At 42.9% G+C, this 130,351-nt stretch overlaps 3 protein-coding genes across 8 annotated transcripts; 1 reads left to right on the plus strand and 2 right to left on the minus strand.

Annotated features, from left to right (window-relative positions):
• Window positions 1–10,403: 10,403 nt before the first annotated feature.
• NHP2 (NHP2 ribonucleoprotein) lies at window positions 10,404–19,133 on the minus strand. The gene is made up of 4 exons (XM_066591361.1): window positions 18,906–19,133; window positions 15,937–16,006; window positions 14,936–15,041; window positions 10,404–11,127 (listed from the first exon to the last, which is right to left on the minus strand). Exons 1-4 carry the CDS (start codon window positions 19,066–19,068, stop codon window positions 11,002–11,004), a joined length of 465 nt encoding a protein of 154 aa, XP_066447458.1. The 5' UTR covers window positions 19,069–19,133; the 3' UTR covers window positions 10,404–11,001.
• Window positions 19,134–19,309: 176 nt separating this feature from the next.
• CCDC180 (coiled-coil domain containing 180) lies at window positions 19,310–60,594 on the plus strand. Its single transcript, XM_066591362.1, has 37 exons — window positions 19,310–19,355; window positions 21,860–21,977; window positions 22,409–22,599; window positions 22,690–22,778; window positions 24,562–24,671; window positions 24,753–24,881; window positions 26,225–26,335; window positions 26,923–27,018; window positions 27,421–27,584; window positions 27,663–27,782; window positions 27,945–28,024; window positions 29,172–29,260; window positions 32,372–32,494; window positions 32,596–32,769; window positions 32,965–33,080; window positions 41,463–41,589; window positions 41,687–42,043; window positions 42,401–42,624; window positions 42,697–42,872; window positions 43,680–43,860; window positions 44,824–44,970; window positions 45,055–45,199; window positions 47,513–47,629; window positions 48,191–48,289; window positions 49,149–49,235; window positions 49,345–49,532; window positions 49,736–49,806; window positions 50,176–50,293; window positions 51,156–51,230; window positions 51,510–51,576; window positions 52,679–52,823; window positions 52,912–53,072; window positions 55,828–55,965; window positions 56,296–56,407; window positions 57,628–57,733; window positions 59,533–59,677; window positions 60,336–60,594. Exons 2-37 carry the CDS (start codon window positions 21,909–21,911, stop codon window positions 60,471–60,473), a joined length of 4,785 nt encoding a protein of 1,594 aa, XP_066447459.1. The 5' UTR covers window positions 19,310–19,355; window positions 21,860–21,908; the 3' UTR covers window positions 60,474–60,594.
• Window positions 60,595–90,777: 30,183 nt separating this feature from the next.
• On the minus strand, window positions 90,778–120,602 carry BRD8 (bromodomain containing 8). Of its 6 annotated transcripts, XM_066591363.1 has the most exons (22): window positions 120,551–120,602; window positions 120,310–120,406; window positions 115,785–115,854; window positions 114,083–114,132; window positions 112,880–113,002; window positions 109,637–109,717; window positions 109,454–109,518; window positions 108,510–108,646; window positions 108,197–108,412; window positions 107,936–108,077; window positions 107,508–107,681; window positions 105,610–105,875; window positions 103,372–103,752; window positions 102,959–103,043; window positions 101,189–101,229; window positions 100,880–101,100; window positions 100,694–100,786; window positions 95,131–95,199; window positions 94,703–94,880; window positions 94,447–94,551; window positions 92,970–93,014; window positions 90,778–92,452 (listed from the first exon to the last, which is right to left on the minus strand). In XM_066591363.1, exons 1-22 carry the CDS (start codon window positions 120,567–120,569, stop codon window positions 92,393–92,395), a joined length of 2,718 nt encoding a protein of 905 aa, XP_066447460.1. In that variant the 5' UTR covers window positions 120,570–120,602; the 3' UTR covers window positions 90,778–92,392. The 6 variants fall into 6 exon arrangements, with proteins under 6 accessions (XP_066447460.1, XP_066447463.1, XP_066447461.1 ...); XM_066591366.1 differs by lacking the exon at window positions 108,197–108,412; XM_066591364.1 differs by lacking the exon at window positions 107,508–107,681.
• Between the last annotated feature and the right edge of the window lie 9,749 nt (window positions 120,603–130,351).

Raw genomic sequence — 130,351 nt, forward strand, 5'->3', positions numbered from 1 at the left:
AAGTTTAATAACTGTGTTGTGGCCCTGCAAATGTGTCAGAGAACTGCAGTGATGCAAAGTTATTCGCTACAGCAGATCAGGGATTTCCCATGCAGGAAAAACATTGGCGCAAGCCTGCAGCCAAAATAGAATTTTTTCCCTTGTTTTTCAATGGACAAGCCACACTGCGTGTATTCAATGAATACTACTAAGTTTAATAACTGTGTTGTGGCCCTGCAAATGTGTCACAGAACTGCAGTGATGCAAAGTTATTCGCTACAGCAGATCAGGGATATCCCATGCAGGAAAAAAATTGGCACAAGCCTGCAGCCAAAATAGAATTTTTTCCCTTGTTTTTCAAAGGACAAGCCACACTGCGTGTATTCAATGAATACTACTAAGTTTAATAACTGTGTTGTGGCCCTGCAAATGTGTCAGAGAACTGCAGTGATGCAAAGTTATTCGCTACAGCAGATCAGGGATTTCCAAGCCAGGAAAGAAATTGGCGCAAGCCTGCAGCCAAAATAGAATTTTTTCCCTTGTTTTTCAAAGGACAAGCCACACTGCGTGTATTCAATGAATACTACTAAGTTTAATAACTGTGTTGTGGCCCTGCAAATGTGTCACAGAACTGCAGTGATGCAAAGTTATTCGCTACAGCAGATCAGGGATTTCCCATGCAGGAAAAAAATTGGCGCAAGCCTGCAGTAAAATGTAGCTGGCTGCGTCTGATTTTTTTTAACGTTCTGCACGCAGCACACACGTACCCAGAGCCCTGAGGACTGTCAGAGGCAGGCGAAATAGAATTTTTTCCCTTGTTTTTCAAAGGAAAAGCCACACTGCGTCTATTCAATGAATAATGTATGTCTTCTGGCCCTGCCTACACAATTCTATCCCTGTAGTATTAATGCCGGGTGCAATGGTCTGCACAGCCGGTTTTGAGAAAAAAAAAAAAATATGCAACACTGCTAACAGCAGCCTGGACAGTACTGAACACGGATAGATGTGGCCCTAGAAAGGACCGTTGGGGTTCTTGAAGCCTACACTCACTGCTAACACTCTCCCTGCCTAACCACCACTTCTGTCCCTATTGCAGGGCGCAATGCTCTGCAGATCCAATTTTGAAAAAAAAAAAATATATACAGTGCTAACACAGTACTGCACACTATTAGATGTGGCCCTGAGAAGGACCGTTGGGGTTCTTGAAGCCTACACTAACTCCTAACGCTCTCCCTACAGCAGCACCAGCACGATAGCACTTTCCCTCAGCTAACTCACAAGGCATCTGAGCCGAGCCGCGGGAGGGGCCGATTTTTATACTCGGGTGACATCTGATCGCCCCAGCCACTCACAGCAGGGGGGTGGTATAGGGCTTGAACGTCACAGGGGGAAGTTGTAATGCCTTCCCTGTCTTTCAATTGGCCAGAAAAGCGCGCTAACGTCTCAGAGAGGAAACTGAAAGTAACCAGAACATCGCGTGGTACTCGTTACGAGTAACGAGCATCCCGAACACCCTAATATTCGCACGAATATCAAGCTCGGACGAGTACGTTCGCTCATCTCTATTTATTACCCTAAATAAATAAATTTATAAATACGGCAAAAGTTGCTTTTTTGTTTTTAATGTTTTTATTTAGATTTCGTATTGTTGCGTCCATAAAAGTCAGATCCATCAAATTAAAGGCATTATTTACCTCGCATTGCAACTCCAAGAAAAATTTTAATAAAAAGCTATCAAAACTTTGCACTTCAAAATGGTACCAGTAGAAACTACAGGACGTCCCGCAAAAAATGAGCTCTCATACAACGACGGAAAATAAAAATTAGGGCTATCAGAATATTTCTGCACTGACTAATTCCTTTATTTTTCTAGAGGTCTGGGCTCTTTTTCTGATGGTTCCAAATCTCTTGCAGAGATGAAGGTTTGAAAGTGTAGATGGTGGCTGTCTGCAGCCATAAATAGAGGGAGCACAGGAGCTAACTGCCTATTGTGTCATTGGATACAATGTGCTACCATATGCACTGAGCTCCTAGCTAAGCCTAGATTAATTATATGCTGTAAATACAAGACAAATTGCCAAACTGGCCTCATACAATGAGATTAGCACGCCTGAATTAATACAGGTCAGGATTGCAGAATGTTGTGAGGAAAGTTCACCAGGCGATGGATATATGATCAGAATGGAGTCAGCCTAATTAACGAGGAAAAACATCCAGCCCAATGTACAAGGAAGCTTTTGTCTGATTCTACAAATAGGCCGTGGGTGCTGCCTTCAGTGTCATTTAGCGCTTCTAAGGGTAGATACACACGGTAGTAATGGGATGTAAAGTCATATATTTACATTGCAGTGGGATCTTCTGCGTTATAACGTGGGGAAAGTTTTCATGATCATATATCCTGGTAATAGAGTATGGACAGAGTTTATAAATGTGAGTAAAGTTGTCTCTCGAAGCAGCGATTTTTTTTAAATTTATTTATTTATTTATTTTTTATTTTTTAGATAGATTACTAATGTAGCTGCATCTCCCCTTTATGACTTCTGCTTGCAGCTGACAACATATATTTAGTAGAGTGTTGGCTACTTTTATCATGATTTTTCTAAATGTGGTAGAAACAGCATTATAAGTTAAGGCCCATTTAGACACAATTATCGCTCAAAAGCCATCTTTTGAGCGATAATCGTTGTGTGTAACTGCACTGACATCGTGCAGTTTTCGTTAAGCCGTCACTCATCTGAAAGACAACGATCAGCCTTATCAGGGATTCACAGTGGGATACAGCTGATACTATTGTTTCAGCTGTATCCCGCTCCCTGATCCGAGGCTGGGTATGAAGAACAGAGTGGTCCAGCTGTGTTCTCCATACCCCGCTCAGAGCGCCTGGCTGTATAATAGCCAGGCGCTCGGAGCAAAGAACAGCTGGATGCAGAAGACAAGTAGGGACACCCCGCTTGTCTTCTGCATCCTCTGCTGGCAGCACAAGGTGATTGCTCATCTGTGGTTTAAAGGCAAACATTTCCCATTATTTTCAATGGGAAACCTTGTATCACACTCGAGTGCACCTCGCATGCCATGCAATGTTTTTTACGAGCCCATTGAATTGAAAACAATGGGTGAGGCGTTCTGAGATAATGCCCAAAGGGTCGTGTGAAAACAACCCACGGGGTTAAGGCTTCATTTATAAAGCCATAATACAGCTGAATTTTGGCATCTGCGGTAGGTAAGGTCACAAAGCCTTGTCTGACTGTAGGTCTAATGACCTGAACTGAGAGCATCCTTTGCTGCTGTAACTTGGGTCATAAAACAGCAATGCCTGGAACTTGCTTCAGTAATGGCAACACTAAAATGTGGCAACATAACATGTGTCTGCTTATAGCATACCTACCCACCGGGTTCTACTGATGTCGCCATTCCAACCCGGCAGCAGGAGAAACTCCCCATGGCATTTGCAGATGCTGTAGCTTCTAAAGGCCGGATTGTGATATGTTTGTGTTACAAATAATCCATTGCAGCTCATCCAAAGTACGCTTAACCATAATGAGGTCAAGAGGCACCTCAGGCCACGGAACCTGGAATGACCCTGGCACTGTAGGTGAGGCTTTGATGGCTTTTATTTTCTTCTGCTGGAAGTATGCAAGTGATGTTGGTGAACACAGCAAGCATGAATGAGTGGAGCCTGCAGCAATGCTATATATCAGTTTGTCCAATATGGCTATATATACACATACCCATTGTCAAATAAATATATCAAGAAAAATCCCTCCCCTAGGAGTTGTTAGAATCGAAAATAAACTTTCTATGTGTTATTTTAATGTTCATTTAAGTGATTACAATATTGGAGCAAAAGAAGAATTTATTGTGGAAAACTGAACGCTTGAAGAGAGGCCCCATTACCGTGTTGTATCACCTCTAGCTTGGATACAGGATGTGATACGGGCAGGCATGGAGGCCCCATTACCCTGTTGTACCGCCTCTAGCTTGGATACAGGATGTGATACAGGCAGGCATGGAGGCCCCTTTACCCTGTTGTACCGCCTCTAGCTTGGATACAGGATGTGATACGGGCAGGCATGGAGGCCCCATTACCCTGTTGTACCGCCTCTAGCTTGGATACAGGATGTGATACGGGCAGGCATGGAGGCCCCATTACCCTGTTGTACCGCCTCTAGCTTGGATACAGGATGTGATACAGGCAGGCATGGAGGCCCCTTTACCCTGTTGTACCACCTCTAGCTTGGATACGGGCAGGCATGGAGGCTCTAGTACCCTGTTCTACCACAGAACAAACACTTGAATATGGTGTGCTGTGCTGTCAGCTTGTTCACTTCATGTATGTTTCACGATCCACTGTTTGTCAAGCGGGTTCACCTGCCCCTGGTCTTTAACAATAAGAAGTTCCATGCAAGGAAAGGGTGTAATCCACGCTTGCTTGAAGAGTAAAATTTATAATCTTCCTTTATTTAGTCATTTTAAAATTGCCAGGTATACACCTCTCTAACAAGATGCGTATCGGCTGCACAGAACCTTCGTCAGTGGTATGGTGTGGTATGGTACCACTGACGAAGGCTCTGTGCAGCCGATACGCGTCTGGTTAGAGAGGTGTATACCTGGCAATTTTTTAAACTCGTTTTATTGAATAGTATGCATTTTGTACAATAAATGAGTAAATCTTTGGTTGCATCTCAGGCTCATTGTGATAATATAGTCAAGGCTCAAGTACATTACATTGACATACAAAGACAGTAAACGTATTGTTTCTGTGTGTCCGCTCATGATGTCTCTGGTAGAGGGTAATGTTCATCCTATTTACAGGTTAGGTCTAGGTAAAGCTTCTCTTAACAGGTTTTGGAACAGATCTTGCATAGGAACTGTGTTTGTTGATCCGCACCATCCTCCCCATACCTTATCAAATTTTTCGGGGCATTTTCTGTTTTTGTAGACTATTTTCTCATATGGCAGTATAGAGTTAATAATGTTTTGCCAGTTTGAGAGTGTCAGGGGGCGCCTGTCCATCCATCGCAGGGCTATTGCCTTGCGGGCATAAAACAGTACTTTAGTAAGGAATATCCTGTCGTGGTATTGCCATTGTTCCTCGTCTAAGATACCCAGTAGGCATATTGCTGGCTCAGGTGGTACCGGTATCCCTATTAGTTGGGTTAAGTATTCTGTAATTTCTTCCCAGTACGTATGGATATCTGGGCACGACCATATCAGGTGGTTAAAGTTGGCATTGGCCGCTCGGCAGCGGTGGCACTGACCTGTGGTCGTCCTTTTCATTTTATGGAGTCTGATCGGTGTTAAATAACACTGATGCAGGATGTATAATTGGGTTAGTTTATTGTTTGCGGCTGGTGATACCATAGTATATGTTGACATTGCAGTTTCCCAATCTTCGTTAGTGAGAGAGGGAATAAGTTCTTTCCATCTTTCCATCACTTTCATTGGTGCATCAGGGATCTTAGATTGCAGTAGATGGGTATATAGTACCGATATCAAGCCTTTGGGTCCTTGAGTGCGCAATATGCCTATTAATGGGCATAGTGAGAAGGGTTGTCTAGGCTCCTGGAACTGTGCTATCAGGGCATGTCTGAGTTGCAGGTATCTAAAGAAGCCCACTCTTGGGACTTGGTATAGTTGTTGTAGTTGCTCAAAAGATGCCAGAACTCCGTCAATATATAGGTGCTCTAGTGTGGTTATTCCCAGATTAATCCAGAATTGTCTATCTGGTATGCTCATCAGGTGTGGTAGTGTTCTGTTGTCCCACAAAGGTGTCTCCAGAGGAGTGTCCCCCTGCCCAGTCAACCGCCTGCACGCGTGCCATACATTCACTGCAAGTCTATGGATGGGCAGCATCTGTTTAGTCAGTAGTCCTGGTTTTTCCAGGAGAATCCAGAGCGATGACTCTGAAAGAAAGGACATTAGGTGGTGCTCGGAGTTCAGGAGGGGGGAGCCCGACAGCCAATGACGGATATATCTAACCTGTCCTGCTAAGTAGTAGAGTCTAAAGTCTGGCAGTGCCATTTCTTTAGATCGCTTTAAAGTAGCCATACGGAGTTTGGCTCTAGAGTTCCCCCATACAAATGATATTATTAACGAGTTGGTATTTTTGAAGAATTTCTGTGGTACTGTTACTTCCGCGTGTTCTAGACAATATAGATATTTTGGGAGTATTATCATCTTTATAAGATTTATTCTGCCCGCTACCGACAGCGGCAGGGAACTCCAGGTTTTGAGCTTTTGCTGTATAGTTGCCAATAGGGGGGTAATGTTTAGGTCTAGGCTTAGGGTGTAGTCTCTAGTGATATGGATTCCAAGGTATTTAAATTGCGGGGTGATTTGTAAGTTGCAGTACACATCTCCCATCTTCCAACCCTCTAGTTTTAAAGGCATAAATGCGGATTTCTGCCAATTGATGCGCAGGCCCGAGAAGTTTCCAAATTTGTTGATTAGGGATATGGCTAACGGCAGGGTGCTCTTGGGGTTGGACATATATAGTATTATGTCGTCCGCATATAGTCCCAGCCTGTCCTCTCTGGATCCCTTTATAGAACACATGTTGTCGGATTCTCAGGGCTAGGGGTTCTATGGCGATTGCGAACAGGAGGGGAGAGAGCGGGCAGCCCTGCCGGGTCCCCCTATGGAGTGGGAACGAGGTGGAAGTCAGAAACCATTCACCACCACCCTAGCCATCGGAGACCTATATATAATATTGATCCATTTGATAAATGTGTCTCCAAATCCAAACCTCCGTAGTGCTCCCATCAAATATAGCCATTCAACTGAGTCGAATGCCTTAGCTGCATCTAGTGACTAGAGATGAGCGAGCACCAAAATGCTCGGGTGCTCGTTACTCGAGTCGAACTTTCAGTGATGCTCGAGAGTTCGTTTCGAGTAACGAACCCCATTGAAGTCAATGGGCCACTCGAGCATTTTTGTATATCAGCGATGCTCGCTAAGGTTTTCATTTGTGAAAACCTGGGAAATTCAAGAAAGTAATGGGAACGACACAGAAACAGATAGGGCAGGCGAGGGGCTACATGTTGGGCTGCATCTCAAGTTCCCAGGTCCCACTATTAAGCCACAATAGTGGCAAGAGTGAGACACCCCCCCACTGTCAGCATAAAGATCGTTCTCCTCTGCCACAGCTGTAACAGCTGTGGCAGAAAAGAACGATGTTAGCCCATTGAATTCAATGGAGCCGGCAATACAGCCGGCTCCATTGAAAGCAATGGGCTGCCGGCGATCGCGGGATGAATTGTCGGGAAGGGCTTAAATATATAAGCCCTTCCCTGCAATTCATCCAGAAATGTGTAAAAATAAAAAAAATATATATACTCACCTGGTCCCGGCAGACGGAGTTCAGCGCGGCCGGCGGCAGTCCTCCTGAACTGCTCTGAACAGCTGTGAGTAGTATTCAGCAGCCGGGGATTTAAAATCCCCGCCTACTGAATGAGCTGCCTCTGATTGGTCACAGCCTGACCAATCAGAGGCAGATCTCACTCACACACCCATTCATGAATTTATGAATGTGTGAGTGACTGCTGCCTCTCATTGGCTCAGCGGGACCAATCAGGAGTCCCCTCGCGACGCCCGGCAGCATTTTTATCACTTATCATGTAACAGTACCTTTGCATATCTTTAAGAATAGCCTGGAGCACTTGATGCATACAACTTCTTAACATTACAGTACAGTCATATACTACTGGTTTAAAACTTAACTTGTAACTGAACAAATTTGAATGCTTTCTCTGTACAGTTAGTATTCATGGCAAACAATAATTAGGGGGAACCTACATAGTATAGCTGTGGGTGCGGCTATACTTGAGGTACTATTGAATTAACGAATCAATTCTAGGAACCAACATTAACCAATCAGGTATCAACTGTGAGGGTCCTTTTGGCAAGGGTATGGAATTCCCTCTTTTCGGGATACTTCAAGGTCACATCTTTTTTAAGAGCCGGGTGATGAATCTTGGTGCTTGTAGAGTGGGGAGGAGGTGGGGAGGGATAGGGGGAGGGGAGGAGGGGGAAGAGGGGAATTAAGGGTACCAGTGGAGGGAGGGCTCATCTTCATCTCCAAAGGAGGTTTAATCGGGAGACAGCAGTTAGTAGTGAGAGTCTCAGTCCTGCATCTCAGGTTCGGATTTGTCCAAGGTATATCAAAAACACAGTTCCTGAAATGTGGTTAGTGATTTTAGGTGTATATTTGCTTATTTGTGTGGGAGTCCCGGTACCTATAGGGAGAGAAGTGGGTTATTGTGTATACATTACGGTCCTTCCGGTCGTCGTCTGGCGGCCAGCCAATCCTTAGCCTCCGATGGTGTGGAGAAGAAACGGGCACGGTCTCCATCCACCACTCGCAGTCGCGCAGGGTATGCCATGGAATACGGGAGTTGCAGGTCACGGAGCTTCTTCTTGATTCCAAAGAATGATGCTCTTTGCTTTTGGAGGTCTGCTGAGAAGTCCGGAAAGATGGACACTGTGGTGTTGTCGTATCTTAGCGGGCCTTCTTTTCTGGCAGCTTGTAGAATTGTGTCTGTCGCGGGAGTTGAGCAGTTTTGCTAGTAAAGGTCTGGGTGGCGCTCTGGGTATAGGCGGTTTCATAGGTACTCGGTGGGCTCGTTCAATCACGAAGACTTGTGATAGTCCGGCCTTGGGAAAGAGTTCGTGGAGCCACCTTTCTATAAATTCTTCAGGTCTTTGCCCTTCAGCTCGTTCTGGTAAGCCCATAATGCGTAATTATTTTGCCGTGAGCGATTTTCGAGGTCGTCCGCTTTTTGTCTCCAATATTCAGCTTTCTGTGTGAGGTCTCATATTGCGGCTGACTTTGGGGAGACAGTGTCATCTAGTGTAGAGATTCTGTCTTCTGTGCTTGTTACTCGGTCTCTTAGGTTTTGAAGGTCTTGCCACAGCAGGCTTACATCCATTTTTACTTCGTCGATTTTGCCCGTAAGAGTGGTCGTGGACGTTTGTATTGCGGATAGGAGCTGTTCAGATAATTGTTGCAGAGTTTGGACTGTGCCGTCAGGTCGTCCTGGGCTGGAGTCTTTTGCTGTTGGCGTTCTTATTGGGGCGGCTGGGGTGGATTCGGGACTGGGGTCTTCGCGGGCCTCACCCCTGGCAAATGCTTTAAGCTTGTCGACGGATGAGTTTTGTCTGGTGGGGCCCATGATAAGATTGTTTTGTATGCCTTGTTTCGGAGGGAGTCTGGTTGTATATTAGGTTCCCTGCACGGAGCTTGTAAATGCCCTTGATCTGTAGTATGCTTCGTGTACTCTTTATGTAGTGGTTTTCGGATGCTCCGTATCTCAGAGGCCTTAGGAGTATGCTCTGTCTTGTTTATGTTCTGTTATTTCCTCCTCTGCTCTCTTTGCGGGTTTTGGCGGGAAAAAGCGCTGCTCCTTCTCTCAGGGCTATATGGGGGCTCTGAGTCAGTTTTTCCTCCTCTTATTTCCTTATCCGCTCAACGCAGTCAGTCCCGGGTGATCTTTCTAACGTCGGCGTTACCTTTATTGGTGGTGCTATCTGAGCACTGTGGGCCGTGCGGTCTCTGCCTTCCGGCTCTCTGTCCCTTACGCAGCCCCTCAGTGCTGTTGCAAGTGATGGCGGCGGCCGTCGCTGTGCCGCTGGTCCGCTGTCGGCAGTGCTTCTGCTGCAGGCGGTTCGGTCTGCCTTCTCTCCTCTCGGCTGCTCCGCTCTGCTGCGGCTGCTTGGCGCTGCTTCCAAGATGGCAGCGGCGATCGCGGGCCCGCCGCTAGCGTTGTCTGTGCCGCCGGTGTTTCAGGAGTGTTGCAGGGATCTCGGCCTCTTCCCCCCTCACCTCCGCTGGTGTTTAGCTGGGTCTAAGGGCCCTCAGAATGGCTGGTATGTCAGTTGAATCAGGAGCTCTTGTTACATGTGGCCGGTCTGCTCGGCTGCTTGGCCACGCCCCCCGTATACCTGACAATTTTAATATGACTAAATAAAGGAAGATTATAAATTTTACTCTTCAAGCAAGTCTGTTTTACCACCTCTAGCATGGATACAAGATGCGATAGGTGTGGGCATGGAGGCTCTAGTACCCTGTTGTACCGCAGTCTACCTTGAATACAAGGTGTGATACGGGCGGGCATGGAGGCATACAGGTTTCATATGGTATCCTGCAGCATATCACTCCACATTTGCTGTAACTGAGTATCTAGGTCATGCAAACTAGTAGGCTGTTGAAGTAGGAGACCCAGTTACAGGGGAAAGCAATCCCTGTAGTGACATTAGTCACTGGCAGAGCTGATCAGGGTCCAGTATGACCCTCCAGCTCTGCTGTAGCAAGGAACCCCAGCGGTAACATTTCAACATGCTGAATATGGATGTAATTAAGGAGGTAGTCATGGTGGAGAAAGATCATTTATCTACATACAATGCAGGAATAAGTCCAGTCTCTGAGCTCAAGATTGAGATAGTTTATTAGCAGACAGACTGACAGAAAATTAATCTACCTGCAGATAAATCCCAATCAAGATTACTAAAGATATTGTACAAAAAGAACCAAAATCCTTATATGGGACCTTTTACACAGGACAGAATATTCCCCAACAGCGTTAAGGAATATGCAATTCCTGACCTCCGAACCAAAATCCACACTACTGCTAACTGCAGATATTGATACAGAATTGCCGGAAAGATTCTACTATTTCCAATTCCGCTTCAAAATCTGCATGTTAGGGTGGCTTTTTGGGGCTGAATATTCCACAAGAGGGCACGTTCCATAATGCTGTTGTGGAATATTCAGTCCTGTGGGAAAGGTCCTTATTGGAGCACTGTGTATTAAAAACAAATAAAAAAAATACAAAACCAGTTCCTTCAAGCAGAAACAGAATTCCAAATTACAGTGTAACCTTAGAGGACAACCCAAAGTTACAATAAAACAGTCTTCACGATAGAAAGGACACAGCAGAAGAGTCCCCAATCCATTAGATATCTGGTCTAGTTCAGGGTGGTCTTCTTTGAAACCAGAGTTGTTTCACCGTATGTAACGCAAACCCCTCATAAGGGTGAAGGCAGTGCTTGCACCTCCTCTGCGCAGTCTTTAAATGCATCTTCATATTCCTCATTAGATTTTATTAATATTACACAGGTTGGGCGCTTGGATCCAGCAGCAGCACCTAAGTCCTGAGTGGGAGAAAGGAACAACATCAGTATTACATTCCTGTTGGCAACAAATGTTTGCTCAGGTCATTTATTATGCAACAGACTAATTGGAAGCTCCAGTCCTGCCCAACAATATTTCTTCTTACTTTCCTGCAGCTCATGCTTTGTGCCAATTTATCCGTATAAAGGTAGTCACTAATGGGTTAAAGGGGTTTTCACTACAGAAGACCGTCTCATACCTCTACAGGATATGCCATACACATCTGAGGTTCCCAGCTCTGGTACCCGCAGACAAACGGGACTCCATTAACAGTGAAATAGTCACGCATGTCTACGGTTCTTTGTATTCCATTCCATGGGAACAAGCCATATCTTGGCTATCGGGATGCAGCTTTAGGGCTCATTCACATGAGAATATTTGTGCAGCATAATACACAGTGAATAGAATCCATTGATTGTGTATTTTTTCATGTGATATTAGGTCATGTGGGCACAAAAACATGGCCTGTCCTATTTTGCTTCATATTACGCACCAAAATAGGCCATAAAAGTGAATGGGCCAGCGCAAATACACAGTAAATAAAAACATGTATTCACAGCCTATTTGCACAGCAAATCAGTGGTCCCTTCTGTGTTTTTTTTTTTGCGCTCCTAAATATGCAGCGTATTTACACACACGAAAACCCACTTAAACCAGTATTAACAAACCATTATTCTCATGCACATGGCACGGAGGCTTTGTGGTGGCAGAGTGCCATCATAAAATGCTCCAGCACGATGGCACTTGGGCCACTTTCACACAGATTCTCACGCAAGATTTGTGTGTTGCGAGACATGGGAGTCATACAAATTGCGGCATGTCCTATTTGTGCGTACCCTCACAACGCCCATTGTTTTTCAATAGGGCCAGCTATAGCATCGCACCACATGCTCGGTGCACACAAGTGCGGTGCGAGGTTGCCCATTGAAGACGATCAGAAACACTCTGCGATCCTCTACTAGGATTGCTACTTCCCGAATTGATGCAAGGCGGTTTTGATACAAAAACGCTTAGCATTCGCAGTGAAATTGCATATTGGCATTCATTGGAGCAAGCCACAGCTGATTAAGCTGGAGGCATATGGAACACATAAGGGTGCTTCTTATAGTTCTATGCAAGACTAGCGTGTAATACACTTCAAGTGCAGGAGATCCCACAATAAGGGCTCATTCTCACGACTGTGATTCTCGTGCCTATCACACACATGAAGCAAGGCCGCATGACACGTAGTGAATGGAGTCAATGAAAGTCAACGGCCTTTCGCTGATGCATTCACACGAACGTGTAAACACTGCGGATAGATACACGCGTGAAACAGAGCAGAGAATTTTTTAAAAAGTCACTGTGCGTAACCGCATGCGTTACGCTGTCATGTGCAGTAGACTCGCTGTCATATGCGGTGATAGTTGCCCCTCTGACTGTAAGACGCTGCGACCCAAGCAGTGTTTTACACACCTTTGATTTGATTACAGAAGTATAAATGGAAGAAGTAGTTATTTTTTGGCTCCTTTACATTTTAAAATTGCGTAAATACCACTAATGAATTTTTAGGAGAATTTCATGAAATATAACTTTAATCCTTTTATAATTAGCAACTTCTTACATTTTCTTTTTTCCATCTCTACTTTTCAAGACCTATAACTATTTTTCTGTCAACAGCGATATGAGGGTTTGTTTTTTTGGTGGGACAAACTATTTTTTAATGGTACAATTTAGGGCTCATGCCCACAGGGGGATATGCCCACGGATGTCTACCGAAGGAGTACCACAGTGGTAAACAAAAAGTCTCAGCAGGTGACCGCAGCAAAAACACGCATTTCTGCGGTCTCCATTAACCCCTTGAGTGGCACGCCCGGAAATTTTCCGGGACGAGCTCCACTGCTCATAGCAACATAGCCCGGAAGATTTCCGGGCTATGTATCACTATGGGAGCTGCAGAGCACAATGCCACAAGCTGTGACAGTGTGCTCTGCCTGCACAGACCCACACGGGCTTTGAAAAACCAGCAGAAGATATCGCCGATATGTCGGCAACCTCCTGCTTTGTTTACAGGTTGCCATAGAGACCATCGGCTTGTCAGAAGCAAGCCGATGGTCTCTGTGGCAGGGAGAGCTTGGTGCTTGGCTGTGAGAGGACAGCTAGGTACCTGCTCTTACAGCAGAGATCAGAGAAAACCTCCGAATTCTGCTGTGTTAACCCTTTACATGCTGCAGTCTATGTGACTGCAGCATGTAAAGGGCTGTCACTGCAGCATGTAAAGGGCTGTCACCATCGGACCCCTGGAATGTAATCAGGGGTCCTGATGGGTCCCTGTGGAAGTCCCCTAAAGGGACAAAAAAAAAAAATTAAAAAAAAAAAAAAAAAAAGAAGCAAGTTAATACATTATTTAACCCCTTCATGACATGGCCCCTTTTTTTCTTTTTTCCCCCCATTTCTTTTTTTCCTCCACCGTTTAAAAAAAATCACAACTTGTCCCGCAAAAAACAAGCCCTTATATGGCCATATCAATGGAAAAATGAAAAAGTTATGGCTCTTGAGATGCAACTGCAAAATTAGTTGAAATTCAATGATTAGATCATTTTAAAAAACCTGCCCTGGTGGGCACGACAGGGTGGTAGGAAACCCGCCACTCAAGGGGTTAATACTATATTCCGCTCGGTGAAATAGAACATGCAATTTATTTCCCGCAGCGGAAAGCCGGGGCAGAATCACGCATTTGACCACTGACAGGCAGAAAAGCCATTAGGTTCAATACAACCTAATAGCTGCATTATTCCACTGCGGGGAAAGTGGCAGAAATCAGTCCTTGGGCATAAGCCCATAATGTACTAAAAAAACATTAACACTTTAAGTGGCGTGCTTTTGAGTTTTGTTTTTAGTGTTCACGGAGCAGATAGTGCGACGCCAATATTCTGTCGGACAATACAAATATGTATACAGATTTTTGTGTGTTAGTTTTAAAAAAATAAACACTTTTTAAAATTGCTTTCTGCTGCCATATTCAGGCCCCAATAACCTTTATTTTTCTGTTGATGAGGCTGTGAGGGCTTGTTTTTTGCAGGGTGGCCTGTAGTTTATTGGTACCATTGCGGGGTACATACAGCTTTTCTCTCTAAAAAGGCACCTTCGCACTGGTGAGAATATCATGCGAGATTTGCACATTGCGAGACGCACAAATATGAAACCCATTCTTTTGAATGGGTTCATTCACATTCGCAGTGTTTCCCTGCATGGCACTGCATTGTGGGAAACAAATTGCAGCATGTTCAATGTTTTAAGGATATTGGCCATCGTTCTCAAAGGGGCCGGCAGCAGCAGCGCCGGCCCCATTGAAAGCAATGGAAGAGCTTTGCGATCCTCGGCCACTGCTGTGACAGCAGTGGCAGGGGATTCCCTCACCCTCGCGGGGAGTTCCCTCATCACTGCACACTGTGTTCAGGAGGATTGCGATGATCTAAAAGGAAGAGCGCTGCTGCCGCCGTCATTAGAAATAATGGGGGAATATCGCCATCTCCTGCCGCGATTGACAACAGTGGCAGGGGGATTCCTTCGACCCTGCTGTGATGCGAGGCCGTTTCCTTGCGAGAACGCCTCACATGCAGGTCTTTGCAAGAAAAACTGCGAGAGCGATATCAGGCTGTGAATCACGGTCAGATATCGCTCTCACCAGTGTGCAAGAGCCCTAACTGAGACAGGGAGCCCAAAAAACCTCTATACCACCCACCATACATTTACAGCGGTTGGTCATTATGGTGTGAAACTGTGCATTCCCAATCAGCATATACTCACCGATTTCGATGGGACATATGCATATGGTATGCTGCGCTCCTCACACATGACAGGAACGTGGCAGTAGACCTCAATAGGAAGGGTGTCCCCAGCAAGTACAACGATACTACAAACAAACAAGGGTTCAGTTACTGCAGCTTTGGATGAGAGCGTGCAAATATTCTAAACTATTTCTCAGAACCGTCTTCTAATTTCATCAACACATTTTAAAGGGAAGCGGTCACGGTGAACACGAGGTCTGATTTAGAGCAGGAGGAGCCGAGCAGATGATCGACTGAAGATCTTCCTACAAAACTATCAGCCTGCCCAGCTCCTCCTGCCCTATACTATAGTGCCCAGATGGCATCCCTTTACATTCATTCTGTCTTAACTACTGTAACTCACTACTGATCAGTCTTCCTAAGTTTTATTTATTTATTTTTTTAATTACAGCAAAAACGCCAGCTGGGTAACAGATTATCTGCAGCAAGTATTTGGCTGGGAATCCCTACACAGATTCAACTCTTTTCAAGAAATGTATAAGTCATGAAGCTTCCATGCTGATATTAGGGAATAGCCATTAGTCTACACTAACTTGTGGCTGGACAAACCCTGGTCAGAAGATCACTAGGAGACTAAAGTCATTCCTGCTGACCGGCTTATGATCCCATTACTTTAAGCTTTTAGAGTCGGGGTGCTTCACCCATTCCTGATGCATGGAGCGGGAGGTCAGACCGATGCAGATAACTAGGAGCTGCTTGTATATAGCCTCCTGTCAGCCAGCACCCATGTAGCTTCAGTGAAATGGAGGAGGTCTGGCTGAGAGGGACACAGTGGACGACACTACTAGAAGCTGAAAGCAATTAAATATCCAGCTGCTTGGTGTCTACAGACCTGTGCTCACCACTACACGCAGAGCCATTGTCACAACTGTGCAGCCGAGGAACAGAGGTGTAACAACTGCCAATCCCATGTCTGTGGTCACTAATCACGGTGAGTGTATAAGTGATCCCACTACTCACCCCTTCTCGCCTTTATTGATGAATTTCTGAACCTCTTTCACTCCTCTCCGGATACTCTTCTGCTTCGAAGCTAAAGGAGAGAAGTAATAAGACAGGTAAGAGGTGCCGTACAGTGCGGGCTCAGCAGAGGACATACAATAGCTCCATAATAGTGAATTGTATCAGTGATTGCTGACAGCAGGGCCCCCAGCCCCCCTCCTGCCGACAGCGGGGCCCCCAGCCCTTCAGGGCATGGCGGAAGCACAAATGTCAGACAGCAGAGTAAGGCTGGGTTCTCACAGGGCGGATTCTCGGCGGAAATCTCGCGGTTGTCCACAGTGAAAAAAACGCGAGATTTCCGCCGGGAGAACCGCTGCTGCAAAACCCATGGCGGCTTTGAAGCGGCCCAGCCGCTCGCTCTTCCGCTGTGGCCGGCGCTCCCGTAGAGGAGAGCGCTGCCGCAGTGGGAAAAGGAAAAAAAAAACGGACATGCTGCAGTTGGCAAATCTGCGCCGCAGCGGATTTGCCGTCCTGTGTGGACGAGATTTCTGAGAAATATCGTCCACATGGCTGGCTAATCCCGGGATTAGCGGCCGCATGCGGATTTGCCGGGGCGAAATTCCACACAGAATTTCCGTGGCAAATCCGCCCTGTGTGAACCCAGCATAAATGGGTGAAAAACAAAAAAAAAAAAAAAGAACACACTGTAAAATAGTCATAACTAAAAGCCCATTAACATTAGGGTTTTCACATACATATAAAGTGTATACGAATGTATGCTATGTGGAGAACACCAGCAGGCTTTTTCTTAAAGTATACATTAAATGTACTGCAATATCTTAATGGAAATGTGTCCGTTTTTACATTAAGAGAAGCTTACAGTGAAAAAAACCAAAGGGTTGTTAAAGTTCCGTTAAAGCACGTGTCACACACGGCCCATCACCCCATCTTATGTCACCCAGCCGGCAGTGTGCCCACTGACCTCCCTTGGCGTCTGCCCTTCTGTCCGCAGTGGAGGCTCAGCACTGCCACAGCTAGACTGAAGCCGCAGGCCAGTAGAGGAGTCACTAATATTACCAGAGCTACCATGGGGTCCTCAGGATGTGAGAGCCAATGCCAGGAGAATGCACAGTGACACGGCAGCCTCCAATTGGCTGCAGTGGTCACCTGACTTCTGGGGACATCAGCTGTCACAACAAATGTTTGAGTACGCGAAAAAAGTACTCAAACTTAAAGGGGTTGTCCGGCCATAAACATTAGGTCTCATTACTTCTGTTTGCCCATTTCCATGCACTTTGTAATATACATTGTGCATGGAAAATGAAGCAAACAGAAGTTTTGGACTTACCTGAAGGGATGCCCCCCCCCCCGTGTTGCTCCTCCGTCGTCCCTGGTTACCACAAGAATCTTCTCTTCTTGTCGGGCCGCAGCAGCTCTTGTCGGCGCGGGAACGAGCCCCTTCTCATCCGCACATGCGCAGTTCTTCTCTCCGCAGCCGGGACCAATATACGATCTTCTTGTGTGCGGGGGGGGGGGGGGGAGGATGGAAGAGCCTCAGAGCAGGAACTGAGCTCCCGCCCCCTCTCTGCCTCCTTTCCGCCCCTCTGCACTATTTTCAATGAGGAGAGCCGGGACAGGGGCGGGGCTAAGGGCTGAGAATTAGCCCCGCCCCCGTCTCGGCTCTCCCCATTGCAAATAGTGCAGAGGGGCGGAAAGGAGGCAGAGAGGGGGCGGGAGCTCAGTTCCTGCTCTGAGGCTCTTCCATCCGTCCCCCCCCCCCCCCCCCGCCTTCCTTGCACACAAGAAGATCGTATATCGGTCCCGGCAGCAGAGGGAAGAACTGCGCATGCGCGGATGAGAAGGGGCTCGTTCCCGCGACGACAAGAGCTGGCCCGACAAGAAGAGAAGATTCTTGTGGTAACCAGGGACGACGGAGGAGCAACACGGGGGGGGGGGCATCCCTTCAGGTAAGTCCAAAACTTCTGTTTGCTTCATTTTCCATGCACAATGTATATTACAAAGTGCATGGAAATGGGCAAACAGAAGTAATGAGACCTAATGTTTATGGCCGGACAACCCCTTTAAGGGAGGTCAAACTTAAAGGGTTTTACCACAACTTAAAATTGCTTTACAACCCCTCTGTCCTTCCTGGTTGCTGCTGACCAGGACATGTGACTGCTGCAGCCAATCACTGGACACATCAGGGACCTTCTACAACTACTGATTGGCTGCAGAAGTCACATGTCCTGGTCAGCAGCAACTAGAAAGTACAGAGTACATGTGGAGCAATGTTAAGTCGTGGGAAAACCCCTGTAAGTGGTTTTCATACAGGATGAGCCGCCAGTTACAGATGGCCGGCAGTGCATCCCAGCAGTGATCGGTCTTGTGCTTTTACACAGGATCACTAGTGACAGGAGAAAGAACAAGATGGAGATTGCTCCGGGCAGCCGCCTCCATTCACAGTAAGCAGGCGGTCACCCGTAGATGGATTGCCTGCCCTTCAGTCTTTATGCCTGCAGTAACTGGCCGGACAGGTTCCCCAGTCGGGCCCGCATTCACACCGAAAGGTAATTGGTCAGATTCTCACCGATCGCAGGAAAGTCAACGATTTCTCAGCCCGTGTAAAAATGACATTTCCCAAATTACAGCCCTACTGTCTCCTATGGAACGCAGCACAGGGACAAGTTATATCGCGTATGTACGCCGCCGCCTTTTACGCACATTGTTAGGAAAACTGAAGTAAAAAAAGTGCACGACAGAATGCACAAAATATGTTGTTCCCCCCACCAATAAAACACTAGTTTTCCTGCAGTGATACCATCCAGTCATGTGACCCCCACCTTATTCCACACACACCCATCTGACCTACAGGTGCTCATGCCAGGCAGATGCCCAGAGCCGGGTACAACGCCCCCTGCCGTCAGCCACACACGCACGCATCTTTCTTGATGCACTTGTACAGCGCCCCCTACCGTCAGCCACACACGCACCTTTCTTGATGCATTTGTATAGCCGCTTAGTGAGTTTCCTCCCGGCCAGCGGCTGCGCTATGGGGTTGAGGTTCTCCAGCAGCTCCTCGTACGTCCGCTCCGTGGCCGTTGCAGCCATCTCCACTTCTTCCTCGTCCTCCCGCTTCTCCTTCTTCACCTTCATGTTGGGGCTCCACCACACGTGTCCGCACTGCTACACGCGGCTTCCGGCGGAAGTGAGGGAGAAGAGCACGCGCAGCTTCCGCAGCAGTCATGAGGAGGGGGCGTGGCGGGCAGCATGCGGGGTGGGGCAGTTTCCATGGTAACTGGATCGCACATCCTGAATGCCCGCCCCTTTATGTAAAGTAGCGGAGTTCTCGGGTAGACGCAAGTCTCGCGAGATATTAGTCTTGTTGCCGTGGTTACCCCAAACTTTTGCACCCTACAATATCTTGAGCGTCCGTGGCTCAGGTGAGGGATTGTGCCGGGTGTTGGGTCAGAGAAGCTGACAGGAGGAACAGGGAGAGGACCACTGGTTGCGGAAATGTTACCCCCGTATTCCGGTCATCTGTATGTCAGACATAAAGTCCTGCAGCACATTTTTCTTGTACTGGCTGCGTTCACACATGCCTGCCAAAACCGCATGCGTTGTTAGAAACCATGAAGACACAAGCCACTTTTAACAATGCATGCGCATTTTGAAAAATGAATGCTTTTTTTGCTGCAGTACAGAAGTGCAACACAAAGTGTGGCAAGAAAACGCCAAGTGTGCCTCCAGCGGTACGGCAGCGCTCCCCAACCTTCTTAGGGCTCGTTCACACGAGCGTCAGTATATTTGGGCGTGGGAATATGGGGTGTATTTACGTGCAGATTGCAATATACGCAGCGATCGGTGAGTATTTATGCGCGTTTAAAAAATGTTCTCCTTCCTTCGTGCGTGTTTACGCAATCCCATTGATTTTAGTGGGCGGTTTGCTTTCGGCGTGTAATACGCAGCCAAATAGGACGAGCTGTTTTTTTTTTGTTTGTTTGTTTTTCTTGACCGAAATTCGCTGCGTAAATATGTGAATAAACCGGTAGAAATCAATGGGTTTTATGCACTGCATATTCTGCATGTAAATACTCCTGCGCCCCAGGTTCACACGCTGCATATTACGCACATAATACGCAGTACCCCGCATGAGGGCGTAAACAGACAGGCGAACGCAATAAAGCACTCGCCGCTGGTTTGTGTTATTTTCTGACTATTCAAACTCTGCGCTGTTGCGTGCAAGTTTGAAAAAAAAGCAGGAAGGAAGGTCCAGACTAGAGATGAGCGAGTATACTCGCTAAGGCACATTACTGGAGCGAGTAGTGCCTTAGCCGAGTATCTCCCCGCTCGTCCCTGAAGATTCGGGGGCCGGCGCCGATGACAGGTGAGTTGCGGCGGGGAGCGGGGGGGAGAGAGGGAGAGAAAGATCTCCCCTCTGTTCCTCCCCGCTCTCCCCCGCCGCTCCCCGTCCCCCGAATCTTTAGAGACGAGCGGGAAGATACTCGGCTAAGGCACTACTCGCTCGAGTAATGTGCCTTAGCGAGTATACTCGCTCATCTCTAATCCTGACCTATCTTTCTCTCACATAGAAAAATCCCGCTAGTGAAAACGAAACCATTGAAATCAGTCGTTTCGTCCCATTCTGTGGATGTGATTTTCAAAACGGGTGTTAAAACCGTCTGCATCACTTTCAGGGAAGCGGCGATCCTTCGCGGTGGTGTTTAGCCGCGCTAGAGGATCGTGGGGTGTTTCACATTGTTTTCAAGGGGTAACCTTGCGTCGCATCATGTCCACCTCACGCGCGGTGCGATGCTTCGCTGGCCCCGTTAAAACAAGGGGATGAGATACGAGGTGTTCTGAACGAACACCCAAAGATACGACATGCTGCAATTTTTTCCTGTGCTGCGATGCTGGGAAAAAAAATCTTTTATGCGTATGACCTCACAACGCACAAATCTTGCGCGATTTTCTTGGTAATGTGAAAACAGCCTAAAGCTCATCCTGCAGAAACAAATCCCCTAAGTGCGGCAACAAATAAAGCACATTTTTTGAACCCCTTAGTGACCAAGCTTTTTTCCGTTTCTGCGAGGGCTCATTTCTTGCGTTGGTACCTTTGTGGAATACATACGACTTTTTAATCGCTTTTTTAACCTTTTTTTCTTGGAGGCAGGGTGACCTAGCTTTCTTTCTTTTTTATTTTTCTGATGACATTCATCCTGCGGGGGTAAATATTGCGTAACTTTGATAGATCGGACATTTACGGACGCAGCAATACCAAATATATATTTTTGCTTTATTATTTAGATCCTTTTTTTTATAAATATGGTAAAAGAGTTTTTTTAACTTTTCGTTTTTTTTCTTTTTTAATAATTAGTAAAACTTTATTGTTCTTATTTTTACTTCTTTTTTTTTTGTCCCTTGCAATGCAATGCTTTGCTTTCAGAAGGTCCTCGGCTGCCATCACACCCGCACGGCTCCCTGTTAGGGGGATTTAAGTACCGCGGCATTTAAAGAGTTAGCAGCTCTGCGTGGCTTATTGGAGCGGATGCCGCCAGGGGACAACAACTTGTGATGCTTTGATCTCTCCTGCAGTATGATGTCATGCCATAGCATTACATCATACTGCGATCGGACAGACAGTCTATCAAGACACCCCATGGGCATTGCTTGATAGGCATTTGCCATTCTGCCATGACAGCCCTGGGGCCTTTCAGAAGCCCTCTGGCTGCCATGACACCTGCACAGCTCCCTGTTAGGGGGATTTAAATGCCGCTGGCATTTAAAGAGTTAACAGCTCCTATGACCCACTCGACTTATCAGAGCTGTTGCCGTCATCCCTTTTAACTACAGATTGTAAAGCAATAAAGCAAGAACAAACACCTGGGAGGGCTAATACGTTGGCAAAGCGCTGCACATTGTGATTTACTGTCTGGATATTTTCTAGATGGCGGACAGTAAGCCGTTCTCTGCTCTGGGATTCATGAGTTGATGCAATGGCTCTTGTCGGTGAAGTACATGTTGTTCCGAGCGGAAAGGTCTACAGACAGATCTTTGATGCAGAGGTGAGGAAACGTTAGCACTTGGTCACAGAAATCTCTGCTTACTGTCCCAGGAGTTACAACTGCTACCTCCACCCTGCTCCATACTATAGCTTAGCCACTGTGGGCCCCGTGGAATGGCACCAGGGGCATGTGTCTTATTGTAGACCTTCCTGGCAGTTGCACTTGTGAATTTCCTAATATATTGGGATTGCTTGTTTAAGGAATTTTCCCATTAGTCAAAATTGCTCCACATGCCCTCTGTACTTCCTGGTTGCTGCTCACCAGGACATGTGACTACTGCAGCAAATCACCGGCTATTGAAGGTAACTGCTGTGGTCAGTGATTGGCTGCATTAGTCACAGATCCTGGTCAGCAGCAACCAGTAAGTACAAAGGGCATGTGGAGCAATTTTAGATAATTGGAAACCCCCTTTAAGCCTTTTTCTGTTACAGGTGCAGCTTGTGCGGTCCCTTGGAGAGGCACGGTCTCGGGGGCTACAGCATGGAGGAGGGTTTGATAGTGGAAAGATTCCTTTTATCCAGGATGAGGACATCCGTTCTGCTGGACTATTATCCCCATGCCAGCGTCGGTGGGTGAGCAGCATGCCCAATGATGGCTTCACTGAGAACCAGGCTGTTTATAGGTGAATATATATGTATGCTATTATCTGTGTATATAGTGATTCCAGTATAGCTGTCTCTAACGTTCTCCTCCAATCTGCTTACTCTTCTAGGGACAAAACAAAAGCAACTCTTAAGAAACCTCAGGAAAGTGAAGATTTGGCTGCGGTTCGAGAAGTACGGGGTCTTTGTGATGTTATTGGTAATATATGTTATTTTACATAGTAACATAGTGCGTAAGGCTGAAAATAGAGATATGTCCTTGTAGTTTAGTCTATTATCACCACTCCAATGTTGATCCAGAGGAAGGCAAAAAGCCCCAATGAGGTAGAAGCCAATTTTCCTCATTTTATGGGAAACATTTCCTTCCTGACTCCAAGTCTGGCAATCCGAATAATCCTTGAATCACCGACCCTCCTCAGGCAGAGAGTTATATAGTCCCACTGCTCTTACAGTAAAGAACCCCCTTCTATGTTGGTGTAGAAACCTTTCCTCTAGAGGCTATTTGCCTTGGCAGCAGCTGCCTGACACTGGTTGCTCCAGTTGTTTATAGTTAACTAAAATCCTCAAGCCCTTTTCCATGTCAGTGTTACCCAGTGGTTTCCCATTTAGTGTGTAATGGTGACATGTATTTCCCTGCCCATGTGCAGGACCTTACATTTATCAGTGTTAAACTTTTCTGCCCCCAACTTATCCAGATCTATTTGGAACCACATTCGGTCCACATTCTGTCCTCTTGTGTTAATTTATTTACATAGTTTTGTATCACTTGTAAATATTAATATTTTATGTACAATCCCTTCACAACGTTAATATATATATTAAAAAGAATAAGGCCCAGTACTGCCCCCTATGATACCCCACTAGTAACAGTGACCCAATCAGAGTACGTACCATTTATAACCACCCTCTGCTTTCTATCAATGAGCCAGTTACTTACCCACATTCTCACCTGGGCCAAGCATTCTCTTTTTATATACCAACCTTTTATGAGGCACAGTATCAAACGCTTTGGAAAACTCCAGATATACAAGATCGAATGACTCTGCCTGGTCCAGTCTAGAACTTACCTCCTCATTTAAGCTGATCAGATTGGTTTGACAAGAGCGACCCCTCATAAACCTGTGCTGGTACATTTTTCTTGAGGTCCTCCAGGATAGCACCTCTTAGAAACCCTTCAAATATTTTACCCACAATAGACTTCTGCCCTATAGTTTTCAGGTTCTCTTTTTGACCTCTTTTTGAATATTGGCACTACATTTGCTATGTGCTACTGCAGTTGAACAGACCTCGTGACTATAGAGTCTTTACGTATAAGAAACACTGGTTTGTCTATTACATTACTTAATTCCTCTAGAACCCGGGGGTGTATGCCATCAGGACCCAGCGATTTGTCTATTTTAATCTTTTAAGGTGGCTCTGCATGTCTTCTTGGGTTAGGCTGGTGACATTTAGCGAAGAGTTTACTTCATCACTCTGCACTTCATCTGACATTTCCTTTATTTAGTTGAAGAACACTTTATGGTTAGTTTTACTCTCTTTGGCAAAGAGTCTGTCTCAACTTTTGCTGCTTTTATTTGCGTTTTACATAATTTATTTTTTTCCTTATAGCTTTTTAATGCTGATTCGCTGCCTTTTTGTTCTAATTGTTTAAATGCTTTATTTTTGTTGTTTATTTACCCTTTTTCATCTTTATCGAGCCACATTGACTTTCCCCTATTTCCACCTTTTTTGTGCCAGTAAGATATGAACTTTTCACATTTTCTGGCTTTGCAGATCAGTCATGCATGTTGTTTATATAAATGAATACTGGGTCGCGGGCTTTAGGATGCTTTCACATGTAGCAGTTGTAGTGATGCTGCAGAAAATTGCTCCCACAAAAAAAGGCAAATACATTGGGGAAGGAACTCCTTTTGCTGCTCTGCCCTTGTGTGAGTCCTTCGATGCTTATGATGATTTTAGATTTATTTTTCCATATATTTCAGTTCCTGAGAAGGCGGATAGTGACATCCTGCAGCGGATCATCTCCAATAGACAAGAGCGACATGATGCTGCCGTGTCCACTCTGCAGAAAGAATTGGCAGACATTAGTAAGGTCAGGACAAGAATCTTGCCAGTGTTTGTTCTATCTGAGATAACCCTGTGTTTCCATCATCGTTCATTTCGTCACTTTCAGGAGATGGAGGCGTTGGTTATAGCGGCTGGAAAGAGCCTCCAGGAAAAGATCTGTGAGTCTGATAAAAAGACTGACCAATTATTTCAGAAGTATGAAAATAGGACTGATACTGCGAACTTCACAATGACTGTAAGTGCCTGCAAGTTATATACACAATATACACAAGACTTGTCTGGTCTCAGAAGACTGTGTCAGATTATCCTTATACTGCTGAGATTAAATTAGACACTCAGTTTTATGTAGATAAAGCTATATCTATGTTTAAGCCCCCCAACGGTCCTGTTAAAATCGGAAAAATTCTCCGCCGCGCCTCCCACATGCTGCTCGGGCGAGTACACAGTTACTTGATAAGACTGCTACTCGATGGAGCAGCAGCCTTTAACGAGCGTGCTCGCTCATCTCTAGATATGACTTTTTAATCATTTTTTAAAATTTGTTTTGGAAGAAGCAAAAAGGAACACAAAACGGTCATTTCACCATTTACTTTTATTTTGCATAACTTACCGTTTACTGTTATGAATGTGGTGATACCAATTATATGTAGTTTTTTGTTATTTTTTTCAATATTTAAAGCATTGTATAAAACAAGCATTTTACATTTTGTTTCTGTAAAAATGTTTGGATGCTGCGATCAGCAATGACTGCAGTATCTGTGGGGTTAAGTATTAGTTTTTACATGCAGTGTAGAGAAGTGATTAGATGAGCAAGTCCTCATCATTTCACAAATTTTTTTGGAAAAAAGACCCCGTATGCGACAGTCAGAGAGTAAATGTCCTTTCTGGTTAATAGAGGGGAGAGGGTGAGTGATAACATGAACAAAAATTCAAGTCACCCTTCCCTTGGGATAGGGAATATGCAGGAGAATCATAAATCCTCTCTGCCGCCGACTTGTTCCCCTCCCTCTCTTCTCTGCACACACTGACTGACAAGTGGCAGCTCTCAATTCAGAATTCCTGACCTCACTTCAAATAGCTGTTGCTCAAGTTCTATCACAGCTACTAACATGTGTTTGCTGTCATTTTAAAGCCAAGGTTATGAGCAATGACACGAAAAGCATGTCAGTAGTTCATATCATAATGGAGCTTTTTATATACTTTGTGTCAAATATTCTCATTATTTTCAATAGTTCTGCTTGCTGTCAGTGAATGTAAGCATTTGTTGTTTATATTTACATGACTGAAAACGTTTCCTGATCACTCCCAACTGACATACTGTATGTACAAGGCTTATTGCATTGGCTTTTGTATTGAACCTAAGACTGTGTCAGTTGAACATGATCAGGACCGCTTTTCACCCACTTGATGTTAACAGTTACTGTTTACATTCACTTACAGCAAGCAGATATCTTTAAATAAATAAAAGGAATTATAGATGAACTCTGTCTAACTCTGAACTGAATATAATTCTAAAGGTTTTTCTTACTTTCTTATTTCCCCGCTTTTAAGTATAGATAGATTATTTTTTCTCCATAGGCTCTGAATGATCTCTGGGCTCATGTGGTTCAGGTGTCCAGTCATAGGAGACAGCACATAAGAGACACAGAGAAGACTATGCTGGAAGTGGAGGAAAAACGAGCAGATCGGGTGGGTTATGATGGGACAAGGGCTGAAAACCACTATAGACCTAAGGAGCCATGTAGCCCTCTCCAGTAACCAATCTGACTACAAGTAATAAGAATTCCTGTAAACATGAAATAGAGACAACCCAATACTTGAGGGATGGTTAGCAGATTTCCAGATGCATTGGCTGCTTGGGTCATGGCATGTCTTCAGTCCACATAGGCCATACAGTAACAAGATATTTTCTTTCTTGGTCAAGTCCGTGTGCAGAGCCGTTGTTGTAAGGGTGCATTCATACAGCGTTTGCAGTGTACGTTTGGCGTACATGCCAGGAAATCTCGAGGCCCATGCATACATTAGACCAGTATACAGTAATGTACTTTTTCTCCTGATGTATACAATAGTCAGGTATGCTGTTCTATCCAGTAAAGAGCATGGAACCCTATGGCAGTGTATGCCTATACATTTGGGAAATCCTCTAACATATACTATTTGAACACACCTTTTTATCCAATTGTTTACATGCATAGTATTAGCTTTTAATTGCTGCTTCCCTTTCTGGGCTGAGTGCGCCCCCTGTAATTACTATATCACTTTTTTCTTCATTGTAGATTACAGACATACTGAGGACATTCACTGCACTGTTGAAGAATATTTGCTTTCTCATGCCACCTAATGTGCATAGATTTATACATAAGGAAGCCATGGTAAGTAACTGAAGCTTTAGGGGTGCAATCACACACAGTTAATGTATTGCAGAAATGTCTGTAACAAAACAAATCCTATTCATCCATTGGTTTTTCCGATGGCAAGCACATCGACTTTTGCAATTGTATTTCACCCTGATTCATGAGGCCCTGTCCTGTTCTTCTTGACCTATTACATAATATGCAAGGCTGTAAAAAGACAAATGTCATTCTTTGTAGATAATGCATAAATCCATACCTGCGTAAATCAAAAACTTACATTTAGCTAATAATTAACACACCTGCTAGTCATAAGTAGGATGCTTATGTACCCACCCTCCCATACCTTTCATCACAGCACACTAATGTATATGCTTCATATATAGATTATTTTATTTTTTGGTTGTATCCTCATACACTTAGATGATAAATCAGGCCATACTAGCCAACCACCGAGCCATCACCAAGCTTTCCCTTAATTTGATGGAAGCTGAACTCAAAAGAGAGGGATTGCAGCGCCTCCGGTGGCAGGATCTGGTAAAGGCTTGGAAATGCTATCAAAAAGAAATGGTAATTGGCGAATTCAGGTGAGTTATGTCGATATGCCACATTATGTACAAATCATTTATTCTAAATTCTGAGTTATAACTTTATGTATTTCACAGAGAGTTTGGGAAGCGTGAAACGGACCGAATCTCAGGAAGATTGAAGACGGAGGCCAATCTGTTTGTAGATGTGTACAAACCTCTCAATGAATGGAGACTTCGGCTTTTGTGCTCCGTTAGGTACCAGATAACAAGAGGGGCCAATAACAGAATGGATTGTGTGGGTTCTGATTGTAATATTAAATAGTGAGAACAGCAGCTGAAGGGGCAGGAAATACTCTCTGCACATTGCGGATTGATTAGGGTACAGATACCCATAGGTTTCATGGTTTATTTTTGCAGTGATTTTGTCCCTCCGACTTGCAGTAAAACAGCAGTGACTGAGTGGCATGATTCGCTACTTTCCCTAAACAAGCAATTAGGTAAGCAGCTTCACTGTGTCCTATATCATTTACATGTCTCAGATAATAATCTTTCTGATATATAATTATGTTATGTGATGGACGCCATACACTATATTCAGAACAGTATACAGTATACTCACCTGCATTGGCTCTCTCTCATGATTAGGGATTTTAATAATAGATATGTGCAAAAGTTTTAGGCGAGTGTGGAAAAGATGCTGCAAAATAAAAATGCTTTAAAAAATAGAAGTGTAAATTGTTTATTATTGTGAGTTAACAAAATACAAATTGAATGAGCAGAAGAGAAATCTAAATCAAAATTGATATTTGGGGTGACCGCCCTTTACCTTCAAAACAGCATGAATTCTTCTAGGTACACTTCCACGCAGTTTTTGAAGGAACTCGTCAGGGAGGTTGTTCCAAACAGAACTGACCACAGATCGTCTGTGGATGTAGCTTGCTCAAATCCTTCTGTCTCTTCATGTAATATTAGACAGACTCGATGATGTGGAGATCAGGGCTCTGTTGGGGGCCATATCATCACTTCCAGGACTCCTTGTTCTTCTTTATGCTGAGATAGTTGGTAATGACATTGGCTGTATGTTTGAGTTGTTGTCCTGCTGCAGAGTAAATTTGGAGCCAATCAGACGTCTCCCTGATTATATTACATGATGGATAAGTATCTGCCTGTATTTCTCAGCATTGAAGACACCATTAATCCTGACCAAATCCCCAACTCTATTTGCTGAATTGCAGCCCCAAACTTGCAAGGGCGGTCACACCAAATATTGATTTGATTTAGATTTCTCCTTTGTTCAGTCACTTTGCATTTTGCGAATTGACAAAAATAGATTTTAACACTTTTATTTTTTTAAAGCTTTTTTAGTTTACAGCCTTTTTTTCTTCTCCTGCCTAAGCTTTTGCACAGTACTGTGTATGTATTAAGGAATTGTGTAAAAGCTGGAGACACAAAACTGTAGTGATTCCTAATATGTTTGGTTTTTAAAAACTGAGAACTTTTACTGATATTGGTTTCCCCGAGCACAGAATAATTTAATATGTTTTATTTCATGTGAATGTGACAATTTTACTAATTAGTCTATGTGACTATACTAATCAGTGTTTTTGCTCCCCCACTCCCCTGCCCACCCATGACTTATCACAGACAATGTTAGTTCACAATTCTTCGACAAACTTCGTAACTCTCAGGATAATTTGATCCAAAGATGTATAGAGGAGTCAGAGAAGAGTAAGGTAAGTGTTGATGTGTGACTTTAAATATTTTCTATAGGACAAGCAAGCTCCACATGCCTTATCATTTTTTTCAAAGAGGTTTTCTAGGACTCTGAAATTGGTGGTCTAACTTTAGTATAGGCCATCAATATCGGATTGGTGCGGGCTCTTGACAAGATGATCACCTATTGGTTAAATTAAGAGGGAGATTTACTTAGACCAACGTTTTATATGTTGTATTGACTGCACTGTAATGAAGTGCACCACATTTATTATGAAGCATGGTGTAAATGTCCACTGGTAATGGTAGTTTACACCAAGCCACCAATTTGATTCAATTTGATTCAATATATTCAGTAACCACAAAATACAATTGTTCATAATCTGCTAAGTATACAGAAATTTGTATGCCTAGATGTTTAAACCTAGGCAAACACATAAGAGTGACCTGCAGAGCGTTTAAAGGGGTATTCCAGCAATTCAAACTGAAATTATTTGCTACATAAGGCGATAGCATGTAATTTGCATTAAAATGTTATAACTTATTTTACAAAGCTGCAGAGATATATGGGTGGTTTCACACTTGTGTTGGGGATTCTGCTTTTTACTCCATCCGGGAAGCAGGAAAGGGGAATCCATGAGGCCAAATGGCTCCATCTTTGGATGGAACCGAACAGCGCCGGACAAACCCCATTGGCTATAATGGGGTCTGTCCAGTTTTGGCCCAGCTGTTCAGCTCCTGGGCACCGTCTGACCCCATTAAAATACACCACGTTCATAGCATGGTAGCTGTTTTGCACCCAGAAGCTGTTAAGAAAGTGCATACTCTCGGGTGTACAGTGTGTCTTCTAGAGACATACTATAGCAGGATGATATTGGGTTAGGAAGTTAAATGCAGCATACCTTTTATTGCCATGACTCGGTCCCTGACACTGCAGGAGATAAAAGTTATCATATTTGCTACCATAACAGATGTTACCCCTGTCCACCTTCCGTCTCATAAATCTACTGCTTTTGGATAACCTTTGATTCTGCCCTATCCTTCAAAGCATACAAACAAAACCCTTACCGCCTACAACTTAAATACCAACTACTAACTTACCACCTACAACTTAGAATCCGCTAATTCCTCAACTATCAATTAAAAAAAAAGCTAGTGCATTCCCTCATCATCTCCCACCCAGATTACTGTAACATCCTTTTCTGTGGCCTCCCATCCATCATTTCTGTCCTTCTCCAATCTACTCCTCCCCACACGTAATATCTTGTCCTCACAAAACTTCCTTCATGCTCTCCTCTTGTTACATAACCGTAACGTGTTCCCCATGCTCTGTCACTCACTACCCCAAACAATCAGACTCTCCCCACCTTTGAAATTTTTAAAAAGAACCTATAAACCTACCTCTTCAGAAAAACATACATCCTACAATAATTGTACTGTCATGCACTAACATACGATCAGCTTTAACCATCACGTCCTGTCACCTTCCCTTCTAGACTGTAAACCCTTGCGGCAAAAGTTTCTATCTTTCTGTATCTGTAATATCCCAAGGGATCCTTCCAAAGTAGTATGGATCCTACACTATGGCTTCACCAAAATATGTAAAGATATTGAAAGCATGAATATTGGCAAGTTTAAAATGTAACCTTTACTAGAATATAATTAAAATACATGATGCCTCAATAATCCACAATAAATTGTCAAAATCTAGATTGCCAAAAATGGACATTGATAATGATCCACATGTGACAATTCTGATTTTATCCTAGTAAAGGTTACCTTCTCTCCTTCCCTTCTGTATCCGTCTATAATTCATTTAGCTCATGTTTAATATACTTGTTTTTATCTTTTGTTAAGTACTGAAACTCCTTCTACATATTTAGAGCACCCTGGAATGGTGCTTTTACCCCTCAGTGATTGCCCATATACCTTTTTAAGGCGGTTGCTAATGGACTTTATTCTGATGTGCCATCTTTTTATGGCGCTGCATCAGAATAAAGTTGCAGGGCTGGGGATTATAATAGCTCCCTAGTTTCAGCTAATGGAGGTAGCTCATAGCTTGGAGCAGTGACCGGAGGCTGCAGTGAGCGGTTCACAGTCACGTGATCACCGTTATTCAATGAATAATAGTGGTCGCTGAAAACAAAGAAAAAACAAAAGAAAGTTCTTTCTGTTTCATCTCCTCTCGCTGTCTTATCAGTGAGAGAAGATGAAACATAGTAATCAAGTGGCAGACGCGAGCGCATAAGCTGGCTTTGGCAGCAGTTGGCAAATTTTAACAATTATTCTCCTTAATTGCTAAAAAAAAAGCTAAAAAGGTTTTCAAATGTGCTTCCAGAATAAAATAAACAGATGGAAATATATATCTCATAGAAAATGTGTACAGCATGTTTGCCCATATTTGACATACTACAGTTGAAAATATGAAAAAAATTCAACATTTTGGTGTTTTTAATAAATACATACAATTTCTATTAGTCTATTTTTATCACCTAAATGAAGTATTACTTGGATATGCTAAACCTTTACAGAGTTATTCTGTGTTAAAGTGACACATGTCAGATTTCCAAAATTTGGCCTGGTCATTAAGGTGCGAACAGGCTTGGTCACTAAGGAGTTAAAATAAATGATTATTATTATAATACACGATATATACAACACAGCGTGTGATTGTCTATGTGGAAATCCTTCTTATGGCCGCCTGCAGACGGGCGGGTCGGATCCGGTGGCGAGAATTCTCGCCGCGGCACCCGACCCCAGCGCCTGCAGGGAGCAGCACGTACTCACCCGCGCCTGGCGGCCGCGGCTCTTTCGTGTGTCGGGCAGCGGGCGATGCGCAGACCGGAGCCGGCGGCCGGGTGAGTGACGTTTCTGTGCGAGGCTCTGCAAGCCCCGCACAGAAATAGGACATGCTGCGGTTTGTTTGCCGTGCGACATTTCGCGCGGCCGTCTGCATAGGAGTGCGTATTGTAATGCACTCCTATGCAGGCTTTCAGTGGCGGAAATCCTGCAGATAATCCCGCCGCGGGATTTCCACCCGTGTGCAGGCGGCCTATTGCTGAGATATCTTGTAGTCTTGTATATCGCTGGCTTTAACTATGTAGGTGCTAATCTTTTGTGCTTTGTTCCAGGCACAATTAATAGAAATGAACATTTGCAGTAATGAAGAGGCAGAGATTATTTTGACCAAAGAGCGATTCCCATTTGTTGAGCATGTCCAGGTGGAATATGAGAGAAAACATCAGATATTCAAAGTAAATCTTCTGATATCAGTCTGTATAATATTTGATAGTTCTGGCTCCTATTCACTGATTTACACATTTTACCAATTCTTTATGTTTTGCTTACATTTCAGGAATCTCTAGAAGTCGTATCAAAGAAAATGGCAGCAGACATTAACAAATTATTTACGTTTTCTAAAAAATCAGTTCATCTATGGGGTGTCTTGCAAATCGGGCTCTCGCAGCAGGAAGAGACCCTACTAAAAAATCTAGACGCCTGTCGTCAGGCACATGATGCAGAAAACCAGGTTTGGATCCTCTGTGCTGCTAGTTTCCTACTTTTCTATTTACATAGCTCCCAAGAATTGCTTTTTACATTTTTCAATGTGTTTTTTTTGCTCTTAAATTGACTTTATATTTCTGTATGAATCATGTATTCGGTAATATAGATTAGTTCCCTTCATTAAACTAAACATGCGCTTCAACTTCCATGATTTTTTTAGGCAAAAGAAGCTGATTTAGACATAATTCTGGACACCCTGCGGCAGGAGAGTACAAAGGAGCAGCTTGGTGTTCTTCTGGGAAAGGCACAGGCTGCATTGCTTGAAATAAAATCTGGGTAGGTGCTGAGTCTAGTCTGTATTTATGCGTCAGTCCAGTTATATGGTTGGAGGTTCATCCATGTGGTGTCTGTGAACTGCACTCATGATCCAGCAGCAGAAAGGTGTATGCATGTTATATTACAAACCTAAAATCAAGAAGAAATATCATGTTGGAGACTGATTCTGGAGAAAGCTGCTTCTGGCCAGACATATCTGCTACAGTGGTCTTATAGCATTACAGAGTAGCTATCAAATGGGCTTCCATATCATACATAGATGGGACGGGTCCACCACAGTGGGAGCCAACCTTACATATCTTCACTCTGGTGTATAGAGAGGGTGCCGCATTCTGTAATTTGATGCATATGCCCTAATGGGGCAGTGGTTTACTGCTAAGACTTGCAGCTGGCTGCAGCAGCTCGTGATGTCCCTAAACAGGTTAGCAACACAGACTCGGTGTAAAGAACAGAGCTGTGGTGCTGGACATGCAAGGACCCAGGAGAGGTGTGTACGGGATCTTTCATTACTTTTTGGCCATGGGCAGCAGGATTCAAAAATAAATAACGTTGAAAACGCCTTTAACCCCTTAACGACCAGCCCATAGTGTTTTTACGTCCTCCCGAAGTGGGCTTTATTCTCTGAGGACGTAAAAACATGTGTCCTGCAGAGAATAAAGCCCCTCGGGCTGTGTACGTGACAGCTCCATGCTGTCGGTGTCCGCAGGTAGCCGACAGCATGGAGCTGTCATCCCGGGCTGCTCGGACCCCCCCCCCCCCCCGGCATTGCGATCGGCGCTATGCAATGGATAGCGCCGATCGCAAAAAAGTAAATAAAACTGCAAAAAAAGTGACATATTCAGCTGCTCTGATGGATCGGATCCATCGGAACAGCTGAAATTACTCACCGAGGTCCGCCACACGACTCCCAGCTGTCTCGATGCTCCGGGCGCCGTAGCCGTCCTTCTGCGCATGCGCACCAGGCGGCATTACGTCAGCCGCATGCGCAGAAGGCCCGGCGGCGCGGGAGACTTAAAATCTCCCGGCTCCTGTAGGTAGCCGGGAGGCAGGAGATGTCAGCGGGGACCACGGTAAGCAGTCCCCGGTACCGCGATCGTCGTTATCCAATGGATAACGATGATCGCGGAAAAGTGAAAAAAGTGTAAAAAAAGAAAAGTTTCACCTCCCCTCATGCATCGGATCCATGAGGGGAGGTGAAAATACTCACCTCAGGTCCGCCGATGTCCTCCGGCCGGTCTCCGGACCCCCCGCTGGCTTCTGCGATGTGCCGATGTGGCGCGCATGCGCAGAAGGCCGGCGAGCCCGGCAAATTCAAAATCTCCCTGCACCCGGCTGTCACAGTTAGCCGAGTGCAGGGAGATATGACTGGGGACCGCTGTATGCTGTTTCCAGTCATATGATCACCGTTATCCATCAGATAACGGTGATCATATAAAGTTAAAAAGTCAAAAAAAAAAAAAAGTTAAAAGTTTAAAAAAAGTTTAAAAAGTTAAAGTTTCATCTCCCCTTACGGATCGTATCCGTAAGGGGGGATGAAATTACGTACCCAAGGTCCCCGTATTCGTTCCCTGATGGGATGTTCATCCGCAGACCTTACCCCAGCTTCGGCGCATGCGCCCGTCGGCATGATGGCGGACGCATGCGCAAAAGTGAAATATTGCCCAAGAAATTTAAAATCTCCCTGCTCCTGGCTACCAAAGGTAGCCAAGAGCCTGGAGATGTCACGGGGAGCCGCAGTATGTGGTTACTGGTCACGTGATCGCCGTTACCCAATGCTTAATGGCAATCACGTAAAAGTTCTTTAAAAAGTGGCAGTTTCATCTCCCCTCACCGATGCGATCGGTGGGGGGAGATGAAACATCTTCTCGGAGGCTTCCACATTGGAATCCAGATGCAATTATCCTCCATGGACCCTTCCGGCTTCTGCGCATGCACCCGCCGGCAAAATGCCGGACACATTCGCAGGAGCCGGGGAGCCCAGGAAATTTTAAATCTCCTTGCTCCCAGCGACCAACGGTCGCTGAGTGCTTGGAGCAGTGACTGGTGGCCTCGCTGAGCGGTCCCCGGTCACGTGATAAAGTAGCAATCTAACATTAGGCCGGTCACACATGACCGGAGAGGAATTATGGGTTCTGCATGCGCTTGATCAGCGGTAATCCACGGATCAATCACATGCATTGGATCACACAATTCCCCCCAATTAGCGGGTCGGAATTACGGAATCCACTCGCAGAAACAGAACACGGCATGCTATATTTTACCGCGGATATCCGCGACATAGAGCCCATTGTGCTCTATGACGGCGGATATACTCGCAGCCCATGTGCAAATACATTGTGTACGGACTGCGGGTACCCGGCTCATCTCTAAGCGGCGGCACGGGAAATGCAAACAAAAAAAAAGTACTGCTCATGACCGCCTGTGTGAGTAGGCAGTTATGCGCAGTACATTACGCGGCCGTACGCAGGGTCACAGCCGGGCTCACAGCTGGAATCCGCTGCAGGCCTCCACAAGCAGATTCCACCTACGGCCGTGTGTGCCCGGCGTTATTCAGACCGCTACCTGTAATCCGTAATTTACAAGAAGCCCCGGGAACGCTCGCCTTCCTGCAGTTCCAGGAGCAGCTTGTTGAGCGCCTTCTCTGTGAGACCGCAGCACCGCAGCAAGATTACAAAGCCTCACAGAGGGCCACTTTTTACACCCCATCCCCACCGCTGAGGTCACGAAATACCCCCCAAAATACATGAGAGGAGGGGGGATACCCGGTTTTCTTGCCCCATGTGCCCAACCCAACCAGCCTCCGTAATTACCCCTGTCTTCCGACATAAAACGCAGTTTACATTGTTACCTTTATCTAATATTTAGGGAATGCCAAAAAATGGGGATGGCGGGGGGTATTATTTTTAGGAAGTCAAATTTTTTTCCGTATAAGTGGGCAATGGGGCCTGGAATTTATTCAGTTCTGCCCTGAAATCTAGCGGGCATTCCCTCCATTATGGGCCTAGCCATGTGTCCTGTAAGTAGATTAGGGCCACAAGGGGTATGTTTCTGAACACGGGACAAACGGAGGGATCCATTTTGGGGTGACCGTCTTCATTCCTATGTACACTGTACAAAAAAAAACGTTTTTAAATTGACAAAATTGCCAAAAAAATGAAAATCGTAATTTTTTCCTTTTGCTTTGCTTAGATTCATTCAAATACTGTGGGGTCAAAATACGCAGTACACCCCTAGATGAATTTGTTAAGGGGTCTAGTTTTCAAAATGGGATCATTTGTAGGGGTTCTCTTATTGTTTTGGCCGCTCAATGGCTCTACAAGTGGGCAATGGGGACTGGAATTTATTCCGTTGTACCCTGAAATCCAACGGGTGCTCCTTCCATTATAGGCCTAGCTATGTTTCCTTTAAGTAGATTAGGGCCACAATGGGTATGTTTCTGAACACGGGACAAACGGGGGTATCCATTTTGGGGTGAATGTCTTCATTCCTATGTACACTGTACAAAAAAAACCTGTTTTTAAATTGACACAATTTCCAAAAAAATGAAAATCATAATTTTTTCCTTCTGCTTGGCTTAGATTCATTCAAAAACTGTGAAGTCAAAAAAGTCACCGTACCCCTAGATAAATTCGTTAAGGGGTCTACTTTTCAAAATGGGGTCACTTGTGGGGGTTCTCCATCGTTTTGGTCACTCAATGGCTCTACAAGTGGGCAATGGGGACTAGATCTCCTTCAAGGAAAATTTCTGTTCCGAAAGCCACCGGTTGCTCCTCTCATTTTGGGCCCCATTGTGCATCCAGACGTAATACTAGGGCCACAATGGGTATGTTTCTGAGCACAGGACAAACGGGTATCCATTTAGGGGTGCAAGTCTTCATTCATATATGTGCGGTACAAAAAAAACTGCATTTGAAATGACAGAATTACCCAAAAAATGAAAATCGTAATTTTTTTCCTTGGCTTAGATTCATTCAAAAACTGTGAAGTCAAAAAAGTCATCGTACCCCTAGATAAATTCGTTAAGGGGTCTACTTTTCAAAATGGGGTCACTTGTGGGCGTTCTCCATCGTTTTGGTCACTCAATGGCTCTACAAGTGTGCAAAAGGGCCTAAATCTCCTTCAAGCAAAATTTCTGTTCCGAAAGCCACCGGTTGCTCCTTTCATTTTGGGCCCCATTGTGCATCCAGACGTAAGATTAGGGCCACAATGGCTATGTTTCTGAGCACGGGACAAACAGGGGTATCCATTCTGGGGTGCAAATCCTAATTTTCATGTGTACTATAGAAAAAAGTCCTGTCTTTAAAATGACATATTTGCAAAAATATGAAATTTTAGTTTTTCTCTTCTAAATTGCATTGACTCCTAAAAAAAAACTTTGGGGTTAAAATACTCATGACACCCCTCAGTGAATACCTTAAAGGGTGTAGTTTTTAAAATGGGGTCACTTGTGGGGGTATCTATCATTTTGACTCCTATGAGCCTTTCCAATCTTGGTTTGGTGTAGGAAAACAAAGTGTTCCTCAAAATGCTGAAAAGTAATGTTAAATTTGTACGTCTCCTAAATGGTTAAAAAAATGAAAGTTTTTCCAATGTGCGCCCAAAATAAAGTAAACGGATGGAAATATATATCTTAACAAAAATTTCTATATTATGTTTGCACATATTTGAGATATTGCAGTTGGAAATGTGAAAAAATGACGATTTTTTCAACATTTTCCCAATTTTGGCGCTTTTAATAAATAAAAACAAATTCTATTGGTCTTCTTTTTCCGCCTAGATGAAATACAACATGTGGTGGAAAAAAAATGTCAGAATCGCTTGGATATGCAAAACCTTTCTGGTGTTTTTCCATGCTAAAGTGACACATGTCAGATTTGCAAAATTTGGCCTGGTCATTAAGGCGCAAACAGGCTTGGTCACTAAGGGGTTAAGGGCTAATGAAACATGACCAATGAAAAGACATTTCTTTTGCAATTTGCCATGTACAGTAAAACACTGTATATTACAGAAAGAACAGTCACAGAGGTGGTTATAATTATTGTCATATTATAAAAATGAGTATGAAACATACCTCTTTGGACTCACCATTGAGCACATGACATAGTTTATGCTGCTCAAAGGTGCTGATAGAGACCATTTTAAATGTGATTGTTCCCAGCTAGAGAAACCACATAATCTTGTAGATATGATACCTTTTCTAGCCTTCCGACCTTTCCCCCCCCCCAACAGTAATTTAGGGACCATAAAACTTTCACTCCGCTATCAGTGCCTAGACAAAAAAAGTTTGTTTGCTGTTGCAGAATTCCTTTTAGGTGCCAACCAATCACATCCATATCTGTGCCTTGTCATAAGTATGCATGTTATAAGTGTGTATAAATATCCATGCCTCTTCAGATCCAATCCATTTAAGCCTGAAGAAGAACCCTGCGTTGGTTCGGAAACTCGCTATTATTACATCATGTATTTTTGTTAGCCATTAAAAGGTATCATATCTACAGGATTACGTGGTTTCTCTCACTGAGAACAATCACATTTTGCTCTACTGGCTAACACGGTACCAGATCTTTGAGACCATTTTAATATCAATATAATCCAGAAATGCCTAATGACACAGTACGTAGGGCAAACCAATCACTAAAGTCATACATTTGTTCACTGCTCAAAAAATAAAGAGAACTTACTTAAGCATCACAGTATACATCCAAGTCACTTAAACTTCAGGTATATCAATCTTCCAGTTAGGAAGCAGAAGTGATTGTGAATCATTTTCACCAGCTCTGGTACAAATGAAAGTGACAAAAGGTGCCTGGAGGGGAACAGCAAGACAAGCCCCAGGAAGGGAATGGTTTTATAGGTGGTGGCCAGAGTCAATTACTATCTCCTTATCCTTCCTGACTGATTCTTCTTTAGTTTTCCATTTTTGCTCGTGTCCTTGTCACTTCTGGTAGCATGAGGTGGTACCTGCAACCCAATCGGGTTCCCCAGGTAGTCCTGCTCCTCCAGGATGGCACATCCATAGGTGCTGTCGCAAAAAGGTTGCTGTGTCTCCCAGCACAGTCTGAAGAGCATGGAGCAGGCAGCACGACATGGGTCATTACACGAGAGCTGGGCAGGACCTTAGAAGGGCAAGCCAGCTTCAGGACTGGTATATGCTCCTTTGCATGGTTTCAGGATTGGTTTAAAAATCCCAATCATTGTAGACTTTTTTTTATAAGGTCACCTTGAATTGAAGGAATGCTTTCATCCAATAGATGATGCTGTAAAGGTATTTTTCATCTTTCTGATTTGCATACATTTCATATAGGAGCATTGCCTTATAAGTCTCCTTACTTAGCTTTTAGGTTTCCCCACACCCCTTCTGGGTGCTCTTCTTGGGGAGAGACTATACCATCCCCCTTTCCCCCCCCCTTAGGTGTCCCCACACACTTTTTGGGTGCTCTCCTTAAGGACACACAACACCGCTTCTGACCTTTTTGTGAAGAGAAACAAGAGAAGCACTGCCAGATCCCTACAAAATGACCTCCAGCAGGCTATAAGTTTTCATGTTTCTAACCAAACTCTCATAAACAATTTCCATGAGTGTGGCGTGAGAGCTCGACATCCCATTGTGGGACCTGTGCCCACAGTCCAGCACTGTGCGACTTGAATTGACATTTGACAGAGAACACTAGAATTAAAGGGGTTGTCTCGCGCTGAAACAGGTTTTTTTTTTCCCATAGGCCCCCCGTTCGGCGCAGGACAACCCCAAAAGAGGTGTTAAAAAAAAAAAATTTTATTACTTACCCGAATCCCCGCTCTGCGACGTCTTCCTTCTTCCTTCTTCTTCCTTTACCAAGATGGCCGCCGGGATCTTCGCCCACGATGCACCGCGGGTCTTCTCCCATGGTGCACCGTGGGCTCTGTGCGGTCCATTGCCGATTCCAGCCTCCTGATTGGCTGGAATCGGCACACGTGACGGGGCGGAGCTACGAGGACCAGCTCTCCGGCACGAGCGGCCCCATTCACCAGGAAGAAGACCGCACAGCGCAAGTGCGTCTAAAAAAGCAAGAAGACATCAGAATTAGACGGATCCATGGCGACGGGGACGCTAGCAACGGAGCAGGTAAGTGAATAACTTCTGTATGGCTCATATTTAATGCACGATGTATATTACAAAGTGCATTAATATGGCCATACAGAAGTGCATAACCCCACTTGCTGCCGCGAGACAACCCCTTTAACAATTTGTCATTGCCGCCTTATTCTCTTCAGAGATGAAAGCAGGTTCACACTGAGCACATGACAGATGTGAAAAAGTCTGGAGGTGACATGGTGAGCGTCATGCTGCCTGCAACATCATCCAACATGACTAGATTGACGGTGTATCAGTGATGGTATATGGAGGCATATGCTGAGAGGGTCACACAAACATCTATGTGATAGCTAACAGTAAGCTGACTGCTGTCAGGTACCAGGATGAAATCTTCAGAGCCATTGACAGACCTTACGCTGGTGCAATGGGCCCTAAGTTACTCCTAGTGCAAGACAATGTCCGACCTCATGTGGCCAGAGTGTCTAAGCAGTTACTGGATGATGAAGGCATTGATGCCATTGACTGGCCTTCACATTTCCCAGACCTAAATCCAATTGAGAACCCTTTGAGATAGTCTGAATTAGTGTTTCCGACACCGCCAAGCAGCACTATAAACTGTCAGGAGCTCATTGATGCCCTGATCCAAGTTTGGGAGAAGATTCCCAGGACATTATCTGCCATCTCCTCAGGAGCATGCCCAGATGTTGTCAGTGGTGCATACAAGCATGTGAGGGCCATTAACACTACTGAGTGACATTAAAAATATAAATAAATCTTGTTATTAGTATAGCGCCAACTTATTCTGCAGCGCTTTTAAGTAATTTATTTATTACCCCCCACTAAGCTGGGTACTCATTTTACTGACCTCAGAAGGATGGAAGGCCTTGAAGCGGCTACCCGAACCATGCAGGGATTGAGCACTCAACCTTCAGGTTGTGAGCAAGGGCTTAGGACTGCATTTCTGCTGCCTTAACACTCTGCACCACATGAGGCTCATTATGAAGTGCTGTAATTAAATTCATGCAGATTGATTTTCTGGCTGATTTGGAATCCAACCTTCAGTTGGTTGTTGATTTTGGTTTCCATTGACCGTCGGTACATCATTTTGTTCTCAGCACATTACACAATTTATATTAGTAAAGATTTTCAACTTGAATCTTTTGTTCATCCAGATCCGATGTATGATTTTAGTCTTCCCTTAATTATTTTGAGCAGTTTATATATAAATGCCTCTGTATTACTTGTAAACCATATTTTGAATATAACATGTATAATATTACTGATAAATATCTGTTTACTTCACTGAACAGATACAACAAATTTTATCAAGATCAAGTCTGCATCATTGACTCCTATCCTGCCCTGGTGTTGAGTCAATTATTGGCTTACAGTGCATCATTGAGTAAATTCTTTCATGTAAAGGAAATATATGGAAAGGTAAAGCCAACATTCTGGAAGTGCAGGCTTGACTGCATTACAAGTTACATATTATTTGAGCCTGATCTGATACAATGATATTGATTTGTTCTTGAAGGACTTGCCCTCAAATCCAGGAGAATCTGAAGGGGTAACTGTCATAAGCCCAGACCCCATATCCGATGACCCTATAGAGACTTCATATGAAGACATTCCTATGGAAAAACCTGTAGAGTCTTCACACCCCACAGACACGGTTCAGCACTCCCGGGATCATAGTGCAGAGGATGCAGATGTCAATATTCTCCAGATCTTTAAAAGAGAGACCACAGAAGATGGTGATGTGGGAAATACTATTGTTACACATACTGAGGACTCGTCACAGCTGAACCATGAAGATACTGCTGAGGACACTCCGATATCCGAGCCACGGGACCAGTTGGTTTCTGAAAGAAAAGCGACTGCACAGAACAAGGTGAGTGGATGTGTCACGAGTTGGGTTAGATGCGGAGGATCTCCATGTTTAAACATATAATCTTTAAATTACCGTACTTTGCAAATAATTGGCTTTACCAATGCTCTACACATTTACATCATATTCCATTCTCTATTCACATCCAAGCAGCTTTTAGAATTCTAGTTGCAAATTCACTATTACGGAAGAAAGTGCAACAGAGATTAAGAAAAAACTAAATCCAGCTCAAATAAAGGATCTAATTTTCTGTCTTTTTGAATAATCAAAGGGAACCTCCATAGAAAAGTGAAGTGTTTCCATTGTACTCATGATTTAGGGGTCACTATAAACTTACTAATGAATATATGTGTTTTTTAGAATAGAGCAACAGTAGGAGAAACCCCTGTGATCTGTGAATCTTTCACAACCTCCAGACAAAATATATACATGGTGCTAAACAAGAAGGACACACAGCCCAAGTCATCTGTAGAACATCAGCACGATAGCGTCTTCTTCACGGAGGCCGTTACAGAAGACGAGGGCATTTTAAACCTGGACCACATTGTCTTACCAGATGAAATGATTGTGGAACTTAAAAAAAGGTTAGTGTAGGATATTTCTTATACACCGGACTTGTAAAATTAGCCAAGTGTTAATTAACTTCTCACTTTTAGCCTTCGTCTGCGGTTCTTCGAACATCTGGAGGGCTGGTTTGATGAAACTGTGTCCAATTCACATAGTATTGTTCTTGCCAAGATGGAAGAGCTGAAATCTGAGTTGGACCTGCGCTGTCACCTGCATCAGCCTCGAGGCCAGCGCATAAAGATGGACATCCACAATGTTAGAGCGGGTATGGCCTGGATCACTCTTCAGTGTTAAACTCTAAACAACATCTAAATGCCTTCTGCTTTGCCACAGCCCCCTGATACTGCACTTCCTTCAGACAAAGAGGCGCTGCAGGGTTATGGGATATATTCCCTCTGGTGACCATTTTATAAATGCTTCTAAAATAACAAATTAAGTATTGTAACTTTACAAATAGTGTTCATTATTAATTTCCTAGCATTTCTTGTATACCTGGCATCAAAACAGACCAGAGAAAACATTTGCTTGTAGTTCGCATGTTGCTTGAATGAGTGCCCTTTGGGGTCTCTGACATTATCTATACAGCAAAAATGTACTTCTTGGTAACTGGCCGTGGTGTTGGTGACTGATATAGGCAAATTGGTTTGTGAGGTCACTCGGTTTGGGTGTTTTTGAACTCGAGCACCGCTTTTTCCGAGTAACTCACTACTCGGACGAAAAGATTCGGGTGGCGCCGGGGGTGAGCGGGGGGTGGAAGAGGGGAGTATGGGGGGGGGGAAGAAAGAGAGAGAGCTCCCCCCTGTTCCCCACTGCTACCCCCGCTCCACCCCGGCGCCCCCCGAATCTTTTCGTCTGAGTAGTGAGTTACTCGGAAAAAGCGGTGCTCGAGTTCGAAAACACCCGAACCAAGTAGGTTCGCTCATCTGTAGTCACTGGGGATAACGACTGATGTGAGTGATTACAGCCTGATGAACATGTTGGCCCTGTAGATATTGGGAAATAAATAGTAATGATAAATATTCTGGAGATCTCCAGGTTTGTCTTACTCTGACATCTGTATTTTGTTTTCTAGCTGAGCTGCGCCTCCACTCAAAGCGCGTTGACCGTCACTGTGAGGGAGTGAACGAAGCGCTTGGCAACCTAAAGGAAGAAAGCGTTTTACTTATTGAGAAGATGAAAAACGACACTCAGAACTTCCGTGGCAAAATCAGCGACATGGAAAATACATTTCTGAACACCAGGAAATCTGACAAGTGAGTCTTTCTGTATGCTATGAAGTGCTATATGAGTCTACAAAGTGGAGACTATAGAGCACTACAGAGGGAAATAATTTAATAAAATGACCATCCTTGGTCCCCAGCCTCTGATCTCGCCCTGTGGGCCAAAAGATGCCAACAAAAGTAAATACCCCTTGCGCTGTTATTTATACCGACAAGCAGATATGCCAACCACATCCTGATTGCGTGTGGGATTACATTCCTATGGATCACATGTAGCAAAAAGGATCAGTATCGACAGGCCATCAAATGCTTCAGATTTTATTCCATCATCTGCTTTTCATAACATGAGTATGTAAAGGAAGACATTTAACATCTTTCTGACAGTGTATGTTCATCCTACCATCTTCTGCCTCAGGGTACTTTTGCATTGAGCCAAGGATCGTCTCAATGTATTGAACGCCGATCAATAAAACATGTTGATCAGCGCTCATTTATATTTCTTTTGTACAGTGGAGAATTGCTGACATGGGGACAAAAGATATTTGGTACGATCCTTTGTCCCTACACAGCCAAATGTACATCTCCCCATTGTCACGGAGATTTATAGTCAACCAGCAAGCTGAAAAACAACGATAAGCAGACAAATGAGTGTTCACTCTTTTTTGCGGCTGGTCGTTGTCCGTTTTATATAGCTGGAAAATCAGGCTAAGAAAATTTTGGATGAACATTCATACCCAATAGACAGACGGTGTAGAAGGGCCTTCATTCGGTTAACCTATTACTACTGCCCTTATATACATAATGCCATTGTCCTAGACCTAAGTATAAATCAGATTGGGTCATGCTAGCACACATAGAACTAACATGATCTTTGTTTGCCCACATTTACCTTATTGTTTTTCTCTACTGAAGCTTGGTTAGTGCATGTGGTACAATACAAAACAAATGTGGTTTTACCATCAGCTTCGTTTTTCTTTTGTCATTTTTTTATTTCAGACTGGTCACCCTGAGCAACTCCCTCCCATCCATCCTGGACAATCACACTAGCAGAGTGCAGATGGCCATGAGGAACTATCGACAACATGTGGAAGAGATGCTGGGAAAGTTGTGTGACACCAACTCAGAATTCATCAAGTCATTTCGGTAGATACTCAGTGAGACAAGTTTGAAGTCTTACAGATCTGCAATATAAAAAAAATATGAAACAAGTCATTTCTGTTTTGTTAGGTTGTTTTCAGAAGGAGGAAACTTTTCTCCAGATGAAATTGAGATACTTCGCAAGAGATTACATAATGCGTCGGCCAGCATTGCTTCATTTGAAGGCTCCATCATGGTGGATTTAGAAGGATTGGAATCTCAATGCTTAGAGCAGGTAAGTTAAGATTTGTTATATATTTATATAGCATCAGGGAAACCCTAACTCATTTGTTGTACTCTGCATTGTATTCCAGAACATGGCCACTGTGTTTACACCACTAGTGAAGAGGGTGCGGAATGTTCCCCTCATAAATTCAGCTAAATTATAACTGCAAGTCTGCTATATTCTTTATTAGGGTGTATTAGCCAAATGGAGCAATATTTTTTGTGCCATTTTGGCTAATAGTAGAGCCAACTTGTCTCTAGGCTGTACAGCCCTTGTATATTCACACATGGCGTGAAAATCTGCCACAAACAATTTCACACCAAAATCCTTATGTCTTAGAGTGCTTTTACATAGGACGACCTCTCAGGCGCAAATGCCCAACAGGTCGTCCCAGCGATGATCGTTTCTGTGCTTATACACAGGAAAGATCCTCGCTAATGAATGGAGGTGGTTCCGAGGTTGTTCTGGCCCACTCGCCTCCATTCACAGTAAATAGGCAGCTGTTCAGTGGTGAATGACTGCCTGTTTACATGGACTGATCTGTTGTTCAGAATTTATGCATGCAGAAATTGAATGACAGATGAATTTCCCTTTCTTCGTTCAGTCGTGCATGCATTTAGACTGAATCTGTACGATTCCACTCTTGGTAATACTATTAATTAGATATGAGCGAGTATACTCGCTAAGGCACATTACTCGAGCAAGTAGTGCCTTAGCCGAGTATCTCCCCGCTCGTCTCTAAAGATTCAGGGGCCGGGGAGCGTCGGGGGAGAGTGGGGAGGAACGGAGGGGAGATCTCTCTCTCCCCCCGCTCCCCGCCGCAACTCACCTGTCACCCGCTGGCCCCCGAATCTTTAGAGACGAGCGGGGAGATACTCGGCTAAGGCACTACTCACTCGAGTAATGTGCCTTAGCGAGTATACTCGCTCATCTCTACTATTAATCAGTGACATGAAGTTGACATGAAGAGTTTAACAGCTTTAAATAAATATATATATATTCAGATATAAAAGTGGGACCTTCTGCCATGTGTTCCATCCACTTAGGAGCAGATCGAGCACATTGACCACAGACATGGACCCAAACATTAACCTATCAACCTAACAATACTTTATATGTAACCAGATGGGCTGGTTCCAACTCAGGCGAACATAACCATTTTCCCAATACTTTCTCAAAGTATTCGTTGCATTCTTCTTTCTTTTTTTATATTAAATATTTTTTATTTGGATTTTCATCACTTTTCTTATTTAACAGAAACCGAAACAAAAAAAACAAAAGCGTTGCAACCCACAACACCCCTCCGCCTTGAGTCTCTCTTGTGTGTCTAATATATAGATCGTCCAGCATCCTGAGTTAACAGCAGAAAAATTAGTCTATGAAATTTTTCACCCTTTCAGATTATCTCTTTAACTTTGTCCCTTTGAGAACAGTCAGTTGTACGTTCAATGAGCTCAATCCACACATCAGTGCATACTGTACTTTATCCATCCCCCATACCTGTACAACAACTTTATATGACAATGCAGTGTAAAACTACAATAGCAAACGTTATAAACTGTCAGCCAAATGCATTTACACACATGCCTTATGATTATTTCATGAGTCACTACTTTTCTCTCTCTTGTGACTAGGATATACCCTACATATTGTTTCTCTTGTACAGTCAGTTTACCTAATGTGTCAGTTCAGTTGTGCCAAACCAAATGCATCCAACCATGTGGACCATATCTAACTGTATTTGTGTCCTGCCTTACATTTAAAGTATAGGCCTTTTTCCCATGGTAAGAGTCGGTTGACTTTATCTTTAAATTCCCTCAATGTAGGGGGGGACTCATCCAGCCAATGCTGCGCTATCAATTTGCTTGCGATATATAAGAGTCTCGCTGCTGCTAGTTGTTCATGCTCCTCCACTGGTAGATCACTTGTATATCAAAGGATGCATACGAATGGAGTAAACTCCAAATTTATTTTATATACCGTGTTAATCAGAGAGTGGACCTCACTCCAGTATCGGTTCAATTTTGGACTGTATTCCTCTTTCTAATGTTAATAGCCAGTTAGCTTTTTGGACAAATCTCTTGATGTTGGGTGGTTTTCTTTAAACCAATCTTGTGCAATCAATTTCCCTGCCATGTTCCAAGCTGTGGCTCCTCCGGTGGTGATTCCTTACATGCAAAGTACGGTATGCACACTAGTGGAGTATTTTTCACCATGCCCTTATAAGCTAGCTTTAAGCATCACCACATCATGTGAATTAAGCCAACAGCCTGAAACTTACATCTAAGACATAAGTGTGTTTTGTTGTTTCTCTCTGCTTAGGCCACAGAAGTTGTGAAGAAGTTTGAAGACAAATTTCAATATATAACCACAGACATGATTTTCCTTGAGAATATTCAGCAACTCTTGACAAACCTGCAGGTGAAGATTAAAGCTCTGGTAAGTGAGAGAGGTCATACAGCAAAGTTTGAAATGCTTTCAATATGAAGGTGAGCTTCAGATTAATACAAAATGTGACTACTTTAAAGGGAACCTATCACCTCGATCAAGCACTATAAATTAAGTTCTGGTGCTGTTCGGGAAGGTGACGGGGAGCCAAATGATGTATTTTTACGTTCAACCACTCCCTGGTTCCCACGGTCTTCCCCTCTGAAGACCGCACAGCGCACAGATATCTGTCTCTTTTCAGAGTCCCCTGCATGCGCTCTCCCATACAAGTCTATGGGAGAAATCTGAAGTCAGATTTCCTTGCACTGCCCAATCTTCAGTAAATGACAACACGGGAACCAGCGAGCGGGTGAGCATGATAATACAGCACTCTGCTCCTTATCACCTCCCTGAACAGCACCAGAACTTAGTTTATAGGTGACAGGTTCCTTTTACCTCTGCTTTCTAACAGCACAAATATAAATGTGATCTTTTTCTCTGATTGGAAAATATCACTTTGTCTTCATTGATTTTCCTTTTTTACATCGGGAGTTTCTTTTCATTCTTCTGTAGGTCGCAACTAGTAATTCTCAGTCTCAGCAGATCAACTCCCATCTAGAACAGCTGCAGATGAAGACTGACGCCTGCGCATATCCAAACATTGACAAAGAAGTGAGTTGTCTGGAGTTTAGCGGCTGAGTGCTTTATGACATGGATATCTTATGGTCTTTATTTACCTATATTCAGATCAATATGTACCCCCCTGTTCCCCACTGCTACCCTCCGCTCCACCACGCCGCCCCCCGGCGCCCCCCGAATCTTTTCGTCCGAGTAGTAAGTTACTCGGAAAAAGCGGTGCTCGAGTGCAAAAAACACCCGAACCGAGTACGCTCGCTCATCTCTAATTATCACTCAAAGTTGTTTGTTTGAACTCATTTTGAGTGATATCGTCCTGTGCGAATGGCCCATAAGTTATCAATACATACTAATGCACAGTGCTGCATCAGGTAGTCAGAGAAGCGGTGCAGCCATCTTTGCTCATCCAGGACTGGATGGTTGCTTTAAACATCTTGACATGCTATATTGGTGTAATGTTGTTTGTAGCTGTATAATACAGGTGGAGGTTTTGAGTGGGAGTAAGCCTCTCTATTATAGTCACACACCCTAATAGGTCATATGGATATAATAGAGTTTTTACTAGAGATGAGCGAGCGTACTCGGCCACGCCCCTTTTTCGCCGGAGCACCGCGATTTTCGAGTACTTCCGTACTCGGGCGAAAAGATTCGGGGGGCGCGTGGGTGAGTGGGGATTTGCAACGGGGAGTGGGGGGGAGAGGGGGAGAGAGAGGGCTCCCCCCTGTTTCCTGCTGCTACCCCCGCTCCGCCACGCCTCCCCCCGCCCCCCCCGGCACCCCCCAAATCTTTTCACCCAAGTACGGAAGTACTCGAAAATCGCGGTGCTCGATCGAGTAATTACTCGAAACATTGGGCTACCTGTATTTAGTGATTGCTCCTATTTTTCTGGTTACAGTTAGTAAGCAGTCAGGAACTCTACGCATTCATGAAAACTGTAATGGAAGAAGTAATCAAGAGAAGCCGGTATCTTTCTTGTCTCTTGGTGAGTGAACCAATCGTATGGTTACTATATTACATTAGGACTTATCTGTCAGATAACTGTCAGATATTATATAATCATCCTGCCTAAGCTCTTTTGATACAACTTGCAGGACCCCAACTCAATTCTACAAGAACCTCCCTTGCAAGGTCCTATTGCAACAGCTTCTCGCGCTGATGTCACCTCAAGAAAAGACGAGAAACCCACATTTGGAACCCCTGACAGTTTGCTGAATCCAAGCAGGATTGGAAAACTGGCTCTAGATGATGCAGCAGTGGGAGTCATAAAGGACATCATGAAGTGAGTCTGCAAAAAGCACAATTACACTGAACATGGTAGGATGACCCAATTCTTTTATCACCATAAAGCCATCCAATCCTATTCATTTAAATATGGCTTGTAAGGTCTGAAAAATAATTTTTCTCTCCACCTTTAACACAAGGGTCGCATAAGTGGTTCTTAATTTGAATTGTACCCTTAACTCTTTCCCTTCCAAACAACAGAAATCAAAGAAAATATGGAGAGATACATCAAGCGCAGGAAGAAGGGAATGCCGGGCCGTCCACTGGAGCAGGTAAAGAATTTCCCCTGTATAAAACTGTCTATAGGGTATGCTGCAACATGGCCGTAGTATCACAGCAGAAAGCTGCACCACTACCACAGTCAAAGAGCCACTGGCAAAACCTCATGCCGTGTTTACCAGGGTACTTGCCACTGTTATAAAGAAACAATTCTAGGTATGTGTAAATATTCCTACAACACTTTTTATGGCATACTGGACCATAAGAAAAGTCTATAAATTTCCTTTAATCTGTCATCTAGCATAGACCTTGAGGATACTCTCACAAACCATAATAAAAGGGACTTAATATTTTGAAGTTGGCTCCATTATACTGTGAGTAATGTATTGTTTCGCAGTGTCATCAATGTTTTGCTTTTCCAGTGTCAAATCACAGTCCGCCCATAGCACCACATCCTCCATTACCACCCAGTAGTGGAAATAAAAAGAAGGCTGGTTCAACTGAAAGAGAAAATGTCCCAGTCAAGTTTACATCTCCAAGGTATTGTCATAAGAATATAGTGTGTAAGGCAATTCAGCCTATTACCCCCCTCCAATCTTGATCTACAGGAAGGCAAAAAAAAAAAAAGGTTCCATCTCGAGTCTCCATACCCTATGCAGAAAACTGCAAATGGATGGAAACCAGGATGGAACTGTAGCAATTAATGTGGGAGACAGATTTCCTTGGTCTCCACATAACTTGGTGTAATGCCTCATGTCCACGGATGGGTCTGATCCCACATGCGGGAGCCCACAGCGGAATCCGTCCCTGCCCACGACCCAGGACAGTGCTTACCTGTCCGGGTCTTCACTGCGGATGTGTGCGGAAGCGCCGGCCGGTGCACCAACATTCATGCACCATAGAGATTTTTTCTTTTAAATCTCCTTTTTTCCTGCGGAATCCGCGGCCTGTCCGTGGACATTGGGCCCTAGCTGGATAGAAAAGCTTAAACGTTCTTGAGGTTTGTAACCATGGAAGCATATAGGTATGCATATAAAGAAAAAGGCCATCCTACATTATAATGAATACAAGATAAGGAAACTCAGCTGTTCAAGCACTATTATGTCAAATTCCCATTTCTAATCACCTCTTTGTGGCATAAAAGTTACACAGGACAGTAATGTGGCATATGGCACCTGGGTGAATAAAAGCCACATCCAAGCTGCATTAATTGGTAGAGTGATCATCACTGCTATAGAGTAAATGTGACATCAATACATTAATAGCCAGGCTTATTAGTACCAAAATAGGTTTCTGCCAGCTTGTGCTGGCATCTAACAGTGAGATCTGTCCATGTTTGCTTCTACATCTAACCCAAAAGTATCTTATTTACTTTTTTACACTTCATTTTCTCCTTTTGTAGTCTTCGTAAGCTGGTGAAGCCAACAAGGTTTGACAAGAAATACCAGGTTTTTGGGACAAAGAAAGAGGAATCGGAGTAAGATGAGAGCTCAAAAACACCTTTTGTTATCACATGGTTATGTCATGATCTACGTCCTTGTTTTTTCTTAAAGGAACAGTTCCATTGATTCTTATACACTGCCAACTTATTTTGCTGCGCTGTCTCAATAACTGTTCTCCTGTTGGGACTCAAAGTCTTAATAACATTACTCCAGACTCACGGATAAACTAGAGAGAATGTCATAGAAATACTTGCCCTGATTGCAAAATATATTTGTGTTGTACTGATTATTCCTTTGCCTTTTTTTTCTTGTAGTAACTTTAAGGGCCTCCTGACTTCCATTCTGTGGGAGAGTAATGATCAGTTGCTGTATTTGGCTGAGGTGCGTGTGCAGCGGTCTCTATGTCTCCCACTAATAGGCTGTTTGGCATTCTTATTCTCTTGCTCAGTGGAGGTCTCAGGGATCACAGCTCCACCGATCAGACACTTATTACTTATCCTCTGGAGTTAGCAATCTATTTAGTGGGAAAGTTGCTTTAAATTACTTGTGAGGACAGCCCCTGTCCATATGCTTGTATAGAGGCGGTCCCTCCTACTCAGGCCCCCTTACTCTATTAACCAGAGGAGAGATTCCTGTAAAGAGTATAAACCAGCTCACCCTCTAGGATCCACTGACATGTTTAGGAACAATCCACCTAAGCAAAAGAAGAAGAGCATCCAGCATCCACTAAGATCACAACTTTATTTTCAAGAAGGTTGAAATCTAGAGATGAGCGAGCATACTCGCTAAGGGCAATTGCTCGAGCGAGTACCTGCCCGCTCGAGAGAAAAGGTTCGGGTGCCGGCGCGGGGGAGCGGTGAGTAGTGGCAATCAGCAGGGGGGAGCGGGGGTGAGAGAGGGAGAGAGAAATCTCCCCTCCGTTCCTCCCCGCTCTCCCCCGCAGCTCCCTGCCCGCCGCCGGCACCCGAACCTTTTCTCTCGAGCAGGCAGGTACTCGCTAAGGGCAATGCTCGCTCGAGCAATTGCCTTTAGCGAGTATGCTCGCTCATCATTATTGAAATCCCATCAGGAAAGACTTATTGCTGCGTCTGTGTATTTGTCTTTGCTGATGGTATTTTAACCTTCTTGATAATAAGGCTGTGATTTTGGTGGATGCTGGATCCTCTTCTTCTTTCGCTAGGACAGTAAGATGCTGCAAAGTGACTGGAGGATTGATTTAATTGGGTGCCTTTAAAACTTCATTTCCATCAGCATGGGAGAAATAGATGGCCCTCGTAGCTTGTTAGGATGGGACATCAGAATCTGAAGGTGGCAAGAACAAGTGCATTCTATCCATCCCTGTAATCCTTTAACACCATTATAGGTATGGGTCAGAAAACCAAAGAACAAGTAGAGCAGTTGGATTAATTATGGCCTTGTTCTGTCTAAAATGCTTTAGTTTACCCTGTGATTCTGTCCGTTTGATATAATTCATGTTTTGTAGGAATTCTATAAGAAGAAGGAGCGCCGTCCCGTAACTCGGCCAGACTTGCTGCAGGAAACATTTGAAGACTGTGCTGACACTTTGGTCATCAAGCTTCAGTCCTATGAGAAACAAGCCTTGGAGTATCACAATAACTGTGTACTGGGTAAAGTTCTCATAGTTTAAATAAGAAGTTATCTCTGGAGGTTACGGGAAAAAATTAATAATGATAACAATTCTTCCTGTAATTACAGAACTCCGGGAGCAATTGGAGCAGCTTGAAAAGTTGATGAGTCACGTTCCGCCGCTTACAATAAGGAGCCTTAGGGAAGAACACTTCATCTTCATGCAAAATTCTATTGACAGCACACGGCAGCTCTTTGTAAAGGAGATCAAACAGGGGAACCAGACTAAGGTGTTCTTAACTGTCTTTCTCCACTTTAGTAGCTGATTTATTTGGGCACACATCTGCTGAGAGGTTTTATGAGACTGGAAAAATTGTTTAACAGCAGGGAATGTAATAAATAAAAAATACCAATTAAGTGATAAATCCCCAAGGCAATCCAGCGCCTTTGCTTTGATGGTCCCTGCCCATCTTTACTTTGCTGCAGTAATGACATGCCTGTTTACCCATGTGACTGCTACAGCCAATCACTTGCCTAAGAGGTGTACAGCACCAGACTCCTGAGGCCAGTGATTGGTTGCACTAGTCTCGTAAGTAGACTGCTCACTAGAGGGAACCATAAAAGGCGAGGCACTGGATTGGCACCAGGTTTATCAAGTAACTGATTTTTTAATTTTTTTTTAAATTTCATCACATTTCCTGCTCTTAGACAATTTTTTTCTCTGAAAACCCCTTTTAAGGCCATGTTTGCATAGGGCAAATTTTCCATGTGGCATGTCTGCATGGAAAATACATAGCATTTACAATGGCAGCGAAGTAGATGAGATTTTCGAAATGTCATCCACACATTGTGAAAAATATCTGCACGTAAATTGATCTGTGCTGCGGGTTTTAAATCTGCATCATTTCAACTTAAGCTGTGGATTTTCAGTGCCTATTGCATCCTTTGTAATGCAGAAGGTGAAATCTGCTGCAATGCCGCAGCGTTTGCTCACCAAAATCTGCAACAAATTTATCACTTTTGATTTGCTTTAGATCTTCTGTGGATTTTTGCTGCAGATCCAAATCACGTGAACATTTACCCTAAGATTGATGTCACACCTAGTCCTTTTTGGAAAAACACTGTGACTCAATGGCATTTTTGTTACACTTTTTTTTTAGCAGAAAAGGCCACTTGTTAATGGTAAGTCAGTGGGGAATTATGAAATCACTACAAACAGTGCATTTTTTGTAGTTACATTTTTTTCTCACTACTTGTGTTTTTGGGTCCATAACATTTTTTCAAAATTGCATCATGCTTCAGGTATGGTATTTTTTTGCTGCCATTTTCTCATAGGTCTCTCTATAAAAAAAAACAAAAAAAACTATACAGGAAAAACATATGTTTAACCAAAAACTGACACTAAATAAAAGGCCTGTTTAAGAAAAAAAAAGTAGGCATGATCAAAAAAGCTATAAGATTTTCTTTCCAATGGAAAAAAAACGCCAGAAAAAAAGACAATTGGGTAGATTTACCAATAGTGCTGGATGCAGCAGACAAGCGTCCCCGCTTGTTTTCTGCATCCTCCGCTCGGAGCACAAGGTGATCGCTCAACGTTTAAGCGATCACCTTGTACTGTAAATGGACACAACGATTATCGCTCCAAAATTGCTCAAAAGATTTTTTTGAGCGATAATCGTTGCGTCTGAACCAGACTTAAGACAGTGCAAACTAGATTAGTCAGTAATAAAATGCGCCACTTCATCTAAGAGACTTGTGCTTGAAGATAAACTGGCACATCTTTAGAAACCTGAATACAAAGGGTTCTATGGTCAGACTGGCACTTTACAGTGACGCGCGGTTCGGACAGATCAATGACATTTTGGGTCTGGGAGTGTTAAAGGGGTTGTCTCGCGGCAGCAAGTGGGTCTATACACTTCTGTATGGCCATATTAATGCACTTTGTAATGTACATCGTGCATTAAATATGAGCCATACAGAAGTTATTCACTTAACTGCTCCGTTGCTGGCGTCCCCGTCGCCATGGTGCCGTCTAGTTTCAGCGTCTAATCGCCGGATTAGACGCGCTTGCGCAGATGGGTCTTTTCCCTTCGGCTCGCTCCGGCAGCAGCGATGTTCTGGCTCCGCCCTCTTGTACGCGTCATCGCGTAGCTCCGCCCCGTCACATGTGCCGATTCCTACCAATCAGGAGGCTGGAATCGGCACATGTGACGGGGCGGAGCTACGCGATGACGCGTACAAGGGGGCGGAGCCAGAACGCCGCTGCTGCCGGAGCGAGCCGAAGGGAAAAGACCCATCTGTGCAAGCGCGTCTAATCCGGCGATTAGACGCTGAAACTAGACGGCACCATGGCGACGGGGACGCCAGCAACGGAGCAGGTAAGTGAATAACTTCTGTATGGCTCATAATTAATGCACGATGTATATTACAAAGTGCATTAATATGGCCATACAGAAGTGTATAACCCCACTTGCTATCGCGGGACAACCCCTTTAAGGGATGCAGCAAATTGGGGTCAGTCGCCTATCGGATCACCCTTTTTTTAATCAGACTGGTTGGCAGGCGTACATAAAAGCTCCAGAGACTTGGATGTCTTTAAACCTGGCACCTGCCAGTTTTATTCCACATCACAGCAAACATGTACAGCATACATCAAAATCATTTTTCTGTACCCCCACCAGGGGTAAGTTCTGTAACAGATGGAGTCTTAACAAATAAAGATGAAGGCCTACGTTTATTTTGCACATTGAATTTGCAAAATTTTTAGTTTTACTGCCCTCTAGTGGAGAGATCGATTCTATATTATTGTACAGTAAAGGTTTTTGTATGTGCACTGCTGTGTCATTACCATCCACCTGCATTGGTACAGGAGGGGGACACAGGAATTGATAAATGTACACTCTGAGTTCCAGTACAATAGCTGATAAAAAATCTGGTCCCCCTGCTGTTCAATGAGAGCAATGAGAAGTGACATTTCATGCTCAGCAGGAGCTAGTGTCATTCATACTTTATGATTTGAACTGTTAGTCATACGTTGTCTCCCAGAAAGAAATGAAGAATCTGCTGAGACCAAGCCTTGGGCATCCTGATAACTGGCACAGCCTAGAGCAGATCTGCCAACAGGAAGAGAAGAGGCAGATGGAAGAGAAGATCGGGATTGATCGTCATACCCAACACTTAAAGGTGGGAGAATCCTAAAAGTGGATATGCAGCCATCAGTTGGCTAACAATAGCAGCCCTCATGGTCAGATGTTCCTAAGAGAATTTTACACTCATGACTTTTATATCTTGTTCATATCAATGGGTGGGCACAGACACTGTGGGCTTAGGCTGCTGCCGCTAAAATGCAACATACCCTAGGACAACAAGCCGGTAAATGGAGTTGTGTGAATGTTTCCAATTTTTCAACATGAGACCTGCTATAACTCACCAGTATATGTTCTACATATCTGCTGATCATAAGATATCTAGAATGTCCCTTTCTTAACTCATTCATTGTGTAACCGTTCACAGGAATTTGTTTTAGAGAGTATTCAGCATTTCATCACATCTCTAGCCTCCCTTGCTGAGCACACTCTACTGGAGTTGGATGAAGCACTTACTGTGGATGACGTGTTACCAGCCAGTAAGTGGAAATGAAGGAGAGAAACATTGCTTGGCATCTTCATTGCTTTTTGACACCAATAATGAATTTACTCTCTTAGTTTTCATCTAGGTTGTCAGTAGGTTACCCTAAAGACTGAAAGCCAAAGAGACAGAATGAAAAACACTTTCCCTTGCATTAATCGTGATAGTCTGAAGCAGTGTCTCAACCTTTTTCAGCTCGCAGCTTGCTTCGTCGAAAATTTGTTCATTTTGCGGCACCCATGCAAAATAATATATATATATATCTCCATAACTCTTTCTCCTTCTCTCTCCTTTTTTCTCATTCTCTCTCTCCTTTTCTCTTCTCTTGCCTTCTCTTTCTCCTTCTCTATTCTTCCTCCTCTTCCTCTCCACTCTCCTTCTCCTCTCTACTTCTTCTCTCTCTCTTCTCTTCCTCCTACTCTCTCTCCTCCTCCTTCTTTCTCTCTCTCTCTCTCTCTCTCTCCTTCTCCTCCTATTTTCTTTCTCTCTCTCCTCCTCCTACTCCTCCTCCTTTCCTCCTCCTCCTCCTCCAGGCCATCCTGCTCCTCCACCTCCTCCTGGCACTCCTCATCCTCCTCCTGGCACTCTTCCTCCTGACACTCCCCCTCCTGGCACTCCTCCTTCTCCTCCTGGCACTCCTCCTCTTGGCACTACTCTTCCTCCTCCTGGCACTCCTCCTCCTCCTGGCACTCCTCCTCCTCCTCCTGGCACTCCTCCTACTCCTCCTCTTGGCACTCCTCCTCCTCCTCCTTGCACTCCTCCTACTCCTCCTCCTGGCACTCCGCCTCCTGGCACTGCTAGGAGCTTGTCAAGGCACACCAGGGAGCAATAGTGCCCTGGTTGAAAATCACTAGTCTAAACTTCCTAATCTACCCTTTTCCTGTTCCACAAGCTTAAGTTATCTTATTAACTTTACTATAAAGATAAGAGGAAATGACAGGAAACAATAATAATACTGCTGCTTCATTTATAGGGTTTTGTAGCTCTTTAGAAATAAAGCTATTTAATACAAGACCTGCATGAGCTTGGACTTTGTAATATATGTTAATTGTCCGGTCCCCAAGATCAAATCTTTTATTCTGTGACAGTCTTTGAAACTATGCAGCTGAATACCATGTCCTAGGAGCTGCAGTCAAAAAGATTTACTCCTATGATCCCAATAGTGGAGCCTCTAATGTTATACAGTGGTAGTAAAAGTGTCCGTATGGATGTCTGCAGAGACTGAGGTCCCGAAGGAGAAGCTTTCCACACTGATCAGACGTAAGCAAGCCGGTCGTCCATTAGAAGACAAAGAGTGCCACAACCTGATAGAGCGTGGCTGCAGGTAACAATGTATACAGGAGCATTAACCTATTCTCTGTAAGAAATGTGTTACCTATGGAATTTCACATGAAATAAGAGGGATACATTGTGTGATGCTTCCTGCACTCTGACGTAATAGTACATCCAAATGACCACATGTTCACCGACTAGAGGATGGTTGTAATACCCTTCTACCTACTGCACTACAACTGCCAGGATAGGAGAAAACCTCAAACCTGGCATGTAACCCTCTCAGTGCGTGATCATGGGGGGCCTTCTTTATAGTTATTATTGCTGGGGCTGGTGCCATGCTGGAAAAAACCTAGGACCAGAAAAAGATTCCCAGAACTGTCTTTTGTAAAGGTCTCATAGCAGTGGTGTGACCTAACAGGCGCTTCTGCATATTTTTACGCACGGGCACAATATAATGGCATATTGTGTTTAAATAATTATTTAAAAGGAAAGCTCCTTTATGGGAATAAAATGAGATTTAAGTATTTAAATGTGAAGAAAAAAAGAACACAAAACTTTTGTGCACATTTATTGCTTGGGTTGTGCCAGAATTCTGGTATAAGTTGCACTTATATGGTGCAAATCAGTTTAGACAAATTTAGATTTCACTTGCACCAAAAAGAATCGATGTTACACCTCTCAGTCAATTTTTCAAAAGTGTATAGAAAAGGGGCGAAGTTTGAGTGCAGTGAGGTTTTTAGAAAGATTTAAGAATTGCAACTTTTTAAAAAGTAGCAAAAGTCGTCGCAATCTCACAGAGTGGTGTACAAAGTAACTTCACACTTCTAGACACTTTTAAGATCAACAGCATGCAACATTTGATAAATGTCACATTTTAAACTAGAAAAGACAAAGCATCCCAGAAACTTGACATTAAAAATTCACCTAATGATAAATCCCCCCCATTTTCATTAAATAAAATACATTTTATGGGAAAAAAACACATACACATTTAGGAAGATAATCCCAGTGTATTTGGTATCCATTAACTGTTTGCACATTTACAAACTATAGCATGTCCTGCAAAAAAACAGTACATATTTATTTGTTGATGCAAAAATATAATGTTTTTCATTCCAGGATGGTGAGATATACCTGGTTTTAACCCTTTGCAATCCAATTTTGGATTCAGGGTTTCCTAGGGGGCTTTCTCTTTCTGCCATTATACAATGGTGCCATCTGTTGGCTAGAGCCAGTACTGTGTTATGGGACATGCTGGAGAGGCCCCCGACAACAGAGCGGCCAGTAATATACAGTAAGAATGCCCTGCCGGACGTCTTCAAACATTGGAGCTGTACAGCCTTCAGTCAGAATGTCTTCAGACATCAGACAGTGGATTGGAAAGGGTTAAAGGTACACTATCACCACGGAACAGCATATAAACTAAGTTATGGTGCTGTTCCAGGAGGGGACGGGAAGCTGCGGGATGTATCTTTTATACTCACTCGCTCTTTAGTTCCCACAGTGTCCTTCCATGACGTTTGCGTGGTCTGAAAATCTGACTCTTTTCAGACAACTGTACATGCAGTTTATGGGAGAGCACAGGCACAATGGTCTGAAAGGAGTCAGGTTTTTAGGTCACATGCCGACTTCACGGGAGGACACTGCGGAAACCAGGAAGCTGGTGAGTATAAAAGATATATCCCCTGGCTTTCTGTCACCTCCCAGAATAGCATCATAACTTAGTTTATGTGCTATTTTGTGGTGACGGTGTCCCTTTAAGGGAATAATGGGGAAGATTTTAATGCGTATAAATGGAAATCTCCATTAAGCTGAGGTAAAACAAAGTTCTGTCTTGTCTTTTCTCAGGGTTTGGCCAGGTATCTCTCTCAAGGACTCTGCCAATACAAAGATTGGAGATGCTACTGGAAGCCTAGCAACTGCATCTGTGACCACCGCCAAGACCACCTCAAGTCACATCTCCACAGTGGCAGCTCGGGATGCTGCTTATATGGTAATGTTCATTTTATAATATAGACTTGTGGAGACATCAGTAATTGTAGGACTCGCACAATTCTGTAGTAGAAGAATTTAAAGGGGTTTCCTGGGACTGGAGTATAAATCAACTGCAAACGGAAATCTAAGACCCCTACTAATATAACTGTATGGCACACAGTGGCTTATTGTTCATGTGAGGTCCAATGGCTGCACCACCCATAGCTGCTGTATCAGTAAGTGTGTGAGTGCCAAAACTCTGGACAAATGCACATACCATAATGCAAAAATCAATGGAAAATATGATTACATGACTGTCACATGGCCATGCCACTTCTCCTATATTGTTAGGGGACACCTTGGTCTTGCTCCCGGTCTGACGCTTCCTGGGGTCCCCCACTGGCATCTGTACTTCCTAGTCCCTATTAACACAGAAATAAGACTCCTGCGGTCAATCACTGACCACAGCAGTATCCTACTACAGCCATTGATTGGCTGCGGAGGTCACACGTCCATGTCGGTAAGAACCAGGATGGCTACTCATTAACTGCAGCAATCACATGTCCATGTTAACAGGGTCCAGGTAGTACGGAAACCAGTGGAGGACCCCAAAACATTGATTGTTGTAGAAAAATGAAATAATTTTATGACATTGTCCTACAATAATTGTATTTTAGAAATTTCTACAAGAAGCAGAGTTGATCCTGACTGGTATTGAAGAAGAGAGGACACAGCAACATGAGGCAGCACAGCGCTGGGAGGAATGGTGGAGCCAATCTGTCCTTAAGATAAAGGAGCTTTATTCTACAAACTAACTGTAATTGACATTCTGCTGTCTTTTCGGATCGGCTCCTTTTAATAATAAGTTCCACATATAATTTATCTGAAGCAGATTCTGGCGGCGTGTTCCTTTATAGTAGAAAAAATAAAATGTGTAATTGAGATTAGTGATGCTGTAAATTTATTTCATCGTTCGTATTAGATTTGGGTGTGAGGTGGCCCCTCTCCCTGTGTGTTCTTGGAGGGCATGTGATAGGGGGCTGGGATTTTCTAATCTTTTTAAATAAGACTTAATAATTATATGTTGAAAATTTTTGCAACTTTGTTTTAAAGGGTAACTGCACTTAAAAGAAAAAAGACATGTCAGAGCAATGTGTCAAAAGTTTTGATCAGTGGGGGTCCCAATGTTGAGATCCCTACTGATCATTCAAATGCAAGGGCTGCAGCGCTCACTCAATCGCTGTGCCCCTTCGACTGTTTCCGCTGCATGTTGACTTCTCTCAGCAGCTGAAGGCAGATGCATAGACTTCTATAGACATCAATGCATCCATCTTCAGCTGCCAAGAAGAGCCGACATGCTACGAAGACAGCTGAAAGGGTACCAAGTTCAGAAGAGCACTGCAGACCCTTTATATGTCATCAGCGGGGGTCTCGGCACCTGGACCGCCTCTGATCAAAACTTTAAAAAATTTAGCTACTCTTTAATGTAAGTTTCAAAGTTTTCTATTAATAAATAGATATTTGTTTATTTGTAAAGCCTAATAACCTGTACAAACCCAATACATGTGAGGTACGTTCTGGACCTGATTGGGGCTGCATGTGGACTCCTCTTTTTATGCATATTAGATTTTAGAAGATCTACCTGTAAGTAATGACCTCAATCTTGTGGTGCTCAAACTTCTCTATATGGCATGTAAACCCATATCTCAGTTCTGGATATCTGCTGAGCTTCTGATAGTGCAGCCATTTATAAATAAAGTGAATTGCATGACTGGGGGAACAAGATGTATTTTTTATTGGCACCACTGTGGGATGCATATATTTTATAACTTTTATTACATTTTTGGGGGCGGAGTTGGAAAAAAATGTCAGAAATTCCGTTTTGTTCTTACAGCGTTCACCATTCGGTAGATCTCTTTATTTTTTACTACTTTTGCACATTAAAAACACATTTTTAAAGAAAAACAAACTGAATCTGCACTGCAACATTCTAAGAGCTTATTCACAGGAGCGTATATCGGCCACCATTTTCACGGCCGACCGATATACGCTACAATCTGAGCTGTCCTCCCCCTTCCCTCCCCCTCGCCTCTCTCCTCCCCTCTTCCTTACATCTGCGTTGGGGAATCCGCTTTCCTGCTTTTCCTTCGGGAGCAGAAAAGGGGAATTCCCGCAGCTGAACAGTTCCGTCTCTGGATGTCAGGGCTTGAACCCGCAACCTCCTGCACTCCAGTCAGTAGCTCTTCCTGCTGAGCCACCCAAACCTTCTGCACAGGTCCTTTGCTGGACCTTAGCCTGGTTCTCATATCCATGATGCAGTTCTCTGTCTTATTTCCACCCTGCTCTTGATTAGGCTAACTATAAAAGCCTGACCTGGCCTCAGATCCAGTGTGTGATTATTGTACTCCAAGCCTTGATCAAGATTCAGTTCCTCCTGCTCCTCTGCTATCAACCGGAGACCTCCTAACACCGACTTCTGGCTTCCTTTCTAACAATGCTACCTGCCTTCTCCATTTGTACTGAGACACAAGACCTCCTAATATTGACTTCTGGCTTCCCTTCTAACAACGCTAGCTGCCTCCTCCATTTGTACCGTGACACGAGACCTCCTGATACCGACTTCTGGCTTCCCTTCTGACAATGCTATCCGCCTCCTCCATTTGTACCGCGATACGAGACCTCCTATTGCTGACCCCTGACTCTTCCTTGACTACTCTCCAGACCTGCCGCTACTACACGTGAGGCTCCAATCAAGTGCCTGAAACAGCTACACTGGATGGAACCAAACAGCGCTGGACGGACCTTATTGACTATAATGGAGTCCGCCCGCTTTCCGTCCAGCTGCTCAGATTTTCGACAGAAGCAAAAGCACTGCATGCAGCACTTCTCTTCTGGTGTTTTGAGCCAGATCTGTGACGGAAGCTCCAGCTGGAGTTTCTGACTCAGATGTGAAACCACCCTAACGGAAATGACTCCTTTGTTCTTACTTTAATGTTATATTGGGGTCAGGAAATGGCATGTTGGGATATTAAGGTGGATTCAGATGTGACAGTTTTTCTGCCGCAGGAGATTTTAAACTTAGTATTGCAAATAGTAAAATCTCTGTGGTGAAAATTTGTGCCAATTTTGTAACATAGTGTGTGAACCACTTCATGCGGTTCGGGTTATGAAAACCTCCCACACAAACTATACTGTATTGTAAATTGTCATGTTTCCACAACAAACGGAGATGTATGAGATACCATAAGGCTGCCACTATAAATCAGGCTTTAGGATTTAAAAATAACAATTATAATTCTTAGTAAATAATTTGAATATTAATTTTAAGTTAAAAAACATGTTACCTCTTGCAGTTCAAAACAACTTTTTAATGCTTTTTTGAACAAGAAACATAATAACAAATTACATAAAACCTGAACACATAACTGTACAACTTTTTTTAAATCAGGAGCAAAACACCAGATTAACACTGTGGAAGGAACTGAAGAACTGTCGTGCATAAGAGCAACATATTCTATTTCATTTCACTTTGTTTCACTTGTTCATTTAAAACCTAAGATACAAAAAAAGACAAAGGAAATAAATATTTAGTGAAAATTACATCTTCTTTTACTCCGGTCCATGATAAAGGTATATGTCAATGTACGTACTACTGCACATGGCTAATATAGTTTGCTATAGGACGTTATACTGCCACAACAATATACACATCCTATACCCAATCATCTTGTCTTAGGGAATGATCATATTGGTCAATTCCTTCTATTAGAAGGAACCCTTTAAGGGGGTTGTCTGACTCAATTTTCCCATATGGTTTTGGGCCCAAAACTATATAGAAGGGAATATACTTACTATGGCGCAAGACACTCTAGTGCTGCGGCATCTAACAGGTGATGTCACTAGGTCTTCTGTCCTGGTCATGTCCCATAAACCTATCACAAGGGCTTCTAATGTCCCTGTTTGACCTTCTATTGGCTGCAGTGGTCACATGGGTAAACAGCCCATGTGACTGCTGCAAGTGAAGAAAAGAGAAGACCAAAGGACCTGAGTGCACATCAGCAGAGCATCGCGGCAGCGGAAAGGTGAGAACTGGGTGTATATATTGCATCCCCCACTTCCACAATTGTAACAATTACTTGGAAAAACCCCTTTAGGGCTCATTCACATGAGGGGATTCAATTTCAGTCAGTGAAATACACGTTTTCATTGATTGAAACTGTGAATATTCCCTGTGTATTGTGGTTTCTTTTTGCGCACATATATTGAGTTTTTCTTGAGCGCAAAAAAATGAAGAAAGCCCCATTGATTTAATGTGTAAATGCGCAGTGAGGCCTCGGTCACACGGGCGATTTTCCATGCGATCTGCGCATGCGATGTGCAATTTTATAAAACCATTGCTTTGCAATGGTATCGGATACATGAGCGCTTTTTATGCGCTCGTCCGATAAATTATAGAACAGAAATCGCAGATCGCACCTATCTGCGATCTGCGATTCCTGTTCTCTTCTCTATATGCACTCAATGGGGCCGGCGGCAGCAGCGCCGACCCCATTGAGAACATATACTAGACAAATCATTCTCCTCTGCCACAGCTGTTACAGCTGTGGCAGAGAAGAATGATGTTTGCCCATTGAATTCAATGGAGCCGGCAATACAGCTGTCGGCGATCGCACGACGAATTTTCGGGAAGGGCTTAAAAATATAAGCCCTTCCCTGAAATTCATCCAGTAATGTGTAAAAAGTAAAAAAAAATATATACTCACCTTGTCCCGGCAGACGGAGTTCAGCCGCGGCCGGCCGGCAGTTCTCCTAAACTGCTGTGAGTAGTATTCAGCAGCCGGGGATTTAAAATCCCCGCCTGCTGAATGAGCTGCCTCTGATTGGTCACAGCCTCACCCATTCAAGAACTGCCGGCCGGCCGCGGCTGTACTCCGTCTGCCGGGACAAGGTGAGTATATTTATTTTTACTTTTTACACATTTCTGGATGAATTTCAGGGAAGGGCTTATATTTTTAAGCCCTTCCCGAAAATTCATCGTGAGATCGACCGCAGCCCATTGCTTTCAATGGAGCCGGCTGTATTGCCGGCTCCATTGAATTCAATGCGCTGGACAGCACTGCACTGCTCCGGCCCGTTTCTAATGAAACGCGGCTAGGAGCAGATTTTTAGGGCGATTTTTCGGCCCCAGTCACGCGATTTGCGTATGCGCATCTGTCATGCGATCCGCAAATCGCGGGAAAAAACGCCCGTGTGACTGAGGCCTGAATATGCATATTTACGTGCTCCAATATGGACCAAAATAGGAAATGCTGCAATTTTTTTCATGTGTGTAAGTCCACCCCTAAGGTGTTCCCCAGCCCAAAACAGAACAAATCACCAAGAGATTAACCCTGTGTTCTCTGCTGGATTTTATTCTCTAATTGTAGATTTTTCTATTCTATTGTCTGCACATGACCATGGTACAGTTAACAGCATTTAGAGATGCTTTACAGTAGAACCTATGGGCCATTCACACAATGAGTAGGAGCGGACCCAATAATTTCAATGGGAGACTTCTATTGGTTCCTACAGAAGTGCTTTCCGTGCGCGCCTCTAATGCGCACCCACGAGCCCTCACTGAAAGCCCAACTATGTGCTGTGTCAGTGAATTGAAATAATCAGTTGCCTGCCTGTATAAAACTATAACTTCATAATGCAGAAGTTGTTACTTTAGAAGAGCTGCTCTGTAAATTATCATCTAGGCAATGGTAGAAGGTGATGAGAAAATCACAATTAGGGCTTAAACACATGGGCGTGTTCTTGTTATGTTATGCGGCCGTGAAAATCATGGCCACAAAACATGACGAGGCCATTGATTTTGCAATAATACTATGCTCGAGAAAAGATAGGACTTGCCTTCTCTTTCTTGTGCGTTTTTCTATGTGTGGTGTAGTAGTGCAGTACACAGAAGGGCCTGTAGAGAGCTGCAGACAGGACTTCTGATGCGTCGGTTAACACAAAGGGGTGGAGCAGGAACTAGAAAAGGGCCAGTTCCTGCCAGAATCAAGTTAGAGAGAGGACCTGTGCAACATAGCTGAGGTACTGCAGGCTGGTGGCTTAGCAGAGGCCAGAGTCTGACAGGGGCGACAACCCTGGACTCACACCCAAGTGGGGTGCATATGGACGGTGTATATTGACGTTGGATGATATTGCTGTGTTTTGTGATTGCGGTGATGACAAATAAAGGCTGGCAGGAGCCAGATAAAGAAATCCACATCTCCTGAGCAGTTTCTACACGTGTGGTGTGCCATTTTCATGTGCGAGAGGTTGGCGATCCGCAGGCAAGTGTACCACCGCTTGCTACAGTGGACCTATCTTCCTGTTTCGTTTTTTTTACACACAAATTTAAACAGTAAAAAAGAATTTTATATTTTTCCTGCGTACATACACTCTATAGGGGCGAGCATATATGCGCAAGCTCCCATCTATTTTAGCCCTTAATGCGAGACTTGTGATGATTTCATATGGTAATACCTGTAGCCACGCCTCTACATCTACTTGCATCTCCAGGGCTTTCCGATGAACAATGTGATGGATGCTGTTGTACATCACAGCATTTTGCAGCATTAGCAGGATGTCTCTCTGGAACTCTACACTTGTCCTTATCCTTCCCGTACATAGACCCCTTTTTATTGTAGAGAGATCCATAGGCCTAGAAGACATAAGTAGTACTTAATTTATTAACCCGTCTTTACATGTCTGCATTCACTTTCTACTAACCATTTGTACAGTACTCATCAGAGATTTCATACAAGAATGATGGGGGGGGGGGGGGGGTCATTTTTTCAACTTTTATAATTTATTCATTCTCAATTTTAATTTTATAGAACCAACAAATAATCACCACAACTATTTTTGGAACTTGCAGTCGTAGATATCAAAATGTTGAAACTTTGTATTGACGCCAGTGCCTTGCTGTCCTTCTTCAAAGACAGCCAAACTTCATGTGTGCAATACAAAAAGTGTCCCCCATTACAAATTCTCACTGAAAATTATGTAAGGAATTTGTAGTGGATAATAGAAACCATAAATAATTCCATGACCGTACGTTACATGGAAATATGTCCCTACTGACCGTTTAACAACGTCCCTATATCCTGGCGCCTTCTTGTCTGTCAGCGGTTTAAGGAATGGTGCTGAAAATCTGCAATATAACAGACGCAAAGAGAACAGAAAATGTATAATTAATGGTATGTATGTTATCTGTGCTATTAGATTATAGTTACATAGTATTGTCCAAGACTTCTGTTTTCTTTTATCTACACATTATATATCACAAATGTATTTCTATATGGGAGATTAAAATCAGCACCACTACAGTAATGCAGCAACCGCTATGAAACAACTAACAGTAATAGTTAAGAAGCAACGGTTTGATTATTCCTAAGGGACCTTTCACGCTGGTCTGCTCACATGGGGCGGAAATGCTGCGGAATATCCGCAACTGAAAATTCTGCAGCAAATTCAAAAGTCCAAAATAGAATCAGAATCCACATCATTGAGCCACAAACACACGAGTGAGCGTTTTCACGCTGATGCGAGGTGTTTTTCGCTTCTGTAAAGTAGTGATCAACCGATGCAGCTTTTAGCCACGTTAGAGGATCGCAAGTGTTTTCCATCGTTTTCAATGTGAAACCTTGCATCGCACTCGCGTGCACATTGCACGCCTCCGATGTGTTTCACTGTCCTATTGAAAACAATGGGTAGCGTGTTCCAAGGAACGTGAAAAACTAGATTTTGTAAGAACTTACCGTAAAAACTCATTCTCGTCTTGTTCATTGGGGAACACAGCTCTGACCTTGGGTATAGCTTCTGCCACTAGGAGGCGACACTAAGCATAAAAGTGTTAACTCCTCCCACTAGCTATACCCCCCCTGCAAGCAGCATGCTAGCTCATTTTGTATGCAAGCAGTAGGAGCAGCCAGTAGGATACAACAATAATCTATATACATAAAATTGAATGTCTGTCTGTCTGTTTGTCCTTTATGCGCTACTACACCATTCATCCGATTGCCATGAAACTTTGGGAAGTTGTTGAGTACACTCCTGGGAAGATTATAGGCATAGTACAAATATTCTATGATAAATGGCGCGTGCGCGAGCATCGTCGACAGTTACGCCCCCCACGTGGATCGTTCGATTTCCATCATTGCCACTAATTCTCTCACTTCCCGATGTCGTAGAAACATTTGGCACGAGCATTGATTATGTCATAAATAGGAAAAGCTAATGGGTCCCAACTCGATTATTCAATTCTAAGCGCCAAAGAATTAGCGTCCAAATTGTATGTACAGAATCGAATTATCTCACTTCCCAATGTCGTAGAAACATGAAATTTGGCATGAGCATTGATTATGTCATAAATAGGAAAAGTTAATGGGTCCCAACTCCATTATTCAATTCTAAGCGCAAAAAAATTTGCGTCCAAATTTTACGTACGGAATCTAATTCTCTCACTTCCCAATGTCATAGAAACTTGAAATTTGGCACTAGCATTGATTATGTCATAAATAGGAAAAGTTAATGGGTCCCAACTCGATTATTCAATTCTAAGCGCAAAAAAATTTGCGTCCAAATTTTACATACTGAATCTAATTCCATCACTTCCCAATGTCATAGAAACTTGAAATTTGGTACAAGCATTGATTATGTCAGAAATAGGAAAAGTTAATAGGTCCCAACTCGATTATTCAATTCTAAGCGCAAAAAAATTAGCGTCTAAATTTTACGTACGGAATCCAATTCTCTCACTTCCCAATGTAATAGAAACTTGAAATTTGGCACGAGCATGTATTATGTCATAAGTAGGAAAAGCTAATAGGTCCCAACTCGATTATTCAATTCTAAGCGCCAAAGAATTAGCGTCCAAATTTTACGTACGGAATCTAATTCTCTCACTTCCTGATGTCATCTATATAAAAAGGAATGTATGTCTGTCTGTCTGTCCTTTTTGCGCTACTACACCATTCATCTAATCGCCATGAAACTTTGGGAAGTTGTTGAGTACACTCCTGGGAAGATTACTGGCATAGTACATCTCTCCTACGATAGGTGGCGCGCGTGCGAGCATCGTCGACAGTTATGCCCCCCAGACAAAGATCGTTTGATTTCCATCTCAAGCACAAAAGCAAAAGGCATTACGAGCAACGGGATGCGTGTTCAACAACAAAATGATGCATCCGCCGAACGTTTCGCAAGACAATTGCTTGATATTGAGAATGCTGAGGTAAAATGAAAGCTGTGCTGTGATTCGTTGCAATTTCTTATACTGCTGAGGTAAAATGAAAGCTGTGCTCTGATTGGTTGCTATTTCTTATACTGCTGAGGTAACATGAAAGCTGTGCTGTGATTGGTTGCTATATATTATACCGGTGAGGTAACATGAAAGCTGCTGTGCTGTGATTGGTTGTTATATATTATACCGCTGAGGTAACTTGAAAGCTGCACTGTAATTGGTTGTTATCTGGATATATTAAAACGAATGTATGTATGTCTGTCTTCGCAGCAACGCGCAACGGGTACGCTAGTCTATATATATAAAATTGAATGTATGTCTGTCTGTCTGTGTGTCTGTCTGTCTGTTTGTCCTTTATGCGCTACTACACCATTCATCCGATCACCATGAAAATTTGGGAAGTTGTTGAGTACACTCCTGGGAAGATTATAGGCATAGTACATTTATGCTATGATAAATGGCGCGCGTGCGAGCGTCGTCAACAGTTACGCCCCCCACGTAGATCGTTCGATTTCCATCATTGCCACTAATTCTCTCACTTCCCGATGTCGTAGAAACATGAAATTTGGCACGAGCATTGATTATGTCATAAAGGGGAAAAGTTAACAGGTCCCAACTTCATTATTCAATTCTAAGCGCCAAAGAATTAGTGTCCAAATTTTACGTACGGAATCTAATTTTCTCACTTCCCAATGTCGTAGAAACATGAAATTTGGCATGAGCATTGATTATGTCATAAATAGGAAAAGTTAATGGGTTCCAACTCCATTATTCAATTCTAAGCTCCAAAGAATTAGCGTCCAAATGTTACGTACGGAATCTAATTTTCTCACTTCCCAATGTCATAGAAACTTTAAATTTGGCATGAGCATTGATTATGTCATAAATAGGAAAAGTTAGTTGGTCCCAACTCGATTATTCAATTCTAAGCGCAAAAGAATGAGCGTCCAAATTTTATGTACGGAATCTAATTCTCTCACTTCGCAATGTAATAGAAACTTGAAATTTGGCACGAGCATTTATTATGTCATAAATAGGAAAAGTTAATAGGTCCCAACTCGATTATTCAATTCTAAGCGCAAAAACATTAGCGTCTAAATTTTACGTACGGAATCCAATTCTCTTACTTCCCAATGTAATAGAAACTTGAAATTTGGCATGAGCATTGATTATGTCATAAATAGGAAAAGCTAATAGGTCCCAACTAGATTATTCAGTTCTAAGCGCCAAAGAATTAGCGTCCAAATTTTACGTACAGAATCTAATTTTCTCACTTCCCGATGTCATAGAAACATGAAATTTGACACAAGCATTGATTATGTCAGAAATAGGAAAAGTTAGTGGGTCCCAACTCGATTATTCAATTCTAAGCGCCAAAGAATTAGCGTCCAAATTTTACATAGTACGGAATCTAATTCTCTCACTTCCCGATGTAATTTGGCACGGGCATTATGTCATAAATAGGAAAGTTGATGGGTCCCAACTCGATTATTCAATTTTAAGCGCAAAAGAATTAGCATCCAAATTAAAAGTACGGAATCTAATTCTCTCACTTCCTGATGTCATCTATATATATATATATAAATGAATGTATGTCTGTCTGTCTGTCCTTTATGCATTACTACACCATTCATCCAATCACCATGAAACTTTGGGAAGTTGTTGAGTACACTCCTGGGAAGATTAGTGGCATAGTACAACTATCCTACGATAGGTGGCGCGCGTGCGAGCATCGTCGACAGTTATGCCCCCAGACAAAGATCGTTTGATTTCCATCTCAAGCACGAAAGCAAAAGGCATTACGAGCAACCGGATGCGTGTTCAATCACAAAATGATGCATCCGCCGAACGTTTCGCTTGACAATTGCTGGATATTGAGAATGCTAAGGTAAAATGACAGCTGTGCTGTGATTGGTTGCTATTTCTTATACTACTGAGGTTACATGAAAGCTGCGCTGCGATTGGTTGTTATATATTATACCACTGAGGTAACATGAAAGCTGCGCTGTGATTGGTTGTTATATAGTATACCGCTGAGTTAACTTGAAAGCTGCGCTGTGATTGGTTGCTATCTAGATATATAAAAACGAATGTATGTATGTATGTATGTCTTCGCAGCAACTCGCGACGGGTAAGCTAGTAGATAATAAATAACAATGCTCACGAACTGGAACTCATTCCCACACCGTGTGCGACTGCACCGAGGACCCTCCAACTAAGGAGTATATGTTACAGTCCTAATACCAGACTGGGTGGGTGCTGTGCTCCCCAAAGAACAAGACGAGAAAGAGATTTTACGGTAAGTTCTTACAAAATCTAATTTTCTCGTCTGTATCATTGGGGACACAGCTCTGACCTTTGGACGTTCGAGAGCAGTACCCAAGGGGACGGGAAAATATAAGAAGTCGCATGAGTAAGGAAGCAAATCCGCTCCTTAACTGCAATTAACGTTAACGGATGCCTAATTATCCAGCATAATCAGAGAGGAGCATAAAGGGGCCTAAGTAACCAGCCCATCCATCCTCCACTGAGAAAAAAAAAGATTAGTCTCTGTAGGAGAGACAGTCCTGCCTCCTAGACACTAAGCTAAAAACTGAGCTAGCACGATGCTTGCAGGGCGGTATAGCTGGTGGGAGGAGTTAACACTTTTATGCTTAGTGTCGCCTCCTAGTGGCAGAAGCTATACCCCAAGGTCAGAGCTGTGTCCCCCAATGATAACAGATGAGAAAGATAGGACATGTGGCGAGTTTTATATATACATCGCTCCCGTACATGACTCCATTCAAAGGAATGGGGTTCATATTCACATGAAATATGTGTGTCTCACAACGCACAAATCTCGTGTGAGTTTCTTATCCGTGTGAAAGCAGCCTTGGGGTGAATCTTGACTTGACATCCGCTGCATATCCCCAGCTGATTTCAGCAGATACAGTGCACCCTTCACCTCACCATGCTTGTGTTGTCAGGACCGGGCACCCAGCAGCATCTAGCAAGTGCCATGCCGCTGGTCAGGCGATGCAGAAGTGGCATTAGCTGATAAGCGGTTTGGCGCTGAGTTGAGGCCATTGGATGCTGGAGTGCTCTAATAACGCAAGCATTCTGAGGTGAAGGGAGCGCTGTATCTGCTGAAATTAGATGTGGACACGCGGCTGATTTCGAGTCAAAATCCGCACCAATGGTGTCTGATGTGGAAATGCTGCGGAATTTTCCACAGAATATTGTGCTGCAGACATTTCACAGCATTGCCACCCCGTGTGAACATACCCTTAGGAGTCTTTCCTACATCCTACAAAATAATTTCTCACCTCGCTGTTCACTAAGAAGTAACCATAATAGCAGATTACAAAAAGTTTAAATGAAATATTTACCTATATATATAATACAATGAGACACACTTTGATTATTTTAGGGCCAACCATGTAAAATGAATACAGATAAATGAAGATGGGCGACTGGGACATAGTGTGACCATAACTCACAAACGTATCTTTGTCAAAATTATCATCTTAAAGCCACCCTGCGCGTCAAACTGAATATACCAGGTATGTTATGTGAACTCTGAAGCTTGAATGAGCGCTTCAGCTGGCTTTTCTAGGGATTGGTGGGAGTCTCAGTAGATAGAGCCAAAGCGATCAAAACTTTTGACATGTCCCCGTGCAGTTACACTTTGAGGGCTTAAACAGACGGGTGCATGCTCTAATACACTCGCCGCTATGGAGCCGGGTTGCGTGTAAACCGGTCAAAATAATGTTTTTTATTGTTCAAATTTCACACACAGGTTAAAAAAAAGGTGCCCTATTGTTTCTCGCACGTCTTATCTTTTCTCGCGTGCGAGAATCCTGCTAGTCAAAACAAAACCATTGAAATCAATAGTTTCATTTCATCATGTTTTGCGGCTGTGATTTTCATGGCTGGAAAACATGACACAATCACATTAATCTCTTTTAGCCCTAACTCCTCTGCAATGCCGCATTCAACTTTACACAGCTCCCATTATAATCAATGGACTGACTGTGTAATGCATGGATATATGTGTCCTCCAGAGCAGAAGATACCCTCCGTCACCACAGAAAAGGGGATTAAAAATGTATGTTCTAAACCAGACAATTCTTTTAACGTTTATAGATTTAAGGGTATTATCCCACAAACTTCTGTTATCACCTAACCAGAGGATAGATGAGTCATTGAGAGAGGCCCAACCACTGGGACCCCCACGATCATGAAAACAACGCACCCTGTCTCCAACAGGTAAAAGGAGTAGCGATGCTCATGCATTCACTCCTATGAGGCTGCGCTCAGTTATCTCCAGTGCAGCAGTGGTCACACATGCCTACCACCCCTCAATTCACCCAGCAGACTTGGGGTGCGCCGTTTTGTTCTCATGTTCTCAGGGGGTCCAACTGCAGGGATCCTTTGGATAGGTGATCAAAGATTTTTGCATTATAACTAGAGATGAACGAGCGTACTCGCTAAGGCAAACTACTCGAGCGAGTAGTGCCTTATGCGAGTACCTGCCCGCTCAACTCAAAAGATTTGTGTGCCGGCAGGGAGCGGCGGGGAGGAACGGGGGGGGGGGGGGGGAGATCTCTCTCTCTCACTCTCTCCCCCCCCCCCCTGCTCCCTCCTGCTCACTCCCGCAACTTACCGCTCTCCCCCGCCGGCACCAGAATCTTTAGAGACGAGCAGGCAGGTACTCGCATAAGGCACTATTCGCTCGAGTAGTTTGCCTTAGCGAGTACGCTCGCTCATCTCTAATTATAACCCTTTTAAATGAGTTGCGTATCTTTGAGTTGTGAAATTGAATGTATTTAAACCGCCTACCATATTAAGCAGATTGTACCAAACACACCTGTGATCTGCTATCATCTTCCAAATAGGCACCAGCTTCTTTCTGATGTTTTTCTGACGGGATTCTCTACTAGTTAAAACCAATCTGAAAAATAAGAGGTCTATGACTGCACATGTACAATCAAACTATAAATGCATTTATAGGCAAAGTCAATGCGCCAAGTACTGTTCAGTACCACACAACTTATTACATGGCCAGGGAGGGTTTGGGCTGACTTTGTAGTATGTCACAAGTGCCACTGCCATCTATGGAATAAGATTTATTTCTTATGCTCATTCACACAAGCGTATTTTGGCTGCGTATTACATGAGCATTTTCCATGCGCATTACGCACAGTGCTAAGCCCCTTTAATTTACATTGGACTTGCGTTTTTAACATGCATGTTTTACACGTGTGAAAAAAAACGCAGTATCACTTGCATGTTACCTGCATATTTGCTCTGTTCTGCATATAATACGAGGGCGGGAGGGGGGAGAAATGCACAGCGAAAATATGCTTGTGTGAGTGCGCTCTCGGATATAGACTGGAAAAACCTCCAGGCAGTAACGTCCGCACAATCTGGACCATAGTAACATGCTTGTATCCCCCAAGCAGAGTACCAAAGTCACATTAACAGAAGGGAATAAGAAGTTGTATTGGCTGTGACACTCACAGTTCAAGCATTGGCATCCTCTTCGGTATGATACATTCAATGTTCTCGCAAATTGGAATTTCATTTTGACTTTGGTTCATAGAAGGGGGAGCCATTTCTGCCACAGGTTCACAGAGCTTTGGTGAGTAATCTTGGTCCAAGTATACTGTTTTCTCCACATTTAAGTCCTTTGTAGTAAAATTAAAATATTATGCAAATACTGGAAAACAGATTGTATAACAGCTAGAAAAAGGTTTAAACAGTTCATAAGTTATGCCACACTTTCTCGAAATGTAATGTTTATGCACATCACATGTTGCAGGCCAGTAAAGGCAGTCGACACCATATATGACAGTTGCCAGTTGCTCAGCGTGCCCTCCAGCATGGAGCACACATTTAATAATGCAGCTGTCAAACACCACCTCAGTCAGCTTACATCCCATATCATAAATCTCGCCAATCACAATGCAATGAGCAGCGCATGCGTACAGTGTCCAAGACGCATGCGCAATCAACCGAAGACTCACAATATCCTGAAACAAAAAAAAAGATCAGAAACACACGTGTGAACATGATACAGCACATGCGTGTACCCACGCGGTCTGACAATAAAGGAATCTGTCTAATAACAGCAAGTGTAGAGTCCAGGGGTGTACTTCTTATACTTATCCAGGTCCCCATTCCCTCACTGTCACCCCTGGAAGTTGGCACTTGGTCTGTGAGCGTGACGTTTTCTTCAGTCAGTGCATGCTCACATATAGTGCACTGACTGAGTCACACTCACAGCTCAAGCGCTGACTTCTAGGTGTGACAGAGAGGGAACGTGGAGCCTGATAAGAAGTACACCCCGAACTCCACCCTCCTTGTCCTATGAGTGCCATAATATAGTTTCTAGAGCTCATCAGAAGTGACAGGTTCCCTTTAAGAGAGAGCGCAGATGAAAACCCCCTTTGTCAGTGTGCTGCCTATCGGAAGGCATGTTGTACACTAGAAGGTCCCCTGCATGTATCATGTATCGAGTGGAGGAACGTGTCAGGCTGATACTTTTATTCAGCTTCTAGGACAAAATAGTAGAAGTAGGTGGGCTTAGCCACTGAGAAGTGGGGGTATCCATGTCAGGATGGCTACCCTGCTTGTAGGCAGTAAGTATATAGGGACAGGTTGATTATTATGATGACCTAGTTATACCCCATGCTGCCCTCCCTGTTTTCTGACGGTTGATTCTGTCAAATCAGGAGTAAAATACACCATAATCAGAATTTGTATATATTTAACTAATTAGGCTTTTTTGCCTTATTGTTTGGCTGTGATTATATTGAAATGAGACCCTGAATTTTGGATTTTTCTGTAATTTTTAATTGTAGACATCTAGGAATATATTATTTGATTTCCCTATAGGCCATCACTTTCCGGTCAGTGGTGTTTGACTGCCAGGTCCCTACCGAGAATACAGGGAGCGCAATGCTAGTTTAGCACATTAGCCCTTTCCAAGCTCTAGCCTTAACAGCCAGTGGTCGGTTCATTGCTGAGCAAGTAAAGACTGCAGCAAAGCCATATTCATGTGAATGCTGTCCCTTCTGTTTAAGAATTCGTGTGGCCTCCAGTAGTTACACCCTCACCAATCCCTATCATGCCATCACTTTGTGTGACATGAAACCCCCTTTAATACAGGTCGCTGTGAACTGGCAAGTTGTCTTATACAGTTTGTTCAAAATGTGAACTAAAAAAAAAAAATTTATATTCATTTTTAACCCTTTGCAATCCAATTTTGGATTCAGGGTTTCCTAGGGGGCTTTCTCTTTCTGCCATTTTACAATGGCCCCATCTGCTGGCTAAAGCCAGTACTGCAGTATGAGACATGTTGGAGAGGCCCCCTACAACAGAGCGGCCAGTAATATATACTAAGAATACCCTGCTGGACGTCTTCCGACATCGGAGCTGTAAGCCTTTAATCAGAATGTCTTTAGACGTCAGACAGTGGATTGGAAAGGGTTAAAAATGTTTGCTTAGCAATAATAGATCATGCGGCCCATGTTTACGTCGGTTTTGTTTTTTTGTGGTTTTATCACATAAAGCCCTTGGTACTTTACAATTAAGTATATTTTTACCTGTGTACAGCCTGCAACAGATTCATATATAACAAATGCTATGTCTGAAGACTGAATTGTGTCTGTTGTCTTTTCTTCTGTCTTTCCACCTTTAAATTGACTTTGGCTTTCTACACTATTTTCTAGATTCCTTCCTAAGAATCCTCCATCTCCTTCACTGTAGTCTTCCATGCAGGAATTTTCAGGGCAACTCAATAAATCATCTACAATGGTAGTGGACTGACTCAGTTTGGGATCTCCAACCTGTAAGTGGTATAAACATAAAAAGGAGTAAATATAAATAAAATCATATGAAAAGTATAAGCCACACAGATTCTATATAGAGTACAAATGTGATCAATGGCTTATTAATTGCTGGTGTGCCGCGTTGCCTCTCAAAGAATAACCTTCTAAAGATCTGCTGAGTCCTATCTAAGTGCAGCATCTCTGATATAGAACCCACGTATTTAATTGATGGAACTTCCCTCACGCTGCAGAATCCAGTCTAGCCTACGTGATGCAGCTTCACACTGCTCTCCCCTGCCTCCTGCTTGTGATAGGCTCCTGCCTGTCTGCTTTTACAAGAAGGAGGCAGGGAAAGCAGTGTGAAGCTCTATCCACTAGAGATTCTGTACACATGGGATAGACAGGAATAAAGTAGGCAAGCTGAGTGAGGAAGGTTCATAGACGAAGTAAATTCATGGGAGCTTAGACTCGTAAGAATGATTCCTCTGCTTTATTGAAAAAAAGTGCTCAATACATCTAAGTTACTGTATGCTCATGGAGAACGCGTTTCGATCTCACCCGAGATCTTGTTCACCTCCTGAGTGAGGAAGGATCTGAGAGCTGCAAGGAGGGATTTGATAGATACAGATATAATTCTGTTTTGTTAGAAGGATTCCCTAATAATAAGTTAATCACAGGTACCATAGTATGTAAAGCCAAAAAAGGCATATGCCCAACCTGTTTAGCCTATTACCCCACAAATGTTGATCTAGAGGAAGGCAAATGAGGTTGAAGCCAATTTTCCCAATTTAAGGGAAAAAATTCCTTCCTGGTTCCAATCTGGCAATTGGAATAATCCCTCAAATCAACAATTCTTTTTGGTGAGACCCCCAGCAATCCGCTGTCATTTGCAGGGGACGCAAGTAGAAAGTGTTCAACTCCCCTGTACCGCTACCACAAGGGAAATGAAGCATTGCATGGTGTCCATTGAACTCAATGGGCTGTGTTTGTACAGTATGTCACATTATTAGAGGAAATGCTCCTCTGGTATTGGGTGTCAACATCATACTATATGTGACAGCTGTACTATATGCAGCTCATGCTGTCTTTTACAAGCCCATTTTTACCTGTGGACAGCCCTGAGTTGTATCAGTTGTCTCAGAGTTTTCTTTCATCTCATTACTTTCTACATTCCTTCCTAAGAATCCTCCATCTCCTTCACTCCAATTCTGTACACTAGAATTTTCAGGGTAACTCATTAAATTATGTATGCTTGTAGGGGACTGAGTCATCCTTGGATCTTCAACCTGCAATTGGCATAATCATAAAAAGTGTAAACATAATCTATGAAAAATATTCTGAAAAACATGTTATATAGATCCTAGAAAATATTAACCAACCACTGGGAGATCTTAAGACTTGATCTATTCTTGAGTGATCAGGTCCCAGAAGTTCCCAGAGTGATATTTAGGGGAAATAAGTCCCTTAAAAATATTTTAGCCCCTTCATGTCCAAGGAATGGTACACAAAAAAGAACACTTGTGGACATTTTTTTAAGGAAGATAATGGGCATCTGTAAGTGTGGCCAAAACCATTGTAAATTCTGTCAGGTCATTTCCCATGGTAGAAAAACCATTAGTATAGATCAGGAACCTATGAAAATAAATGATTTCTTGATTTAATTATTTATTTAATGGACTGTACATGCGGTCTCTGATATGTGGGACAAACCACAAATACACTCAGATCTAGAAGTAATAATCATGGGTTTATTATTTTAAAAGGTTTTACAAAACACAGCGCGTCTAGACACTTTTTAACCCTTTCCAATCCAATTTGTATCCTGGTTTTCCTAGGGGGCTTACTCTTTTTGGGCCGTTACACAACGGCGCTATCTGCTGGCTAAAGCCAGTACTGCATGAGGTGACACGTTGTATAGGCTCCGACAGCAGAGAGGCTGGCAATATACAGTAAGAGAACCCCAACGGATGTCTTCCAACATTGGAGCTGTACAGCCTTAAATCGTAATGTCTTCAGACGTCAGACAGTGGATTGTAAAGGGTTAAAGGAACACGGCTGTGACATAAACCATTAGAAGGTAACACCCCTCGAACAGGTCCTTCCGAGATCCTTTTCTCGCCTAAAAGCCTGCGAGATGTTTTGGATCTTTAGGCTCAATACTTTGGTGCCATGGAGTCTCAATGTAATATTGGAGAAAATTAGAATCAAATTATATTTTAGAAACATAAACTATAAATTGTATTAATTATTATTGAATTACAGGTTCTTTTTACAATGTCAAGCTCCACACAAATACTCCATGAACACAGTGAACCATGATATTTAATACACACTTTCCGATGGGTGCATTTTATACCTATATATTTATGGTTATTTCCAATCTTTTTACGATTTATATGTATTTGATTTCTAATATTTCCACTATAAGCTTTGCATATCACGAGATACATATTATGTATTGCTTCAACATTATTAATTGATTTATTTTATGGATTTTTTTTTTTTAATTCATAATCTTTAAAATTTATGTAACATTCTTGTTTTTAATCTTGAGCAATTAATCATTGAATCAAATTTACATTCTACATCCTTCCTTTCATGTGTTTCCTATCAGTATCGGCCATTGAATTGGCTCTATGTATTCTAATGGAACGTGATGACGTCTCCACCCTAGTGTGTGGAGCGCACGTTAGTGTTCCACCAGCTAAACTGCTAATCTGAAAAATTTATATCATTAACCCAAAAACTATGCCTTATATCTAATTACCATACATTAAGTGATTCTTAGTATGCAATGCTGGGCATTCTCGATGTTTATTGAGCTTGTTATGCGTTATCCAATCGGTACTACGTGATGATGTCATGTTGAGCTGTGGAACGCACGTTTTGCGTTTTACTCACCCTGCCACGAGTGTTTTTGTATTTTCTAATGGGTACCACGTGATAACGTTATCAAGTTAAGCTGTGGAACGCACGTTTGCGTCCACTCACCATACCGTGGGACATGTGACACACGTCTATTGCGATTATGTCATCAGTAAGAGCCGAACGCAGTGGGAATGACCGATGGGAACCATTTAGTTTCTGTATGTTTTTGCTTTTTATACCCTCTTTTTTAATAATTGTATCATGCTTAAAAATGGCTCTGTAAGGGCCGAAATGTGATGCCTGTGTACCTCCACCCTGTGTATGACGTGCTCTAAGTGCTACTTCTATTGAAAATAGAAAACTTGGATTAATAATTACTCTGGGCAGATGTGGATTATTCCTTATGAGCCCTCTGTCCTAGGATTTAAAAGAAGCAGATATACCCCATATTTGGACATCAGGGGGACCTCCCCCCTCCCGAGTATTCTTCTGTCTTAGACCTCATTATTAGAGCATGTACATTATATTCTAATTGCTTTTTACCCCCATTTTATTGGGGGGGGGGGCTTTTTTCTTTCCACATATGCTGCTCTCCACTGGTGTGGATTATATGAGGGTCTGAGAAGAAGCTCCACTGGGACACTCCGCTGAGAAATTGTATTGACTATCTTTCAAGGAGCTGTCCTCACTATTCAGATTTATATAGATCCTACATAGGTTAAGTGTGATGGATGGCTTATTATTTCCTTGAGTCCCATGTTACCTCTTTTAGAGAAAAGAAACAAGGATTGGTTAAGCTTGGAGGGAAGGAAGGTGGCTGAGGGCCACCAAAAAGGATTTGATGGTGTCATCCTGTAGTACACAAGAAGTCAGGTAAAGGAGAGACTTACATCTTGTCTATAAGGCTCATTGTATCTTTCTTAACTACATTTTTACCTGTGGAGAGCCCTGAATAGGTTCATTTAGAACAAGAACTATGTCTGAAGACTGAATTATAACTGCTGTCTCTGAGTTTTCCATCATCTCAAGTTCGAGTTGACTTTGGCTTTTTACATTACTTTCTAGGTTGCTTTCTAAGAATCCTCCATCTGTTTGACTCCAATCCTGCATGCAGGAATTTTCAGGGCAACTCAATAACTTATCTGTGCTTGTAGTGAGCAGATTCATCCCAGGATCTTCAACCTGCAATTGGCATACACATAAAAAAGTGTAAAGAGTATTAAGGCAGCAGAATGCAGTCCTAAGCTCTCACTAATGACCAGAAGGTAGTGGGTTCAATCCCCGCGTGGTTCAGGTAGCCGGGTCAAGCTTGACTCAGCCTTCCATCCTTCCAAGGTTGGTAAAATGAGTTCCCAGCTTGGTTCACAGAGGCAGTAAGGTCCCAATTACTTAATCAAGCTCACTTTTAGGACCCAAAAATATAAATTCATAAAAATTAACTTTTAATAAATATTGTTTAAAAACCTTATGGACACACAAACAAAAAAAAAAAAATCCACTACCCGGTAGGGAATGTGAAATTATATCATACAGTAACACTTCAAGATCAGTATCGATCTTGGACGTTTTCTTTATTAGGTCTTTTACGTCCAAAAGATAGCTCTTTTTTGGGGGGGTTTCTTGGTTTTAATGTTCCAAAAAACCTATGCATTTTTTCCGAACCTGAACATGATGTCGTAATCAGCCGGAATCTACATGCAACTCATATAGTCCAATGTATAATAGACACAAGATGTTTTATGTACAGAATAGACCTTGTAATTGCCCAGATGTTTTTATGTACAAAATAGACCTTGTAATTGCCCTACGCTTTTCGCCCACTGCGTGGGCTCCTCAGGGGCTCAAGTATCTCCTGGGATGATTCCCTGGAGAAAGGTTATCAGTCATCAACTGAGTATAGAAAATTGTTTATAGATTAGGACTATAAACCATTAAAGGCAATGAGTAAGTATAGGTAAGGTACTGTATTGAATTAGCACCCCACTATGAGGAGTGATCGCTGCAGTAATTCCTCCTAAGCTAATATGCGGTACTTGATAGCCTAATAATATTTCCTAGAGGAACAGTGCCCAGTTATCACTTAGAGTGATGTGTTGGTCAATACCCAGATAGCTTGCTCACTAAAAAAAGTTCCCCAGGTAATGCATCGCTGTCTATTAGATCCTTTTAGTAGGTGAGTTTTGATATACTCAAAAGCTATCAATAGTATAGCTCCCACTAAGTAGGGTTTTTCTGCAGTCAGGCAAATTCTCAGCCTAGTGAAGGGTTGTAAGATTCCCCCCCCCCCCCTATAAGGATCAGATAAAGCAGAATAAAATCATAAAATAAATAGAACAAGCGGCGGCATGACAGTCCTAGTGGTGGACTGCCAGCATGTGGAGTCGGTCATGACTCGATGCTTGCACCAGGGGACTTTACCTTTATTCTAGCACTGCACCTTTGGTGCCTTAGATGAGGCAAAAATTACATATTTAGCAGCACTCTACACATGTGGTAGGTAGAGATGAACGAGCGTACTCACTAAGGCAAACTACTCGAGCGAGTAGTGCCTTATGCGAGTACCTGCCCGCTCGTCTCTAAAGATTCGGGTGCCGGCGGGAGAGAGCGGTGAGTTGCGGGAGTGAGCAGGGGAGAGAGTGAGAGAGAGATCTCTCCCCCGCTGGCACCCGAATCTTTAGAGACGAGCGGGCAGGTACTCGCATAAGGCACTACTCGCTCGAGTAGTTTGCCTTAGCGAGTACGCTCGCTCATCTCTAGTGGTAGGACATACAGAGAAACAAAGTGGGCAATCTGGGTCTGGAGAGGTCAGAGAGATGCCAAGTAGGATTTCATAGATGCCAATGTAATCCTGTTTTGTTACAATGATCCCCTAAAAATAAGTTGATCAGAGTGCCCCACTGCAGAGATTCCCTGACTTTTCAAACAACTTATGCTTATGTGATAGCCAATATGATAACTAGCAAAAATTCAAATCCCTATATTTTCCAAAAATGATATTTTTGTGCTGAAAAATCCCACTAACTTGCTGGCCGCTAGGGGTTTCATTTCCTTCTAACTGATGTGCACTGCCTATCGACAAGTGAAGTCCATCTCTAGTAACAGAGACATAAGAGAAAATAGTGAATGACATTATCTTATGCTCCCCCTAGAGGTATATGGAGTCGGGGTGGGGTGGTCGTGGAGGTGTACCGCTGCAAGACGGAGAGAGAAGCAGAAATATTAACACTGATGCTGTTGCATTTAACAGTGTTTATTGTGTCACAGCTGCTGGATGCACATCTACACTGCAGTATAGTGTTATCCATGTTGCTGTTTATTATGAAGGTGTGCTATAGAAAGATAGAGAAGATATCATGTTCTCCCATGTGTGCGGTGTATGGGAGATATCCTAGAGGTTAGTTTATACCCATCAGCTCAAGGAAGACTAAGAATTAGAGATGGAGCCCGTGGAGGAGGAAAACTGATGATAAATACATATAGAAGTCAAAATGGTCAAAATTAGTGTTATTCGTCATGTACACACAATGGCTTATTCTAAAATTCACTTGAAATGACAGGTCTGCTTTAAGTATATTTTTTACCTCTGCACACCACATAACAGATTCATATATAACAAGTGCTATGTCTGAAGACTAAATTGTGTCTGTTGTCTTTTGCTCTGTATTCCTGAGCTTAAATTGACTTTGTTGTTCTACATTATTTTCTAGATTCCTTCCTAAGAATCCTCCATCTCCTTCACTATAGACCTCCATGCAGGAATTTTCAGGGAAATTCAAATCATCTAAGCTAGTAGTGGACTGACTTAACCTGGGATCTCCAACCTGCAACTGGCAGAAGCATAAAAAAGTCTAAATATATATAAAATACATTGAAAAGCATAGACTGTATAGATTCTACACAGAATAAAGCTACATTCACACTTGCCAACGTGCGCTTTACATGCAGATGCGAGCCGTTTTCCATTCAAAAACGCCTTTCATCACTTCTGTGAAATAGCGATCCTAGAAGATTGCAAGTGTTTTCCATTGATGTCAATGGAAAACACCACATTGCACTTGCATGCAATATGTGTTAATGTCTAGAGATGAGCGAACGTGCTCGGCCACACCCCTTTTTCGCCCGAATACCGCGATTTTCGAGTACTTCCGTACTCGGGCGAAAAAATTCGGGGGTCGCCGTGGCGGCGCGGGGGGTTGCAGCGGGGAGTGGGGGGGAGAGGGAGAGAGAGAGGGCTCCCCCCTGTTCCCGGCTGCTACCCCCCACGCCTCTCCCCGCCCCCCGGCGCACCCGAGTACTTTTCACCCGAGTAGTGAAGTACTCGAAAATCGCGGTGCTCGATTGCGAAATCGCTCTTACCGAGTACGTTCGCTCATCTCTATTAATGTCCCATTGAAAACAATGGGCGATGCATTCCAAGGGAACATCAAACGACAAGACATGTAGCTAGTTTTTCCTCACAGAATCACTGCACTGGGAAAAAAAAATCGCTCATGGGAATGACTCCATTCAAAAGAATAAAGTTCATAGTCCCACAACGCACAAAACTCACGTGAGATTCGTTCGTATGTATGTAGTCTTAATGTGATCTATGACTTATTAATTGCTTGAGTCCCATGTTGCCTCGGAGAAAGATTTTCCAAAATTCAACCACATAAACACCAGAAAAATGGAGAGTTGCATGGGGTCTACTGAACTCAATAGCCTGGGTTTGTGAAGTATGGACATGTCACATTCTTAAGAAATACATGCTCCTCTTGTGGGTGTCAACATCATCTTATCTGTTAGACTTAGAATACATAAGACCCATGGTATCTTTTTCAAGTACATTTTTACCTGTGGACAGCCCAGAATAGGTTTATTTAGAACAAGCACAATGTCTGAACACTGAATTGTATCAGTTGTCTCTGGGTTTTCTGTCATCTCGAATTCAAGATGGCTTTCACCTTCTACAGTATCTTCTACATTCCTTCCTAAGAATCCTCCATCTTCTTCACTCCAATCCGTCATGCAGAAATTTTCAGAGCAACTCAAATTATTTATGTTTGTAGTGGACGGACTCTTCTTAGGATTTTCAACCTGCAATTAGCAGAAGCGTAAAATTAATTATCATTTTCTTGATTCCCATGTTCCCTATTTAGGGAAGTAGCTTCTAGAGCCATGCTGCATCAACAAATTAAAAAACTGGTCAATATACAGTGAAACGTTTTTGAAGCTACCAAAATTGCATTAAAAAGTGGTCTTCTAGTGAGATGGTCTTCTCAAAGAATAGCCAGTATGTATAGTATATGGTGGATCCAAAAATCTATCACCGGAAATCAGGTCTGGATAAGGGGGTGGTCTATTCAAAGTGGTGATCTTTTGGAGAGGTTTCAGTGTACTAATAATTGTAGAGTCTTGACAAACATTTCATATCTGCTTAATGAGATGTAACATTTTAAGCCAATTCTGTGCCAGAGCCCATGGACTTTCACAAGTGAATACAATTGGCCAAGTTGTAAATGTAGAGACAATGGCAACCATGATTCAAAAACTGAGAAACTATAGCAAACTATTGCTCACCTTTGGAAGACTCTCTAAATTAAGAATATTTAAACTGGTAAAACATACACCTAAGGGTGAAGTCACATGAACGTATATCGGCTCGGTTTTTACGCCGAGCCGATATACGTTGTCCTCGTGTGCAGGGGGGGGGGAAGGATGGAAGAGCCAGGAGCAGGAACTGAGCTCCCGCCCCCCTCTGCACTATTTGCAATGGGGAGAGGTGGGACGGGGGTGGGGCTAATTCTCAGAACTTAGCCCCCGCCCCGCCTCTTCCCATTGCAAATAGTGCAGAGGGGCGGAGAGGGGGACGGGAACTCAGTTCCTTCTCCTGGCTCTTCCATCTTCCCCCCCCTGCACACGAGGACCAACGTATATCGGCTCGGCGTAAAAACCGAGCCGATATACGTTCGTGTAACTTCACCCTCATACTGAGCGATTGTAATAGCCTATGATGCCTCAATCATTTAAATACCTGAGAACTCTTAATGTCTGGATTAAAGCCTTCTGAACCGCAAATTATACTCTCAAATTCCAATGAAACTGATTCAATTTGGATTTCAAGGTCTGATGTATTTCCATGTATAACTTGTTTTTGGCCAGCATATTCAAGGTCACCCTGATCTTGACTGGAGCTCATAGGGCAAATACAAGCAGGACAAGAGGCTGGACCTTTTTGTACGTTCTGTTGCAAGTGGGAATTCTTCTGCAAGAAGAAAACATACAACCTGTATTTCTTTTCATCTAAAATTAATTCATTATGCAACATACAGAATATTAATGGGTCATTTACTTAACGGGGTTTTCCAGGGTCTTAAATTCTGATAACCTATATTAAGGATAGGTCATCAATATCAGCCTAGTAGAAGGCAGACTACCACCACCCCTCCCAATGAGCTTGTCGAAGAGGCGTCAATGCTTAGTTGAGCACTGTGGTCTCTTCATTTCCCTTCGAGGTCATGTCCATCAATCACATAGCTTTGCTGCAGCTCACTTCCAGTCACCTGAATGGGACTGAGCTGCAATACCAGCATAGCCGTTATACAATGTACAGCCCTGAGCCTGCTACACAACGAAGAGACCACAGAGCTCAACCAAAAAGCAAAGCTTCTTCACACAGCTGGTCGACATGGTTGCCAGGAATTGGACCCCCGCAATCTAATATTGATGACCTATCCTGAGGAAAGGCGTAGAAGGCACAATTCTGTGCTGGAAAAGGCATTCAGAGACTAACCAGGAGTAACTCCAAATGTTTAATCATAATTCCTGATGAAAAGTCCAAATTGGAATCAAAACGTGTTGTCTTATAAATATTAACTTTTAGAGAATGGTCCGCAGTAACAAGAGTTTCTCAAATGTCTCCAGAAGCACCCATTTCAACTGAGCATTTTGTGCCTTCTAAATTTAGATTGTACACAGACTACTTCACAATACTTAAGGGGAATCTTTGAATTGATGCAGTAGCTGATTACAAGGACTATATGATCGAAAGACTCACACCTTTGCAATTAGCATTGAATAATCGAGTTGTGACCACTTTACTTTTGCCATTTAGGACCTAAAGAATGGTCGTGCTAAATTTTGTGTTTGTACAACCATGGGAAGTTAGAGAATTAGATTAAGTACATTACATAGGGGTGCCAATAATTTTGCACTTAGCATTGAATAATCAGGCTGTGACCCCTTTACTTTTCCTATTTAGGAACTAAAGAATGGTCCAGCCAAATTTCATGTTAATATGACACCTGGAAGTTAGAGAATTACTGGCGAGTCAGTCAGTGAAGGCTTACACACACACTATATATACACATTATATATATATATATATATATATTATATATATAGAAAGAGAGAGAGAGAGAGAGAGAGAGAGAGAGAGAGAGAGAGAGAGAGAGAGTGTGAGCGAGCCCTCACTGACTGACTCGCCAGTAATTCTCTAACTTCCCGGTGTTATACACACATGAAATTTGGCTCGACCATTCTTTAGTTCTTAAATAGGTAAAGTAAAGGGGTCACAGCTTGATTATTCAATGCCAAGTGCAAAAGTATTGGCACCCCTATGTAATGTATTTAATCTATTCTCTAACTTCCCAATGTCGTACAAACACGAAATTTAGCATGACCATTCTTTAGGTCCTATATGGCAAAAGGAAAGTGGTCACAACTTGATTATTAAGTTACGTTCTTTTTCCTTTTCAGCCTACTTTGTAGTTTAAGGTTTCGCTATATAATACACACACACACACACACACACACAATGGGGAAAAAGGTATTTAGTCAGATACCAATTGTACAAGTTCTCCCACTTAAAAAGCTGATAGAGGCCTGTAATTGACATTATAGGTAAACCTCAGCTGAGAAGACAACATGAGAAAACACATCCAGAAAGTCAGTCTGATTTTTAACAAATTTATTTGCAAATTATGGTGGAAAATAAGTATTTGGTCACCTACAAACAAGCAGGATTACTGGGTCTCACAGACCTGTAACGACTTCTTTAAGAGGCTCCTCTGTCCTCCACTGATTACCTGTAGTAATGGCACCTGTTTCAACTTGTTATCAGTATAAAAGACACCCGTCCACAACCTCAAGCAGTCACCCTCCAAACTCTACTATGGTAAAGACCAAAGAACTGTCAAAGGACACCAGAAACAAAATTGTAGCCCTGCACCAGACTGGGAAGACTGAATCTGCAATAGGCAAGCAGTTTGGGGTGAAGAAATCAACTGTGGGAGCAATAATTACAAAATGGAAGAGATACAAGACCACTGATAATCTCCCTCAATCTGAGGCTCCACGCAAGATATCACCCCGTGGGGTCAAAATGATCACAAGAACTGTGAGCAAAAATCCCAGAACCACACGGAGGAACCTAGTGAATGACCTGCAGAGAGCTGGGACCAACATAACAAAGACTACAATCAGTAACACACTACGCCGCCAGGGACTCAGATCCTGCAGTGCCAGACTTGTCCCCTTGCTTAAGCCAGTATATGTCCGACTGAAGTTTGCTAGAGAGCATTTGGATTATCCAGAAGAGTATTGGGAGAATGTCATATAGTCAGATGAAACCAAAGTAGAACTGTTTGGCAGAAACACAACTCGTCGTGTTTTGAGGAGAAAGAATGCTTAATTGCATCCAAGGAACACCATGCCTATCGTGAAGCATGGGGGTGGCAACATCATGCTTTGGGGCTGCTTCTCTGCAAAGGGACCAGGACGACTGATCAGTATACATGAAAGAATGAATGGGGCCATGTATCATGAGATTTTGAGTGCAACCTTCTTCCATCAGCAAGGGCACTGAAGATGAAATGTGGCTGGGTCTTTCAGCATGACAATGATCCCAAGCACATTGCCAGGGCAACGAAGGAGTGGCTTTGTAAGAAGCATTTCAAGGTCCTGGAGTGGCCTAGCCAGTCTCCAGATCTCAACCCTATAGAAAACCTTTGGAAGGAGTTGAAAGTCCATGTTGCCCAGTGACAGTCCCCCCCCCCAAAAAAAAAAAATCAAAAAAAAAAATCACTGCTCGAGGAGATCTGCATGAAGGAATGGGTCAACATACCAGCAACAGTGTGTGCCAACCTTGTGAGAACTTACAGAAAATGTTTGACCTCTCTCATTACCAATGAAGGATATATAACAAAGTATTGAGATGAACTTTTGTTATTGACCAAATACCTATTTTCCACCATAATTTGCAAATAAATTTGTTAAAAATCAGGCAATGTGATTTTCTGGATGTGTTTTCTTATGTTGTCTCTCATACTTGATCTACCTATGATGTCAATTACAGGCCTCTCATCTTTTTATGTGGGAGAACTTGTACAATTGGTATCTGACTAAATACCTTTTCCCCCAACCGTATGTGTGATTATATATAAAACCTTAAACTACAAAGTAGGCTAAAAAGGAAAAAGAACGTAACTTAATTTTGTTGGTGGGGAGGGTTTACAGCATTTACAGTGCAGTGAACACAACATACTATCTTTTATTCTTTGGATCAGTACAATTACAGTACCAAAAAAAATAGTTTTTTGGTTTTTTTTCATACATGTAACAAAAATATAAAAACTTTTAAAAAACAAATTGCTTTCTGTCGCTATCTTTGATCCCAATAACTTATTTTTCCATCAATGGGCTGGTGTGAGGGATTGATTTTTGTGGAGCGAGCTATAGTTTCTTGGTACCATTTCAGAGAACATATGACTTTTTGATCAATTTTTATTCAGTTTTTTCAAGGGAGACCAGGGTGACCAAAAAAGTGCAATTTTGGCATTGTGCGTTTTTTTTCCTTAAAGCATTCACCGTACTGGATAAATAAGGTTATTTTAAATGACTGGAGTTTTACAGAAACAGCTAACCAATTTTATTTTTCTTGGGGGGTGGGAGAATGGGGGGCGGGGGGAAGTTATTAGCTTTTAATATTGTTACATTTACTAACAATAAAAAAAGCTACTTAAAGGAGATTTACATGCTATTTTTATTGATGACTTATCCTCAAGATAGGTCATCAATAATTGATTCGTTCGAGGCTACTGCTAGGGACTCCGGCTGATCAGCTATTTGGGCGCCCATTTTCAATGCCGAAACACACAGGGTATGCAGTGGAAGCAGACAGGCCCAACCCTTATGTGTATTGGCCAGTGCTGGTGTAAAAATAAGGGTTTAATAAGTTGTAATCCATGGCAGACCTGGGGCCTTCACAAGGCTCCAAGCTGCCATGGAAGCCGAATGGCACCCCCTACAATCTCGTGATGGGAGCATTTAGGAGACTGAGGAAGCCAACTTCCTCTGTTCAACAATTTAATTAAATGCTACCATTAGTACAACATATTGGTGGTGATAGAAAGAGAGCATTGCCTAATTTTTATAATGAGCCGACAGCTCATTTGCTCTCCTATGACATCACAGACAATGGAGGCCACAATTGTGGTGAATCCAACTGCATGTTCTGGTAAGAAATTTAAATTGCCTAATAACCTCTTTAAGCAGAAAGCACATATCAAGGTTCTTATCTATTTGACAGTGCACAGAAGTCACATCCAAATTTAAGGCATCGTGTTAGTTATTAGAGATGAGCGAGCACCCAAATGCTCAGGTCCGCGTTATTCTAGTCGAGCTTTTCGCAAAATTCGAGAGCTCTACTCGAGTAACGAACCCCATTGACTACAATGGGAGACTCGAGCATTTTTGTATGTGGGACTGGTGCTGGTGTGTTTGTGTTCTCGCTCGTGTTCTCTCTCAAAAAAATTTGTCGTTGACGCACGCTGCGTTGCGGCGGGGAGGGACCAAGACAGGCACGCCACAGCGGGCAGGAGGCAAAAACTGGTGCGGGGATCGAACCCAGCTTGATGCTCGTTCCAGTAATGAGCACCATCGAGTATGCTAATACTCGAACGAGCATCAAGCTCGGCAGAGTATGTTCGCTCAACTCTATTAGTTATCCAAGCACTGTGGTGATATATTTAAATCCCCTGTTGAGCAAGCCTCTTGAAGGACCTCAGGTGGTCCAGTGTATTATGAAATAAGAAAAGGAAGCAGAAGCACAGATTTTCCTTTAAGTTTACACTTGTGTTTTGCATTTATCACTTTACATACATTTTAACATGCAGAATGTCCAAACATGATTAAAGATGATTTATTTTGTATTTTTACCAACATATACATCAAACAAAACAAATTACATTTTGAAATGTATAATTTTCTACAACCTGCACAAAAATGTTGATACCGGCCCAATTTACAAAGTTCTGTGATTCTTTCCATTCAGCTTCTTACAATGTGTTTGCAAGTCTCATTTTAAAAAAACGCAGGAAATCTATTTTAGACAATTACAGATTTATTCTTTACAATATCTTAAACTGTAATTTCTTTAAATCTGATTGACAAATTACAAGATACGGATTCTACCCTTTAATAAATACTGATGCCCACAATTTATGAATTGGCATATCTAAAGTGGTTGTCTAGGAGTGAAAAGAAAAAAAAATCTACTATTTTTCCTTGTCTCTTCTCTTCTCAGGTTGTGTCTGATATTGTACCTCACACCCATTCAATTGAGCCAAAATACCAAACAGCCTATTGGACAAGGGTGGCGTGATTTCTGGAAGGATAAAAAAAATACATGGGGGGGGGGATTTATGAAAGGTCATGCACCTAGATTTTGATCTATTATGTCTAGGTGACATCTTATGAAAGCTGGAAGACTATTTTATATTACTTATACCTGGTCACATCATTTTACCTTTAGTCTAAATTTGTAGGCATGAGTTAGACCTGATTTATAACTTGTGACTTTTTAAAAAATGTCCCACAAAAAGTCGCACAGCTACTCCAGTGCTGAGGAGGTGTATTTCCAGCACGAACCTTAAACATACACAGAAAGAAGGCATTTGCTCCCATATTTAACATATGATGTGCGATTTTCTGATGAATTTGTCTCATAATAGATCAGTACTAAAGACCAAAAGTCGCACATAAAAGCCATGTGATAAATCTCCCCCATTACTTTTCAAATCCTGAACAACCCCTTTAAAGACCGCGCCTCATGATAACGTCAAAGCTTAATTCACAATGGAAGGACATTTATGTAAAATCTATTTATACGCCTCATTACAGTTAATAACCGATGTCAGCGACTGAGGTCTTAAACACTTTACAAACTATATTCCGATACTGCATAATTGTACAATGTGCAAAAATAGGACTCTACAAAAAAACTGATGAAAATGAACGTAAAAACGTACTTTTAACATTCATAATTTCTCAGAATAAGAGAATAGATGTTCAACCTTTACAACAAGCATATTACAAAACGAAAGTAACAAAATGCTACTACCATCCTTTTCTGGGAATGTCTGTGTGTGTTGCACTAGTACAAACTTTCACTGAAATAACTGGCCTGTTCAGCTACAAGTTTTTGTTGCATTTTTGTAAAGTCTAAAGCAAAAGCGGATCCAAAAAAGGTAAAAGACTGCTGCTTGTGTTGTTTTGGATCCAGTTCCACTTTTAGTTAAAAATATGGGTTCTTGTCCAGTTTTTAGACAGCCGCTTTGCTGTACATATTTACAAATAAAATCAATACTGCTTGAATTGTCACTTCATGGAAGACAGGGCAAACAGAAATGTACTAAGAAACCCAGATACTGGGGTTTTACAATCTAACTTTCCAAAGGAGATATCAAATAATCACACATGATATTAGTGCGATTGCGATGTATTGCACGTAGCAAACGTCTCATTTTTTCATCTTCATATCGGCTTCGATTGCGCAACGGCGGCCTCGTGTTCCTCCATCCTGTGAAAGAAGAAAAAAAAAACAAAAACAAACGTGTTAGTATAAATGAAGGTTTTAAATAATGCGATACCCTACAGTATTTGTCTAGGAAACTGGAGAACCTTTTCCTTTTACATCATGAGTTCACGGTCCGATACAGTTGGAAAAGTTACATACCTGAAACACTAAAGTAGTAACCTTCTGCCTTCTCCTAGTGCTGTCCTAACCCTGTCACAATTCATAGCTCTGAGCTGTTGAACTTACTGAATACACACTACACTGTGGAATGAATACATCTTGATTATCATGCACTGGAGATCAATAAATGTAACCTTGCTATTTGGGGCATGGACACATTTTTACAAACATAAATATCAGTTTGAAGGACAGAAAGAAGCACTAAAAAAAAGCAATACACAGGAGACAAAGCAGACAGTAATAGCTAACAAAATACAATGTCAAACAGCTGTAATGGATGGATGGATGGAGGGCGTTAAAACATATATCCTCCAATACAATGCAGCTATTCAATACTTACAAAAAGAGAGAGAAGGAAGGCAGGAGAGCCCATGGGGACACTGTCCTGTTAAAGGACAAACAGAAAAACAGGTCATATTCCACGGAGACTCTCCTCCGACAAAAGACATTGAGAAGCTGGCGACACAAAAGCAAAAGAGGGGCCCGGATTTTGACAATGATTTCATAGATGGGTAAGGAGACTTGAATATTGGTACAAGAGACTTTCCAACTTTTTTGTGAGATAATTAAGAATCTTTGTTCAACATTTCTAGCAATGGCTTCTTTTGCTTCCCTAGTTAACAATCATGAACATGTGATTGCCTAGTCAGCACTGGAACACAATTATGAATATTAAAAAGGTGAAGCTCCAGATTTAGAGCCATAAGATAGGGAATCACAAGAAAATCTCTAATATTTCCCCTTACAACACATATCATTACTTTTAGGAGATACCATGATTTAGTTGATCATAGCTCTCCACGCATTAGAGGGCATATTCAGAATGTTGAATCCGTCAATGGAGAAAGTAAATGATGGCCAAAAATCTGTTGATAGCTGGAGAAATAGGATCTCCATATGTCTGTCCTTCCTATATACCCACATTGCCTCTTTTCTGTAAATTGGGCGATTTAGGTTAAAAAAATAAAATTATGTATAAAAATGTAATCCCCTAAAAGAGAAGCATATACAACCAACATTTCAAACAATGTAACTCAATGTTTAACTCAGTCTGCAGTATAGTCATCTGCATCAGGAAAAAAATATATTACATTTGTACTCAGGAAAAGCCAATGTAGAAAAATATGTAGTACCTTTAAAATACCCTACATTACAATTTAAGCTGTTTCGTGTATTAACCGTAACACGCACCCTGACCATTATTTATTACATAGTACACCATACATAATGTATGTATTTCACTATGAGCACTGGCAGTGAGATGCACACAACGTTTAATGCTTTATTATACTTATGCAACTTTACCAAGGAAAAATGAAGAAAACAAATATAAAAACGTGGACCATCCGATGATGTAACGCCGCAAAGAATTAGGATGGGTTTTTTATTTTTTTTTTACAAACCTTCACACAAAATAAATCAGAGCAGAGTTTTTTTCTATTTATACAATAACACTGTTCAACAACAACAACAAAAAAAAGTTAGCATTACTCAAAGCAAAACTTTAGAAAGTTCATTATTCAGCTGTTTCAGATTACTAATACTTTTGGAAAACAACAAAAAAAAATGTAACAGAAAATTTCAATTCGCGAAGAGTCTGTCAACAAATCTGTCTAGTTATGTAGTGAACAGGTAATGGAGAGTTACTATTCTGGACAGTAAGAAAGCAGGATAAAACTTACTGTGAGATCAAACTTAGATTGACTGTCACCAAGTTTCCCCAGAAATAAATTTTACAGAGAAACAAATTTAAGAAAAGCTCTTTAGGAAAACTGGCAAAGCCAAAATTAGTTTCTGATCCATACAAATAAAATTACCTTTTCGGAGGCATCTTGCTTGCGTGTGGAATCTCGGCCCCTCAGACTTTTTGCACTGATTCCAGACTCAGATGTTTGCATAATTAGCTGCGTGGCTAGAAATTGCTATGATGTGTGAAAGAGACATGTAAAAAAAGGGGGGAAAAAATACTATGAAAACTATATGCTTAATTATAAATAATCATAAAATGAAAGGAAGTTGAAAGTCATAACATGAAAGGTGGTTCAGCATAGTCAATGACACTAGTACCCATACCTGGATTTGTTCTAGCACATCACGCTGCATTTCTACAGCCATGTGGTAGACATCGTGATCAGAACTGTTATACATTACAGCATTCTGGAACATAAGCATGATGTCCCTTTGGAATTCCGCCGTACTCCGAATTAATCCAGTCTCAATGTTCTTCTTTATAGTAGATAGGTCCATAGGCCTTTGAAATAAAAAAGTTGCATAAAGAGTAAAGCAACAGATTATCCTTAACATGTCAAACGAATTAATACTGACAACTACTTGCTTCTGTGTAATGGAATGAAAATTCTCAAATCAGCAGTGGAAAAACAGCACACATCCACCCATCTAAATGAGACAATTATTTTCTCTTCCACATGTAGAATTTCTCTGTAATTACTGTAGGTGTTGGAAATATAACAATACACATTGGAATAAATTGGTATTCTTACCTTTGTACAATACTGTGATAACCTGGAGCAATGTCATCTGTCACTGGCTGAAGAAAGACATTGGCGTACCTGAACAGAAAGGGGGAAAAAAATAAATTATATATATATATATATCTCAATTGCTTAGTTAATCGTTCCACTGGACCTCTCATCATTCAAGGAATGCTCCCATAAAAAAGGTCTCCCATGTTGTTTATTCGTATCATTGAACAAGTTTATTTTGAAAGTCTACCTACACTTTCAGGTAATTTTTCAGAATAAGCAGATGTGTGTACAGGAGGAATAACTCTTTTTTTGGTCATTGTAGCCTGCATTTTCCAATGCTTTTACCCACTACAGACTGTATCTCTTATACAGACAACCGTATTCTTCATCTGTGTCCTGTCTGTATTGCACAGAGAGCGCATCGACCCATTATAGCTTATTAGGCTAGTCACATGGACATTTTTACCTACAAGACCGATGACTGCATCTCCTATTCTGAGTTGTTTCATGGATACGAGTAGGACATAAAATGTCCACTGTCCCCCAAAATGGGACAGCACACAGATGGGTGTGCTGTCTGATGCGAGTTGCGCCTGAGATTTTTGAGGACAACTCACATCTACAGCCATATGAATGAAGCTCAGTCTTCCTAGAGCTGGTGGGTGCAGACTAACTGTTATATAATCTACACAATACACAGAGCAGGATAACAGGATTCTTTGTTACTCGCCATAACATGCTTTTCTCTGACGTTTTTTCAGGGACATAGCAAAGTCCTTGAGTATAGCTCCTGCCATTAGGATCATAAAATAATGACCCAACAGTCAGTATTCAAATGGACTCACCTGGTGCATAGCGGGGCCCCTAATGTGAAAGGGGACATCCCGCCTGCACCGATGATCCTGGTGTGCTTGTGAAAACAACTCGTGTAGTCCTCCAGACAATCCCAAAGTGGATGGGAGAGCAGCAGAACAAAAACCCCAAAAAGAAACAATTCCAGATGAGGAGTGACAAACCAGAGGAACAGCAGGAGCGCGGACATCACTTATTTTTTCTTTTACCTCTGGTTCCTCCCACTAGGAGGCAGACACTCAGTAAAGGAAGAGTTGACTCTTCCTACCAGCTAAATACCTGCAGTCACTAAGGTAATTCAGTTTGTACACAAGCAGTAGGAGAGGAAAAGCCCAAAGGCCCTTTTACACACAACTATTATCGCTCAAAAGCCATCTTTTGATGATAATCGTTATGTGTAAATGTGTGCCCATCGTGCACTGTTCATCTATCGCTGACTTCAGGTCCGTATGAAATACATTGACACTGATAAGAAGGACCCCACGCTGAGTTCTCAGTGGGCAGAAAATTCGTCAGTCAAGTATCTGACGAATTTTGAGCGATCATTTGTGTGTGTAAATGCAGCTTAACTGCATAGCAAGCTCAAATAGAACATACAACTTAATGAAGAAGCACAGGGATAATCTCAGAACAGAGAAATTGCCAGTTCCCTGAAAACAATGGGTGGGTACCATGCCCCCCAATGAACATCCGAGAAAAGGATTTCATCACAAGTAACAAAAAAAAATAAAAAAAATCTTGTTTTTTTTCGTTTGTGTCATTGAGGGGCACAGCAAAGACGTTGGGACATTCAAAAGCAGTCCTATGGGGTGGGTCTGAAATACTGGTGAAGCGGTCAGTTTACTGCCATTCGCAGTATCCTGCAACCAATAGCAGCGTCAGAAGATGCAAAAGTATGCACCCTGTAAAACTTTGTGAAAGTATGAAGCGAAGACCAGGTCGTGGGCTTGCAAACCTGGATATCAGAAGTGTTGTGAGAGACAGTCCAGTATGCCCTTGGCACGTTAGGCCTCCGAGATCACCGACCTGATCCAATGGGCGACAGTGAACTTTGAGGATGCCTCGACAAGGGCTGTCAGGGATGACGAACAAAGAATTCAAACAGAAGAGTTCCGTGTCAGAGAGAAAGATCTGTGGTGCACAGATGACGTCGAGCTTGTGTAGATGACGTTCTGTATGGTGTGAAGGTTCCGGACAGAAGGATGTCCTCATTGAGGTGGAAAGATGGAACTGGGCGGAGGACTACTTTTTCCAGATGAAGCACCATAAAGGGAGATCTGCATCATGACGCAGCGAGTTCAGAGACGCAAAAAATAAAAGTAATGGCTACTAGGAAGGAAACCTTCCAAAATAGTAGCTGGGAGAGAAATGTCACACAATGGCTCAAAAAGAGAGCATTGTAATGCATCTAGAATCAAAATGAGGTCCCAAGGTGCTGATGGAAGATGGTAAGGAGGGCCAGCGTGTGCCACTCCCTGAAGGAATGTACACACTGTAGATTTGGAAGCCAGTGAGCGTTGGAAAAGGACCGATTGTGCGGAGAGTTAACCCTTTAGAGAGCTGAGACTCAAGCCCATATGCATGCCTGACTGGAGGAAGGAAAGAACTCTGGGAACAGAAAAATGCATTTGTCAGATTCCTGGCCCTGAGCATAGTTTAGACAATTGGGTATGCGAATCCTTGCGCTTTCAAGACTGCGGATTCAACAGCCGTGTTGTCAAAACTCAGAGTACGTAAGTGTGGGTGAAAAGCTGGGCCCTGCCGCAGGAGAATTTGGATGACCCAACAGAGAATTTTGGCAGCTCCCCTCATCACCACTGCGCTTCTTGTGCAGCCCTGGTGATCACTCATGTACACGATGGCAGTCATGTTGTCTGTTTGGATACGGATTGGATGACCATCCCGAATCATAAACCAGTGGGCTAGAGACAGACGAATGGCTCTGAGCTCCAGTACAGTGATGAGGACAGATGATTCAGAGTTGGTCCACTGTTCCTGCACTGTTAAGCTACCAAAGATCGCTTTTTAATCCTCAGGAAATGGATACATTATGTCCAGGCGCTTAGGCTTCACCCCTTAGTGATCGCCCTATAGTGTTTTTACGTCCTGCAGCTGCAGGGTGTGTATGAAGGGAGATCACGCTGAGACCTTCCTCCATACAACGCGAGTGTCAGCTGTTTCTTTCAGCTGACATCAGCGGGCAACAGCCACGACAACTTGCACGGCCAATCGCGGCTGTTAACCCTTTAAATGCCGCAGTGAATCCTGACAGGTGCATTTAAATCCCTGAAAAGATGTTCAGGGGTCCCGTACAGCTGCCCCTCGATGAGATCGCAGGGAGCCATGCAGGTGTCATGGCAGCCAGGGGCTTTCTGAAAGGCTGTCTTGGCAGTATGCCCATCAAGCCATCCCTGTGGGGTGGCCTGATAGACTGCCTGTCAGATTGTAGTATGATGTAATGCTATGACATTACATCATACTGCAAGAGCGATCAAAGCATTGCAAGTTGTGGTCCCCTAGGAGAACTAAATAAAAAAAATGTAAAAATAAGAATAAAAAGTTTTACTAATTATTAAAAAAATAAGTAAAAAAAAAAACCAAAAAAAACCCCAACCCTTTTGCCATATTTACAAAAATATGTATTTAGTATAACTGCGTCCATAAAAGTCTTATCTACCAAAGTAATGTATTATTTACCAAGCACAGTGAACGTTGTCCGAAAATAAAAAAATAAAGAACACCAGAAACGCACTTTTTTTGGTCGCCCTGTCTCCAAGAAAGAAAAAAATTTAATAAAAAGCGATCAAAAAGCCACATGTATTAAAATGGTACCAATGAAAACTACAGGTCGTACCGCACAAAATGAGCCCTCACACAACTAGGTCGACGAAAAAAAAAAAAAAAGTTATCGTGCACAGCAAATGGAAACAGAAAATAATTTGAAAAAATTAAATATCTTAAAAAAAAAAAAACAAGTAGTACAGCAAAAAGAAAAAAAAATAACTATACAAGTTTGGTTTTGTAGTAATCATACTGACCCGTAGAATAAAGTTATCAGGTCACTTTTGTCAGAATTCCCCCTGCACTGCCCAGAGAAACCCAAAGAGGATGACCACCCTTCCCCCCCAAAAGGTAACCGCGCTCTCACTCCCGCTTGGGCCGCAAGGGGAACAAGATGGGAGAAGCATAGGGGGCAAGGTAAGGAAAAACTAAGGGCCATCATACTTGCCTCCCAGAGGAAGGTGCCACGTGCTGTGGCATCAATATCCAGCTTGATCCACTGCTATTTCAGGCCTCGCTTTGGTGGGGAGGCGAGTCCAGGGACTTTGAGCGAGAGAATCTTTGCTGCCAGGTCACAGAAAAGTTAGGGCTTTTCTGTGCTACCTTGCTTTCGGGAGGAAGGAAAGCAACCCTGATGTCTCTCCTCAATAGAGTAGTAGGGGAATTCTGTCACCCTGTGAAACCATAAAGTCAAAGGAGAAAGCAGCTCCAGGTATATAGCAGGTAGAAGGATTCAACTTGTCCTTTACTTATTGTCCACCTTCTAGTGGCAGGAGCCATACCAAAGGTCTTTGCTATGTACCCCAATAATACAGACAAGAAATTGCATCTTTATCTTTCTTTAGCACTCCATTATAAGTAACGGCATCATGAAGGACATTATACAGCAGTATTGAACTTTGTAGATTTCACGGGCTGTGAGGCAGTAGATCATTTACTATTAGTTGCAGCTGCATCTGTTTCAGTCTCTCAGCCTCGGTCTCCCACCTACAGCAGCCGGAGCCCCAACACACACAACCGATACTACAGATGAACTTCACATGACAACAGGTGGTAGGCAGCAAATCATAACAAAGCAAGGCTGCTAGTGGTCAGCAGTTTAGTGAATTTTCAGCGCACAAAAACATTTTTAGGTAGAGGGATTTGCACTTTTACTGGTTATCACATAAGTACATCATGCATTCTAAAAGATCATGCAAAAAAACACACACATTGTGTATGTATATACCGTATATACCGGCGTATAAGACGACTTTTGAACCCCGAAAAATCTGCTCTGCAGTCGGGGGTCGTCTTATGCGCCGGTAATACAAAAAAAAAAAAAGTGTAAAAAAAAAAAAATTCATTACTCACCTCCCACGGCGTCCTGTCGCGCTCCGGCAGGATGTCGCTCGCTCCGGCAGGATGTCGCTCGCTCCTCGTCGCCACCGCAGCATAGCTTTCTGAATGCGGGGCTTGAAATCCCCGCTTCCAGAAAGCTAGTACACACGCCGGCAGCCATGACAGCATTGAATGGCTGTGATTGGCTGAAGGCGCACGTGTTAGCAATCACACCCATTCAATGATGTCATTGAATAGTGTGATTGGCTGAAGCCACGTGCGCTTTAGCCAATCACAGCCATTCAATGATGTCATGGCTGCCGGCGTGTGTATTAGCTTTCTGGAAGCGGGGATTTCAAGCCCCGCATTCAGAAAGCTATGCTGCGCCGGGGACGAGGAGCCAGCGACAGCCTCCCGGAGCGAGCGACATCCTGCCGGAGCGCGACAGGACGCCGTGGGAGGTGAGTAATGAATTTATTTTTTTTTCACCACTGAATACCGGCGTATAAGGTGACAGTTGGGGGGTCGTCTTATACGCCCCGTCGCCTTATACGCCGGTATATACGGTATATATATTAGTGAAATAGAGACAAGAAAGCACGGTTCGTTTTGACAGATGACAGACCTGTGATTGGCAGCCGCTCTCCATACCAACATAATGGCTTTTTTCCAAATTTTCTGAGCTTGTATTGCTTCTTGATCCTCACTGCAGACGGAGCTGAAATTATAGTCACGTGTTATTTTAAACCAGCAAAATAAAATTTTGATTTGCTGATATTATCTCCACAAACATATACATAAATTCACTCACAACTGGGAGGATGCTGGACTGCTGGGAATAGAATCAGCAAGTGTGTGGGACTGAAGTTGGGCGTTATGAATGCTGAATCCATCATCGCTCTCACTAATTGGAGGTTCATTATCAACTTCAGACAGATATTCCTCCCCAGCTTCTTCTTCTTTAGGCTCTTCAGGACTGCCAACCTCACTTGTGACATCCTCCTCTTCCTCTTCTTCCTCTCCTTGAGAGTCCTAGATAAAAAGTATTTACATAACTCCCCTTACATATATAAAGCTGCATCTTAAAAGTTTTTGAAAAAGTATATGACAAAATAGTTACCTTGTTCTGATTGGCAGTTAGAGGTTCTGATTTAATTGTATCTGAAAACCAAAGCAGAACCGTGAAAAAAATGCATAAATTGCCTAGTCCTCCTATCAACTGTTCTAAATTAGAACTTAAAAGGGAACCTGGCATCACCTTTGAGCGCTATAAAACTACTGGGGCTCAAAAGTGAGGGAACGGGGAGTCTGCAGAGCTGTGTGGTCTACTCACTGGCTGCCCCGTTACTGCTCTGTGTGCGTGCATCTGCTCTCCCATAAGAATGAACAGTAAAGCGTGTGCACAGAGCAGCCTTAACCCCTTAACGACCGGGCCATAGTGTTTTTACGTCCTGCAGCTGCAGGACGTGTATGGAGGGAGGTAGCGCCGCGATCTCCCTCCATACAGCGCGGGCGTCAGCTGTTTATTACAGCTGACACCCGCAGGCAATAGCCGCGCTCGGCCGTTCGTGGCTATTAACCCTTTAAATGCCGCTGTCAATTCTGACAGCGGCATTTAAATCCCCCGAAAGCTGTTTGGGGGTCCCGCACGGCCCCCCCCGCGGTGAGATCGGGGGATCCGTGCAGATGTCATGGCAGCCGGGGGCCTAATGAATGGCCCCAGGGCTGCCTTAGCAGACTGCCTATCAAGCCATCCACACAGGGTGGCTTGAAAGACTGCCTGTAAAAAAGCAGTATGACGTAATGCTATAGCATTACGTCATACTGCAGGAGTGATCAAAGCATGGCATGTTAAAGTCCCCCAGGGGGATTTCAAAGTAAAGTAAAAAAAAAGATCAATAAAGTTTTTTAAATTGTAAAAAAAAAAAAAAAAAAAAAAAAAAAAAAGTTATAAAAGTTTAAATCACCCCCCTTTTGCCATATCTATTATTAAAAAAATCTAAATCATAAAATAAAAATATGTATTTGATATCGCCGCGTCCGTAAAAGTCCGATCTATTAAAGTAGTGCATTATTTTTTCTGCACGGTGAACGTCGTCCGAAAAAAAAAATAAAGAACGCCAGAAATGCATTTTTTTAGTTACCCTGTCTCCCAGAAAAAACGCAATAAAAAGCGATCAAAAAGTCGTATGTATTCCGAATTAGTACTAACGGAAACTACAGGACATCCCGCAAAAAATGAGCCCTTGCTCAACTACGTCGACGGAAAAATAAAAAAGTTATCGCGCGCACAAAATGACCGCAGAAAATAATTGAAAAAAATTAAATATCTTAAAAAAAAATACAAGTACTACAGCAAAAACAATACTATTCAAGTTTGGTATCGTAGTAATCGTACTGACCCATAGAATAAAAATATCAGGTCGTTTTTGTTGCAGTTTGTGCGTCGTAGAAACAGGACGCACCGAAAGATGGTGGAATGTCGTTTTTTTTCCATTTCTCTACGCTAAGAATTTTTAAAAAGTTTTTCAGTACATTATATGGTACAATAAATAGTGCCATTGAAAAATACAACTCGTCCCGCAAAAAACAAGCCCTCATACAGCGACGTCGATGGATAAATAAAGGAGCTACGACTTTTTTAAAAGGGAGTAGGAAAAAACAAAAATGGGAAAAAAGCAAAAAAGCCTGGTCATTAAGGGGTTAAAAAAAGGCTGTGTGCACGTGCCAACTTTACAGGGACTCAGAGCTAGTAGAAGACACAGCTCCCCGCACTGCTGGTTTCCTCACTTTTGAGCCCCATAATGTAGTTTATGTAACTCAAAAGTGATGACAGGCCCCCTTTAAAAGTCTAATAGATTTTACTATTTCTACTATTTCCAATGCGTACCAGTTACAGATGTATTCTCCTCGGTTATCCCCTTTTCTTCGTCATTAGAAAAAGCTTCACTGTGAGAAGTTTCATATTGCGGCTCCTTGAGGCAAGAGAAGAAAAATATTAAAGGGAACCTGTCACATCCTACAAGTACTATAAAACAAAGTTATGGTGCTTAGAGGACAGGGAATATTGAGTCTCTGGGTGTAATTCTTTATTACTTACCCAGCTCCCCATTCCCCTCTCACCCTTGGAAGTTGGTGCTCAGTCTAGTGTGCAGTCCTATAGAGAACAGTACATCTCTGGACTCTATGCTCCCTATCCTATAAGCACCATCACGTAGCTTAAAGCACTTTTAGGATGTAACAGGATCCCTTTAATTAGCCAAATAAAAATGCTATAAAAAATATGCACTTAATAAAATGTACCTCTGTTTTCACTTGGTGATCAGTTTCTTCCTCTTCTTCTTTAACTGGATCTTTTACACTGGTTTCATTTATCTCTTCTTCAGGGGTTTCAAGCTGAAAGGTCGAGCGAGAAGTCACAGATGCCCCCTCTGACTGAGCAGGTTCTACCTCTGGTTCAGAAGGTTCAGCTTTTATATCAGTAAGCTCCATTATATTCATTATTGTATCTGTATCCTTGGGCCCCGGAATAAGAGACTTCGGAAGTGTCTCTTGTTTCACCGTGTGTTCCTGGACAGCCTGATCCCAGGGCCCACCAAGGGCTTGGGGGTCATCATTCTCTTCACAAAATGAAAGGGCTGCCTCAACTGCAGCGACATCCAGCACTTCAGGATGGTCATCAACCTATTCACAGAATACATATTCGATTACAAAGCAACAAAAAAAGCCCTCATACAGCTATATCCACAGAACATGTTTAAAAAGGTATAGCTCTTGGAATGGGAAATGAACAAAAACAAAAGGAAAATATTAGAGATCAGCGAGTATACTCGTTTCGAGTAATTACTCGATCGAGCACCGCAATTTTAAAGTACTTCCGTACTTGGGTGAAAAGATTCGGGGGGTGCCGGGGGTAGCAGCGGGGAACAGGGGGGAGCCCTCTCTCTCTCCCTCTCCCCACTGCAACCCCCCACTCACCCACGGCGCCCCCCGAATCTTTTCGCCCGAGTACGAAAGTACTCGAAAATCGCGGTGCTCGGGTGAAAAAGGGGCGTGGCCGAGGTTCGCTCATCTCTAGAAAATATAGAAAAATGGCCAGTCCTTAAGAGGCTAATACACCCAAGTGAATAATTATTCCAACAGTTGTCTTTAGGAGAGTTTACTCACTCACCCGTATAGTTTTACTTCAGTGGAAAATTCTCCACCTCCTACGAGGATGTAAAGCAACCCCCCAGTTTCTGGATTCACATAGCAAGTATAATTCTCTTATTGATCAGAAGCATTCACAGAAAGAGAATCTAAAATCTAACTTCTATTATACTTGATTAAACATTTGGGGCAGACTATATACATATAAAGAGACGGACTGCAAATGCAGGAAACTGGTTTATAAATGTTCACCGGTAATACTTTCCACTTTGTAGTCCGTTACACCTCCCTAATAACATAGGAGAGGTGTCAAAAAAACAGCAGGTGTCATACACAAAGCATGCATATGAAGCAGATAAATGGTGTAGGTGGCTAGTACAGAAAATTCATTAGCAGCCCCTCTGCTCTATAAATCCCAGCACCTTTATGCAATAAGGATCAGGGACATATTGCAATGCAAGTGTTAAACGCAGATGCCGTGTCCATCTAAGATGCATAACTCACAGATGTAGTAACCATGACAGTTTGTATACATGCAGGATAACAAACTGTACAGTAGCCCTGATCCATGTCTTTCTGCACGTATTAATTAGTGAGAATTGGCAGCAGCGTTCTTTCTCCTGGCTCCCGCCTCCTCACTAGTCGCGATAAAACAAGTGGGCTCTATCGCGACTAGTGAGGAGGCTAGGTCCTGTCACGTAGTGATACACTTTGGGAGCACTGAGCTAACTTACAGGTTTGAATCTGATGCAGAGGCACAGTGGGAAAAAGAGTGAAACGTACATGCATGTCAGGTAAACTAATACATGCAGAAAGACATGGAACGGGGCTACTGTACAGTTTGTTCTACTGCATACAAACTGTCATGGTTACTACATCTGTTTCTTTGTTAAATCATCTGAGTTATGCATCTTGAGCAGGCAACTCACAAATACTTTCTCTGCGGAGCCTTTGAATCTATTACTCGGGGCTAGCAGAGTGAGAAGGTTTGCCTTCTCTGCACTCAGATGGACACGGCATCTGCATTTAACACTTGCTTTGCAATATGTCCCTGATCCTTATTGCATAAAGGTGCTGCGATCTTCCAACTACCCAATACCCACAGTGCATTGGTAGTGTTAGAGTACTAATGCACTATATCTGCTCTCTGATTGACCAGAACTACTCATGTGATCAGCACTGACCAATAGTGCAGAGTGTGCATTAGGTAGTTAGAAAATTGCTGCAGCCATCTTGAATGGAACTCGGTACCGGTGAATTGGAAGAGCAGCAGAAAAGAACAACTGCAAGTAATATAACCCCCCTACCCTCTGGTCCTGGGACAGCATTTTACCCCAAAACTGTAGAGTAATTTTAAATTACAAAAACATTACAGGGGTGTGTCACGCTTACTTTGTCTTCAATTATTGCAATGATGTCGCCAACAGTTTCAAAATCTAACTCCTCTCCAGTGTAAGATACAGCAATGTCCATTTTCTCTGCTAGATCCAGGTCTCCCTTGCTGTCTGAAGATTCATCTTTTGACTGTGTGCTGTTATCTCCAGTTCCCAGGCATTCCTTATTAATAGAATCTATGATCATAGAAATGTCACTACTGTCCATAGACACAGTAACTGTGTGTGGATCAGAAGTACTCTCACTGTCCTCCTGCTGGGTCACTATAGGGACAAATCAAAATCATTGAATAGATCATTTCTGCAAAATTACATTTGTATTTAAAAGAGATTTTTAAAATGTATAGAACAGGCAATTTTATGCATTTTTGCAAAACGTTTTATTAGCCTAGTCTGTACATGTTAATTACAAAATCCCTCTTTTGCTATGCAGCTAGAAGACCAGGCTGAGAAATCAGTCTTCACTTAGCTGTATAACAGTAGAGGGCGCTCCAGTCAGATGTCTGCACCTGTTCTCTATAGAACTGCAGACACTGTTGTCTTCCCTTAATACAGTTTATCAATAAAAGGTCACCATTAAAATTTTAACAACTCTGGGCCCGTGTCCACTACCCTTGTGTTTTTCAATCCTAATGTCGCTCGCATACGCCGTCGTCAATGGGCACAAGAAGTGTTCCATTTTGCGGAGGGCTTCCCTTCCACAGCGCTCGCTCCGCGCCGGACTCAATGCATTGACAGGGCTCTCAGTGCATCGGGTAATCACTATTATAGGTCACAGTCCTACGCACTGAGTCAGTCATTGCATTCGGTCGGGTGGGAAGCAAGCAGCACTGTGAAGAAGTGTTCTATTCTGCATACAGCTTCTCTTTTCACAGCGCCCGCTCCCTGCTGGACAAGGTGCACTGACAGGGCCTCAGTGCATCGAGCCCAGCGGGAGGCAAGCACTGTGAAGGGGAAGCCCTCGCAGAAAAAAACGCTTCTTCACTGCTCCGGAGTACGGTGGCGTATTAGAGGGACATGAGAACTGTAAAACATGGGGTGGACACAGGTGTATTAAAAATAAAATATATATACCACTGATATTAACAGCCTATTAATAAACTATTACTGGGGGAGAAAAGGGTCTACAGCTGTTCAATAGAGAACAGGTGAAGACACATCTGAATGAAGCACCCTCTGTTATACATATAGGTGAAGATGGATTACTCAGCCCTGCAAAGCTGAAGAGCATTTAAAATCTACAGAATAAGCTGATAAAACCTATTGCAAAAATGCTTAGAATCGCCAATTTTGAACATTAAAAATAAAAAAATTCAGGTAATCTAAGGCCGGCTGCACACGGGCATATTTGCATTTCAGAATCTGGAGTGGGTGTCCACCCTCGGATTCCGCGGCAAATACCTTCCATAGCATGCTATGGAAAAGTGTTTTCCTGGACACGAGCGGAAATCAATTGCGATATATATATATCGCAGCATGCTTTATTTTAGTGTGGTGTCCGCACAGACGGCTTCCATTAAAGTCAATGAAAGCCATCCGACCCGCGTCACATCCACAATTAACATTGAGGACAGGTCACGGATTCCGTGTCATCGCCTAGCGCGGGAAAATCTGTACTGCGCATGTCCAACGGTGAGCCGTCTGGACTCTTCCACAGTACAGAAAAAGAAGAAGACAGGTACGCGGGGTCACCAGCCAGGCACAGAGTCGGATTCCACTGTGGGGTCCCGCATTTGGAATACGACTCGGTCGTGTGCAGCCAGTCTAAGTCTAAATCTAAACTTTACAACATGGATTTAAAAAAAAGGGTCCCAACTTTCATTAAACAATGTGCACGTAAAGAAATTAAGATTACAAAACGATAAATCCAAGCGTGAAACCCAAGGCATAATTTACCTGGGACAGCTGCAGTCATTGGAAGAGCTGACATCATAATAATGGTAGCCTGTGACTCTATTGGGGTCAGCAAAGACTTAGACGAAGGTTCGCTTGTAGTAGCGGAGAAGGAAGCGAGAGGTGTAGCGAAGTGTGCAGGACCAGCTTCTAGAAGCCGGGACAGAGTGGGAGCACCTAGCAGGGTAAGAACAGGAAGGGACACAACACAACAGGAGGCCGGAAACAGGAAAATGGAGTAAAAGAGAAACAAAAGAGAAGAAAGCGTAGGAAAAAGGTGTTTACATAACCAGAAAAGAGCGATAAGGACCAAATGACAGAAGTTAAGGGATCAACAAAAAGAACGTCTTTAAATAAATAATATCCTTTGAATCAGATAAATAGTATCTGAGAAAGATTGTATTGCTTATGCTACAATTTCGACTGCATACCTGATGCTGCCGGAGATGCTGGAATTGTGCCTGCAAGAGGGTGCAGCTCACCTCCATGAAGACTTGGAAGTACTCCAACATCCATTAAGACACCAGAACCAGTAATGTTATTAGCACCTAAAGTCATTTCAGCTTCACTGACCTGTGGAAAAAGAAAAGAATATGGCAAGAAACTTGACTACTGGTAGATTTTACCTCCCTTGGCAAGACTATGGGTTGTGTTTGGGCGCCCTTCGTGAGAACCAGGGAGGGGTTCCATACCAGCCGGGGACTTGTGGGCAACACATTGCCTTTCTTCAGGAGCTCCGATAACAGCGGGGAGGGGGGTGGAGTTGCTCTCAGTCCCACCATCTTTTTCTGGGGAGAGTCGTCCATCACAGGGGTCAACGGGGACTCCAAGGGGGCAGGAGGAGGAGGGGTGTCAGGAATGCCAATGTACGAGGAGACTGGGGTGTTTGGTAAAGACCCCACACTTACCTAGAAATAAAGACATAGTTTAATGAACATGCAAGAGTTAATGAAATGCAGGGCTAATTCATATCTAAAAAAACAAGAGTGGAGGAATTACACATACCCCCATATTTCCCTCCTCAGTGCTATTTGGTGTCACGTCTCCTAATCCAAAGTCTCCTCCTGGAGATGAAGATCCAACAGATGAGCGACCTATTGTGCTTGAACTTCTGCGAGGGATATTCTTAGCTGCTTGACGTGCTGAAAGAGACAAAAAACATGGGATTGTAAGATGAATGAAAACTTTTATATTCACAGAGAGGCTCTAAAAATATATAAATAATAAAAAAAACAAAAAAACCCTCTTTATTAATTTCTCTATTCTTCTATTAATCCCTTTGGTGTCACAGCCAGCTTAGAGGAATATTTTTTTTCACTGTACCATCCCTGTCTTTCAAAAATCGTAACTTTATTCGGCTGCTGTCATAGTGCGAGAGGGCTTTTTTTTCCAGGAGGAGGTATATTTTTCATGTGCAGTATAATGTGTTGAAAAAAAAATTTGAAAACAAACAAAACAAAAAAAAAAAGTGTGTGTGTATATATCATACACACATACTGTACATTTTTTGTAAAAAATTTTTTACACCATCCTCTGGGCATAGCGTTAAAGGTGTGTTGCCATTAGCTGAGATGGGTAAACGTGTCCGTTTCTGACAACCTATCGGAAATAGCTGAGCACTTCAGTGCAAACTTGTTGGAGTATCTCTTATTGATTAAAGGGTTAAAAATCTTGCATTGGGATATATCAAAACATACTAGCTGACTGACAATGTAAATGACAGCAAAGTAGTGGGATGTGAGATATCTGTGCATCGATACACAAACCTCAGAGCCCAATAGTAATGTTTTAACAGCATTCAGTGTGCAGTATAAATAACATAACATTTGTTTCAGGAACATGTAGAAAATCCCGCAGCCTGAAAAAGTGGGGGCAAATGTATCCCCTGTTCACTTGCATCATTTATTTCTAGGTTTAGTGTTTCCGTTAGGGAAATGTTACAGCCTAACCTTGATAAGCAGCATCTGTTGCCTTCTTTTTCGTCTCCGCTTCTTCCTCTTCTTGTTTCTTCTTGCTACAACATGTGGGGAGATAAGAATGCTGGTGAACAGTATGTATTTTGCTGGTTAATTCATAAGGGAAAAATAAGATGAATGAGAGAGGGGGGAAAAAAAAGGATAAATTAAACTTACGCCACCAAATCGTTCCACAGTTCCTCCAATTTGCTGTCCATGTGGCCACTCTGAATCAGCTCTGCTTCCTTCTTCAACTTTCTGAAGAGAATACAAATGAAAGCCCTTACTATAGAATAATATTTATACTATTTTGTTTAAAGGGGTTTGTGATACAGTAAGTTAAACTACCCTTTCAACTCATTGCATTTGCAAAGGAAGTCAGGCCCCTGTGCACTGGGCTGTACACAAATGTATATAAAATTTTTTTACTGACATGCACATAGATTGCAAGAACTATACCAACCCTTTCTCGCATCCGCTAGAACTGAAAGGTTCTGGGCAATCATATAGTATGCAACATGTAAGATTTTTGAAGCACTGACAATAATTACATCACATGAGAAATAAGGAAATTCCAAAAGTACGATCTGTTGAGGGTACGTGAGGACTGGAATTGAGAAACACCCATCTAGATTAAATGTTTAGCGTACAGCAACATGGGAATATTCTTTATGTTCCAAGTTCATACATGCCACATATGACATTCACCAGAAGTAAATAGGTCAAAAACGGCTGCAATTCAAATACAGTTCGGAGTGAGTGATTACATATTTAAAGGGGCTGCACACTTTCTGATTATTTTCCACAATATGTTCATTCAATGTGTGCGCTATTTAACGTGTTATTCAATGGAGGTCACTGATGGATAGGTCAGGCCATGCGTCCCTCCATCAGCAGCCATGTTCTGGGTGGGAGCACTCTAATCCCGGTGAAGAATATTGCCCTGAACAAGGGGCATGCCTTTACAAATTAACAAATCAGCACAGAACTAATAAATCACATTATATTGGTAATTGACCTATTGTGTAGTTTTCTGCACATTTTGAAAAATAATCAGAAAGTGGCCAACCCCATTTAATATATTTTTCTACTATAGTAGTGAGAAAATTAGCAGTTAAAGTGACATCCAGTGGAAGGCAAAAAAAAACACATTAGGTAGAAGTCGATTTTCCTCATCTGAGCAAAAATTACTCCAATCTAGCAATCAGAATAAATCCCTGGATCAAAAAGCCTTCTGAAGTAATCGGTGGCTGTAACATGTATTATTATTATTACACTCCAGAAAGACGTCCAGGTCCCTCTCATACTGTTTTAGCATGTTTGTTATCACCACGTCCTCAGGCAGAGCGTTCCACAGTCTCACTGCTCTTACAGTAAAGAACCCCCTTCTGTGTTGGTGATGAAATCAATATATTTATATATAGTTATTAGGTCACCACTTAGCCACCTTTTATCTAAACTAAATGACCCCTATTTTGATAACCTCTCTGGGTATTGTAGTCCACCCATTCCATTTATTAACTTAGTTGCCCGTCTTTGAACCATCCATGTCCTTCCTGAGTACTGGTGGCCAAAACTGTCCACAATATTTCATGTGTGGTCTGATCAGTGATTTGTAAAGAGAAAGAACAATGTTCAGCTGCCTGATGCTGGTTGCTCCTGTTAAGTTTATAGTTAGCTAAAATCCCCAAGTCCTTTTCCATGTCAGTGTTACCCAGTGGTTTCCCATTTAGTGTGTAAAGGTGACATGTATTTCCCTGCTCATGTGCATAACCTGACAATTATTAGTAGAAAATGGAATGTCAGAAAAAAATCCGCGCTCAAAACGGAGTAAACTAAGGACAGGTTCACACGTGAGTAAAGATTAGGTATAACACTTACTTGAAAGGAGGGGGGTATGATGTACAGATGCCCCCTCCTCAGAGTGTCCTCCACAAAGTATAAAGCTATGCTCCAAGGTGCATAGTATTAATCCAGAAGTTGTAGTCAAACGAAACTTTTTAATAAGGCAACGCGTTTCGGTGCAAAACAAGGCACCTTTCTCAAGCCATACATATAAAACGAATATACAATACATACATTTATACATGATAAAAGAAAAAGACATACCCTTCCCATGCTTGTCAGTGCCGTGTGTCCGGCGTCCCAGGGGGTGGGCGTGCATTGATGACGTCAACAGCATCATGTGATGTGGGGGCGGTACTCTGTGACGTGTGTAGCGTAACAATGAATCACGATCTCTAGATGGGACTTCCTTGGGGCTAAATTAAAGTAATACTGGTGAGTCTACTATTGCAATCTATATTCATATAAAAAGAAACCCCTACATGAATATAGATTGCAATAGTAGACTCACCAGTATTACTTTAATTTAGCCCCAAGGAAGTCCCATCTAGAGATCGTGATTCATTGTTACGCTACACACGTCACAGAGTACCGCCCCCACATCACATGATGCTGTTGACGTCATCAATGCACGCCCACCCCCTGGGACGCCGGACACACGGCACTGACAAGCATGGGAAGGGTATGTCTTTTTCTTTTATCATGTATAAATGTATGTATTGTATATTCGTTTTATATGTATGGCTTGAGAAAGGTGCCTTGTTTTGCACCGAAACGCGTTGCCTTATTAAAAAGTTTCGTTTGACTACAACTTCTGGATTAATACTATGCACCTTGGAGCATAGCTTTATACTTTGTGGAGGACACTCTGAGGAGGGGGCATCTGTACATCATACCCCCCTCCTTTCAAGTAAGTGTTATACCTAATCTTTACTCACGTGTGAACCTGAACCTTAGTTTACTCCGTTTTGAGCGCGGATTCTTTTCTGACATTCCATTTTCTGTTATATCTGGGGGAGTTCTGGTCTCAGACACCCCCAGTTTGCATCTGCAGCTTTCCTTTGATTCAGAGGATTGGAGTACTGGGGAGAAGACGCATCGTGTGTGCATCTGCATATTCCAGCAAGTGTGGATTGGATCTACCTGTGGCGCTCTCTACTATTCTTTGATTGACAATTATTAGTGTTACACCTTATTTGCCACTTTTTTGCCCAAACTTCCAGCTTATTCACATCCATTTGCAACAGTATTACTTTACACAGTTTTGCACAATATTGAAATAACCAAACGTAGGCTGCGAAAGCAGTGGTGATTATTTGGCATGGTACACAAACTGCTCACCCGATAATTTCAACTTGATGTCTTATGACTAGTTTAATATAAATATTAAAGAGTACCCGCACTTTCACCTTTGGTGCGCTTCTGCTCCGTTGCCCATTTGCGGCTCCTTCTGGCACTATATGGGGCAGTCTTCAGCTGCCGGAAGGAGCTGAAAGCGGACAAAGCAGCAAAAGCGCACCAAAGGTGAAAGTGAAGGTACTCTGAGAAAAAAAAAAAAAAAAAAAAAAAATTTACCTGTACTTTTCTTGCGTTTCTTTAATCAGCTTCTTCAGTTCCTCAATTCTTTCAGCTGTCAGTTTACGCACAATTACATCTTCAACTGTCTCAACTACTTCTCCCCGTTCTCCTCGTTTCCGTCTTAAAATAACAAATCAAAAGAGAAATGCTAGAAGCCCAAAAGGAAAACAGGATTTCCATTAAATGCAATATAGTTTTGCAAGTAAGAGAGGTCCAAATCCCAGAAGCCCGAGAACAAGCTGTAAAAACTGTGTAATAACTACCTACATTACCTGTGACCTGTGGGAACACCACTAAGGGTTCATCCACATAGCAACAGGAGTTTTGTTTGGAACTTCCGTAACTGATTTCCGCTATTTCGTCCTGTAAACTGCAGCAAAGTGCTGTACTGCTGTGCAGAAATCATACAGATCCCCATTACAGTCAATGGGAGGCCAATCGGGCCATTTTGCTCTGTCATAAGACAGAATTATTCAGCCTTGGGGGTGCCATTTTTCTGCTTCCAAGTAAAGCAAGAAAATTGAATAACCCAACGCTAATGTGAATGAGCCCTAATCAGCATATCAGCAGACAGGACGTGCCTTGATTATTTATTTTGAATTTTTTTTCTGAAATCTCCTCCGCTTGTGCTGTCATAACTGTGTATTTAATGAATGCGGATCATGAGGGAAAATAGAACGTATGGCATATGTGTACCATACCCTTTAAATGAATCTCCAGCTTAAATTAAAATTTCCCCTTAAAGGGGTTGTCCAACTTTTTTTTTCTTTAAACAGGTTGCCCATGATAGGAAATAATAAATAAGCATACACTCACCACTCTCTCCCGTACCGACAACTCTGGGTCTCCTTCATGACATAATATTTATAGGCTGCTGCACTTGAGCACTGAGGTCAGAGATTAGCTTTAGCAAACTATGATGTGCCATGTACAAGCTGACGACAGCCTGTAAGCCCAGACCCAGTGCTAAGCATGCAGCAGCAGCACTGGAGATGCAGGGAGCCAGGAGAGGAAAGTATACACACTTGTATATTATTTTCTATTACGGGAAACACATTTTCCTTTTTTTTTTTAAATGTCAGACATTAATTGTGTTTATGGACACCTTCGGAATAGCTTTGGATTGCACAACAGGCAATAGGTCTGCCTATATCACATCTTGAAAAGAGAATTACATTTTGCTCACTAACGTATACTTACTTTGGGGTCTCCGTGGTTTCCAAAAGTTCAGAGTACTGTGAGGCACAATGCTGAAAATAAAACAAAATTAACATTACTGATGAAATAAAATGTTGATGTTCCAACATAACTGAAAACAACTTCATCATTGCAGCTGAAAAAGCTGCGTATTGTACGTGGCATAACAGTCCTAGTGCAAAATGAGGCAAAGTTGGCACATGCAGATTTTGTTTTATACAGGGTGTCACAGTTAATGCGACAGGGCAAATACTGAAGTAGGCTTCACCTCCTTGCTGATGCCATTGAGGTGTCAAATTCAAATGGTTGATGGGCTTTGTTTCCAATCAAGTTCCCTCGTTGTCCATTTAAACCAGCACCTCCCTAGAAAAGGTGCTAGTTATAGATTTAGGACGTGCCTCATGCTTGTTGCTAGTTTGTGCTTTTCATTGTCCCCCGTTATGTAGCAACTCACTTTGTTCTTCCAGTCCTGATGAGCAGTCAGCGACTACTTCACTGACACGTCCTGGTGGAATCTTTTTTTTTGGGGGGGGGGTTGCAGTTATCACTCTAGCTATTGCAAAAATAGCATACCTACATCAGAGTATTGAGTCTAGTGACATAAAATGACACTTCAAGGAAGATGATGAAATACCTCAATGTTCCTCTTCCTGCATGATCAAGCTATATAAAATCTAGCAGTAACAGGTTTTTGACCAACAGACAGCAATACTGTAGATGACGTCAGATACCATGTCTGGGAGTTATTTAGTTACTCCGCCATGAAGCGTGTAATGTGACTGTCTGATGCTAGCAAGCCATGGACAATCATGATTAGTACCAAGGCTAGTAGTAATATCGTTATTTGTTGCATGACGGAGGGAATGACTGGCACTTCAATCATTATGTACTCAGATGCAGCATCTGCCAGTAAGACAATTATTCATGCTATGGAAATGGGTAAAGAGACTGGTAGTCTGCCCGCTACGGACATTCCGCTGCAAGGACCCAACCTTACACGTCTATTCACTGCATCTAATGCCAGAATATATCCGTAATCAGTTTACTTTGTTAATATGGTGGCCTGAATTGCATTTACAATGGTGACCATAAGGCCAGTTGTAAACGGATGACTCCCCCATGTAAATGATAAATGAGGGTGGAGGTGAGGGGTTGATGCTTTCCATAACTGCATAGTCATGATTGATGCAGAATATTAGAGCGCCCCTAAGGGCAGAGCCTACCTGGTCCAAGGCAGGTGATCAGCAATCACTTCAATGGTTGCTGGAGAGCTGTTCTGAGACGCTGCTGGAGAAAGCGGTCCATATAGCGGGATCTAGGCCCCATATGTATACCTGTGTGTCCCTCCATGGAGGACTACTGTGAGTAGTTAGAGAGAAAGGGTAGCGACCTAGGATTGGAGGGAGGTGGACCTGGATGTGGCCGACAGAGCGGGAGAGAGGAAGTCCCCCCATCCACGCTGCCAGTATAGGCCTAGACACCAGGACCGGTTCATCAGATGTCTTGCACACGTAATGCGCTAATAAGACCAGCCAGCCTCAGCGTGTGTGATTGAGACCAAAGTTTCCACTGTTTCACATATCAAACACTAGATTCCACCCAGGCCTCTATCCCCATGCAATTAAGACAGAAACTCAAGAAAGAATCGTCGTTGGAAATCAGATAAATGGGTCACTTTATGAATATATACAAAGAGAGCACTTACTTTTTGAGAGAACCAATCGGGAGGACGACCTGGTTCTACAAAAGGTTTGATGGCCCGGCTCACAGACACCCTAAAAGAACAAGTTGAAAAATGGAGTTTACAAGTTCTTGAATTGACATTTTGCCTTAGAAGCTAAATTCAATAACAGCACCACCACAAAATTATTGGTTTAAGAAAGATTTTTAAGGGTAATTCTGGAACAACACAGCACTTTGCCCAAAAAAACCAGCAACATCTTATAATGGAATTCAGAGAGTAGGGATGCGCTACACAGCTCAGCACAAGGGAAAAACAACAATGGGTATGAGCTGCACTTCCATTTGGACCAGCTCCGTGCCTAGAGACCCAAATATCACATCCACCCAGAGACCCCAACATGGGCAAACAGCAGCACCGAGGTGACTAAAGGTGCTCAATGAGTCACATTTTAAAAGTTTCATCTATTGCCCAATCTTTAATACGGGGAGTCAGATGACAACCAAAATGGCCACAAATATGTCTAAGAATTTGCAAATAGCAACATGAATTTAGTCATTTCATCATTTGCCTCACTGCAATTATTCCATGGCAGTAACTTTAACTTTCCATGAAGAGCTCACCTTTTTTGTTTTCAATCCACCCACATCTTTCAAGACTCATTTTTTTTCTTACTTTTGCATCATTATAGCTGTATGAAGATTTGTTTTTGCTCAACAAGTTTAATTTTTCAATGGTACTACCCTGTTTTCCCAAACATAAGACCTGCCATGATTTTTCAGAATTTTTGGGGAGGCCTGAAATATAAGCCCCACACTGAAAATAAGCCCTAGCTGAATAACATAAAGGAATACATTACCTAGCAAGCTTGGTAATGCAATGGCTCAGCCAATTTATAAATGCTGCCTTCACAACACGGTCTGCGACTGGTTCTTTCACTGCTGCTCAGCCAATCAATGCAGCACTCGATGAACCAATCACAGCCATCGCATTGGTTCATCAAGCGCTGCACTGATTGCTCCTCGAGCGCTGCTCAGCCAATCAGAGCCATTGATTCCTGGAGGTGGGATTTATGAATCCCGTAATCAGGAAGTGATCTTCTGGTGGCGGCCGAGGACTGCAAGAGCGTCGGAGCTCCGGAGAGTAGCGGTAGGGTCCGAGACTGAGCCTGCTAGGTAAGTATAATAAGACATCCTCCGAAAATAAGACCTAGTACCTATTTTGGGGGTAAAAATTGATAGACAGGGTCTTATTTTCAGGGAAACACGTACCGTACCAGTAAATGTATTTTATAACTTTTAAAGCTTTTTAAGTGGTGGTAAAATACTAGAACAAAAAAGAAAATCTGCACCATTGGTATGTTGTTTGCTTTTCCAGCATGCACAATGCATTAAAAAGATGACACATTTTATTGCGCAGGTCAGTAAGATTACAGCGATACCCAGTTCATGTAGTTATTATGTTTTACTACTATAACAACATAAAAAAAAAAAAAAAAAAAAAAACTTGGTTGCTGTATGCCGAGACCAATAACTTTATTTTTCCACCAATGGCGCTGTGAGGTGGCTTGTTTTTTTCAAATTGAGCTGTAGTTTTTACGGTTACCATTTTTGGGTACATATGACTTTTTTACTCTATTTTTGGGGGGGTGGCAGGGTGCTCATAAAACTGCAACTTTGACAACATATTTTTATTTATTTACTTTTTAATGACGTTCTCAATGCAGGATAGATAATGGGATATTTAAATGGTTCTGACTTTTATGAATATGCTAATACTAATTATGTTGAAGCTGGCTATAAGAACCAGCCAACAGCGAATAGGTATGGAGCAGGCTCAACTCTAGAGCCCACAACCCGCCCTCCTAACCTACAACAATTAGCTGTGTTGTGAAGGGGTTAAATTATCTTTCAGGCTTCATTCACATGGGTATATATCGACCGCGTTTTCACGGTTCGCCGATATGTGCCACCCTTCTGAGGCATTGGTTTCCAATGCCTTAGTTCACTTGGGCGATTTGCCGGTGTGCAAAAATGGCTGGCAGGCAAAAATAGCGCATATGGTGCGCATTCCGGACAGCCGCTTTTACGCAGGCCAAGAAAGATAGTTCTGGAACCATCTTTTCCAGACGGAATACGGAGGCCGGTTCCATAGACTCCTATTGAAGCCTATGAGAGATGCTAGAAAAGGGAGGTGAGAAGGAGTTTAACAGCGTGTCTGCTAAACTCCCACCCCCTTCCCTCCTCCTCTCTGCCCCTTGCCGGCTGTTCGCAATGAGAGGTGGCAGAAGCTAGTGTGGTAAGCTCCCGCCCCCTCCCATAGCACACTAGCTCGCACCCATTCCCCTTGCCAACAGCCGGTGAGAGGAAGGCAGTTTAGCAGAGCTAAACTGTCACCCCCACCCGATGATATTCCGGGTGCGGTGTACAAATCACCGCATTCAGTCATCTGAAAGAGTGTTAAAACAGGAGTTTTAACGCTGGTTTACGCGATTTTCGGCCATTACAAGGCCGGCCAAAAGTCGTCACACCCGTGTGAATGAGCCCCAGATTCAGTTGGCGTGTGTGTACATGAGGAATAACACTATTTCTGGAGACCATATAACTTCTTGGATTGATCACCCGTTTTCTTTGCAGACTGTGAGGCTTATTTACTATTCAATATTTGATAGTTTTCTGGGTCAAATTATGCCAGAAAACGGTCTAACATTTACAGTGCATTTTTAGACATTTTCAAACAGTTTTTCCGACTTGTCCAAAGAAGGGACATGACCTAAATTTTACCAAAAATTACAGCGAATTGCACCAAAATTTTGGCACAATTTTTGCAGCAAACTCAGCTAACTAATAGATTTAGATTTATCATTGGGCAGAGCCGCTGTGATGTCAGCTACTGAGAAGAGTCGGCGTGTAATGAAGACAGAGGCAAAAGAGTCCATGCTTTCCCTTACTACAAGCCGCAGATCGGAGTACCGTGTTTCCCTGAAAATAAGACAGTGTCTTATAATAATGTGTGTTCAAAAAGGTTTAACTTTTTTACATGTATAGCTGCCTGGACACTATTTAAATTGACTTTTTACATTAACTGTTAGCGGGGCTTAATTTTGGAATAGGGCTTATATTTCAAGCATCCTCAAAAATTCTGGAAAATCATGCTATGTCTTATTTTCAGGGAAACAGCGTACCTCTCAAAACAGAGTCCACGCCACGTATGGAGATGGTCACATCCCTGTTCCCGCAGTCATCCTTGCTCTTAGAATGTGGCGACACAAAAGCAAAATCTTTCTTTAAAGTGTTTTTAGTGTATAAAAATACCAAAATTTGAAAGAAAAAAAAATAAAATGTCTAAACCCGTCATCTCCTTGCTGACCTACAGAATCAGGTGATCACATTATTTATTCTGCATGCGGAACTACATAAAAGTGAAATCCAAAATACAATGGCAAAATTTTTTTTCCACTGCAATCCCCAACCAAAAAAAAAAAAAAACAGACCTTACACAATACACAGACCCCAAAACAGTGTCATTAAATACAAACAAAAAACAAGTCTGAATACAACTATGCCAGCAGAAAAAAAAAAATCTAAAAAGTTTAATATAAAGCGATGAGGCTAAAAAATAAAATAAAACCTTGGTTAGTCTTTAGGGTCCAAAATGGGAAATGGGGTTACATAAGAACCGACTTTGTTGCCCATAGCAACCCAACAGTTTTTTTTTCCAGAGCAGTTTCCCCCTTAGCACCCCAGGACCTACATGTACACCGTGGGATCGGTGCTGTATACATGGCCGGTGTACGCTGCCTCTGCCGGATAATACCCGGCCGCGATCAGCTGACAACGTCTTTGTGAGCGAGGGTTACCAGATGTCACCCAACATAAAAGGCGTGTGGCTTATCACGACATATGATGTTTCTTCAGTTTTTTCAGTTGCCCCAATAGTAATAGCTCACGTTCTCCAGGGCCCAAGTAGCAACGGCGCCCCCTTTCTGTGGCCCTAATAGTAACAGCGCTTCTCCTTGGTGGCCCCAATGGTAACAGTCTGCGCTACTGGCAGGAAGTAACTTCCATACTGAAGCAGCTCCGGTCCCCGCATTTGCATTGTACGCAGCGCAGATGCAGGGGAGGAGTCAGGACCTGCAGCAGCCATGGCAGGCAGACCGGACCTACTTCAGTCAGTAACCACTAGCTGCCATGGTTGGTGCTCACATTATGACGGCCAGTAAAATGTAAACACCGGCACCAGCCTTGGAGCCCACCTCCTGGTCGGCTGGCAACCCAAGGGTTAACATACACAGACAGGAGCTGAGCTAAGAGTGGCGATAAATATATAAAACTGCTCTTCTGTCAGGAAAAGCTGCGGGGTAACTGGTGAAATGAGAGGTTCACATGGTGGCTGTCAGGGTGAGGGAGGGCCGGGGGCAAACACCAGGGAGGCTGCTGACAGAGGACAGGGCCTGTTTGTTTACTTAGGAAGACGTCACGTGACAGGAGGCGCCAGCACTGATTGGCTGAGGGCAAGAGTAAACAGATATGCAGTCGGCCGGACTCACCAGTTCTGGTCTCCGCTGCGCATGACGGAGGAGGCGAGGCACAGTTTCTCCCGGACAGACCACGGCTCGGTGGGGCCGATGCTCAGCAGCTTGTGTTCTTACACAAAAAACAAAGAGGTTATCAGCAGCAGCGGCGGCACTGCATGTGTCCACAACGTGTAACAAACCATGCCCCTGTGAAGAATGCCTCACGGAACCGTCTATGATAATAACGTAAACAAAGACAATTTCTCGCACTTACTGCCAGTCCCGGCCGCCATCTTCTCGCGTACAATAGACTGAGAGAAACGCGACGTCGCTGTGTGATGACGTAAGGAAGGCGCAGGGAGACATGGGAGTTGTAGTTCTGAAGGAGGGGCGTATGTCGTATCTACATCAAGTCATAGTAGTGTGAGTGATGCCGGAAAACCAGATGTAGGTGACAGACACTATTAGAATTATTAAAATAGTCCTCTACTACAATAAAATATTTAGAATTTTCTTTAGAAATCTAGTCACAATTATCATACCTTCCCACGAGCATATGTGTGTTTGTGTGCGCATGAGCACTACATATTTGTGGGACGAATGTTGCTTTTTTTTCGTGAGCGTAGGCGTATATTTTGTTGCTCCCGGCCATTAAAATGGCTAATTAGTCTAATGAGTTTAAGATGAGTTCATTTCTTGGCACTCCTAGCGTATCGTGCGTGCATTTGCGCATCGCACTGACTTCTATGAGGACTTTTTGTGCGCAAATGTGCAGGAAAATGCAGCACGCTGCGATTATTTATTTTTTCTCGTGCAACTGAAATGCACAGGAAAAAAATCCGTGCGTGTGAACAAACTCATTGAAATCAATGGGTTCCATTCACTGCATATTGCGCACGCAAATACATCCGTGTGTAGCCGGCCTGAAAACAGTGACAGTGCTTGCGGTACGTCTCTTTCACAGTAAGGCCAGACTCACACTACCGTATTGGAATTGCGTATTACGTGGGCGCTGTTTGCAGGGAATCAATTACATTGCTTTACGCAGTTCTGCTTACATTAGTGTGTCGGAATTGCGTAATACGCAAGCACAAAATAAAACGCAGCATGTTTTATTTTGCTGCGTATATACGTGAAACAGAGACCGTTGTTCTCTATTGTCGTGTATATACTCCCAGCCTGTACGCAATTATATAGGCTGTAGGTATACGCGTCATTGCTAAGCGGTACCGCAGGAAATATACGCAAAAAAAACAGGTCCGCTGCACAGGATCGCATGCGTGAGTGTATTTTGCCACTATAAACCACCATATGCAGGGTCATGGCTGGGTTCACAGCTGTAAAACGCTTGTGTGAGCCTGGTATAATAGTGCCTGTTCGTGACGCCCTGATAGTAATAGTGCCCCTCGCTGACCACTCTACAGTATCAGTGCCTCGGCATTACCATAGCAGCTGGTAACTAAGTCCAAAGGCCGGTGCCAGTATTTATTTATTACCAGCCATATTAATGGCTGATAAGAAGTAATTGTCAGCTGCGAGCACCTCATATATTTAACTCGCTCCGTATTTCCAGTCCAGTTGGAGACTATAACCACTGACTTCACCCCCACCCCTGTCTGCATTCTTGCCAGTCCTGTATGCAGCTCCACAGCTCCATACACAGTGCAGTGGCCTGGATTGGTATTGCAGACCCAGTTATTTGAATGGCCTGCATATAATACTACATTTATAAATGTACAGCTGGCCGCCACTTCCTCCAGTGATGACCATGCCAGCTTCAATTTAAAAAAGGAATTGTCAGCAAGAGACAATCCCTTTAAAAAGAACCTGCCCCCACAGGTATACCCGTTGTGTCCATTATGTTTTACTCTGAAACACTGCAGCATTTAAGAGAAAACATACCTTTAAGATGTAGTGGAAGTAATGGAGATTGGAGTCGTGGGGATGGCGCCACGCCAGCCTCTCCCTGTCCGCATCATGTAGACTGTCAGCTCTCTTACCATTGCTTGCTGAGTTATAGTTCTATCCATGTCCATCATGTATCATTATACTGCTATACAGGTAAATCAATATTAATATCGCTGCATGGGATACTATATATTTTACCAATTAGCATCATTTATGGCTTGATATAAAAGCAGGTACGATACAGGCTGAGGCAAAAGTCTGGACACACTTGTTTAACTGGTGTAATTAGAAAGAAAAATGGGCTTACAATGTATGAAAGTATTAATTGAGAAGGAGGCTGAATTTTTTAGTGGAGTCGACATTTTCGGCAGTCATTTTAAAATCCGCCATATTTAATTGAACTCAAATTTTTCCAATGAGAAGGAGGTCATGTGATATATCAGTCTTGGCTAAAATTTACTCAGAAACACTAGAAGAGTGCATTCAGATGATGGTATATCGGCTGGGTTTTCACGCCCAGCCGATATACGGCGTCCCTCTCTGCAGGAGGAGGAAACTGGAAGATCCGGGAGCAGTATACTGAGCTCCCGCCTCCTCCCCACCCCCTCTCCGCCGCTCACCACTATTTGCAATTGGAGTGGGTGGGATGGGGCGGAGCAACGGTCCCAGGTGTAGCTCCCCCCGCCCACTCCTATTGTAAATAGTGGTGAGGGGCGGAGAGGGGGTGGGGAGGAGGCGGGAGCTCAGTATACTGCTCCCGGATCTTCCAGCTTCCTCCACCTGCAGAGAGGGACGCCGTATATCGGCTGGGCGTGAAAACCCAGCCAATATACGGTTGTGTGAATGCACTGAAAGGGTCAGTTTTGCTCTATTTGTAATTGATTAGGAGTTAACCGAGGGCAAGCTTTCACAAAGCGCTTTACATGACGTGTTTGATGGTTCCACCATTCTGCCGGATGTACATTGTTAAACATTTAATCCAGTCTTCATGAACCCGCTGAAGAAGTGCAGGTGGTACTTCTTCAAAGCACTGTAGTATTCGTTATTTCAGGTGAACCATATTGCGTATTTTTTTCGCATACACAAGGGACTTTTGTGCAATTCCCCAGTTACTGGATTGGGCGTTGACATTCGGTAGAATGGCTACTAAGGTCGCTGGATTTAACACCTTTGGACTTTTATCTCTGGGGTCCTTTAAAGTCCCTTGTGTAAGCGGAAAAAATACACAATGTGATTGTCGGGGGTCCTTCCAAAAGAGACCAGATGCTAATGTTGCCTAGGTCCAAATTAGTATAAGCAATCAATTGAGCGCTCGGAGAAGACACGCTGACAGAGTGTGATCAAAATGGCTTCTAGTTTATTGAAGGAAATACACTGGATTATAAAGACCATAGACCACTGCCCAGGCAGGAAGGACTTGTCTTGTGGTCAGCAAATAATGGCAAGGATACATTCCTTCTTAATGAGCTATTGTAAAGCAAAATGAGACAGTACATCTTGTTAGTTTAGAACACAGGATGTTCTTGTTCACTAGATAAGAGAGACGTTGAAGCTTCAGAGAAGTCCATTCTCAACCACCTGTTTCCCTAACCAGAACACATTTTGTATTTAAACTATCTCTTATGCTCGCCTACAGGACTTCACTAGAGCAGCACCCATCCTCTGGAATGCTCTACCCCAAGGCATCCGGACAATTCCCGATGCACGAAATTTCAGACGTGCCTTAAAAACGCACCTCTTCAGGGAAGCATACCAAATCTCCTGACATAGTCCCTCACCCCTCCCTATGGTGCTCCACCCTGTTTGCCTTCTGATAAATGATCTGTACATAAAATTTCCTACTGCCTGTGTTCCCCACCCCCTGCACCTCCTGTACCACCCTCAACCCATTTGTGTCTAACCCAATGTATCTCACATTGTAATTGTTGCAATTGTTGTATTGTTTTGCATTTATCCATGCCTGAAAGCGCTGCGGAATAAGTTGGCGCTATACAAATAAAGATTATTATTATTATTATTATTTATTTATTCGTATTTTGATAGCCTAGCAACTAAATTAACCCCCTACATATCCCCCATTCTGGACATAGGGTCCACCATCATGCGATGCACTACACCCGAGTGGTGCCGGCTCCTGCCTGATTCCCTAAAGTCATGTGGTGGTCCCAAAGTCCATCTAAGTTAGAATTTAGCAAAAGCCTTCTCACTACATTTGTTAACACATGAGATTACTATTTTTACAGCTATATATATGCATAATAAAATCATCACAATTTGTAATATACTTTGTAGAATCCCCATGAACCAACCTCCTAAACCAGAAAACCAATTGGCAGGGTTCAAAGAACTAAATGTGTTACCCCACCAGCTATCTCTGGTTTCTGAGTTTTCATTTGTCCATGCAAACAGTTCTTTTGACGGAACAGGAACAGCCAAGAAAGGAAAACTAGTGGCATCAGGTGTGGGTACAAGTCCAACAGTCTTTCACCGGTGAGGTGTTCAGTCCATCTACCAGTATTTGGTGGTGTCTAACAAAGTGGTTCTGGGCATTGTCTTTTTGCACCCTCTCATAAGGGTGAAGCATGGAGTGAGGAGTCCAAAAGTCCATCAATAAACAAAATGTCCTTAGTGAGGAGTCCAAAAGTCCATCAATAAACAAAATGTCCTTTATTTTTCCTTCTCATGGGGGGGGGGGGGCAAAGTAGGGCGTGAAAAGTCCCATTAGTCTCAAGACAAGCAACAGTTCCTTCAACTTTACTGAAGTAGGTGTGGTCAGCAGGACTTGATAGGGCCCCTTGAATCTGGGCCCTAGGGATTTCCGGACACGTCTCTTTACGACCACCCAATCTCCAGGTTGTAGGGAGTGAGATCCCCCTAGGTTGTCTGGGTCTGGAATGGGAGAAAAAGACTAGATTCTGGGTTACTGGTAGTTGGTCACACAGGTGCTTTACATACCCGACTACTATGTCATAGCCCTGCTGTAGGGCCTGTGGATGATACAGCTCCAATCTTGGCATAGAGCCAAACAACACTTCTTTTAACTTAAGTGTACCATTTAGTCTTTTAACTTTGTCTAAACTCTGCGGGTGGTATGGGGTGTGAAACGCTTGTTCCACTCCAAGGGCTGACATCACCTCTCGCATCACTTTACCTGTAAAATGTGTACCTCTGTCACTCTCAATTGTCTCTAGTACCCCGTATCTGTGGATTACCTCATTCATGAGCTTCTGTGCGGTTACCAGCTTATTTGCTTTGGTAACAGGGTAGGTCTCTGACCTGAAAAGAAATCAACAACAACAAGCACATATTCATACTTCCCAACAAGTAGGAGCTGAGTGTAGCCAATTTGCAATCCCTGAAATGGGTAGAGTGGTCTAGGCAAGTGTTATGTGGCAAATTTACTTCTGCCCTGTTGCTTACGGCAAAGATCATGCAAAATTGGACAGATGATGCAGCAGCTACAGAAAACCCAGAAGCCACCCGTCCTCGTTCAAGCGTCGACATCATTGCTGCTTTGAGAGGTGCGTCTTTCCGTGCATCAGCTGGGCCATCATGGGGCACAGGGACCGTGGTGGGCAAGTGCTGTTGACTGTTCGCCATACGTCATCCAATTTCTGCTGCTCCCATATTTAGTCCATTTGTCTTTTTCTTCCTTGCTGGCTTGTAACTGTAAAGTCTTTAGCATATCAAAGTCCAAAGTTTATATCAAAGTCCAAAGTTTATATCAAAGTCCAAAGTTTAATCAAAGTCCAAAGTTTAGTCAAAGTCCAAAGTTATTGTTAAATTCTTCTTTTCTTCCACGGCTTGTGGGCCGCTGCCTTTGCTGTGTGGTCTGTGATGGCGTTGCCTCTTGTCTCTCTGGTGTAGGAATTGGTGTGAGCTTTCCACTTTGTCAGGTAGAAGTAAGTAGGGCCTCCATGAGACTCTGCACCGCTGCACCATTCTTAATTGGCTGTCCTACTGAGGTAAAAGAAAACTGTCTGGCCTTCCATGTTGGGCCGTAATCATGAGCTATGCCAAATACATACCGGGAGTCAGTGTAAATGTTTGCCGTCTTACCTTCTACCACTCTACACGTTTCAGTGAGGGCCTGCAATTCCGCTTCTTGTCCTGAGACATGCGGAGGCATTCTGCTTTTAGGACATCTTGTTGTGTGACCACTGCAAAACCTGTTACAAACCTTCCCTCGTCATTTAGGTATCTAGATCCATCCACAAACAGCTCAAACTGGGGGTTCTGCAGGGGCTTGTCTGTGACATGCGCAAACCCAGCCGTTTCCTGGGCCATGAGGGCCACACAGTCATGCTGGTTTCCGATGTCAAATGCCTCCTGTTCGTCAGTCAGGGAGTTGTAAAACAACTGATCCCCTGTACTTACTCCCCCATTTTGAATCTACGTCACCTAATGGAAGTAAGGTGGCTAGATTCAAGGTGGTGCACCTTTGGCTTGAGATGTTCGAGGAGGAATGCACTGCGAGTTTCACTGTATCTGTCTGGCAAAAGACAGATGTCTACGGCTTACCTGAGTCAGGATACCATGTATGTCATGTGGGGTGTAGTTAACAATGGTGTGATCTAGGACAACGTCAGAACTTTTGTCCAGTAGTGCCTGGACTGCTAGAACCGCTCGGACGCATGATAGAGACCCTCTAGCCACCGCGTCAAGAAGGGCACTGTAGTATGCTACAGGTCGCTTTTTGTCACCACGCATTTGTGTCAGTACAGTGGTGGCGTGTCCCGCCATCGCAGTGACGTACATCTGGAAAGGTTTGTCATAGTCTTACAGCTCCAGTGCGGGTTCACTGGTTGTCTGTACTTTCCCCCGCGGGGTCAAGGCAAATGGCCGTGAACCCAAACAGTCGTACAGAGACTGCATGGTCATGGAGGCAGAGCGTGTCCACGACCGCCAGTATGAGTCCAGTCCCAAAAAGGTACGCAACTGAGCATGGGAGGTGGGAAGTTGCATGTCACTTACCACCTTTGTGCGTTCCGGCGTCAGGTGTTTAGTACCTGGACCTAGGCAGTGGCCCAGGAACACTACGTGGGATTTACAGAACTGAAATTTGTCTTGCTAGCTTTGCAGCCATTCTACTCTGATGGAGGAAACACAAAAGGCTTAGTGATGCATTGAGGGAACTATTTGGGTCAGGAGCACACAAAAGTAAGTCATCAACATACTACAAGAGGGCGGTGCCCTCGGGAATTGGCCAGGCGTCTAATACCAGCTTCATGCATGTGATGAACTGGTTTTGGGCTATTCTGTGCCCCTTATGGCAGCACTGTCCAACAGTACTGCTTTCCTCTGAAAATAAATGCAAACAATTACTGACAGTCTGGCTGGCCCTTTAAACTCTTTCTGTTAATGGGGAACAAAAGGGGTATTGGCTGGGAAGACGCATTCCTTAAGGGCTTTAAGTTAACATAGAGAAGAGACAGTGTCTGCAATTGCATCTTCCTAGACATGTACCAGGGGGTACTGACGGACCAAGGGGCTAAGAGCTTGTTCCTCTGCGTGCGTAAGAGTGAGGACAGGGAGAGGTGTCGCTTGGTCTGCTGCCATCCGACAGAGGGTCGGGTGACTTTCAGACCTGGGGTGTATACGAGCCTCACCAGACGGGTGAACTTCGATACAACATCCCAAGGGTCCCATCACATCAGTTCCCAATATGCTTTCAGGACCTTCCAGCATAAGGAAGCGCGTGAGGCATCGTGGCCCTCCAAACATTACCTCAAGCGGTTCAGTTTCTGCCAGCTGAATTGGCACCTCTGAAACCCCCTGCACCGATTACCGCTAGACAATCAGGCTGGTATTCTATTTCAAATAGATCATAACCTTGTTGCAAGAAGGAAAAGAAAAAAATTTAAAAATCCAAAAATAGCTGACCTGCAATACCTAGATCACCTATGTCTTCCCCCCCCCCCTTTGAACTAGGGTACTTAATTGGAAGAGTAACCGGGTTCAAGGTAATAACAACAGTGCAAAGAATGACAAGAGCACATTGTGGCTGGATTTGACGGGCCAGAAATAAGTGCTTGGGTTGCACTTGCGTGTATATGCTCCGGGTGTCATGGGGGGTGAGGACCACTAGGGGATAGTTCAATACCAACTCCGAAGATGTCAACCATTGCCTGTACTGCTGCCACCGCACAAACACATGAGGGAGCTCCTCGAGCCACTGGATACAGCCTCATGGAGTAGTATCCAAGTGGCCGTGGTTGTCCTCCGTGCTTTTGTGTCAAGACTGTCGTCATATGGCCAGAAAATTCAGTACTGAAAAGAATAAAGGATAAAGTGTAAAGGGTGAGAAATGAGCTTTAGGGGTGAGAGAGAGAGAGAGAATGATTGAAAGACAGTCATAGAGTAGTTGCATAAGAGCGGAACAGAGTGGATCCATGGGCGGCAGTATGAAACAAGGCCCAGAAAGGTGCGGAGTTTGGCAGCAGGTGTAAGTACAGGTATGGCCGTTTGCGCGTTTCTTCTACAGAACATTCTCTCAGAGACAGTATAATTGTGGCTTGTTGGCAGGCTTCCAAATTATCAGCACACAACGCCTACATCACACATTTTACATTCATTACAGTCTGAGCACGGGTCATTAACTCTCATCCGTTCATGCGGTCAAGTCTCATTCAAATGTTAGTAAGAGTTCACCCAGGACGTCATTAACTCTCATCTTGCAAACAAATGCATTCAATTCTGTTCAAGCAAACAAGGCTACTGTCCAGGGTTCTCTGCTCTAATCTTTGGCCTTGAGAAGCACACATTCCTTCTCTGCAAATCTCACTAAACTCTATTCCTCCTCACTGTACCCCCCTCCCTTTGGAGACAAGGGGGGGCGACTTGCAGCTGTGGCTTTCCACAAATCAAGCATTAACCCTCTATTTATTCCTATATATATATATATATATATATATTTTTTTTTTTTTTTATTATTTTTAAAACCATATAAGTCATGTAATATATTCAACGTCTGTCTTTCTTCTATGACTTTGAATTTTACCTCTCTTATGAAACAGATTTTTGGAAAGCAGCCAGAACATTCAGACTATAACAACATTAACCCCTAGTAATTATAAGAGGTATATTTCTCTGCACAGACGGCAGGAAAATAGTTAAACACATAAAAAAAAGGACAAAGAAGACTAAGACATATAACAAAGATTAGATTACATGACATCAAGACAAACAAAATTGGTTATTTGTCACATAATTATCCACAGATTCTGCATGAACTTGCTTTACGTCCCAAAGGAACACAAACTATGAAGGATTCCCTTTCTCTGATAACTGCCGTATCTACACTTGCCTTAATCTATCTATCCAACATACTTTTATTTTACCTTTGACTATCTCTGAATCTTTCCCGAACTTGCTAGTTGAAGATTCCCAGAATTTTAAAACACCTGCTTTTCTCAACAATTCACTACATTCTCTCCCCACGGCTAAATTGCTTTGTCTGACCTTTGCTATTTCTTTAGTTGTTCCCATATAGGCATACGCCTTGCCTTGAACGTTTGTCTGTTCTATTTTCTAAACCGGCTTCTCTGATATCTTATAGGCTTTAAGTCACGTAGCATTTTTATCTTCTAATTAGAACCAAAATTCATAATTAAAAGTTCCCGCCTTTTTAAGTCTTATAGGCTTGTTTATTGATATCTTCCCCTTTCCTTCTCTCTTATTATCTCAATAGGGGTAAAATCTTCCAGCAATCACACAGATTACTTCGGAGGGTTGAGGGGAGACCACATTTACTGATATCTTCCCCTTCCCTCTCTCTCTTTCCTGCCCCCATCTCAATATGCCCACTATTCTTCACAAAGTAAACAGGACACTATTTTCACACAGTACGTTATAGGAGGACACACAGTCGTCCTTGTCCCGGAATAGTTTTACAGCGACTTCCAGTAATCACACAGATTACCTCGGAGGGTTAAAGGGGAGACCACACTTCGCCTCTCAGGGAACTTTTGGTGATATTATAACAAAGCCAACAAAAACAGATAATTGCCAACGTGATACAAACAATCAGTACAGAAACTTCAAGAATTTCCTCAGGAAACATGGCACAAAACAACAGGGTATGAGTTCTTCCGTCTATTACAGTTTTATGAACACATACATTAAAATATGGCGGAGTATTCTTATAAAAACATGCAGCGACTAACCT

The sequence above is a fragment of the Eleutherodactylus coqui genome, chromosome 2 (genome assembly GCF_035609145.1).
Source record: "Eleutherodactylus coqui strain aEleCoq1 chromosome 2, aEleCoq1.hap1, whole genome shotgun sequence".
Taxonomy (NCBI): Eukaryota; Metazoa; Chordata; class Amphibia; order Anura; family Eleutherodactylidae; genus Eleutherodactylus; species Eleutherodactylus coqui.

Bases quoted from the DNA above. Each gene is read 5' to 3' on its own strand.
- NHP2 (XM_066591361.1), bottom strand. From the start codon at position 19,068: ATGAAGGTGAAGAAGGAGAAGCGGGAGGACGAGGAAGAAGTGGAGATG. The intron at 15,042-15,936 runs GTGAGTAGTGGG...GTTTGTTTGTAG, and splicing joins ATCAATAAAGGCGAGAAGGG to TATCGTTGTACTTGCTGGGG. The intron at 11,128-14,935 runs GTGAGTATATGC...TCTCCCACTCAG, and splicing joins CATATGTCCCATCGAAATCG to GACTTAGGTGCTGCTGCTGG.
- CCDC180 (XM_066591362.1), top strand. From the start codon at position 21,909: ATGGCTCTTGTCGGTGAAGTACATGTTGTTCCGAGCGGAAAGGTCTAC. The intron at 22,779-24,561 runs GTAATATATGTT...CATATATTTCAG, and splicing joins GGGTCTTTGTGATGTTATTG to TTCCTGAGAAGGCGGATAGT. The intron at 57,734-59,532 runs GTAACAATGTAT...GTCTTTTCTCAG, and splicing joins CTGATAGAGCGTGGCTGCAG to GGTTTGGCCAGGTATCTCTC.
- BRD8 (XM_066591363.1), bottom strand. The intron at 115,855-120,309 runs GTGAGTCCGGCC...TTGTTCTTTTAG, and splicing joins CGCAGCGGAGACCAGAACTG to GGTGTCTGTGAGCCGGGCCA. The intron at 108,413-108,509 runs GTATGTGTAATT...CTTTATTTCTAG, and splicing joins CTGAGGAGGGAAATATGGGG to GTAAGTGTGGGGTCTTTACC.